General features: G+C 38.3%; 1 protein-coding gene across 2 annotated transcripts; it reads right to left on the bottom strand.

Annotated features, from left to right (window-relative positions):
• Nucleotides 1-16,729: 16,729 nt before the first annotated feature.
• Nucleotides 16,730-95,524, bottom strand: Tmem161b (transmembrane protein 161B). 2 transcript variants are annotated; one of them, XM_052159719.1, is made up of 12 exons: nt 95,378-95,468; nt 63,458-63,561; nt 52,106-52,189; nt 49,718-49,815; nt 38,469-38,625; nt 28,628-28,779; nt 28,123-28,183; nt 27,426-27,566; nt 24,621-24,734; nt 20,013-20,187; nt 19,062-19,158; nt 16,730-17,989 (listed from the first exon to the last, which is right to left on the bottom strand). In XM_052159719.1, exons 1-12 carry the CDS (start codon nt 95,378-95,380, stop codon nt 17,712-17,714), a joined length of 1,464 nt encoding a protein of 487 aa, XP_052015679.1. In that variant the 5' UTR covers nt 95,381-95,468; the 3' UTR covers nt 16,730-17,711. The 2 variants fall into 2 exon arrangements, with proteins under 2 accessions (XP_052015679.1, XP_052015678.1); XM_052159718.1 differs by lacking the exon at nt 63,458-63,561 and having other exon boundaries at nt 95,378-95,524.
• Between the last annotated feature and the right edge of the window lie 48,655 nt (nt 95,525-144,179).

The raw sequence follows: 144,179 nt of genomic DNA on the forward strand, positions 1-144,179 counted from the left end.
AAACCTGCTTTCAATAGTGATAACAGTACTAGATAAAAATATAGTCTTCCCAAACAACTACATGAACATTTACTCAGGGCCAGCAAATATCTTCAACAAAATTATGGAAGAAAACTTCCCTAACCTAAAGAGAGGGATGCCCATGAACATACAAGAAGCCTATAGAACTCCAAACAGACTGGACCAGAACAGAAATAACTCCCATCACATAATAATCAAAACCCCAAATGTACTAAACAATGAAAGAATTTTAAAGGCAGTAAGAGAGAAAGGCCAAGTAACATATAAAGGAAGACGTATCAGAATTACACCAGACTTCTCACCAGAGACCATGAAAGCTAGAAGATCCTGGGCAGAGCTCATGCAGACTCTAAGAGAACACAAATGCCAACCAAGACTACTATACTCAGCATAACTGTCAATCACTATAGATGGAGAAACCAAGATATTCCATGACAAAACCAAATTTATACACTATCTTTCCACAAACCCAGCCCTACAAAGGATAATAGGGGAAAACACCAATACAAGGAGGAAAACAACACCCTGGAAAAAGCAAGATGGTAACTTTCTTTCATCAAACTCAAAAGAAGATAACCAATCTAATAAAAAAAATAACATCAAAAATGACAGGAAGTAATAATCACTATTCCTTAATATCTCTTAACATCAATGGACTCAATTCCCCAATAAAAAGACATAGACTAACAGACTGGATACATAAACAGGACCCTACATTTTGCTGCATACAGGAAACACACCTCAGTGTCAAAGACAAACAAACACTACCTTAGAGTAAAAGACTGGAAGACAATTTTACAAGCAAATGGTCTCAGGAAACGAGCCAGAGTGGAGATTCTAATATCAGATAAATTTGACTTTCAACCTAGTCATCAAAAGAGACACGGAAGGACACTTCTTGCTGGTCAAAGGAAAAATCCACCAAGAAGAACTCTCAATTCTGAACATCTATGCTCCAAATGCAAGGGCACCCTCATTCATAAAAGAAACTTTACTAAAGCTCAAAGCACCTAATAGAATAATTGTGGGTGACTTTAACATTCAATTGGTCTCCTCAATGGACCAATCAGGAAAACAGAAACTAAACAGAGACACAGTGAAACTAACTGAAGCTTTGAACCAGTTGGATTTAACATATATATGTGTGTGTGTGTGTGTGTGTGTGTGTATGTATAACTTTTCATCCCAAAGCAAAAGAATATACCTTTTTCTCAGCACCTCATGGTACCTTCTCCAAAATCGATCATATAATTAGTCACATGACAGACCTCAAAAAATATAAGAAGATCGACCTAAGCCCATGCCTCCTATCAGATCACTATGTAGTAAAAGTGGTCTTCAATAGCAACAAAAATAACAGAAAGCGCATATACACATGGAAACTGAACAATACTCTACTCAATGATTCCTTGGTCAAGGAAGAAATAAAGAAATCAAAGACTTTTTAGAATTTAATGAAAACGGAAGACACAACATACCCAAATCTATGAGACACAATGAAAGCAGTGCTAAGAGCCCTGAGTGCCTACAAAAAGAAACTGGAGAGAGCACACACTAGCAGCTTAATGACACACCTGAAAGTCCTGGAACAAAAAGAAGCTATTTCACCCAGGAGGAGTAGAAGACAGGAAATCATCAAACTCAGGGCTGAAATCAATCAACTGGAAACAAAGAGAACCGTACAAAGAATCAATGAATCCAGGAGCTGGTTCTTTGAGAAAATCAACAAGATAGATAATCCCTTAGCCATACTAACCAAAGGGCACAGAGACAGTATCCAAATTAACAAAATTAGAAAGGAAAAGGGAGATATAACAACAGAAACTGAGGAAATTTAAAAAAATCATCAGATTCTACTACAAAAGCCTATACTCAACACAACTGGAGAATCTGGAGGAAATGGACAATTTCCTAGACAGATACCAAACATCAAAATTAAATCAGGATCAAATAGATCATTTACACAGTCCCATAACCCCTAAAGTAATAAAAGGAGTCATAGAAAGTCTCCCAACTAAAAAAAACACGGGACCAGATGGTTTTAGTGCAGAATTCTATCAGACCTTCAAAGAAGACCTAACACCAATACACTTCAAACTATTCCACAAAATAGAGACAGAAGGAACACTACCCAATTCCTTCTACGAAACCACAATTACGCTGATACCAAAACCACACAAAGATCCAACAAAGAAAGAGAACTTCAGGCCAATTTCCCTTATAAATATCGATGCAAAAATAATAAATAAAATTATTGCCAACAGAATCCAAGAACATATCAAAACAATCATGCACCATGAACAAGTAGGCTTTATCCCAGTGATACAGGGATGATTCAATATACAGAAATCCATCAATGCAATCCCCTATATAAACAAACTCAAGGAAAAAGCCACAGGATCATTTCAGTAGATGCTGAAAAAGCATTTGACAAAATTCAGCATCCTTTCATGCTAAAAGTCTTGGAAAGATCAGGAATTCAAGGCCCATACCTAAACTTAGCTAAAGCAATATACAGCAAACCGGTAGCCAACATCAAACTAAATAGAGAAACTTGAAGCAAAACCACTAAAATCAGGGACTAGACAAGGCTGCCCTCTCCATATCTTTTTAATATAGTACTTGAAGTTCTAGCTAGAGCAATTAGATCAATTAGACAACACAAGCAGGTCAAAGGGATACAAATTGAAAAGAAAGAAGTCAAACTATCACTATTTGCAGATGATATGATAGTCTACTTAAGTGTCTGAAAAAACTTATGGGCTTATGGTACATATGGGGAGGGGGGAACTGGGAAAGGGGAAAGCATTTGGAATGTAAACCAAGAATATAGAAAAAAAATATCCAATCAACCATTCTCATTCCCAGCTCTGTAGTAAAATATCTATGGAGCTAACTGTGCTATCAAGTACCTCATCTCCTATAGATTCTATAGACATTTCCTATCTAACTTTCCTCCCCAGGCTCATTGCTTTGCCCCATCCTCCAATCCAGGCAGGTATTCCTGCTAACCCAAGGACCCCTCCAGTCAAGGAAACAAATAGGCTGAAAGTGGATCCAGATCTCTCCTCTGTTCCTCCAGATCCAGTCTCCCCACTCTTTTTTACAGCTTTGTAAGGAGAAAACTTACCAAGGTCCCTCTTTCCTCTCTGACTCCATCTCTAATGGATCACAAAGATCCTCTCCCACAGCCTTCCTTACTATATAACTCATTGCATCATCCCAGCCTCCAATACCAGGCATTCCTGAGGTCACACCAGGACACTGAGCAGGACAAGGGCACAGGTCCACAGAAAAATTTCTACCAGTCAGCACTCAGCCACCACATTCCTCTGGAGCCTAGAGACAAAGCAGAAACCAAGGAACAAAACACTCAAAGAACAGAGAGAAAACCAGGTATCAGACAGACCTAAAGTCATCCCAATCTTGATGACTAGACTTCAGTATGAAAACACAATCAATAATAAAATGTTTCCACTGGAGCCCAACAACCCTACCACAGCAGGCCCTGAGAACTGCAACACAGTTGAAGCCCCAGATGACCTTGAAAGAGCCTTTATAAAGATGATAGAGGCCTTTAAAAATGACTTACATCCAGTAAAGAAATATAGAAAAACACAGTTGAAGGAAATGAATAAAATGGTTTAAGACCTGAAAATGGAAATAGATTCAGTTAAGAAAATATAAATTGAGGGAAGTATAGCACTGACAAATCATTTAAGAAGGAACTACAAAGGCAGGCTTTACTAAAAGCATGCAAGAGATGGAAGAAAGACTCTCAGGCACTGAAGATATGGCAGAAAAAAATGGACACATCCACCAAATCCAAAAATCTCCCAATACAAAACATACAGTAAACTTAGGATAATATAAAAAGACCAAACATAAAAGTAATAGAAATAGAGGAAGGAGAAGAAACCTAGTTCAAAGTCAAGGACATATTTTTAACAAAATCATAAAAGAAAATTTTCCTAAAATAGAAGAAGTCTAAAAAGATACAAGAATCATATAAAACACCAAATACAGTGAATGAGAAAAAAGTCCCCTGGACACATAATAATCAAAACATTAAAAATATGGAACACAGAAAGAATAGTAAAAGCTGCAAGGGATAAAGACCAAGTAACATATAAAGGCAGACCTATTAGAATTACACTTGATTTTTTTTTCCTGATTCGATAGATTTCTTAAATTAGATACATTATTTACATTTCAAATGTTGTCCCCTTTCCTGGCTCCCCCTCCCCCCATGAATGTCCCATAATCCATCTCCTCTCCCCCTGTTGCCCAATAAACCGTATCCTACTTCCCTGCCCTGGTATTACCCTACAGTGAGGCATCGACCCTTCCCAGGCCCAGGGACCTCTCCTCCCTTTGATGTCCAACAAGGTCATCCTCTGCTGCATGTGCATCTAGAGCCATGGGTAACTCAATGTGTACTCTTTGGTTGATGGTTTTGTTCCTGGGAGCTCTGGGAGTACTGGTTGGCTCATATCATTGTTCTTCCTATGGCTCTGCAAACTCCTTCAGCTCCTTGAGTCCTTTCTCTAGCTTCTCCACTAGGGACCCTGTGTTAAGTTCAATGGCTGGCTGAGAGTGACCCTCTCTGTATTTGTCATGCACTAGCAGTGCCTCCCAAGTGACAGCTATGTCCAGCTCCAGTCAGCAAGCACTTGTGGGCATCCACTATAGTCTGGGTTTTGTAGCTGTATATAGGATGGATCTCTAGCGGGGCAGTCTCTGGATGGTCTTTCCCTCAGACCCAGCTCCACACTTTGGTTCTGTATCTCTTTCTGTGGGTATTTTGTTTCCCCTTCTAAGAAGGACCAGAGTATCCATACTTTGAACCTGAGATTCTACCTCACACCAGTCAGAATGACCAAGATCAAAAACTCAGGGGACAGCAGGTTCTGAGGAGGATGTGGACAAAGAGGAACACTCCTCTACTGCTGATGGGATTGCAAGCTGGTACAAACACTCTGGAAATTAGTTAGGTGGTTCCTCAGAAAACTGGGCATAATACTACCAGAGGACCCTGCAATACTACTCCCAGTCATAAATCCAGAGGATTCTCCAGCATGTAATAAGGACACATGTTCCACTATGTTCATTGCAGCCCTATTTATAATAGCCAGAAGCTGGAAAGAACTCAGATGTCCCTCAAGGGAGGAATGGATACAGAAAATGTGGTACATTTACACAATGGAGTACTACTCAGCTATTTAAAACAATGAATTCATGAAATTCTTAGGCAAATGGGTGGAACTGGAAAATAACATCCTGAGTGAGGTAACCCAATCATAAAAGAATACACATGATATGCACTCACTGATAAGTGGATATTAGCCCAGAAGCTTGGAATACCCAAGCCACAATTTACATCTTATTTCTTAATGGAGATTCTAGATGTGGAGGACTTTAAGAGACCACACATGCTAGCCCAGACTACTATACCCAGCAAAACTATCAATCACCAACAATGGAGAAAATAATATATTGCATGATAAAATCAAATTTAAGCAATACATATAAATTGGTCTCTACATAAGGTACTATAGGAAAAACTTGAACCTAAGGAAGTTAACAACCATGAAATCACAGGGAGTTAATAATCCCAGACCAAAATCAAAGGAAATCCCACACACGAGCGCACACACACTCACTCCCCCATTCCCCCATTCCCCCACTCCCCCACAATATCACTACCACTACCACAAACAAAATAAAACAACCATTGGTCAACTAGTAACTTCTATGCCCCAAACACAAGGGTGCCTATGATTGTAAAAGAGTTCCCTAACAGCTTAAATATTGACCCTCAGACACTGGTAGTCGGAGACTTCAATCCCTACTCCTACTAATGGAAAGGCCATCCAGATAAAAACCAAGCAGACCTAACAGATGTCATAAACCAAATGAACCTAACAGATATACAGAACATTTCATCCAAATACAAAGGAATTCATCTTTTCTGCACCTCATGAACTTTCTCAAAAGTTAACCACATACAGGGACACAAAAAAAAGTCATCACAAATACAAGAAAACAGAAATAACTCCCTCCATCCTATTAGATCACTAAAGATTAAACCTGGATATCAACAACAGAAGTTTACAAACTCATGGAGACTAAACAACTCTCTACTGAATGAAAAAAATGGGTCAAGACAGAAATAAAAACAAAACTTTCTAGATCAAATACAATGAACGTGGTTCTGAAAGGAAGCACACAGCAGCACTAAGCATCTTCATTAAAAAAAAAAAAAAAAACTGGAGAGATTTCCTAATAGCAATTTTAATACCACCCAAGAAAGCACTAGAACAAAAAGAATAAATCACACCAAGAAGTAATAGATGGGAAGAAATAAACTCAGGGCTGAAATTCATAAAATAGAAACAAAGAGAATAATACAAAAAATAAAAATAAATGAAGCAAAGAGTTTGTTGAGAAAAAATTAATAATAACCTTTATCCCAAATAGTGATATTTTGATTTCTTCCTTTCCAATTTGTATACCTTTGACCTCCTTTTGCTGCCTGATTGCTCTGGCTAGGACTTCAAGTACTATATTGAATAGATAGGGAGAGAGTGGGCAGCTTTGTCTGGTCCCCGATTTTAGTGGGATTGCTTCAAGTTTCTCTCCATTTAACTTGATGTTGGCTACCAGTTTGAAATATATTGCTTTCGCTATGTTTAGCTATCGGCCTTGGATTCCTAATCTCTCCAAGACTTTTATCATGAAGGGATGCTGGATCTTGTCAAAAGCCTTTCAGCATCTAATGAAATGACCATGTGGGTTTTTTTTCCTTTAGTTTATGTAGTAGATTATATTGACAGATTTCTGTATATTGAACCATCCCTGCATCCCTTGGAAGAAGCCTACCTGATCATGGTGAATTATAGTTTTGATGCATCCTTGGATTCGGTTGGCTAGGATTTTGTTCAATATTTTTATATCAATGTTCATGAGGGAGATTGGTCTGAAGTTCTTCTTCCTTGCTTGGTCTTTGTTTGGTTTAGGTATAAACATTATTGGGGCTTCACAGAATGAGTTGGATAGTGTTTCTTGAGTTTCTATTTCATGGAAAAGTTTGAAGAGTATTGGTATTACCTCTTCTTTGAAGATCTGATAGAATTTCCCGCTTAACCCATCTGGTCCTGGGCTTTTTTTTTTTTTTTTTTTTTTTGATTTGTTTTGTTTTTGAGACAGGGTTTCTCTGTATAGCCCTGGCTGTCCTGGAACTCACTCTGAAGACCAGGCTGGCCTCAAACTCCGAAATCCGCTTGCCTCTGCCTCCCAGAGTGCTGGGGTTACAGGTGTGCCATGCACCACCACCGCCCAGCTGGGCTTTTTGTTGTTTGTTTTATGTTTTTTTTTTTTTTGATGAGAGACTATTAATGATTGCTTCTATTTCCTCAGGATTTATGGGACTATTTAGATGATTTATCTGATACTGTTTTAATGTTGGCACCTGGTATGTATCTAGAAAGTTGTCCATTTCATACAGGTTTTCAAACCTCTACTCAAAGGATAAACAAGAGAAGAAAGAAATTAGGGAAATGACACCCTTCACAATAGTCCTAAATAATATGTCACACCTAGCAATTAAAGATCTATATGACAAGAAATTTAAGTCTCTGAAGAAAGAAATCAAAAAAAGTCTCAGAAGGTGATCTCCATATTCATGGATTGGTAGAATCAATATAGTAAAAATGACCACCTTGCCAAAAGCAATCTACAAATTCAATGCAATCCCCATCAAAATCCCAAATCAATTCTTCATAGATATAGAAAGAACAATTCTCAAATTCATCTGGAATAACAAAAATCCTAGGATATTCTCCACAACAAAAGATTGTCTGGGGGAATCACCATCCCTGATCTCAAGCTCCACTACAGAGTAGTAGTGATAAAAACTGTTTAGTATTGGTATGCAGACAGGCAGGAAGATCAATGGAATAAAATTGAAGACTCAGAAATGAACCCACACATGTAAGGTCACTTGATATTTGACAAAGGAGCTAAAAACATCCAGTGGAAAAAAGATAGCATTTTTAACAAATGGTGCTGGATAAACTGGAGATATGCTTGCAGAAAAATGCAAATTGACCCATTCTTATCTCCTTGTACAAAGCTCAAGTCCAAGTGGATCAAGGATCTACACATAAAACCAGGCACACTGAAGCTTATAGAGGAGAAAGTGGGGACGAATCTTGAACACGTGGGCACAGGGGAAAAATTCCTAAACAGAACACCAATAGCTTATGCTCTAAGAACAAGAATCAACAAATGGGACCTCATAAAACTGCAAAGCGTCTGTAAAGCAAAGGACACAGTCAATAGGACAAAATGGCAACCAACAAATTGGGAAAAGATCTTTACCAACCCTACATCCAATAGAGGGATAATATCCAATGTATACAAAGAACTCAAGAAGTCAGTCTCCAAAGAGTCAAATAACCCTATTAAAAAATGGGGTACAAAGCTAAACAGGGAATTCTCAACTGAGGAAACTCAAATAGCTCTAAAGCACCTAAAGAAATGTTCAGCATCCTTAGTTATCAGGGACATGCAAATCAAAACAACACTGAGATTCCACCTTATACCAGTCAGAATAGCTAAGATGAAAAACTCAGGGGACAGCAGTTGCTGGAGAGGATGTGGGGGAAAAGGAACACGTCTCTATTGTTGGTGGGATTGCAAGCTGGTAAAACCACTCTGGAAATCAGTTTGGAGATTCCTCAGAAAATTAGACATAGTACTACCAGTGGACCCAGCTATACCACTCCTGGGCATATACCTAGAAGATGCTCCTACATGTAGTCAGGAAACATGCTCCACTATGTTCATATCTGCATTATTTATAATACCCAGAAGATGGAAAGAACCTAGATGTCCCTCAACAGAGGAATGGATACAGAAACTATTCAGCTATTAAAAACAATGAATTCATGAAATTCTTAGGCAAATGGATGGAACTAGAAAGTGTCATCCTGAGCCAGGCAACCCAATCACAAAAGAACACAAAATGGTATGCACTCACTAATAAGTGGATGTTAACCCAAAAGCTCAAAATAAACAAGTTACAATTCACCAAGCTCAAGAAGGAGGAGGACTTAAGTGAGAGTGCTTCGGTTCCTTTAAGAAAGGGAACAAAATTGCCACAGGAGCAATAAGGGAGACAATGTGTGGAGCAGAGATTGAAGTAAAAGCCACCCAGAGACTGTCCTACCTGGGGATTCATCCTCTAAACAGTCAGCAAGCCCTGGCACTACTATGAACGACCAGAATTGTATACCAAAAGGAGCATGCCATGGTTATCTCCAGAGGAGCCCTGCCAGAGCCTTACAGAGGCAGATGCTAACAACCAACTATTGGACTGGGCATGAGGGGTCCTCAGTGGAGGAGCTGTAGGATGGTCCAGAGGATCTGAAGGAATTTACAACCCATGGGAAGAACAATGATTTCAGCTACCCAGATGCCCCAAGACTCCCAGGGACTGAACCATCAACCAAGGGGCACACATGGTTCCAGCCAAAAATGTGACAGAGGAAGGCCTTGTTGGGCATCAGTGGGAGGAATGGTCCTTGGCTCATCAGAGGACCGAACAAAGGGAAACGGAGTGGGGGGAGGGAGTGTGTTGGGTGGAGAGGCATATACGTGGAGGCAGGGGGAAGGAGGAAGGGGAGAGGTTGGGGGTCTTAGGGGAGGGGGGATATCGGGAAAGGTTTTACCATTTGCAATGCAAATGAAGATGATATTTAATAAAAAATAAATTAATTAAAAGAACCTTTATCCAAACTAACTAAAAGGTAGAGAGAATATACAAATTAACAAAATTAGAAATAAAAAGTGGTGCATAGTAATAGACTCTAAGGAAATTCAGAAAATCATAAAGATATACTTCAAAAGTCTTCTAATCAAAAAAGCCCAGGGTCAGATGGCTTTAGCTCAGAATTCTACAAGACTTTTAAAGAAGCCAACAGTCCCCAAATTAATCCACAAAACAGATACAGAAGGAACACTGCCCAATTCTTTCTATGAAACCACATTTACCCTGATACCCAAAGCACAAAAAAACCAAAGAAAATCACAGATCAATTTCCCTCATGACCACAGATGCAAAAATACTCCAACAACAACAACAACAACAACAACAACAACAGATCATCTACCATGATCTAGCAGGCTTCTTCCCAGAGATGGAAGGATGCTTCAAAAAAAAAAAAATCAATGAAAGTAACCTATCGTGCAAAGTATAAGAAAAGACACATGGTTTTCTCATTAGATGCAGAAAAGGCCTTTGACAAAATCAAATACCTTTCATGATAAAAGTCCTGAAGACATTAAGGATACATGGTAAATACCTAAACATAACAAAGGCCATTTACAGCAGGCCCATGGTCAACATCAAAGTAAATGGAGAGAAACTCAAAGCAATTGAAAGAGCAATTTGTCTACTCTCTCTATAGCTATTTAACATAATACTTGAAGCCTTGGTTAGAATAAGGTAACTAAAAGAAAAACAGAAGTGAAAGTGTTATTATTCACAGGTGAAATGATAATATACACAAGTGACTCTAGAAATCCCACTGGGAAACTCCTATAGCTGATAAACACCTTCAGCAAAACAGCTGGATACAAAATTGACTCACAAAAAAAATCAGCCCTCTGTAGTGGTTTGAATATGCTTGGCCCATGTTAAGTGACATTATTAGGAGGAGTGGTCTTGTCAGGGGAGGTGCAGGCTTGTGAGAGGAAATGCATCACTGTAGAGGCAGGACTTTGAGGTGAACACACACACACACACACACACACACACTTTTTTTCCTCTCAATCTGGCCAGTGCTACACAGCCCAAGTTTGCTTCCTTCCCACTATGAAGATAACCCCTGAAACTGTAAGCGAGCTCTCATTAAATATTTTCTTTATAAGAGTTGCCTTGGTCATGGTGCCTCTTCACAGCAATGAAACCCAAACTAAGACAGAAGTTCATACCCGAGATTGGGGCATTGCTGTGACAGGACTTTTGTTTTTTGTGATTGTTTGGAGGAATGTAGACTTTGGAAAGAACTGGAATGCTTTAAGGAGCTTTATGGAGCTTTAATAGGCCATACTAATAAAAATATGAAATATGGCACTGAGGGTGATTTGAAATGGGGGGGGGAGGGGCTAGCTCAAGAGATTTCAGAGAAGAATGTCAACTCTGCCTGGATATTTATTATTCCTGTGATATTTTGGTGAAGAATGTGGCAAATTCTGGTGAAGAATTTGCCCTTGTGTAAAGAGTTTGCCTGAGCCTAAAGAGATTTAGATTAAATGCATTGAGGAAAGGAATCTCAAAACAGCTTAGCATAGACTCTGTCCTGTAGTTCACTTTTATGAAGAGCGTTTTGATCAAGAATAGCAAGTTTAGAAAGAAAAAGTACAAAATAGGTGGTTCATAAAACAAGAACATATGCTTCACTATGTTCACAGCAGCCTTATTTGTAATAGCCAGAAGCTGGAAAGAATCCAGATGTCCCTGAACTGAAGAATGGATACAGAAAATATTTCATTTATTTACACAATGGAATACTATTCAGCTATTAAAAACTAGGACATCATGAATTTTGCAAGCAAATGGATAGAACTAGAAAATATGCTGAGTGAGGTAACCCAGACCTGATACAACCCACAGACTGTAAGAAGTTTAACAAGAAAGAAGGCCCAAGTGAGGATGCTTCAATCCCACTTAGAAGGGGAAACAAAATAATCATGAGAGGCAGATGGGAGGGAGAAGGGAAATGGAGGATCTGGTATGGGGAGGAGAGAGGAGAGAAGACCAGAAGAATGAATGCAAATATGCAGCTGCTCGAGGTAGGGGAGACCTCTAGAAAGTCCCAGAGACCTGGGATATGAGAGACTCCCAGGATTCAATGGAGATGACCTTAGCCTAAATGCCCAACAGTGGGGAGATGCAACCTGAAGAGACCGTCTCTCCACTAGACAGACAGGGCCCTCAGTGGAGGAATGCGGTCACCAACCCACCTTCAAAATTGTCCTTGCCTAAAAGAAATGCAGGGACAAAAAAGGGAGCTGAGACTGAAGCAAAGACGACCTAGTGACTGGCCCAACTTTGCATCCACACCAGGGGTAGGAACCAAACCCTGACACTATTCCTGATGATATGTTGTATTTGCAGACAGGAGCCTAGGATGGCTGTCCTCTGAGAGGCCCTACCAGCAGCTGATTGAGACAGATGCAGAAAATTACAGCCAACCATTGGACTGAGGTTGGGGACCCCTATGGAAGAGTTAGGGGAAGGACTGAAGATCTGAAAGGGGATGTCAACACCATAGGAAGAACAATAGACCCTGAGGAGCTCCCAGAGATTAAGCCACTAATCAAAGAGAATACGTGGGCTGGTGCATGACCCTCAGCACATACTGTAGCAGAGGACTGCCTTGTCTGGCCTCTGTGGGAAAGGATGCGCCTAATCCTATAGAAACTTGATGCCCCAGGAAGGGGGGATGCCCAGGGTGGGGGTGAGGGGAAGTACTCTCTCAGAGGCAAAGGGGAAGGGAGACAGGGTGAAGAACTCTGGGAGGGGGACCAGAAGGGAGAGTCAACATTTAGAATGTAAATAAATAAAATAATTTAAAAAATAAAACATAACCAAAAAACCCCAAATATATGTGGCTCAAGTATTAAAGGAACAACAAGTAGATGCAGCTAATTCTTGTATTCAAGAAGATAAACAGATTAAGGGAGTGGTGACCTTGGGGCAAGATCCCACCCAGCTACACTTATTGTTCATGCATTTGTGGTTGAATAGGAATTGTTATATCAATATTATGTTGTGACCTGGTTATAATTTTCATTTGGATGTAAGGAGGTATTATCCTGTGTCAAACTGACAAAGAATGATTGTTGACGGCTATTCTTGGTTGACTCTATCTGGAATGGAGATACACAGATATACAGAAATGGAGGACACAACTGTGATCATCGGGAGGCACAGTAGCCATGTTTACCAAGCTCTTGTGAAAAAGAATTAAAGAAAAGCTTAGGTCCAGGTGGTAGAACATACTTTTAATCCCCAGGAGAGAGAGGCAATCAAATCTCTGAATTCAAGGCCAGCTTGGTATAGAGCAAGTTCCAGGCAAAGAAAAGCTTAGGTCCAGGTGTAGTGGTTCACACCTTTAATCCCAGCACTCAGGAGACAGAGCCATGAAGATCTCTGAGTAAGATGTACTAGAATAAGGGAATCATATCCCAGCCCCAGCAAAAGGCTCAATGTGGCTGCTTCTGTCACATGGCCCTAGGTTTTGAGTCAAGAATAGAAGGGGTTACTGGGACCACTGATGCTCGTTAGCTAAGAAAAGTGGCAAGAAGAAACCACCATCACCAAGGTGAAATCTGGGAAATGTCCTCTGAGAGCAAAGAAGCTATGTTCTAGAGATAGACCACATACTAGACTTGGTAATTACCTCATGCTAGACTTGGTAATGTGTATAAATCACCCAGGTGGTGCTGGTTTTGAAGACACAAAGGGCTCACTGAGAGCAGCTGAAGCCTGGCATTGTGAGAGGCCAGGAAAGGCCACTGGTGAAGGCTAGCCTCAGTGGCAGCTAGCTGAAGGCTGAAGACTGAAGGAATCATGCAAAGAAGTTGGGGCTTGGCACCATGAAGAGAGCCTATGAGAGTCTACTGGAGAAAATGCAGTCTACTTACAGTAGAAGACCCTGGCATACTGGAGATGTCAGAATCATGGGGATGACCACTAAGAGGAGCAGCAGGGGAGTGGAGTTAGCCAGAGCCTGAACTGCTACCGAGTGCAGAGATGGAGAAGTGACCCAAGCCATTTGGAGAAGCCCAGGAGACTACATGTTGATCTCAGTCACTGGAACAAGCTGTGATGTTGAAGTTGACTTGGAGACCCCACGATGTTAGAGATGTCACAGCTGTGGGATATCAGCCGAAGAAAGCTGCGAACTAGGAGTACAACCAGGCCAAGAGAAACAATTGTGTTGCAGTCAACAGAGCTAAAAGGAGTTGGAGACTTGACATCTCACAGATGCAGAATCTGGAGTTTGGCCACCTGCTTTTTGTTCTTGCTGTGGTACAGAATTAACTCTTTGCGCTCCCTACCCTATGTTTTGGAATGGTAACAGACCCAACTAAATGTTTTCTCTTTTAAGAGTTGTCTTGGTCATGGAATTCCTTCACAGGAATAAAATACCTTCCTCTAAGAAATTGAGAATAATACCTTTCACAGAAGCCTCAAATAATATAAAATATCTTGAAGTAACACTAACCAAGCCAGTGAAAGAACTGTAAGATTAGTCTTTGAAAACAGAAGTTGAAAAAGGTATCAGAAGATGGAAAGATCACACATACTAATGGATCAGTAGGATTAATGTAGTAAAAATGGACATTCTATCAAAAGCATTTACAGATTAAATGTAATCCTCACCAAAATTTCAACACAATTCTTGACAGACCTTGAAAGGACAATTCTCAATTCTATATAGAAGCATAAAAAACAAAACAAAACAAAAAACCTGACCTCAAGTCATATTACAAAGTAATAAAGACATCATGGTAATTGCACACAAGCAGACACATTGATAATGAACTGACGACCCAAACATAAATCTATGAACATCAGATTTTTGGTAAAGACCGCAGAAATACACTGTTAAAAAAAAAAAAAAAGACAGCATCCGTAACAAATAGCAATATTTTAAACTGAATATCCGTATATTGAAGAATGTAGATAGATTAACAACTTCAACTCTACACAACACTCAACTCCAAATGGATCGAAGGCTTCAACATAAAGCTGGATACAATGAACCTGATAGAAGAGAAACACATCTGCACAGGAGACAGTTTCGTAAACAGAACGCACAGTGCAGGTGCTAAGATAGATGTACAATTAACAAATGAGACCTCATGAATCTGAAAAGCTTCTGGACATCATCAATAGGACAGAATTGCAGCCCAGCAAATGGGAAATATTTAAAGATTTTACCAAGTCTAAATCTAATAGAAGAGTAATATCCAAAGTAAAGACTTCAAGAAATTAAGACATCAACAAACTAAATAATCTAATTAAAAAAGACATAAAAAGAGAATTCTCAATAGAGGAATCTCAAATGGCTGAAAAGCACTTAACGAAATGTCCAACATCCTTAGTCACCAGAGAAATGCAAAGCAAAACTACTTTGAGATTCCACCTGTCAGAATGGCTAACACCAAAAACACAAGTGACAGCACATGCTGGTGAGGATGTGGAACAAGGGGAACACTCCTCCATTGTTGGTGGGAGTGCAAACTTGTATAGCCACTATGGAAATCAGTATGGTGACTGCTCAGAAAGTTAGGAATTCTCTGCCTCAGAATGCAGCCTAGGCTACTCGGCCGATGCTTTTACAAGGTTACTTGCTTGACCTTGTTTACTGCTACTCTACTTCTGACAGCCAGAAAGAGAAACAACCTAGGTGTCCCTCAACAGAAGATACAGAATGGATACAGAAAATGTGGTACATTTACACATTTATTCAGCTATTAAAAAATGAAATCATGCAATCTGAAGGCAAATGGAAGTAGAAAACCATCGAGTGAGTAAACTGAGACCCACAAAAATAAATATGGTATGCATTTACTTATATGTGGTTATTCGTTTTTAAATAATAAATAAGCTACAACATGTAGATCCTGAGAGGTTTTGGTATAGAGAAAGGGACCAGTGAGGGGGCACCTGAATTTTCCTGGAGTGGGATAGAGTTAATTTTATGACTGGCACGAAGCTGGTGTGGGGGTCTGGGTCGGTAAGACTAGGAAGATCAGGTTGAAAGGAGACGGATTGAAGAGGGAGTGAGGGGAGACAGCTAGAACTGAAAGGCACTTGAGGGCAAGAATGGAAAGTAACTATAAAATGACTCCAAATGATACTTTTATACTCACAGACCAGTACCTTATTCAGCTAACATCAGAGACACTTTTTATAGCAGATGGGAACAAATAGAGACCCACCACCAGACATTATGAAGTAGGGAAGAAAGGGAGAGACAGACAGACAGACAAATATACATCTTGGAACACAAGATTTATATTTGTGGATTATCTGGATTTATCTCCATTAAATCCCTTTCCTCCAAGCTCAGGAAACCGCAGAAGAGAGAAAAGGGAGACCAAGGGACGATGGACACCAGAACAAGGCCCTCTAAGACATCTGAGCAAGCCCCTATGGCCTCAGAGACTGAAGCACGGTGAACAGGGCCCACGGCTTTGCACCAGGTTCTCTGCATTTACACTCTAGTTTTCAGTTTAGCACTTTATGGGGAGGGAGGGCTGAATAAATGCAGAGTGGCTCTCTGATCCCCATGCCTACTATTGGTACTCTTATCTTTTTGTTGGCTTGCTTCTTCACCTATCCTATCTATGTTGGTGTTTGTTTCATCTTAGTATATTTTATTTTGTCATGTTTGTTGTTACTTCTTAGAAGCCTGTTCTTTTCTAATGAAAGACAAAAAGGGAAGAGATGCGGGTGTGAGAGGAAGTGAGCAGAAAGAAGACATAGACTGTATGAGAAAAGAATTTATGTTTAATAAGAGGCAAAACCAAGAAAAAATGAATTTAACTTGTGAGATATCACCTAATTATTCATGACATTTTAAGTACAATTATCATATATGTACAACAAATAAATTACAGTCTGTTGAGCTTTTAAAAAATGTATTTTAATCTCATTCCAAACAGAAATTTCTAGATACAAATACATCTCATTCAATTTACTGTTTTACATTCTGAAACTTAAAATATTATAAGGATTCAATATTTTCATCTTTTATAACCTCAATATATTATATATTTAATATATAATATATATACAATACATACACGTAGTCAGCAGGATTACAAAGTAATTCTCAAATTTGATCAGTATTGATAAATATTTTTAGATTAAACATAACTATTTAGAATCAAATAAAAATAAAATACAGCAGGCCCAAAACTAACAGTGAGACTGCTGATGTTCATATGGGCAATCATTTAAAAAGAACTTTCACGCTGGGTGGCATTCACTTTAAAACAATATTCCTGCTACTCTCAAGTAGCAGTACTTGTAGACAAGAGGTGATTTATATCTCCATTCAATTTCAAATGACTGTGCAGCTTTTCTCACTGTAATATACAGTAGCTGTCTCTTCCTTTCTGTTGGATTTTTTTTGAGGACTAATACATTACCAACAGAAGTAACTTTAGTTCTTTTCCTTCCCTCGAGCATGGCTCAGTTTGAAGATTGCTCTGTAGGCAGCAACTACGAGGAATAACAGTACCACAACACCAGGAAACACAGTCAGTAACTGGAGTCCTAGGAGAAGCCTTTAAGACTGTTGGAGATTTGCAACTGTAAACCAAGGTAATCAGAAGGATTACCCCTGCAGATAGATAGCCCTCTCACATTAGTTCTCACAATGAGTTACAATTCCAATGCCACAGTGTAACAGTGTAACAACCTGTCTTGTGAGTTTTAAATATTACACTAATTCACCCTGAGAGTACAGAGGAAGCATTCAAAACAAAACACTCCAAGAATTTTTTTCTCCGTTCTATTTGCATTCTTCTTTTGTCAACCCTTCAAGGGCACAGATATTTGAATTTAAAGTGTGACTTGGATATCCGTTTTTGACTGAAATTCATGCCACTGTCAGATACTGATGATAGAAAAGCCCAAAAAGGCTTGTAGAAAAGAGGCAAGCAGCAATCCACCATGTCAAAAATGACAGAAGTCCTCGAAAAAGGAGAGGCGTGAAGATGTTTTTTAAGCTGCTCAGTGCCACTGTGATTTGTGTAACAGTTACCTTCATCTTCCCATCAGGTGATGGTAGTTCAGGGTAAACCAAATTGGAGTGGAGATTATTATCCACTGGCAAGGGAGAGACAGCTTCTGGATAAATACCCCAGGAATGATTACCTAGAATATTCAGGACACAAAACTTGGTAAGTAAATGATTCTAAGGATCAAACAAAACAAAACAAAAAACAGAAGAAAAAAAAAAAACTCCCCACCCATATTACAAAGTTTAAAGTGAACCATTTTATGTTGAAAATAAAGTAATAATTTTGCTATTTGTTAAAGTAATAAAATTAACTGAATCATAATATAGCATGGTTTAAGTAAAAATATATTAAAAAACCAAGTATGACAGGCTCTTAATTCAGTGCAGTGAAGTCTGGCAATCCATAAGCTATGAGTCAACCACCTTCGCTGACGGCACAGACTCACTCACTTCCTAGAAACCCTTTCTGCCTCTACAGCATCACACCAAATGTCTTTCTGAGAAACCACATATGATGTCAATGTGAGAAACTGTAATGGCTTTTTTTTAGGTTTCATCCTAAGCTTTTTTACCTTACACAGGATGTGAGTCACACACTGTGAGCTGCCTGCCCCTTACAGTACACAGGTCTGAAGGCACACTTAGGATCTGTTCCCTGGTATGAGGGAGCCTATTCAGACCATACTTAATAGTTTCTTGGGGCTTCTAACTCCACACTATGGAAGGCTGCCTGGGCTAAGAAGAAGGAAACAGGGTAACCACGGGTACTACCACACAAGGAGAGTTGACAGTCCCAGATCACACTTTCACCCTGAAAATCCTTCATCCTTCCAACATAAGTTACCTGAAGTCGAACTGTCTATAAAATCTGCCACCTAGCTAAGTTTACAAAGACTTTGTAATAACTGAAATGTTAGGCCCTAACAAACCTTTAATTCGCCTGCTTATAACACTCAAGTCTAAAACCAGTGCTTAGCCACATTCTTTGAGAACTCTGGAATTAACCTTAAATGAAAACCCTTTAAACATAAAATAATAAAACTGCATATACCCAGGTTTCTAAATTCAAGACGTCTCTAGAAAAGACTTCCCTGGTTTCCTCCTAAAGCTACAACAAGCAGCGGCCATGTCATTAGGTGAACATCCACACTGGTGATCTACAGCGAAGGGTGTGTCTCGGGTGCCCTGGCACGCAGGCATGCCTACCTAGTGTTTTCAGAAGCAGAGTCATGTGAAGCAGCATCACCAGAGGTGCCACATACTGCAGGGCAATGACACACAGGTAATAAAAGACTCGTGCCACCTGTAACCAACAACAGCCAACAAGTTATGAGCGAATCAACTGGTCCCAAAATTGTCATGCTGCAATGCTTATGACATTAACTAATCCTTTCGTGAGAAAAAAGGTGAACTATTATTAAGTCTACATTTCATTATGTATGTACCCTAACTTCAACTAGGCTCAACCTAAAGATGAAGATTTTAGAATCTGAAAATACTATAAAATTGAAAAAAAAAATCTCAAAAGTAAAAAATTACTAAAGTCTCTATGAGAGCAACTTACACACCACAGTAAACAGCCATAACAGGCAGATGTGAACATGAACTCTAGAAATAATAAAACACTAAATCGTCATTCCATATGAACTATTTGAGGTCAACGTTTGATTAACACAAAAATATATAAAATATAGATGGAAAACAGGGGCCAACATTCTAGTAAACCTAAAAAGAAAACATATCCGACTCCAGGCTCACTGTAATGGTGACACATTACTCACACTCATCTTCTTGGACGTCTCCTCTAAGTACTTAGAATTTGCATGGACATACATGGAGAAGGCTTAGAGGCACTGCATTCCCCCAGTCTGCAAATCATAAGGTCTGAGAACACACTGTAAAACCTTTCAGGTTAGATGGCTTCCTATTCAGCAAAAGGGCCATGCCACAGCCTCATAGCAACTAACAGTGTAGACACATAAGCCCCTTTCAGCAGCACAATTGGATAAAGGTGTCCGACAAATGACGGCTTATGTCCACCTCACTTGTCTACAGGGAAGATATTATGAGATGGCATATTTCAATTAAGGGTCCAAATTATTCTCCATAAAATGGCTTCTGTCATTATTTTTTCATTTTGACTATTACAAAACTTGCCATTTTCTGTAGCTCAACTGTACTTATTCGGCCTGCTTCTTTCTTCATTTGATCCACGCATTTCTGGGCCAAATTTAAATATGCTTGCAGGTGACTTCTCATCATGGCCAACCGCAAAACACATAGCAGGATTATTAACCAGAGTCGGAGAGTATCGAATGTAGCTTCTGTCATTCTAGAGATGAGAAAGGTGACACGGTGCTCTCAGGGATCACAATGTATTAGCATGGGAGTCATGCTACTTACTGCTCACCATGCCCAACTCAGGAAATCCATACTTACCCAGACTGAACCGGACAGCCAGAACCAAAGAATTCCACACTGCCAATAACATACGCAATGGTTTCACTTGTACAAAATAAGCAATCATATAAATGCATGATGAAAGTGTAAGTCACACAAGAGCCCGCTTACTATCTATGTCTAGGACAAAATGAGAGCTATATAACAAAGTCAGTGAGTCTGAATGCTCACAGATGATTGAGTCCAAAAGGATAAGTAATCACAAGTGGAACTAATCAAGTCAATGGCTCACCTACACTTCGCTATAGTTTTACATGTTTATATATTTATTTAGTTGGAGAGATTTCAGTCTGCTCTGTTTCTAATTAGGACCACTGAAAACTGAGAAAAAAAATTTCTCACAGATTAGAAACTTCCTTAATTAATCTGTCATGTTCTAAGTGGTGCCTCAACAATAAGTTTAAGATTTTAGCATAGCTTTGTAGCTCAAGACAGCAGGGACTGGGGGAAACAGGGACAGGTGCTCTCTGGGAAACAGTCCACGAATCAATGACACTGTCCCAGAAAAATATTAGTAGAATGTGATCCATGAAAGACACCTAATATTGAGAGTGTCCAACAACCCCTCATCATGCTCACATACAACCACCATGTACATGCACATACCCCCATTGTGGTGATCTGAACAGGTGTGACACCCCCCCCCCCCCCCCAGGCTCATGTTTGAATGCTTGACCCATTGGGAGTGGTACTATCAGAAAGTGTAGCCTGTGAATGTGTCCTTTCTTTTGAACAAAACATGTCACTGTTGGGACAGTCTTTGAGGTTTCTGATGCTCAAGAAAAACCCAGTGTGATATGTAATCTCCGGGTGCTGCCTGCAGATGATAATGAACTAAACCTCTGAAATTGTAAGTCAGGCCCAATAAAATGTGTTCCTTTCTAAGAGTTGCCTTAGTCATGGTGTCCTTTCACAGCAATGAAAGCCTAGCTGAGACACCCCTACACACAGTTTTCCCCTTTGTGTGCTCTATTCATTCTACCATAGACTTCAGGGTGCGTCTTAACTCCAGCTCTTACTTGGGAAATCAGTGTGTGGAATTGCACCAAGCATCATAGAGTTATGACATCAAATCACCCACAAGGTACTCCTTTTTCAAACAGAAACCAGTTCTTACAAAATAACAATAAAACTTTTAAGGATTAAGGAGACATCAAAAAGTCTATCTTCATTACCAAAATACTTTAAGCTTTTCCAAGCAGTCTAGCTTTTGAAAAGATGTTATAAGAGTGTTGCCGTGCCTGGCTTTTCATAGGTTCTGGGAACCCAGACTCAGGTCTCTGTGCTTGACCAGCTGTCAACTTTACCAAATGAACCATCTCCTAGCCTGAAACAATTAAAAAAAAAGCCTAAAACAATTCACAATAGGCCTTCCCTACACCTGTTCCATTACTCCATCACCCTCTGTCACCAGCAGCTGCCTGGGACATGAACTACAGGCCTACCCATACCGGTGCTAGGGCACATCGTGCTGTTGAATAAGAAAGTCAAAGGAAAGACAGAGAAGACATGAAAACGTGATTTTGTCTGAGCGTTTTCTGAACTGAAGGTCAGAAATGGGAATGAGACAAAAACTTTAAAATTCATAGTGTTTTGTTTCCCTTTTCAAGGTTATAACGGTACAGATTTAAATTCCAATGCAAAGGCACTGTTGGCTAGAAAACATAAACATATAACATTTTTAACAATACATTTCCACTAGAAAAAGTGAGTCAAATGAGTCAGTCAAAGACAGTAGCAATAGAGAGATGTAAGGGTTTGTGTAGCCTTGATGCTGTCATTCCAAGTGACCTGTCTAGAAATCTGTTCCCTGGAGTGTGGAACAAGGGCTGACTGGTAACACAGCAAAGATGGCTATTCATAGCTATGGAGGAGAACAGCAAAAAATTACTAGAATAAACTAGAAAATGACTGGCTCATTTTACAAGTTCAGGATCTGGAATCAGCTACTAATTAAGTATCAAAGTTAGCTGGGGCTACAATAAGACCTACTCTCAATCAATCAATCAATCAATCAATCAATCAATCAATCAGAGAGAATGGCAAGAACGAATTATTCCCAAATTCCAAAGTAATAATGGTCTTTAGGATATCGTCTGGTTTTCCTTTCTGGCTATAAACACACAAAGGCTGCATGTAGTCACATTTTACTTTTTCGATACTGTACCAGAATATAAGCACACATTTAAGCACATTTCCAAACAGACAACAGCATATTCACTCTTACTTCTGACTACAAGCACTATTTCATATACTTAGTACTTTATGTGACAGAAAAAAAAAACAAATCACTCTCTTCTTGTCCAACAGACAGTCATTATTTCATCATCTAGCACATGGATGCTTGACTTCAAATACATTTTGTTTTGAGACAGGGTTTCTCTGTGTATTCTGGCTGTCCTGGAATTTGCGTTATGGACCAGGCTGGCTTCAAAGTCAAGACATTCACCTGCCTCTGCCATCCATGTGCTGGGGTTAAAGGTGTGCTCTGCCACTGGCCAGCCAAAGAGATTTTAAACTAAATTATTAATTTACAACTAAAACAGAGGAAGATGGAGAATATTTACGCTATAATTTTGATTAACTGTTTATGAAATAGAGAAGAAGCAAAGATTAAAAAAAAAAAGGAGAGAAAAGTTACGAGACTACCCTAAGGATGTTGTATATAAACAAACTGGATAATGGATTTTGGTACTGCTACATTTGGAGGAGGTGGGGGCATGGAGAAATGAGAATTTCACTATGCTACCCAGCCTGACCTTAAGCTCCTCATCTTTAGGCCTCATGACTTTAGACCCATGACTGGGATCATTAGATGTGCGTCCCCAGGTCTGTCTCCCACAAAATGGTTGAATAATATACCATTAGTCAACTACTTAACTTTTGAATGTGCCAAGGAGAACAGTAACTATGAACAATTACTACACAGAAGACTAAGAAAAATGCTGACAATCACTGACACAGCATAACTGCTTTCTGACAAATGCTAGTTTCCTTGTTTTTCCTAATTTTACTTGTAATACGTCAAATTAAAGTTATTATTAAGGTTTAGTTGGTTTAGTTACATGGAGGATAGACACTACTTCAGTGAATACTTCCCTAGTTCAAAAGGATTAAGTAAAAAGAAGAAGGTCATGGTCATCACTGGTTCTACTCTCCAAGGCAATCAAGTATATACTATATACGACACAGAGCGTGCTGTGCAACCAGTGACTTGTCAGACTTCTCCATTTTAATTCTGATGACACAACAGTGAAAAGAAAATCATTAAGCACATTTCAAAGGGCTGCCTTATACATGATCTTTCACTGAATTCTATCAAGAACCCCGTGAGGTAGATATCACTTCCTTTTCCAGATGGGGAAACAGAGACGATACAGTCAAATAATCTGCTTCAAGTGACAGTCTCAGTGAGGAGCCAGGCTAGAGTGTGACACAGCGGTCTGAACCTTTCTAGACCTGTAACAGAATCCCACAACATGTAACTAGCACACAGAGAGCAGTTATTAATGCCTGTCAATAATCTGCTTCTGTATTCCCTTGACATATTATTCTGCTAAAACATAGCTGTGTAATTGGTGATATATAAACAAGTAAGAATAATAAGTTTAAGACATCACTTTTAATTTTCCTAAATATGTTGTAGAAAAAATTTCTCACTTGTTAGATGGCAATTGCAGTACTTAGTGTATAAAATCTCTAATTTATTTGAAAAACATTTTATCTAAAAGCCATGCATGAAACAAAAGGAAATGTTAAAAATTTCCATGGATAAGGAAATAAATACCATTTTAGTTTTCATTGGCATTACTTTCCCTCTGTTTCACAGTAGAACAATAATAAAAACACTATAGAAGGATCTAAATAAGCAAAATGGCAGATGATAATTGGACATCTGGAGATAAGTCTCAGGGTGTATATAGGCTAGTATTAGTGTAGAGTAACAACTGTTAGTATTCTTTCCAAAAAAAAGGGTCAAAATAGGTTATATAATGGGCTGCAGCTTCAAGTTCAAACCTTATCTTTAGCACTTACACTAATATTAAAGTACCTCAACTTATCATAAAACAGAAAAAAACCTTTAGAAGAAGTGTGACATGTCTTCAATTCTAATATTCAGGAGGCAGAGCCAGGCAAATCTCTTATGAGTTCAAGACCAGACTGATCCACACAGTTGAGTTCCAGGATAGTCTGGACTACATACTGAGACTCTGTCTCAAAAAGTGAATAAACCTACCTACTATTAAGAAAAACAACTTTGATGTATAATGAAACAAAACATAAGACTCAAGTGCCCATACTTACAAAGGGACACTTTCTTTACCCAATGGTGGGTTCATGATGTAGTCTTTGGTGATTGGTTTCACCCAGAGCAGAACCATAAATAAAGGTGCCAAGAAGTTGATGTGAAGTAATGTTCTGAAAGTATACAAGAAATACACATTAAGATCTAGAAACAAAATGTGCAAGGATAACTCAGGTGTGACATTTCTAATCATTTACTGTTAACCAGAATTCTTCAGACCTGAGTGGTCATCTTGTGGTTCAGGTGTGAAGATGGAGACCTAGAGAGTCCAGTGGCAGTCCCTTAACTCCAGGGCTCAATAGATGGTGTTTTAATGATTATCTAATTCCAGTGATCCCAAGGGATGTGTGTGTGTGTGTGTAAGTCATATGAAAATTTTCAACACATTTAAACCAAACACTTACTTATCATCCACAAATAAATGACAGTGATTAGAAAAGTCATCATATTAGAAGGCAAGTGGCAAATGAAATACAACTTACAACTGAGCAACCTTGCAATATGCAATGATCATTTATAATGATAAAATTATATTACCAAAATTACAAATGACTCAAGATTTATATTTCTTGGACTATTATAAACACAGATGAAATTAAATTATCATATGCAAATAAACATAATTTACTTTTTCCCCCTATTTTTAGTTCTATGGAACAGACCTTGTTACACAGCCTAGCCTGGCCTTCGTGTAACTCTCAGCCTCACAAAAGCTGGAACTGTAGACATGAGCCACATACCCAGCCTGAGTTCACTCTGGACAAGGCTACATTCCTAATGCAGGAAGGGGCTGTCAGGATTGAGCTGCAACCTCTCTGTTAACTAGTATCTAAATCTGTATCCTACAGATACACATGGCTTACCAAAATGTTTCTCTCTGGACAAAAGAAAAGTCACACTATTGTATTACAACACACTGCTTTCATTATCAACCACAAAGGGGGCTTAACTATAGGTTTTAAAATACACAGACTTTTAAATATTACTCCATAGACAAATGGTAGGGACAGGTCTGGAGGACACAGGGACAGTGTGGACAGTGAGGAACAGTAAGTCCTGAGAAGAAGAGTGGTACAAGCTACAGTGCTCTGCCACAGGGGTGCAGCCCTGCCCGCCCGCCTGCTGCCCCTTTGCCACTCAGGATGCCCACAACAGAACTAGCGTGCCCACACTGCTACAGCACAACAGGGTGAGTGCTGGGCCACAGTAGGAGGCTGCAATAAACTGGAAATACACAAAATCCCAAAGTCTCAAGAGGAAAACCCTTAAAATGAAGCCACATTTTACTGAAGATAGATGTGTCACCCTCTCTCCAACCATCACTAAGTGCTTTATGTTTTATAATGTGATTCTTTCATCCCACGGTCTTGGTAAACCATGGAGGGCAGGGAAGAAAGAGCAGTATTAGGTATGCAGTGTTGCTAGGGAACACTCCAGTACCGAGGAGCAGCCCACAGCGGTTTCAGTAGCTTGTGAAGGGCTCCCCTCCACCCACCCTTTTCAGCTTATTTAAATCCTAACACTGGGGTTAGTGGACTGCAGTGTGTGTGTAGAGAGGAGGGGGAACCAGATTTTGTCTAAAAAGAAGCCTTTAGAGAGCTGGGTGGTGGGAACGGCAGGACACAGTGAAGAGCATGCTGAATAAAAGAAAAGAAGTGGGGGAAGAAGCAGGGGTGCAGCGGGCGGGCGCTAGGAACCAGTAAACACCTAAACAAGGACAAAGCAGAGTCAAGAGAAAAGTGAAAATTGAAGAACCTAGGTAAAGATGAGAATGTAAAGAGAGGAACTGGCGTCCTGAAGTGTCCTACGGAACACTGACTTTAGAATCCTCCTGGAGGAGCTTAGGGACTATACATATGTATATAAAAATGGAGTATTCTCAAGCAAGACTTGCACAGAGGCAAGATGAGATCCTGGATATAAACAAAAGTATATACAACCTCACCTTTCTGATAAGATGTCTCTATTGATAAATAAAATCCCAATCAACCAAATAAACTAAGACCCCCAAATAGCCACAGAAAACAGCAACGGCTTCAGAACCATGAGTAGAGGTTTAAAGTTTTCTCCCTTTCAGAACCAAACTAAGATCTGGTGGTTAAACTAACTTGATATAGGATGTTGCACAGTATTTACAATCTTGAAATAAAATAGTGAATTACTTTAAGTCTAAAATGTAGATCAACAACTTCAAAACCTTTTTACAAATGTGACTCAGGCTTAAAATTATTTGTCATAAAATATTAAAATATCTGAATATAAACACATAAATTTTAGGTATTTTAAATTAAGTTTTTAATAAGGAAAATTTCATGAGATTTTCAGTTTGAATATAGAGACCAAAATATAAATCTCTGAATTGAAAAGAATTAACATAGCTGGGCAATGGTAGCGCACGCCTTTAATCCCAGCACTTGGGAGGCAGAGGCAGGTAGATTTCTAGCCTGGTCTACAGAGTGAGTTCCAGGACAGCCAGGGCTACACAGAGAAAACCTGTCTCGGAAAAAAAAAAAAACCAAAACCAAAAAACAAACAAACAAAAAAACAAACCAAACAACCCCCCCCACCCAAAACATAAACCTTAACATTTTACATACAGGTAAAAATGAGTAACAACGAATGTCTTTTTAACACATGCTTGAAATTTCAAACAGAAACTACTTATAGCTGATAGGAAGTGGTGTGACATCAAATATTTATTAATATTAATTTTAAAATAATTTTATGTTATTACAATAATATACCTTAATTAAGATGGAAAACATATATTTATCTGCATGTGCTTATGTACATTTTCCGCTTACTGTGTAATTTTTTCTGTTGCCAAATTCAGGGCATCCAGATGCATTTGAGCCAGCCGTAATCCAGGAAATGTCAAAAATGCCCCAATGAGTGAGCAGAAAACAGCCAGGAAAAATTTGAAAGTAAGTTTTGAGACAGGACCCCTAAAAATAAAGTTTAAAAAATACTTATAAATTTTTTGAAAACTTACTAAGAATCATTTTTTCTATCCAGGTAATTTACAAATCATAATAATGTCAGTACATCAAAGTATGTACCACATATATACATATTGATCTTATTTTTAACAGATCAGGGTGAACTATAAAGTACACCAACAGCCAACAATCCAAGCTACACATTAGTGGCATATGGCTCGGATAGAAGTTAGCGTCATCTTTGGAGACAGCAGGATTGTAAGAGCAAAACCAGCTAAGAATCTGATGGAAAGTCTAACTTCAGTGACGATACAAAGCATGAGCAGGCGTTCCCAGAGGTGATGGCCCAGGGCAGGCAGTGGAGGTTAGGGGTAAGCCCCTGTGTGTCTGCATGCACTGGCCCCGGGGTGGATCCCAATACCAGAATGAGGGATGGAGAGAAGTGAGAGTTCTAGCATAAGGGAATTATTTTTACTGATGAAAATCAACTAGTTAAAGTAAAAACTGCTTTAAGAATGAAAAATGTTAAGTGTAAATAATGGTCAAGTTGTCAAAAACTTACTGAGATTCTAAACCCTGCTTTTCAAGAAACTGCATTGCACTGTCTGAAAAATTTGTAAATCCTGTAAGAATGAAAAAGAGATTATTGTCATCATAGGGTGAAATATACTCTTAGAAAACAGAGCTCTTATATTCTAATGACTAACTTCTTTCTGTGTGTTAATAAGTATGCAATGATGCAGTAAAAATCGGTTATTAGCGAGACCAGTCTCTAAGATATCCCTTTGATACTTGTACATTCCATGAGTGCAGAAAATTTGAATTAATTCCTTAGCATTACAGAAACTTATTAAACCTTAAGAAAAAACTAAGGGTGTAATATTTTGGGGATAAGGTTAATAAAACCTTATAAAATAGCAACAACAAAGATCTCATTGAAGATCAGCAAAGGTTAATTAGAACATAAGCCAACTCTACTTTTAAATGTTTATCTGACTAAAACTTAAGTACTGAAATAAAAATTATATAACTAAAATTGATTTTTTAAAGTTGTATAAAACTTTTACCTGTTTCAAGTCCAAACTCCAGGTAGTTCTCTGTTACTATCAAAACTGCCATTGCTTTAACGAAGAAAAAAAATCCAAAGGTGACACAAACTGACCTTTCACCTCCATCTTCTACTTTAAAATAGTGTGTAGTTAATGAAAATAGAACTTTGCTGCAAAAGGAAAAGTTCAGGAAAAACCACAAATAACTTGTGGGAGCTATGCACAGCCATCTTTACATGAGGCAAATGCCAAAAGAATACAGAGTATTCGCTTTGATTCTATCCAGTTTCTGTCAGAGGTCCTTGGGAAGTGAAAACTAATGAAAATCTTAATGAAAATAGAACACAAAGAGAAAATCTAATATGAGTTTATATTTTTAAATTAAGGAAAAGTCTGTAAAAATTAAACTGTAATTACATAACTTATTTCTTATATATATGACTAAATTTAATGGAGGTAACGACAGAATCTAAGAAGACAGGCTCAGGACAACAGCAGCTTAAAAAGGAGTGGCAGAGATTTTAGGTTGCTACTCTTCTTGGGCACACTTATCAAGCATTTATATCTATTACTTTGATTTATAATGAAATACATAGTATAATACCACTGAAGTCATTTGTAACCACTAAACTAAAAAATTTAAAAATTGCTTATAGCTGCTGGTGTTATATGAAAACTATTTAGAACGACCATTCATGAGGGTTAAACAAAGACAATTCCACCTGAATTCCAAAACAATCAAAGTGTCAACATGCCCACCTTGAAAATAAAACAAAAGCCGACATGTTACCCGAGCCTGGCATAACACACATTTACTCCTTTCATTAGGATCAAGTCTAATCTAACGCCAACCTAGCAGCTGCCTCACGCTCCTTGAAAGGATAAACCAAATACACAACATAATGCAGCCAGTAAGCAAACCTAGACATAAGCAACTTTGGTGTGAAGGCCAGGTTAAGCACTGGAAAAACCAGCTGTCTTTTAGTATTAGTCACCTCAAAACACACCAAGGCTAACAAAGCCCATGTCAGAAGTTAGGCAAAAGCCTGGAAGTCTTGCAGTCAGATTAGAGAGGAGGCTAAGTAACCCTACCCAGGCCTCACAACCCAGAGCCTGGACACGCAGCACGCAGTACTCCCCTGTCCACCTCCACCAGCTACACTAGAGTCAGTGGCACTCAGGGGCAAAGGATGGAGCTTTTCAAACTAGTTAAGCATTCTTGCGTTATTTTTCAAAAGGAGCATGCTCTGTTTTATTTTATTTAATCCATCGATTAATGAATAAATACTGTGAGGGTCTCAGCCTAGGGCCTTAAGCTTCCTAGGAAAGAGCTTGACCACAGACGTATGTACACCCTGTTCAATAATTTCTATAGCAAAGAATAAATTTTCATGTCTTCTGAACCTGGAAAGCCGGCAATCTCTTCGAAGTACAGAGAGAGTTTAAGAAGCAGGACCGTCACGTACTCATCAGAGCAGGACTTTGTGGCACTGTGACGCTTCATTCTCTAAAATCCCTACGACTGCTCTTAAGTCTTACCTGCACCTGCTAGTCAGTCTTTCTCCTGCTTTTTAGTAACACCTACTCAATCATTTATAAGCCTCTCTGAGTATACTGTGGCACTGTTGAACTGGTATGATGCTGTGCTATTAAGTTTAAGCAAATTATCAAATTTATTTGATGTTAATTTAAATTCAAATGATTCAGAGGTTTGTCAAAAGCATCATTCCCATGTTACTTTAAGAAAGATGATTTTTAAATTTTGTCTTCCATGAAATCATTACACATAACAAAATATTATTCTTCTCAACTTTTATACAAAAAGAGATTTTGCTAATTATGCTTTCAACTACAGAGACTCTTCAATACCAGGTTTTTGATAAAGCTGTAAAGGAACCAAATTATCTTATATTTACCTCAAAACTAAAGTAAGTCAGTCAGTCAGTCTCTCTCTGTCTTTGTCTGTCTCTGCCCCCCCGCCCCCCGGGGGTGTGGGGGTGTGGGGTGCGTATTCACATCATTTAAACCTTGCCTGGTATAGAACCCTAGCCAACCACCTGGGACTGGTGAAGTCACGAATCTTAGAAGTATATCTATTACATCCTACTTTACTAGACCAGCATAATTCTTAACTACATTCTAAAACTTATTCTAAAACAAACATGTTTATTTTGTTTCATCTTTTATTGAGACATGGTTTCTCTGTGCAGAGCCCTGTATGTTTTGGAACTTGCTCTGCATATCAGTCTCCTCTCAAACTTAGAGATCCACCTGTCTCTGCTTCCTGAGTGCCTGAATTAAAGGCATGCACCACTACCACCCAGCTAAAACATACTCTTGTAATATCTAGGTAAGTACAGCTTCTTTCTACAACAAATAAAGACTATCACAGAAAACAACAGACACAATGCAGCAATCACCAGACCATGGGGAACTCAGAACCAACTGATCTATCTACCACACAACTCCTGCTACCTAAGGCTCAGAGAACGTTGGGGGGGGGGGATTATAAAAACCAGAGGACCAAGAAGTCTACAGTATCTCCTATAAGTGACTGGCTAAAAACACCTGAATCATGACAATATCAATAGTCATACTAATGTGAAAGGGGAAAAATAAACCTCACAGGGTCCAACCCCTAGACAAAAGCCTAGCAGCCATTAAGAGCGCTGAGAGAGGGAGAAGGGCGGGTTATGCAGCTCTGCATCCCTCTCTCCCCTGCCACGCACACACACCAATAAGAAGCAAAGGAAAAAAGGCTGCCATGTTGAGACTGAGTGAGGAGGGACACAGAAAGCACTGAAGGAAGGAAGGGGACCAGTGATGTAATTATATGCTAATTTACTGTAATTTTTTAAAAAGACTATGTACATTGAGAGACTATGACCCTGACCTGAATCAAGTCTCCAGCCAATTTCAGCAAAGCAGCAATAGTTTGCCATAAATGTAAGTCATCATGCAGTGAAGATCAAAACACAGAAATAACACCACCTTAATAGAAAACTTTGATAAAATCCAGAATTCCTTCATGATAGAAATCATAAAAAGCTTGTGACAGAGGAAGTGTACATCGACATACTAAAAGCTATATATAACAATCCAATCTATCATACTGAATGAAGAAAACCCCAAGCACATTCACACTAAGATCTGGAATAAAATAAAGATGTCCACTCTTTTCATTGTTATACAATACAGTTTGAAGTCTTCCCTAGACCAATAGGACAAGAGAAAGAAATAAATGGGATATGAATAGGAAAGAACAAAGTATCCTTTTTTGCAGAAGATATGATTATGTAAGAGTTCCTAAAGACTCTACCAAAAAAACTTTTAGAGATGATACTTTCTGTAAAGTGCAAAGACACAAACACACAAAAACCAAGAGAGCTGTCTTATATACCAATGACAAACACACCAAAAAGGGAATCTTATTTACAACAGCTATAATAAAATAAAATTAAAAATGCCTAGGAATAAAACTGAACCAAGGAAATAAAGGGACTCTACAATAAAAACTTTCCAACAGAGAACAAAGAAATTAAGGAACATACTAGAAGACTGAAGAGTTCCCACACTCATGGATAGGACAACTAAGCCTATGAAAATGGCCATCCTACCAATAGCAACCTTCAGAGTCAATGCAATTCCAATTAAAAATACACGGTCTCTTTACAGATACAGAAAACCACAAAACCACTGCCAAGCATTTCTGGGCAAAAAGTAGGATAGCTAAGATAGTCCTGAGCCAAAAGATGTTTGGGAGGTACCACCATACTTGATTTCAAATTATACTATAGTAATAAACATAGTATGGCACTGGTACGAAAACTGGTACCCTTGATAGGATAGAACTGAGAACCCAAATATAAGTTCATGTCACTACAATTATACAACTTTTGGCAAAGTTGTCAAATAATAAATTGTATCTCATCAAATGATGCAGGGAAACCTGGATATTAACATGTAAATAAGACTAGTTGCACAAAACTCAACTACAAAAGGATCATGAGACACTTGAACGTAATCCTGATAATATAAAACCAGGAGGGGAAAATGTACTGTGCATGCTTCAACTTATAAGGGCAGGCAAGAAGCTGGCAAGCAAGACTCCAGTACCTCAGGAAATAAAAACAATTGACAAATGGTATCCTACAAAACTCAAAGGCTTCTGTACAGCAAAGCAAACTGAAATAAGTAATAGGCCCATATTTACCAGCTATGTATTCATCAGGGATTCATGTCCAAAATATACCAAAAACTCAAAAACTAAAGATTAAGAAAATCAAGAATCCAACTAAAATATGTGCTATGGAATGGAACTGAAAATTCTCATACAAAGAGCCAGGAGGTACCTTAAAAAGTGTTCATCTGCATCACTGCCCACCAGGGAAATGTGATCAAAACTCTTTAAAGATTCCATGTAACCCCAATCGAAATAGCCATCTCCAGTAATAAAAATGACAGCAAATGCAGGCATGGATATGGCAAAAGGGAAATCGTACATACTGTTGGTGGAGTGTAAACTAGTGGAATCAGTTCTGAATAAAACTGCTTAAGGCCCATCTCTACTACTACGGAGCCACATTCACCTTCCACCTCAGAGATACTCATACAGCCATGCTCACAGCTCTTCTATTCACAAGGGGAAGAAAATCAGACAGCCAAGATATCCCAACAGATGAATACATAAGAATCTGCACGTACAATGCGGTCGCGTTTTGTTCAGGAACAAAGAACAACAAAATAAAGAAATGGACAGGACCGAGAAATTGGTATTTCAGGGCCCAAACTCCCTCTTATGTTTGTATCCTAGGGACAAACTTTTGTTTTGTGTATTTAACTTGGAAGACAAGTTGAAGCCAGGAAATTAAAAGGAAGATATGTGGAGGTACGTTAAAGGGGAGAGCAAACTAGATTATAGGTCAAAAGAAAGTAGAAAGCTGGAACATTGAGGGTGGGGAGGTTTACGCAGGAGGAGGCACCGTATGGGGAAGCAATGGAAGCCGAGGAGGCCCCATGAGACACAGGAGGAGCCTGCGGTGGGCTTAGCGAATCAAATGCAGGTCTGCATAGGAGAATGGGGGAGAGGAAAGGGAAGAGCAAGCAGCTTAATCAAAACCAAGGCTGTAGGAAAAGGACTAAGGAAAATGACGAGTTCAGCAAGCGCATTCAGAACCGGGGCTGGAACAGAAGGACCCCACATAGATCGACAATGCCATCCCCAGAAGACAAGCTATTAAATAAGTCAAAGAGCAAGGCATGGGATGCCCCATAAGTTATTAGTTAGAGAAGCCCAAGAGATTAAAACGATCACAGGCTACTACTGTCACTGCACTTGGTTGTGCATCATAGGCACAGGTAAAATCATATTGATGAAGACACTACATACTTGGGCTACAGGACATAAATCAATCTCATACCAAACAGGAAACTTCCTGATAACTAACCTTCATAGTGCTAGAAAGAGATCATGTTCCTACGTAAACTAAATTTCATATAAAATGAAATTTGTTCAACCATGGAGAGATGATATACTTATTTTTGTGACTATTATTAAAAATGCTAGTATTTTTTCCCCTATTCAAATAATTAAGTTTCCCACTTTTACTTTTCTTGGTGGAAAACCAACTAAGACAATTACATTTTTCATTCTATACTACAAAACAAAGAGACAAACAGAACCTTAAAAATAATATTAAATTTCTATTACACATTTTCATTTAAAGCTAAAGTATAATAAGCACATTTACTCTTGTGATCTATGTAGCAAAATCTTTCCAGATAATTATTCCAACTTAATAGTATAAAAAGTTTGTAACATTAAAGTTTTATCATATTCTCCTAGATGTGCAGGCTTAATTATTACTTAGGAAGAATAAAGGAACATAAAATTCATCTAGACATTAGAAAAAAGTATCATACATGCTTTAAAGTACATTACAAAATAGCCTTATAGCAAGCCGGGGTCAATCTAACCAGATAATAGAGAAAAATACCAATCAAAGGTATATAAAAAAGCATAAAGCTGGGCTTTATTTTAAAAAACAGAAATGGCCAAGGTTCTAGATTCTAATAAAACAAAAGACCACCCTTGAATTTTTAACTGCAGAAAAAAAAATCACTTCCAAGATAAAAGGAGTATATCAAACTAGTTATTAATCAGTAGACAGAAATTGGGGACTATTTTTCAGCTGCCATCCTTTATTCTGGGGTTCTGACCAGAAGTCTTAGTAGTTTGAAAAGACTGATGTCACAAAAGGCCTCAGAACGTTAGAAACAAGCCTGGGGCTGGCAGACTGGCCAGTTCAAAGTCTGTTAAGACATTTGTTGCCAAGCTTGGCAACCTAGAGTGTGATCTCCAAGAAGCAACATGGGTGGTGGAGAGAAATGACTTCTTCATGTTGTCCCGACCTTCACATGTGTATATGTGCATGCATATACGCGCACACACACAAGACAAGCTTAGACATGTTTGTTACACGGAGCTCTCAAGTTCATGTTGGTGCCTTAGCCAAATCAGTAACTGGTCCTTTTTGACTAGACCTGACATCTAAAGCAAACTACTTCAGAGTTCCAGCTTCCATATTAATTTAAAGCAACATATTTGTATGCAGGAAGAATATAGTAATTATACATACACACACACACACACACACACACACACACACACACACACATACACACAGTAGTAATTCTTGTAACCTTTTAAGGGATTTGGAAGCAGCTAGGAACTGACTTGCCCTACTTTGCTATGGCTATTTCCCACAGCAAATAAGATAGCATATACCTTTGCATGTCTACAAATAAAACTGCCTCAACTGGAAAGCCTTAGCACTTATTTTCATTTAAACTATGTACAACTTGGTCTTATAAATATTTGCATGTCTATAATCATAGCAAATTAAAAACTCCAGCTAGGTATAAAGATATGCAAAATGCCTTTTGAATCTTACACATTTAACACTGTAATACAGTATGGAAATGTGCCTGATGTTTTACTTCTATCTCAGGATCAGGCTTTTGCTATGATGATTTTACCTTTCTGTTTTTCATTTATTCGTATTGAGACTAAAATGCTTCATAATCATAAGATCACAGACGTTTTCCTAGGACTCTAAGACATCGAATGGAGCAAAGGCAGAGCAGCTGCCCTGTGCTGCGAGGTCTCCACTGTGGTTGCCTTACACGGCGTACTGCACGGCATAAATAGGACAGAAACAAAGACTGGTCACTGATGATGCGCAGAGCTACACACCAATGGGGAGGGAGTCGGTGTTGGTTTACAGTGACTTTAGAGTACACTGGTGACAAGAGGTGGCACACTTCCCAGCTCCAACATTTAATTTTAGTATCATGCATTCAAAGTGCCAGTCTCCTCCTTTTAGGACTCTCAGGACTACAGAAAACATTTCTGCTGTCCAATGTAAGTACATCAACATAAATACACCAAGGAAAGAAACAAATGATTATGGAAATAAAACAACTGGCTTATATAACGTTATCACTGAACTGATTAAGTTAAATGTTTCTAATTTGAGAACTACTTTAACCAAGAATATTTCATTAGTAACAACTGCTGAGAATATCTAAGTCAATCAATGTATATGTGCTTGGAATTCTGCCGAGACCATCTAATTCATAAGTAGAGACATACAATAAGGAGATGAAGAGATGCCAGACAGAAGTCACCGTTAGTAGATTTGGTTCATAGAGTTAAAGATGAGAGAGCAGTTAAAGCTAGGAACAGCACGGGCTGTCTGCAGTCTTCGTTGGTGTTAATAGAGGTATTCGGCATTTAATTGTGTCTCGTGAATGGGGAGGGAGCCGGTGACACTCACACACCCAGTTCTATATACTATTCTCCTAAAGAAAATGGCCTGGATTGTATGTAAACTCTACTGTCTTCTGTAGTCTCTACTGTGAACACACAGCAAACCCCGATACTCCTGTGGGGGAGCTGGTATTGTGTGGAACCCTTTATGAGAACACCACTTACATGGAGTAGAGCGAGTTTACTGCTAAGGACTGTGTAAGATTGCTGCCATCAATGAAGCAATGTGAAATAAAAGGAAATATGACAGAAAATATGTGAGTAGCTAGTTACACGTGTATGTTTATTTCTTTAGTAACATATGAATAGCTATACTACATAAAATAATCTACATAGGAAGTATATCCATTTGCACATATGTATAAACTATAACTAAAGCAGAAAGAGAAGCATTCTATAAGGAATATTTATCACTAATAAAAATACACAAAATGTAATAAGACAGAATTTCATAGGAGCTAAAAAATAAAGAACTCATGAACATTTTAAACTGTAGTAAAAGTCTAAGCAAGAAACATAAAAAAAGTTGAGAAAGTTAAGAAAATTTCCTAAAAAACCTAAAATTATAATAACTACACATATGAAACACAGACAATTCCAGATGCTGATGTAGGGGACTACTTCCTCAGCAATAAGCTTCGTCAAAATGTTCAAATGAAGACTAACTCACCAGATAAATAATTACAAGAAACCTTCTTAGAACTCACGAACATGAATTTTCAAAACAGGTGATTTTACAAGAGTAAGATCCTCCTTAAGGTATAGAATCTAACTTTTGTTAATATAAAGGGTAAAATAACAGGAAAATTTCAGAATACCAATAATAATTTAAAAAAATCAGAAAATAGTAAAAATGAAAAGTTCCAGAGAGGTCGTACTTGGGGGTTGGGGAGGGACGGGGAGGGTGCACAACATGAGAGATAATAGGGCATTCAGTTCTTCAACACTTCAAAATTATAAAGAAATACTGGTTCTGAATTTTCTCCTTAGTCAAAATATCAACTGATTAAGAAAATAGCTTGATGCACACCAAACTTCAAAAACTACTTTCTAAAGATATCACGCACGAGTTCATGCTTTCAAACAGAATGAGCCAAGGCACCTAAAAGGGACACAGGGATTTTTAGGAGGACAGCAGAGAATAGTGCTCCAGGACAAGTCTCTGCAAAGGCTGGTGAAGACTTGCTAATGGCCGAGCAGGAGAAAGTGCTGGGTGACAAGGCTGAGTGAGCTCTGTCTCACATCAGCACGGAGGAGAAAGCGCACTCCTGCCAGCCCTCCTCTGGTTTCCCAACATGCGCACATATAACGTAACACATTAAAAGATACAAAGGTGATAAAGCAATGAGGGTTTCAGAAGGACAGTTCTATGGCAAACAAGATGGAAATGATGTACTGATCTACTGACGAGTCACCACTCTGGGAAAGCTTACTTTCCATGAAAAAAAAAAACATTATTGAAGGAAGGCAGTAAAATATGTTTTGCTACAAACAAGATTTTCATAGGTAGCACAGTAAACCTGAGTGAAGCTTAATACAATGTTATCTGTATTGGAGGGTCTGGAAGAGGAGAAGGGAAAATTAGAATATCTATGTCTCAGAATCACGGAGTAAGCATGCACCTGGAAGGAAATCCTACATTATTCCCAGTACAAGCACAGAGCCTGTGACAGAGGTGAAGATGTCTGGTAGCCTTTCTGATATCTACATGGATAAAACAAGAAATGGAATGAAGTTCTATCTTTTTCTACATTTACCTTTCAGAACTATCTTATTTTGAAATTTTAGGAAGTTACAAGAAGAATGTTTATTGCATGTGATCAAGTTACACTGTATATATGTGTGTATATATATATAAAAGAAATTGTCAAAGAAGAAAATTAACATATCCTAAAAATTCTTTAAGGATTCAACAAAGGAACATTCTCTAACAATCAACAAATCTTTTCAAAGTTAAACACAAGGTCTAATGGTATTAAGATAAAAAAAAAAGCAAGTTCACAATGTTAATGATGGTTTGAAGGATACATTGCAAAAGACAAAACCAGGAGGCACCAGACCAAGCTGATATTCATCTCCTGTGTAGGCTTCATGAAGCTGTAATAGACTTCAGTTACTAAATACACAATGGTAGCAGCCACCGTGAAGTCCACCAGCCACTGGTATTCTGGAAAGTAATGCAGTGCTGAAAAAGAAAAGGCCAAGACAAGTTGCAGTTAAATTTTAAGCTAACGAGGATAAATCCATGTAACATGAAGTATGTTAGACTCCATTCTATTTGCAGACTTGAACTGTAAATTTTATGATTTAAAATGCATCAAATTTAGCATTTAAAACCAAATTTTGACAACTTGTAAATTAAATAATGAAAATAAGTCCGAACATCTCTTTAGGTACTTCTCCACCATTCGATATTCCTCAGTTGAAAATTCTTTGTTTAGCGCTGGACCCCATTTTTTAAATAGGGCCATTTTATCTCTGGAGTCTAACTTCTTGAGTTTTTTGTATATATTGTATATTAGCCCTCTATCTGATGTAGGGCTGGTAAAGATCTTTTCCCAATTTGTTGGTTGCCGTTTTGTCCTTTTGACAGTGTCCTTTGCCTTACAGAAACTTTGTAATTTTATGAGCTCCCATTTGTCAAGTCTTGATCTCAGAGCATAAGCTATTGGTGTTCTACTTAGGAAATTTTCCCCTGTGCCCATGTCCTCAACGGTTTTCCCCACTTTCTTTTCTATTAGTTTCAGTGTGTCTGGTTTTATGTGGAGGTCCTTGATCCACTTAGACTTGAGCTTTGTACAAGGAGATAAGAATGCATAGATTTTCATTCTTCTTCATGCTAACAGCCAGTTGAACCAGCACCATTTGATGAAAAGGTTATCTTTTTTTCCATTGAATGGTTTTAGCTCCTTTGTCAAAGATCAAGTGTCCATAGGTGTGTCATCAGGGAAATGCAAATCAAAACAACTCTGAGATTTCACCTCATACCAGTCAGAATGGCTAAGATCAAAAACTCAGGAGACATCAGGTGCTGGTGAGGATGTGGTGAAAAAGGAACACTCCTCCACTGCTGGTGTGATTGTAAACTGGTACAACCATTCTGGAAGTCAGTTTGGCAGTTCCTTAGAAAATTGGGTATAACACTACCGGAGGACCCTGCTATACCACTCCTGGCATAGACCCTGAGGATTCTCTAGCATGTAATAAGGACACATGCTCCACTATGTTCATAGCAGCCTTCTTTATAACAGCCAGACGCTGGAAAGAACCCAGATGTCCCTCAACAGAGAAATGGATACAGAAAATGTGGTACATTTACACAATGGAATACTACTCAGCAAATTCATCTGGAAAATATCATCTTGAGTGAAGTAACCCAATCACAAAAGAACACACATGATATGCACTCATATTATTAGCCCAGAAGCTTGGATACAATTAGCCCAGATACAATTCACAGATCAATTGAAGCTCAAGAAGAAGGAAGAACAAAGTATGGATGCTCTGGTTCTTCTTAGAAGGGAGAGCAAAATACCCACAGGAGGAGAGATACAAAGTGTGGAGCAAAGTCTGAGGCCAAGACCATCCAGAGACTGCCCCACCTAGGTATCCTTCCCATATACAGTTACAAAACCCAGACACCATTGTGGATTCCCACAAGTGCTTGCTGACCAGAGCCTGATGATGTCACCTGGGAGGCTCTGCCAGTGTATGACAAAGACAGAGGGGGAAAATTTCAGCTAGCCATTGCACTGATCATAGGGTCCCCAATGGAAGAGGTAGAGAAAGGACCCAAGAATCTGAAGGGGTTTGTATTGCAGTAGGAGTAACAACGATATGAACCACCCAGTACTCCCAGAGCTCCCAGGGAATAAACCACCAACCATAGAGTGCACATGGAGGGACCCATGGCTCCAGATGCATAGGCAGCAGAGGATGGCCTTGTTGGACATCAAAGGGAGGAGAAGCTCTTGGTCCTGAGAAGGCGATGTAGCAGTGTAGGGAAATACCAGGACAGGGAAGTGGGAATAGGTTGATTGGTGAACAGGGAGAGGAGGGGATGGGTTAGGGGATTTTGGGGGGAAACCAGAAAAGGGGACAACATTTGAGATGTAAATAAATAATATATCTACTAACAAAGAAAAAGAAAAGAATCCTCAACTGATCACTACAAATTATTTATATTGCTGTCAAAACATGAATGGACATTTATTTGTGTTTTCTTAATTCATTAGCTTACCTCTACAAAAATTACATGAATAATTTTCTTTTGTTGTATTTAGCTACATTAACATTAACTTCAATGAAGAAGTTTACATGTGTTCTTAACCACTGATAGGAGTGATACTGTGAGTTACTGCACATATAGTAAGTGATCAAGCCCACTTTTATTCTCTCTTAGAAGAAAAATTGATATAATGCTAATTTTACATATAGCCAAAACCCTTCAAAGAATCACTCCATAATTCAGGGCTTATTCAAAATGTAATTCTCTGACAGTACAACTAATTACACATTTGATTTAAATGCTTTTTTTTTTAAGGGTTCACAGACTTTATTGGTTCAACAATGAACAGAAAAAACAAAAACAAAACGTTAACTATTACTTCGGAGGTGTCAATGTAGACACGAAAGCCACCCTTGGAAAAGCTTAAACTCTTTTCAAAGTATAGTATGGTTTATTTCCTCCAGAGCTGTGACAGTTATCAATTATGTACACAGGCAACCAAAGTAAAACTGATATCCTTGGCTATATTATTAACCTATATGATTAAGCTTTTTCTTACTTCTATTGAATAAAAAACATTGAGTTCATATTCATATATGTCTCTTCAATAGAACAGCAGGAGTTAAAAGAAGTTCACGTGACAGAAAGCTCAGCTGTAACGTGAGGCACTTCAATAAGTAGTCCCAAGGATAGGAAAGAGGCTCCAACAAGCCCTCTTGCATAACCACATAACCACCACAACCACAGGCATGCATTGTGGAAGCCCACAAACACCACGAACATATCACTCCTACTCTGGTGAACAAGAATGTTCCTGATATTAAACAACCAGAAGGTAAGCTAGCACCATCTGCAAGTGGTTCTCAAAACTGTCTACATGAAACCATGTGTTCAAGAAACTACATGCTAAAGTCACATTACTGAAGTATATTAAGTTAAAATAGCCAAGTTCTTACTGGTTTATTTTTAACATCCAGAATATAACTGTGCCCAGTTATTTACTTTTTTTATAAATTAGAAAAAAAAAGTCAATACCTAACAGTATTCTGCTACACTTTTAGATTGGTGTGCATTCTAACTGTCATCAGAGAATCTTCCCCTGGTAGCTGATGAAAACAGATACAGAGACCCACAGCAGAGCTCAGTGAACACCACAGAAGAGGGGAAGGATGGACTGAGGGAGCAGGGGGTAAAAGACACCAGGACAGTCAGCCAAGCAGAACTCACAGGCACTCAGAGACTAAAGCAGCAACTCTGAAGTCTGCATAGGGTTTACATTAGGACTTCTGTATGCATTCTGTGGTTGTTTAGGTTGGGTTTTGTGGGACTCCTAACAGTGGGAGTGGTGATATGTCTGACTCTTTTGCCTGCTCAAGGGGCCCTTTTCCTCTAATATGAGAGTTTATACCCAATCTACATGCATCTTGTTATGCTATGTTCAGTTATTATCTCTGAGGGGCCTACTCTTTTCTGAAATGAAACAGTGGAGCAGTAGACCTGGGTGGGGTGGAGAGACTAAGAGGAGAGGCTATGCTTGAGATGTAAAAAGAAAGTAATAAAGAAAAACAGAGGAAAAAAAGGAGAATGGTACTATGTAGCCCAAGACCTCTGAATATAACATGTACTGAGACAATATAAAAGCTGGTAACTTTTTCAATAAATATTACCTGTTAATACAAAACAGCAACAATATACAGAAATCAGTGAGCACTTTTATACAAGCAAACACACATACAGAACTCAGAAAAACAAATATGACAACTACTAATAGAAGTAACGAGTTATTTTGAAGATTACAGAAAAAAGGAAAAGAAAAAGGGAGAGTCCTCAGTCTTAAATGTTTAAATGAGCTGATGAAATTGATTTACAAAGCTCTTCACCAGCATTGACAGTTTTAGGTTTCCTCTATAAATACAAGTTTTATATAACTAATAATTCATCAATTGATAAAGATGCTGATGCTAGTTTATATCATAAAATAATTTTGTATAAGATGCTAAATAAAGCTGTTTTTGTTGAAGTAGGTAAGACAGAGTCCTAGTAAAGATCAAATTACAAAACAATATTTTATGCTTTACCCAAACTATTATTTAGGCTGGTTGTAGTCATTTTAATATAGGGCAAAACAGACCTAAAAGGAAAAGTAATCCAGATAGGAAATGTCATTACAAACTCATTCAAGGAAACTCCAAGAAAAGAACACTGAAATTCTTAAGATCTGTGCATATACAAGGCCACCCAAGTTCATAAAAGAAACACTATTACAAATAAAATTACATTCTGAGCCTTGAACAGTGATAGTGGGTGACTTTAATACCCTACTCTTGCTAACTGATGGCCAACAGACAGAGAAATGAAGGACCTGACAGACCTTAGAAATCAAGTAGACCTAAGAGATAACAGAGTATTTCACCCAAACAAGACTATTTACCTCCTTCTCTGTACCTCATGAATCTTTCTCAAAGATTTACCACTCATTTTGACACAAAGCAGGTCTCAACAGATACAAGGAAATTTACATAACTCCCTGCACTCCATCAGACCACCATGGATTAAAGCTGGGTATCAGCAACAGAAGCAACAGGAAGGTTGCAAACTGATGGAAACTGAACTCTCTCCTGAATGAAAAAGGGGTCAAGACCAAAATAAAGAAAATAAAAACCTTCTAGAATTAGGTGAAAATGAATAGACAGCATACCCAAACTTATGGGACACAATGAAAGTGGTTCTAAAATGCAAGTTCATAGAATTAAATGCCTACATAAAACAAACAAACAAAGCTAGAGAGATCTCATACAAGCAAGTTAATAGTACACCTGAGGATTCTAGAACAAAAAGAAGAAATACCCAACAGAGCAGACAGAAAGAAAGAACCAAACTCAGGCCGGAAATCAATAAAGTAAGAAAAAAGTGTACAAAGAATGAATAAAATAAAGAGATGGTTCTTTGTAAAGATTCAAATAAATAAGAAATAGAGATAAAAAGGGAACATCACAGCAGACACCTAGGAAATCCAGAGAATCCTAAGGCAAACTTTAAAAATATGTACATTATGAAACTGAAAAACCTAAAAGAAATGATATATACAAGCTAACAAAGTTAAATCAAGATCAGTATTTAAGTACTAATAACTCCTAGTCAAACAGAAGCAGCCATTAGAAGTCTACCAACCAATAAAAGCCCAGGACAAGATTAATTCCACACAGAATACTAACAGGATCTTCAAAAAAGAACTCATGCTAATATTCCTCAAATTATTTTGCAAAATAGAAACTGAAGGAAGACTGCTTAATTCTTTTATGAGGTCACAATTACCCTAACAGCTAAACCACACACAGACCCAACAAAGAAGAATATTACAACCTAATATCCCTTATGAGAACACAGATGTAACAATTTTTAATAAAATACTTGCAAATCACGGTCAAGTATACTTCATCCCAAAGTATAGGGATGGTTTAAAATTTAATACAACAAATAAATATATTTAATACAAAAATGACATGATCATCTCATTAGATGCAGAAAAGGTCTCTGACAAAATCCAACACCCTTTTTAAAGATAAAAGTCCTAGAAACACTAGGGATACAAAGGACACACTTAAACACAATAAATGCAGTTTTCAGCAAACCTATAGCCAACATATATACCTAAACTGAGAGAAACTCAAAGAATTTCCAGTAAACCCAAGAAAAAGACAAACGTGTCACCCTCTTTTCACCTATTTAATACATAGTACTTAAAATCTTATCTAGAGCAATCAGACAACTGAAGATCAATGATACACAAATAGAAAAGGAAGACATCAAAGTATCTTTATTAGTAAATGATATAACAGCATATATAAGTGGCCTTAAAAATCCCACCAGGAAACTTCCACAGCTCATAAACACTTTAAGCAAAGTAGCAGAATATGAAACTAACAAAAATCAATATACAAATGACAAACTGAGTGAGAAATAGATCAGGAAAGCAAAACCTTTCATAATAGCCTCAAAAACAACAAAAGCACATGGGACACCTCTAAGCAAGTAGTGAAATGAGTATATAATAAAAATTTTAAGACACTGAAAAAAGAAATTGAAGACAACAGAGGATGGAAACATGTCCCATGATCATCAATAGGTATTGCTAATATACTGAAAATGGCCATCCCACCAAAATTAATCTACAAATTCAATACAATCCCTATCACAACACAATTCTTCACAGAAACTGAAAAGGACAATTTTCAGCTTCATCTGAAAACACAAGAAACCCAGGATCTCTAACACATTCTGAATAATGAAGGAACCACAAGAAGAATCACTCTACCCCATGTCAAGGTATACTACAGATCTATAATAACTTTTTTTAATATTTTTATTTTCTATATTTTTTGTTTACATTCCAAATGATTTCCCCTTTCCCGGATCTCCCCCCCCCCCATATGTCCCATAAACCTTCTTTTCTCCATCCCTTCTCCAATCACCTCCCTCCTTTTTCTCTGTCCTTATATTCCCTTCCAATGCTAGATTGATCCTTTCCAGGATCAGGCCCCTCTCCATACATTTGTTATGCAATTTGTGCCTTGGGTATTCAGGGCTTCTGGGCTAATTAATATCCACTTATCAGAGATTGCATTCCATGTGTATTCTTTTGTGATTGGGTTACCTCACTTAGGATGATATTTTCCAGATCAAACCATTTGCCTAAAAATTTTGTGAATTCATTGTTTCTAATTGCTGAGTAGTATTCCATTGTGTAAATATACCACATTTTCTGAATCCATTCCTCCTGGATCAAGGACCTCCATGTAAAACCAGGCACACTGAAACTAATAGAAAAGAAACTGGGGAAGACCCTTGAGGACATAGGCACAGGGGAAAAGTTCCTGAACAGATCACCAATAGCTTATGCTTTAAGATCAAGAATTGACAAATGGGACCTCATAAAATTACAAAGTTTCTGTAAGGCAAAGGACACTGTTAAAAGGACAAAACGGCAACCATAAAATTGGGAAAGGATATTCACCAACCCCACATCTGACAGAGGGCTAATATCCAATATATACAAAGCACTCAAGAAGTTAGACCCCAGGGAACCAAATAACCCTATTAAAAATGGGGTACAGATCTTAACAAAGAATTTTCACCTGAAGAAATTTGGATGGCTGTGTGGCACCTTAAGAAGTGCTCAACATCATTAGTCATTAGGGAAATGCAGATCAAAACAACCCTGAGATTTCACCTTACACCAGTCAGAATGGCTAAGGTCAAAAACTCAGGAGACAGCAGGTGTTGGCGAGGAGGTGGAGAAAGAGGAACACTCCTCCACTGCTGGTGGGGCTGTAAGATGGTACAACCACTGTGGAATCAGTCTGGAGGTTACTCAGAAAACTGGACATGAGACTTCCAGAGGACCCTGCTATACCTCTTCTGGGCATATACCGAAAGGATTCACTGGCATGCAATAAAGACACATGCTCCATTATGTTCATAGCAGCCTTATTTATAATAGCCAGAAGCTGGACAGATCTATAATAATTAAAAACAGCATGGTGCTGTTATAAACGCAGGTACACCAATCAGTAGAATCAAACTGAAGACCTACACTTAAGTCTGGATCCCAATGGACAGCTGATTTTTGACAAAACCAGAAATATACAATGGGAAAAAGACTAACAAATAATGCTGGTCCTACTAGATGGTTGCCTATAGATGAATGAAAAATCTTCATCTGTATTTATCACTTCACACAATACATAAGTTTAAATGGATAAAGGCCCTTCACATAAGGCCAGACACACTGACTCTGACTGAAGAGAAAGTGGAAACTGTCCTGAACTCTTTGGTGAAGGAAAGGTTTCTCAACAGAACACTGAAGCACAGACCCAAAGAACAATCAATAAATGGATTTTCATGAAATAAACCGAAAAGCTTCTGTAAAGCAAACAATACCATCATTTGGACAAAGTGGCAGACTACATATAGAATGGGAAAAGATTTTTACTAATTATATATCTGATAAGGGCTAATATCGAGAATATGTAAAGAAAAACACTAGACATTAAAAAAACAGTGCAATTTAAAAATTTGGTATAGATTTAAATGGAGAATTCTCAGGAAGAACCATGAATGGCTAAAAAAACACTTAAAGAAATGTTTAACATTCTTAGTCATCAGGAAAACGCAAATCATAATTACTTGGAGATTTCATTTTATACCCACGAGAATGCCCAAGATCAGAACAACAAATGTCAGCTCATGGTGACAAGGATGTAAAGGAACATCTATCCATAGTTGCTAGGAGCATAAACTTACACAGTGACTACTGAAATCAGTGTGGCAGTTCCCCAGGAAGCTGAGAATCCGTCTACCTCAAGATCTAGCTACAATACTCTTGGACATATACCCAAAGGACGCTGCGTCCTCCTGCAGACACTTGCTCAACTATGCTCATGGTTATTCTATCAGTCAGAAATGGGAAACAGTGTAGAGGTCCACCAACTGATGAATGAAAAATGAAAATGTGGTACATTTCACAATGAGATATTACTCAACTGTTAAAGAAAAAGACTCTGAAATAATGAAATTTGTAGTTAATTGGATGGCACTAGGAAAAAATCATCTGGAGTGAAGCAACCGTGACCCAGAAAGACAAATATGCTTATATGTGGATATTAGCTTTTAAACCTTCAATCAGAATACTGCAAATATAACTATATAGCCACAGGTATTTGGTACTTAAAAAGGAACTAACAGGATGGGAAGGATCTCCCGAGAAAGCTGAAATGAAATATATAGATATGGAGAGACAGGAGGGAGACTGGAGTAGGAGGATTAAATGGGGAAGAAGATGGAATAGAGGGTAAAGAAGGAGATATATCAAGAAGGACAGCTAATACTAAGGGCCAGTTGAGGGTTCATATGAAAGCCCACAGAAGCTTTCTAACATGTTACATGTATGAACAAAATACAGTTGGAGGCTCCAATAATAATGCCCCAATTAGACAGCTTTCGCCACTAAGTGAAAACTTCAGAGCCAGAAATGGCTTACTCTAGTTGCATTGTTAGACAAAGAGGCCCCAGGGAAACCCCCAAACATCTCAGGCCACTAGATGCTCTCTATAAGTTTATGGTAAGGTCCTACTGCTGAAGATGGCACATACAATTTTATTGAACACAAAGAGGGCAGGTTGGTACCTAAGTAGAGCCTTTTCTGCTACTGACTAGGTTCGTGGTACTGGAAGAAATGCTGCATGTACCAGGAGGAAAAGGTGCATTAGTCCAATCACAAACCCTGTGATTTATAACGATAACATGCCTGCATGATATGGTAGCGCAATGCTAACACAAAGGTTGTGTGAGTAACCACTCACTCTTTAACTGGATCAAAATCACATTCCAGCAAACGGAACCTATGTCTGACACTGCTCAGGTGGCCAAGAATCTATGACTGAATAGGCCATGGCTTAGGACATGTTATTGTTCTACTAAAGGATCATAATAAATGATTCTTCACAACACTGCTATAGATCACTGTCTTGCTTGGCCTTCATCAGAGAAGCTTCCTATTGTAGGAGACAGGAACTAACAGACATCACAACTGACCAATGCGCAGAGAGTAAGAGGCTTTGGGAGAGTCAATTCTAAGTGTGCTTTATCAAGTCAAATCCCTCCTCACTGGATTCAGGAAGCCATGTTGTAGGGGAGGAGGAAAGAGCCAGAAGTGGTAGACGGCCCCAAGGAAATCATGTCTTTAGACAGAGCAGGCCTGACACATACATGAACTCAGGGTCCGGTAGCATGCATAGACCCTGACACATACATGAACTCACGGAGCCTGGCAGCATGCATAGAACCCGCTGAAGTTTAAGTCAGGAGTGTTCCCAGTGCGAAGAAAGAATAGTGGATACAGAATTCACCCCTAACAAACTGACACTGGCTTGCAAAGGCAAAAAGTGCTTTCTCCAGTTGAGTCTTATTGGGTATTTTATTAGCTACACTTAGGGTAGGCCCATGTCCAGCAGTAGATGGCCATTACAAAACAAATTCCCTGGTAGTTTTGTAAACTTTCTATCTCATAATGTTTTGGGTATTTTTGTCTTACTGATCTTTTGCTTCTTTATTATTGTTTCCAATTCTGTGTTTTTAATGGCTTTTAGTGGGATTTTATTGGAGGGGGCAGGCAGTGGTAGTGGAATGTGTGGCTTTTGTAACTTTAAAATTCTGGTTTGTTTGGGGGGAGTTGTTTTATTTTCTAAACTAGGGGGGAAGGCACAGAGGTGAGGGGCAGAGAAGTAGGAGGAGCTAAGGGAGAGGAAATCTTGATCAGGATAAAATGTATAAATTTTTTCAACAAAAAGTATTGACTGATTAATGTGGTAGTTCCCCATTTTTCATGCAACCCAATAGTTCTCACATCTGATTAAGCATCAAAAATCATTGGTATTTTTGAAGTCAAATTCCCAAAACCTATTCTAGAATCAATGGAGTTTTAAAGGTGAGAATAAGGAATCTTTATTTTTAAATATCTCTTCAATAATACAATGTATAAGGCTTGAAAACTACTGATATCATACATCTTCCCCCCTCCAGCATTTAATTAGCTTTATATAAAATTCATTTTAAACTTAAAATTATTGTAGTCATATTATTACAGAAACTGAGAAAGGAAAGTTATTATTTATTTTGATATACTCAATTGATAAAGGTGAATAGTGAGTAAAATCCTTTAATCCCTAACACCATTAGAATAGTTGAATTACTAAAGTTTAGATAGCTCAATTTGCAAATGTAGTTTAAAGTTCATTATGACAGTAATAGATTATTAAAGGAGATAAATTTGAAATTTATGATCACAAGACTGGTTTCAAAGTGTGTCACTTTCCAGACTGGGGAGAATACCATATAAACAGAAAAGAGAAACTTCATTTGAATGAAGTCTTTGGAGCTTGAGAAAGTCAGTTGTTAGATTCCATGCAAATAAAACCATACCCACAACAAAAACAGTATTTTCACTGCCATAGACTGGTGTATGCAGAACACTTTACAAGATTCCCCTTACCTAGAGTATCCACTTCTGTAACGGACTTGGTTTCTAGATGAAGGTCAATGTCTTTTGGAATGGTCAGAGGCTTATTTTCAATATGGCCATTGTATTTTCTGTAAAAATTAAATAAATAACACAAAAATAAAACACTTAGTTATCCAAGTGCATACATTATCCTAAATACAAGAGATTTTAACTTCATTACTGTCACCCTAGAGGAGGTCAGACACTCAAAAACAGTTTTCCAAAGCAGACTACAAGATGCTGAGGTAAATTATGAGACTGTGTAGATGACCAGAGGAAGAATTACCTAAACTGCTAGAGCAACAAAATCTTGCTTGCTAGTATCATGCTTCACACCCATTTTTCCTACTCTCTTTTGCAAATTTAAAAGCAACCTAGTATCTCTTTGGTAGGTACAAGATTAAAGTAAAAGAAGAAAAAATAAAATTCTGTTTGAACATACATGTACATACATATACACACAAACACAGCTGTAATGTAGGTCAGAGATGAATAAATATATTAAAATTAATGTTTGTAGGAAATTCAGAAACATGAAAGGCAGCTGTGGAGGCGCCTACAAAGACTTACAGAGGGGGAAACCCAGAAAAGTTCTTTAAGTGTATTCTGTCACTCCTAAACTTAAGTTTTAAGGATAATCACATGGACATACAAAGTAATAAGCCCAGTTTTAGTGACATTATTTTCCACCTTGTATTTCCTCTTAAGTAAGTAAACACGGAGGCTCTCGGTGACAATACTGCCCATAAGGGGCCCAAGCCTCACGGCTGCTATCAGTGACAAGAGCATCAGCAGCGCGCCCTCCTGTAGCTCCCACACTGAGACCCTGGAAGAGCTGGGCACTCTGCTCTGCGCAGCGGAGACTGCCGCCTGGCCTGCACCACGCCCTTGGTTTGCTCTAGGCTGGCATAAGCCAGGGACAGTTGTACTTTGCTGCTGCTGGGAACTGGACGCAGGAGGATCAGAATTTCAAGGTCATCCTGTATAGCAGCCTGAGGTACATGAGAACTCAGTCTAAGAAAAGCAAATTAGCAGATTATGAGGCATCCAAGAAGAATCTGAATATTTTCAAAATGAATAATAAACTACATAATTAAATCCCACAACTGTTTAGACATGGGAACAATGGCCATCAGCAGAGTTTAGTGGGTGAGAACTGAAAACAAACAACAAAAGAAGCAAAAATCAAATCTATATTAAAATACTGGTCCTTAAGTACATAAACTTGAGAAATCCATTTGACATTTTTTAAAAGTCATTTCTTGTTATTTTTGGATGTATGGGTTTTTCTGTCAGAATCTGTGTAGCACATGCATGCAGTGCCCATGGAGACCAGAAGAGGACATTATAGCCAACAGAACTGGATCTAGACAGCTTGTGAGCTGTCATCTGGGTGCCCAGGACTGAATCATGAACAGCACCACCATTCCTCGTTCAACACTTCTAATCAACAGCATTTTAGTAAAATGTAAATTAAATTATTTAGGGTGGCTGTCTATACTAAGTAGCAGCTGTACATAATAATATCTTATGAACAAAAACATTGGTTAAGAATACTTTATTAAAGTACTGAGATTTAAAAAAGGGAAGGGCTTATGATTAATAATCCACTGAAATTCAAGATTAATAAAAAAGATATCCTCAGTTGATCCCCAGCTGAGGACACTGAAGCTAATGTGGACTTTCTAGTCAACACAGACTTTCTCTGAGATTTAAATAGGGGTACGAAACTTTAAAGCCATCAGAGTTCTACATATGACTACATCTAGTCTTTCCAGTTCACAGAGGTGACTGTTACAGAGGGCCTGTTAGCAGATAGTCAAAACATCAAACGAAATATAAAGAGCCGGGCAAGGGCTACAGCTCAATGGTAGAGAGCTCGTGCTCAGTAGGGCCATAGAAAAAAAAGCAATGCAGTGACTGAAGGGAACCTACAAAGCCATATCTAGTAAAAGGTACCCCTGCGCTTCCAACCCAACAAAGACTCCAAAAAACTGCATCTCTGAAAGACTTACAGATATCGTTGCAGCTCTTAAGCCACGTAAATATCTATAAAATAGTTGTCATAACTTAAATCAGAATAAAGTTAACAATTTTTGAGTAAAACAACTGTCTTGAACTTACTGTTTATACCGAGATTCACGTGGGTCCTGATGTCAACTATACTGACTACTTGAATAAAGTTAATCTTCGAATATGGCAATCATTATCTTGTATTTATATTCTAAGTTCTACGTTATAGAATTTGCAAGGGTTCTGATCTGAAATTTATCAACTACTTAAAACATCATTAATAAATATTCCTTTAATTAAAACAAATATATCTGTATAAATTATGTCAAATGCTTAATAAGTTAGAAGCTCATTAATATAATTTACCTGTCTTTTTTACTTTTTCCTTTCTGCTGTTTCCCTGCAAGGATTCTTAATTCTTCTTCGGAAGGATGTTGATACCATCTCAAGCTAAGGGAGGAAAAAAAGAGCCCTTTGAAGTAAGTCACTTAAATGGCCAGGTTATCCATTCACACGCATTTCCCGAGCGTCCAATTGGAGGACACTGTAGTGTATAGTCAAGTGACAAGTATGGTGCAAATGGACACTGCTGTCACGCCGTGGGCTGAGAAGCTCGCCCAGGCAGCATCAGGAACCACTTACTAGATGCCAGGCCCGCTTACCCTGTATTTCCTAGGGTAAATAGCCTGCCCATTTCCTAGGAAAAAAGTGACACTAACTCTGCAAGCAGTTCTCCAACCATCCTCTATTTGAACCAAGTGATAGTTATCTTTAAGAGAGCTGACTGCATGTACTCTCACATTTCCAAATCATCTTTCCTTTTTTCCTTTCTATTACACAAAATACCCACATCATTTAATCTTCCCAAGCACCAACCACTTCACTCTGACTTTCCTGTTTTACAAGGCCTCACTATTTTATTTACCAGTCATGTAACTGTAGTAGTTGTATCGTACCCTTAATGTATCCATCCATATGCTGCTCTCAGTTCTGTGCAATGCTGGAAACTCTCCCCAGTCTCCTGCAGACACTACTCCAGACCTGTGCTCTACTCAGCCGTCTGTAACCATGACCCTCACAACACTCTCGCCTGGCTTGTTTGGACATCCTTCTTATCCTCCCACAGAGCCCATTCTTAGTTCTTTTTCCATAATAGATATTCTGTCAAAGTACATCAGCCCACTGAAGCCCTCCTCAAGGCTTCTCAAGACAGTATAATGCACAGAGTACGCAGGGACTTCATCAAGGTCCTTGCCACTGCATTGTTACCAAGAATGAATACAAACCTTGTATTGCTATGCTACTTTTTAAGTCATGAAACTCTAAATTATGAGATGTCTAGGTTTAAATATCAACGACTAGCTTGTTGTTCTAAAAAAAATTCTACAGAATTGACAATTTGAGTCATGAATCAATATCTCATATAAAAACCTGTTAAAACTCTGAGATGGCATTGGGATTGTGTTAATTTTAAAGCTTATATAATTTAGAAAGGTACTGAAACATCTATGGCTAAAATAATACAATATTTGGAATTTGTACCAAATATGTTGGGGTGAGGAAAAGATGAAGCCAAGAACAGGTAAAACAAGTCTAAGCACGAGCTACTGTGATGAGTACACAGGATTTATGCACTAATATTATTATGTCTATTCTGAAAATCTGCACTAAGACATGTTATAAGACCTGAAATGTATATAGGATTTGTGACTTCCTGCTTTCATAACTTGCAGGATGCCTTCTCCAAATTCCTTTTCAGTCATTCCCTACTTCTTGACTAAATGATATTTATTTCTAACAAATTCTTTCATCTTTTGATGCCTTTGCATATATTCTTCTCTCTGGCTATAAACATCTATACTCCATTTTATTTCCTGTTTCACAAGGCAGTAAACCAGTGATACAATATAGAATGTGTCACCTGTCCATTGCTCATTCTGAACAATTCTTCAAAAACTGATCCTGTCAGGTGCTTGCTATGCTAATAAGATAACACTTAGTAGAATCTGGCCATGGAAACCCCAAACATATGATTAAAGAGTTGAAACTTTAACTTCCAGTCATGGGAAAGAGACTAGAGTGTGAGTTCAATCATTTAAATCAAGGATATAAAATCTACCACATAAATTCTACCTTTGCAGGAAATTCCTTTAAAAACTTTGGATGTCAGACCTCGTTGTAATCTTTTACTTGGTTAACACAGGGACGGGCCCAGGAGAAACCTTCAAGGTGTTCTTGCATTGGCAGCAGAGGGCTGGCCGCAAAGGACAATGTATAGACAGATAAAACAGGCTTGCTATGGCTACTCTGGGCACTCAGCGTGCCTAACGCTAGACGTAAGAGGGCTAGGAAGGAAGCGCACCGCAGGTCGGGAGACTCTAAGAAGATGTTGTCCACTTGTCTGTCTACAGGCCTGGGTAGCAGCCTACAGATGACTGTGCCCTTCTGTGTATGGCTGCTGAGGCCTCTGCCTGTGGTCAATGAACTTCTTACCTGCCTGTGACTCGTTACCTCTCCTGAACTTCCAAGCTTCCCATGACTCACATCCTTTCCTGCCATGAAACTCAGATCTCACAGCTCAGCTCTGCCCAGGAAACCCAGACAGGAGTTCTGCTTTCCTGACTCCTACAAACACCAGCCTTGCTCTATGTGCAGGCAGAAAACCAAAACTACAGTAACCCCTTCCGGCGGGCAGCTTTAGAACTAGACATCTAAACTTTTAATGTAGACGTGTTATATATTTCCGCCAATTTCAACCTATCTGCCGAATGATTAGAGGGTTACCTCTTTAAAGGAGAATGCTAAGGTGGCAGGAAAGGTCCTTTACCTCTAGCAACAGAAATGAAATCTATGTCTGAGTGAAGACAAACTGTTAAGCAGAGGGAATGAATATTTTACTCCTTTAATGAGATAACAGACCTTTCCTTCCCAGAATTCCGATCCTCTGTGAAGTTGCTCACAGAGCAGTAGATCTCTTTTCTAAAACGCTCAGAGAATTGTAATTTTTCCTTGTCTTCTTTACAACATACTGCACCTGATGCTTTGGGTCCCTTGCTCTTTGTCTAGTGATCCCCAACCGCAGTCCTTAGTGGCTTCCTGCTTCTGAACCGCCATGCCTAACTTTAAGAGCACTTTCTTGTCTCCATCCCGATTCTCCAGACAACTGCCTTGTAGTGTTTAAAACTCAATAAAGTTGACCCAAATTTTTCTTCTGTGTCTCCACTTAAACTCTTTTATTAATAAGACTAAAAATCCAAGAGGAGAAATCCGTGTGAGGATTCTAGTGGTCCTTTTCAAAATTTGTGATAACACTCAGATTCCACATGCAAACAACACAGAAACCACGCACTTGCCTTTGCCCAGATCTCATCATACGTACGCCTTTTACAATATGAAAGGAGAGAAGTTACCTGAGTTCTAAATCACTCTACATGCCACCTATCTGCCAGTCAGCTAGATGGATACAGAGAAATCTCTAATTTTCCTGAAGCTGACTTACTATTTTTTGTATAATACAAAGCTAGTATAGTTGCCAGCATTATACAGTGCTCAAAAAGGATCACAGAAAAAATAATTCAGCTTCCTTCCAGTTTAATGAATATAGATACATATATATCTACACACACACACACACACACACACACACACACGTCTTTAATTACAATAATAGGCGAGGAGAAACTTCCTGCAATTTCTATTCAAGTCCAGAATTTTAACTTACAGTTGACTTGTTATTCGAGACAGTTATGGTCTATAAAGTCACTGCAAAACACTGAATCATTGCTTCTAAGGGAAATACAGGTTTAGGTTCCTCCAAGCCTCTGGTAACAACTACTTTCATTAACTGATCAAGACATAACCGAGCTGTATCTGTTTCTGTTTGTAAATGCTGATTCCTTAACACTGCTTTCCCAGCAAGCAGCACTATCTCCTGCCTGAATATAGCTTTTCTAATGCCTGTAACCATCTTCCCAGGTTCTGTCTGCTCATCCATTCCGACATGCTAAGATATGCATCAACTTTTGTCTCCATACAAGTATCAGGCAATGACTCCATCCTATGCTTGGAGGCCATTTTATTTTATACTTTATTTGGTCTTTTGTGACAGGATCTCTCTATGTGGTCCTGGCTCTCCTGGAGCTTACTATAGGCCCTGCCTCTGCTTCCTGAAAGCAGAGATTAAAGGCATGCACCGCTGTACCTAAAACTATCAACAACAAGTCAAAGGGAAATAAGAGTGGCCTTAAGTGGACAAAGGGGTGCCTATTTAGGAGACTAAAATGGGCAAAGGTCCACACGAACGTTTTACTATCTGTGAAAGTCCATGCTGACTAGTAAGGCCCTACCCACAGAGTGACTCTGCTATTACAAATTTTAGTATGTGGGAAAATCTCAAGTGTATAATCCACAAATCATGGGGAATGTATGGTAGTCAGAACACCATCTAAGTAATAATTCATTTAAAAGACTAAATTTAGTTATTTGGCTTTGAGAAATGAGTGGAAAATCAAGAACTGATGAAGTATCTTAAGAACCTGTTTTCTTCAAAGAACTTTTCCTTTTAAAATTGTTTCAAGAAGGCTATCCCTTATTAGTGTGGGGTATGAGGTGCACATGTGTACACACACACACACACACACACACACACACACACACACACACACACACACGGAGTAGAGGAAGACAGGACACCGGAGTCCCCTCTCACTCCTCACTCTTCTGCCCTACTCCTTTGAGGCAGGAGTCTCTCCTAGAACTTGGATGGGGCTCACAAGGTGTGTGAGTTTTGTTTGTTTTCTGTTAGGCAGGGAAGCAATTCTCCGAGATCCTCCTCTCTCTGCAGTGACTACAGTGACAGGCACATTAGTAGAGCACATCTGGTTTGCTCTGTGGGGGCTTAGGATGCAAATCCAGGTCCTCACGGTCACACAGCAAATGGTGCAGTTACTGGGCCATCTCTGTAACTCCTAACTTAGTTTTCTAAGTCCATTTTTCTAAATGAAATACACAGTATAGTTCTTATTAAGTAATTTAAAGTTAACTTCTTTAATAATATTTTTCAGCTGAATTCCAATGAAGAAAATGCACTTCTAGCCTACCTCTCATTCGCTCACTCACCAGCTATTTATGGAGAGCCCAGCATGGTCCAGATATTCTGGCATGGTTATACACTTGATTCAAAATAAATCCAATAAAGTCAAAATTCCTGCTTCCTTTGATGCTTTTATTCCATACATACATACACACACACACACACACACACACAGACACACACAGACACACAACCAAACAAGAAAACTTCCCTGGAACAGGATTTTAACCAGCATCCTAATGAGCAAGATATGGAAAGAATATTGAAACAGCATGCCTGAAAGCACAAAAAGCCTAAAAAATGTATATCATCGCTGCAACTAAAAGGTCAATGAGCAAATAAGTTCAGCAAAACCCACAAAGGGTAAATAAACTCCAAAGGTAAGACAGAACCAGAGCATGCAAAGCCTTATGGGTAATACAATACCAAAAAACAATACTTTTTTTTGAAATGAGTACAGATTTTATGCTGTTCTATCAGTCCAACCTGACAAAGGCAGGAACTAATTGCATGTTTAATTTTTACTCTAATTGTCCACAGGTGAGGAGAAACAATCCTCTGCTATTTATTGAAGATTTTCAAGGAATATTACAAACCTTCTGGATCTGGAAACTAGTTAAGGCAAGAGAGCAAGGACTCTCAGATCCCATAAAGGCAGCAGCTGAAGATTTAACCTTCCCTTAGGTCTTAGGTCCTACCTGCTGTGCATCTGAATAGTAGGTTTCTGTCACAAAAGGAGCTTGTTAACTCAGACAACATGCAACCAACAAGAGGCCAAGAGAATTGAATACTGAGATGTTATATCACCCTGCCTCTGCAATACAGAATGAAACAATATGGCAGTACATCTAACCAAACTACACATTATTTAATTTTAAACTATTATTAAATGTGTGTGTGTGTTTGTGTGTGTGTATTTGTGTGTGTGTGTGATGTATGTGAGAGAGAGAGCATGACAGTACAAGAGCATGCATGCCAGGGCACAAATGTGGAAAGTTAGTTTTTCTCCTCTACCACGAATTCTCGTGACTGAACAACAGGCTTTCACGTCTGTGCAGCAAGCACTCTTACCCACTGAGCCATGTCTGCTAAGAGACATATGATTGAAGGTGGCAGAGCAAAGTGAGAGATTAGAGAACTCCACATTAGAGAACGAGCGCATGCGTGAGACGGATGCGGAGCATAAGGGGACTGGAAAGCAGGGCAAGGTGAAGAAGCCTGAGAGGAGAGTGGGCAGCACTGCTCATGAAAATCCAGTTCACAGGTAGGAAGAGCGTCACCTGTCACTCCTCTCTGTGAAAAGAGGGCCAAGCAAACTTCAAAACAAAAGTCCCTTCAATTCCAATATAAAGTAGGGGTTTTTTGATTGTCTGTTTTTCAATTAAGTGGCTAGAGAAAGCTGTTCACTTGGTTTTACATTTTATTTGGTCTCTAAATGGACAGGTAACTTGTACAGAGGAGTTGCTTAAAAGTTAAGTTTCCCATCCTGAGTTAAGAGAAATATGCCTGGAGTTGTTCCTAAGCTGTGAATTGTGGTCAAGGGTTAAGAGGTCAAATCCTGACCTAGAAATTGAAATGCTTTCATATAGCTCTCTGCTAACTACAAATATGATCCTAAAATCATTTCTTGAACATAAAAGCAGTATGCCAAATTTTATATAAAATTTTTAGGGTCTAAGTTTCTGGGTTTTATAGTTAAAAAATAATGAAATTAGTTAGTGGGGTTTATATTTATGTACTTCTCAAAGTTTGGCCTATGTTACTCTGTGTATTCATCTGGAATTGTTTTCCATGTGAAATCATGGTCTGGTTATGAGCTGTGTCACCTCCTAACCCACTGCTTATGCGTGTTTCCACTGTGGTCAATGCGCTGGCAAGGCAATGGTTATAGGGAGCTGGGGCGTTTGGGGCGTGGCTTAGCGCTTTGCATGAATACTTTACTTTATAATGATGGAACTGCCTTTTCTTTTGCCCTGTGACTTTTTTTTGAAATGTGTGTGTGTGTGTGTGTGTGTGTGTAGTATTCCGCCCATCTGAGTGTCTATGTGTATCACATTCCATGCCCTCACTGAACAGCTTGTTTAAAAAAACAAAAACAAAACAAAACAAAAGAATCAACTTCTTGGAATTGGGAGCGTCAGAGCCTCAGACTCTAGAGTTGTTCTCAAGATCAAGCTCATGATTACGGACCTAGAAGTGCTACTTACTACACAGATTCTTATTAAAGGAGAAACTCCATTACCATAGTCTAGCAATCTTAAAAACAAAACAAAAAACAAAACTAACATTTCATATAATTTATAGAGGCCAAGTAAACCTGTAACCAAATGCTTAGGACTAGGTGGATTTTAGGGTTTAAGATTCTGGAACACTACTTACACATGGCATCCTGTAGTTGGATTCAAATGTAATTAGGAAATTTGCTTTAATATACACACAGCCTGAAGGCACTTTAAACAGGGTTTTCAACATACACACACTCACTATTACCTGAAACACAAGTGTTGGACCGTGTACTTGTGGTATTAAGCAAATGCTAAAAAAGTTTCAGACTTCAGAATGTATGTGTTTTCTTATGAGTGGTTGGAAGGATAGAGTCAATATAGAACACAGAGAGTGCAACAGTAAGCGGTGCAGACTGAGCAATAACACAGTATCTACCTCACGGTCAGTATGCATCTGTGATCAGCATCAGTGCTGCTGTCCCTGTGATTTAGAGTATAAGATGGCTAGGTGCCACTAAGAATACTAAGAACACAGTAAGTATAATCATACACTAGCTGCAGCTGTCTGTGTGTGAATATATGTGACGTATATATAAAAGGACATTCTACCTGTCCATACATTTCCATGACATTCTCTGAAAGGCAAAGCAATGCAAGGAAAAAGAAAAAAAAGGCAATCCTATTTACTCAGGCGCCAACAGAAATCTCAGTTCTTGTGGTTAGCGATCAATCACATGTACAACCCTGTTCACGCAGGCAGCTCCAGGACAAGATGTGGAGTACAGGAGAAGCCATCAATGTAGCAGATAGTTCAACCTATTCCATGGTATGTACCACTTACCCTTAGTACATATTTTACACTACAGACACTATCAAACCTTATATATGCTATATTTTCTATGCATATATACTTATTGATAAAGTTTAATTTATAAATTAGGTATAGTAAGAATGTAACAATGAGGAACAAATAGAAAAAATATAACAAGATACTATAATAAAAGTTGTTAATATAGCCTCTCACAATCAATCTCACTGTACTACTGAGCTGTCTTGCGATCGAGTGCGGTAATACAATGCCTGGATGATCAGATGACGTGAAGGGTAAATGCTGGCAACCTGATCCATGACGTAAAGATAACTCAATACAGCACCTGATACCACAAAAGTAAACCTCATCCCGACCTGGGAGTAAGTGACCAACAGGCAGGTCACATGTAGTATGACCAGTCAGGAACAGAGTGCAGGTTCACTGTGTTATTCAGAATGGTGTGCCATTTAGACAACTTTTGTTTCTGAAGCGTTTCCATTTAGTGTTTTCAGACTGTGATGGAATGTAGTGGAAAGGACCATCACAGCTTTAGGGGAACTCCACACTAGACCAAGAGTGGGCTTCTAAAGGAAGGGCTGAAGCTCTTCATGTCTCATCATATGAACCTGAGTGTGGTACTTACACCTTGTTGCCCAAGTGTAAAGTGGAACTATCACTACCTATTCAAAAAGAAGCAGCTGCTTGGCAATCTTGATTTATCTGAGGTACAATAAACTCATCTCAGCTTTCCCTTGACCTTCCGCCAAGACTAGTCAAAAGGCCCCAGCTTATGGATGCTTGAGTCTTGAGTTCTAGGCTTGGCATCTCAGAATCTTTTGATCCATAATCCACTCTCTTTTGACTTGCCAACCAGCACAGCATTTAACAGTCGACTCTGGGGTCATGGAGAGAAAAGCCCACAAAGTGCAGGTCATTTGAAAGGTCTTTCGCCACTTGAAAGATTACTCAATTCCTTTATTACTATTTAGTGAGGAATCCACTGACGCCCCAGTTGACCCCATTCCTGACTGACAGAATTGAAGCCATATTAACCAAGAACTGGGACTCTGAAGGTTACATGTCCCAATGTATCTCTTTCCTACCCCACTTAGCATATCCAAATGATGTATTCAATTTTTTTTAAAGTATGCTTTATATGAATACAAAGACTTTACAGATTTTTTCTTTTTAAACAAACAAAAAACCTGTTAAAATTATGGCAAGTTATTTAGTGAGAACTAGAAAAATAACAATATTTTATGTTAAAAAGCTTGTTAATTTTAAAATCCTGCTTATTGTGTTAGGTACAGGTGTTTATTCTTTGAAAGTACTGACTGCTCTGGAAAACCAATGTAACTATCAAGTCAGCACACTTACTCAGATGCCACTTTAATCTCTGCACTACAAAGATCGGGACCTCAAAGACATACAAGGAGTTAAGTTAACATAAACCCAAGTACTAACATTTAAGAAAATTATAATTTATTTATATTGTCATAAAATAAATGAATAATAAAATTATACCTAAAAAACTAAAAATAAATAAGTAAATAAAAAAATGTCACCCAATTTCTTTAGCATACAGTTGATTAATATTGTGGTATGTACACATGTATTCTTCACACAAATGGTCTTATTAAACAGTTCTATCAAACATAGTAATCCCCAAGCCATCATATCATAGTTTTCAACTGTTCAAATGGCTTCAAAAAAAGAAACTATCATTTATGATCAATAGTACATAAGCCACTAGAGGATGGTATCAATTTTAAACACAATATGGTTTCATATCACTGAAGGTTGACAAAATAAATCCTATAAATCAAAGACCTTATTCTATTGTGTTATTAGTTAACAGTGCTAGTGTTCAGAGCTGGCTTTTGTTGATTTCAAATAAAACTTTAAAAAGGTAAATAACATTAATACACAAGACAAGACTGTGGGAACACAAAATAATAACATAAAATATATGGCTTTTAACAGAACTTCATTTAGCATTAAAGGCAGCCTTAATCAATACAAAATACATTGTTTACAGAACAAGTTACAATCACAAGAAATCAACATCATGTTTCATTTTGAAGACTGAGTTTCACACATCTTATAAAAGATAAAACTTTGATAGGACGCAGCTTGGTGAGAACCCTCGGCTCTTAGGTATGTATATACCATACATACCCTCATTCAACTGAAAAGCTTAGAGCATATTACTTTAGTATTAACAAGTTTATTATATATATTTAAAGGTTTTATATGTTTATTTTTAAGTTATTTACTTAGGACTAATGATAATTTTCCCATCTGATATTTTATTCTTTCATAATCTATAGGATACAAATTAAGTTACAAGATCATTGAAGGTATATTAAACCTACATAGAATTCCAGTCATAAATGATAGATTTATAAACAGGACAATTTTGTCAAAAATGTCCACCACTCTTTATTCATTTAAAATACATTTAAGCAGTTTATTTCAGTACATAGCCAGTACATATGCAAATATGTTGTATTAAAAAATTTTAAAGTTTGAATATTTTCCTATATTTGACTATCACAAAGAAAAGCTACAAAGCATAGCAAACACGAATAAAATAGAAAATAAAGGTGAAGGAAACTTAAATTCTGCAAAGAGAATAGCCTTCTAAATTAAAGGCTTATTTGTCTTGCTGTACAAAAAAATTATTAGTAGGAGAGCCACTCATTGTGCTCAAACGTCAAAGGTCTAAACACAGCGGTCAGATCTGATCAGCCACTGAAGCAGCTACTTATCACTGGCATTTTGTAACTGCCTAGGATTGCTCAAAGCTTGCATTTCTGTGTACAGATTTCTCTAAAACTTTATCATCTAACCTCTTTTTTTTCTGATTTTATCATATTATGAGAATCCTAGCATGTCAACCTAGCTCTTTTTTAGAAGCAGTGGAGATAAATAGTATTACATTTACAGTACAATAGATTAAATAATAAAAAATAGTTCCACTCCTTCCTCATTGAATCAAGGAGATTAAAGTTATCTGCAATAAAACAAACAACATCTGGTTCTTATACTAAATTTTAAATTAAGTCAACAAAAACATGGATTTATTCTAATTTCTTTCCAACATTTAAGCACTTCCTTCTAACTTTTACCCCCTTGCTGACCAGCTTTTAAAGGTAACTAGAAACGATCTTCCTATTTTCAGTGGTCAGAGAGTAGATGGAAGGAAAAGGAAGAACGGGACTGGGTGAACTGAATCTCATCTCTGGTCCTGGTGCCTTTGTGCTATACAGTTAGACCACCTTGTCAAGAGAAAGCATGATTTTCTCCTAACATTCACTCTTGTTATTTGGAATCAGATTCACATTAGTACTTGGAGGAAGTCACTCCCAGCCTTACTCTCAGCTGGAGACTCCAGGTGCCAGGGGCGTTATCCAGGGGAGGTGCTGTATGCTCATAATCTTAGTACTTATTTACAAGGAACAAAGATTAAACACAAGGCACTGAAGGCACCTTATCTACATAGGGAGCTCTAGGCCAGCCTGGTCTACAGGAAAGCTTGTCTCAAAACAAACAAAATGTGCGTTGCAAACAGCCTATCCCTTCCTTACCTGCCATCACAGAGTAGCCATCGAGCAAGAGAATAGTGAGGTATAATCTTCTGCATGACACTGGCCATCACCATGGTAACAACCAGCTGTATACCTATCACACCCTGCGTGAAAAAAGAAACAAATAAATTCAACAATAAATTATTAGTGTTTGGACCCTATTGGAAAACTCTCTATACATTTTGAAAATTATATTTTTAAGAAAACAGGCTTTAACATTAAAATGTCTTGTTCTTGTGATATTTAGGGATTCAAGAACACATACTTTGTTTAAACTACAGTATGAGATGTCACTTCCAAAATTCTCTTCAAATTACCAAAGTATCACATGCATGTGAACACATGTAAAATAGACCAACCATTCAAAATTTATTCCCAAGAATACTCTATATAAATTAAGGGTATCTGATCAATTTTGGTGAAAGTTCTATGAGTTGCTAAGACTTGTTTTGTTTGGGTGACATGTTCTGTAAATATCTGTTAGGTTCATCTAGTTTTTAACATCAGTTAGCTCTAGCATCTTTCTTGTGCTTGTCTGGATGGCCGTCTACTGGCAAGAGTGTGGTAGTAAAACCTCCACTATCAGTGTGCGAGGGTCAACGTGTGATTCAAGCTTAGTCTGTTTTCTCTTACTAACCTGAGCGTCCTTGTGTTTGGTGCATACAATTTACATGTGTTCTTGGCAGGGTTTTTTTTTTTTTTTTGGTATGTATATAGTGTCCTTCTTTATAACAACTGTTTTTGGTTTGAAGTTTATTTATCTTTTTTGTCAGATATTAAATCAGCTACACCAGCTTGCTTCTTAGATCTATTTGCTTGGAAGGTCTTTTCTATATCTTTAACCTGAGACAGAGTTTGTTCGTGATGTTAAGGTCTGTTTCTTGGATGCGGTAGAAAGATGGTTCTGTTTTGTGTTCATTCTCTTAGTCTTTGTCTTTCTACTAGAGAATTAAACCCACTAATGTTGACAGATATCAATGAGCAATGTTTACTGATTCTTGTGTGTGTGTGTGTGTGTGTGTATGTCTGTGTGTATTATTTTTTTGGTATATTCTCTCATTTTCTCATTCTCATTCTCTCTCTCTCTCTCTCCTCTCTCTCTCTCTCTCTCTCTCTCTCTCTCTCTCTCTCTCTCTCTCTCTCACACACACACACACACACACACACACACACACACACACACAGATTTTTAAAATGTGATTCCTAAGTAACAAGTGGGTCTCCACATCTACTCCTGTTTCTCAGGACTTTTTCCCCTGGGTTCTTTCCTTCGGTTCATCTTGTCCTATTCCAAAGTGTTAGTTTTTCTTTTATCTTACATTTTATTTCATTATTTACTTAGAAGTCTGTTTACTTTCCAATTAAAGATAGAAAGGGAGTGGATTTGTACTGGAGGGGAGGTAGGGAGGAACTGTGAGGAGTAGACGGAAGGGAAACTGTAATCAGGATGTATCATGTGGGGCGATCTATTTTCAAGAAAAATAAAAACAGTAAATTAAGGATATGAATATGGTAAAAGTAATGATTCTATCGCCACGCTCTAATTCATTTAAAAATGAAATACAAAACTTTAAAACCAGCAGGCCGGCAGAGTGAAATATACCTTCAATCTCAGCACTCAAGAGCCAGAGGCAAGAGGCTACATAGTGAGACCCTGTCTCAAAACACGTAAAAGAGCAGTATATGCAAAGCCAGACTTGCTGGTAAATGACAAAGGAAGCTGAGGCAGAAGACTCAGAAGCCAAGCTGTGCTATCTTATCTCTAAAGAAACAGAGACAAAGCCAAACACTAAAAACACCCAGCTAAAACCAGCTCTATAGTCTGAGACGGACTGCAGAGTGAGGGAGTAAAGGCCAAAGGAAGTGTCAAGTGTGAGGGCAGAACTATATTCCTCATCAACTCCTGGATCTACTTAGCAGTGTGGCTCTGGTGCGCCATCTACTTAAACACTGGACCTTTGTTTCCATAGAGACAATAATCCAAACTACTTCACTGAACTGGGTAAAAGTAAGAACTAAGTGAGTACTATCATTAGAAGACAGAATTTCTCAAATAAGGAAGTTGAGAGGTGCTTCTTAAACAGGACTGCTTTTAAAAGGTCTATCAAACCTGTTTCAACTCTACTTTATTTGCAAATGTTTTAATGCCTTAAACTCAGGCAACTGGATTACAGATAAGGCATCTTTCATGTCATTGTGAATCCTTGGGTTCATTACTATACTCTGCATTCTCCATTGTTTTACCTTTAGTTTGCAACAGAAGTTCTGCAGATTCTGTACTCTGTCAACAGGGTACTTGTTTGGCTTCCTTAAAATTAGATGTAAATGGCAAAGGAGTTTTGACTTAGTGTTGTAGATAAAGTATCACTCAACCTAGCCTTGACAAAGGTGATAGTGGCTCACAGTCTCAAGGTCAGCAATATGGCCGCTCACAGACTCACTGACAATAACAGTAGTCATTTCTGTCCTCAAGAGTAAAACCATATTTCAGTCACATTTAATAAGTTACTGCTATAAAATGCTATTGCAGGAAGACTGATCTAAAAGGTGTATATGATAGAAAGTGATAAAGTAGAGAAGGATATCACTTCTCTTCTTTCAAATCACAAACTGTAGTGAGATACTGCTGTTAACAGCTTTGTTAAAGATGCAACCCGTGTAATGTACAAATAATCCAACAACAACAAAAAAAAACATCAGAGAAACAGACTCCAAAATCCAGGCTCCAAAATAATGATGTTATACCTTTGGTACCCAGAGGGAAAAAAAGGATTCTAGAGATAATGTTTTTAAACTGAAAGACTGATCAAATATGAAGCCAAAGAGAGACCTAAGGAGACTCACCTTGAGAAAGGCAAGGCTGGTATATATATTCTCAGTATTTTAGCTCATGTACAAATTATTCAATGCAAAACTGAAACTCTCATCTGTTCAATTTACTATGTCACTTTCCTCTTCTGAAGTGAAGCTGAAAATAGCTTTCCAAAACCTCATCTACATGCTGTGCTAAACACATGATTACCTAACAGGAATCTTTCAGCTTTCTAAAGGAAATCAATAAATCTTTCCCAGAAGATGTCCCTGTTAGATGACTACATACATGATACAAAAGGAAACATCACTTTTACCACAAAGCAGGGATCTATAGAAAGAGGTCCTTTTAAAAGTATATGAAAAAGATTTCACCATAATTTCTTTTCTTCATACACATATAGGAGAGGTACACTATGAAAATTGTAATTTTTGGAGAACTGTCTCATTAATTTACTATTTCACTAGTACTAACATAGACTAAGTTCTACAGCATGAGAAACTGTTGTATTATCAGATTTGTACATTTTCAAGTCTTTTAAATGTTTTGATTTTTTTTTTATTTCTTTAAGAGGTGATATTTGTAAAGAAATTAAACTATGGAGTTAAGCAAATTTCACAACATAAAACTTTTAAACAGATGCACTGAAGCAGCTGGGCGGTGGTGGCGCACGCCTGTAATCCCAGCACTCTGGGAGGCAGAGGCAGGCGGATTTACAGAGTGAGTTCCAGGACAGCCAGGGCTATACAGAGAAACCCTGTCTCGAAAAAACCAAAACCAAAAAAAAACCCCAGATGCACTGAAGCTTCAAAGACCATCACAGCTGAATCTCTCAAACATTCCACCATGCAATCTTAATGGTTTTATGTGGCCTTAAAATAATAACTTGGCCATACAGTTTCTATATGTATTCTCTGCCTCTGTTCACACTTCCTTGAAAACGGGAACTAGGAAAATGAACTTATGCTTAGGAACCCAAGAGGGCTGTGAAGCCTATAATAAACTGCAGTGAACCTTTCTACAAACCTAAGGCTATGAAGATCAAGGAAAAGTTACATCTCGTGACTAGAATGACCATTTCAATGGTTGTCAGTAATAGTTTCTGAGGAGGTTAAAACAAATCTTACCAATAAAAATTAGTAAATCTCCAAGAAATCAAAAATACCAAATACCAATAGTTTCTTTTGCTTGTCAACACTAGAAACCAAACTTCAATAGAGAAATATAAACAAGCTGCAATTTTAAAGTTCAAACTTTGAAAATTATGTCACCTTCAGTGGAGTTGACATTGTTATGTTTCATTAAAGTAGCTCTCCTGCTGGCAAACAAATTGAAAGGAAACACACATTGTTTACTATTAGAAGGCATATTTGCATGTAAACTTGGGACTCACATCACCAGAAATGGTTTCAATTATCATCTCCTGAGTAAGTTTGGCAACAAAAAGGAGAAAGGCTATTACCCATTGACCTTCACATTTTTTTGTTTCTTTCTCAACAGTTTAAAATGTTTAGTGGCTGAAAGCAAGATATGCAGGGTCAGATTTCTTAAACATGTGAAAATCATTTTACTCCTAAAGAACAGAAAACACATCATTTCAACCTAGAGTAATACAAAACTTAAGAATTCCCACTTTAGGTACTTAACAAACCTTCTCTGGACAACTAACAAAGGAAAACAATTTAAATGACCTAAATCATACAACTACTTGGTTATAGACTTAAACTGAGCCCAGGTACCTAATCTCAAATTTAATGATTCTTCTACTAAAGTCTACTAAGTTCACTGAATTAACATGCCACTCATAATGTATGCCACTCATGACAGTGGCTCAGGAAGCATGGCTTTTTAACACACCAGCAGCACGGAAATGTGTGTGGTCTTGGCCTTTAACGAGCAGTCATCCTTCCTTAGACGGGAGGTAGATATTCTATTTACACGTGAGGAGAAGATGGGCATTCTATGACAGTACAACAAAAAGGGAGAGAAGCTGAGAACAAAACTATGACAGGCCACTTTGGAAGGTCAATTCAAGAGGCAGTAGTGTGGTCAATCAAAGGTGCTAACTGCTGTATGGGAAAGACAGAAGGCCAAAACCAGATATCAAGAGGTGAGACTATCAGATTTAAAATTTAAACTTAAAGCTATCATACCATAAAATGTGGTAGGATATGGGGAGTAGTTAAGAAAACTTCTTCTGGAGACCAATAATGAATATGGACAAGCCCAGCAGCACCAAGCCAAGGACTCAAATGTGAGAAGTGGACCTGACGTTCAAGTAGGAACCAGGGCAGCAGTGTCTCTTATTTTAGTGACAGGAACTATTTATGTCTGTCACACAATGATAATTTAATTTCAAACAATAACAAAGAACTATAAAACAAATTATACCATCACAGAAATAAATCTAAAAGGCAAAAATATGTTGTCCTACTGGTTATGGTGACACATGCCTATAATCTCAGGAAACTAAAGCAGTTAGATTGCAAGTTTGAGGTTAGGCATAGCTACAAAAAGTTGGTATCCTGCCTGGGCTACACAGGTAACATACTTCAAAACAAACAAAACTCCAACAAACCTCTCTAATATACATAAGCTGATATCTTGCTAGCTGTGATCAGGGACTTAGCACAAAAACCTGTTTGTGTTGACAGTTCACCTCCAGCACTCAGAACACCACCATTCAGAATCGTTTGGAGTGGACAGCAAGGACAGCATGCGACAGCCGAATGAGTGAAATTATAAAAAAAATCAGGGTTGTCAACATTTATAATCCAAGATTAAAAGATCACCCAATAAAATAGCATTTGGACACAAACTTGAACAGTATAAGGAAGTGCTATAGAAATTGAAAAACTGGATATGAAAGTTTCATAGAAATGGGGAAACTGTGTGTGTGTGTGTGTGTGTATGAGAGAGAGAGGGGGGGGGGGAGACAGAGAGGGGGGAGGGAGAAAGGGGGGGAGGGAGAGAGAGAGAGAGGGAGAAAGCCCAAAGTTCTGATCACCAAGAACCTTTAAAACACAGGAATACTAGGTTGAATATGAAACATTCTTTCAAAAGGATTCATCTCCAGGTGGCTGATCTAATTGAGAGATGATATAATTTAGCCTCAATAATGAAGGCTCAAACTTATTTAATGATGGGGTTATATAATTTGATGGCATTACTGGGACATGGCAGGAATTAAAAGTTGGGTAGGCATAGATGAGAGGAAGGAAGTCCCTTAAGGGTATGTCTTTAAGAGGTACAATTTGTTCCTATCCCTTTCCCATCTGCCTTTCTGTCTTTTTCAAAATGACAAGTGCTCTCCTGCCTCAGCATACTGTTAGAAACAAGGGAGCAGTTGGCACGGACGGATACTGTAAATCTTTAAAATGCTATTGTATTTACTCATGTCAGGTATTTTGTCATGGCAACAAAGCTTCTAATATGGGAAGTATTTAACTCTCATATTTTGTTTAAAAATATCATTTTGGAAGTCACAACCACAACAACATATCTCCACCAGAACCCAGTTATCCTACCACAACCTGACCCAATATCCCAGCATAGCTGAAGCACAAGAAAAAGAACTAAAACCAACTATATTAATATGAAAGAGGTCCTTTAAAGAGAAAATGAATAAATCCCTTACATAAATTTAAGAAAACATAAAGAGATAGTGTGATGATATGAAGAAAACTGTTTAAGACCAGAATATGGAAACTGAATAAAAAAAGAAAACACAAACTGAAGGAATGCTAAAAACGGAAAATGTAGGAATCCCAACAGGAACTATAGAGGCAAGCTTCAGGACCAGAATATAAGAGATAGAAGAGAATCTCAGGTATTGAAGCTATGACAGATGAAACAGATACATTGGTCAAAGAAAACGTTACATCCCCCAAACTCCTAAAACAAAACACCCAGGAAGCCAGCAACACTATGAAAAGATCAAACCCAAGGATACTAGGAACAGAGGAAGGAGAAGAACCCCAGCTCAAAGGTCCAGGAAATATTTATCACAAACTTATAGCAGAAAGTTTTCCTAACCTAAAGTTGATATCTAATAGAGACAGAAGAAGCATAGAATTCCAAAAAGATTGGACCAGAAAGGAAAGTCACCTTGAGACAGGGAAGGGTAGCACACACCTTTAATCCCAGACATAAAGGCAAGCAGATATTGGAGAGTTCAAGGTCAGCTCGATCTACAAAACAAATACCAGGAAAGCTAGGAAAGCTACACAGAGAAGCCTTGTCTTGGGAGCAAGGGATAGTCTCTTTGCCACACAATAATTATCTACAAGAATATTAATAATTGCAAGGGGAAAAGAACAGGTAACATATAAAGAAAGACCTATTAGAAAGGAAATTCTAAAAGCTAGAAGGTCCTAGACATATATGCTACAGACTAGAAGAGACCACAGATGCCAGCACAGACTACTATACCCAGCAAAATTTTCAATTACCATAGAAGGAAAAATAGGATATTCCATGTTAAAGCCAAATTTAAACATTATCTATCTACAAATCCACCCCCTACAGTGAGCGCTAGAAGGAAAACTCCAAACTCAAGTTAACTACACCCATGAAAATACAGGGAATAAACACCAGCAAAATCACAAGAGAAGCACACAGAAGCATACGCACAAATACACATACATACAAACACCACCACCACCACCACCGTCACCAGGAAAATAAAAGGAATCAAGAACCAAAGATCATTGCTATCTCTCAATATCAATAGTCTCAATTCCCCAGTAAAAAGTCACAGACTAACAGAATGGAAATGAAAACAGGATCCATCTTCTGCTGCATCCAAGAAACACACTAACATCAATGACAGATGCTACCTCAGGGTAAAGGGCTGGGAAAAATATTCTAAGCAAATGTACCTAAGAAGCAAGGTGAAGTAGCCATTTGAATATCTATCAAAACACTTCAAAACAAATCCAATCAGAAGATACAGGAAAGGGCATTACTTATTAAGGAAAAAAACCTACCAAAGAAACATTTAAATCCTTAGCATTTAAGCCTCAAACACAAGGGCACTCGAATTTGTAAAAGAAACACTACTAGAGTTTAAATCACACACTGACCCTTACACACAGATAATGAGAAACTTCTACACCCAAGTCTCACCAATGGATAGGTCATCCAGACCCCCCCCCCCAAAAAAACAGAAATGATGGAACTAACAAACATTATCAATCAAATGGACCTAATAGATATCTATAGAACATTTTACCCAAACACAAAAGGATAAAAAGGATAAACCTTCTCAGTACCTCCTGGAACTTTCTCCAAAATCAACTACATTTTTCAGATATAATCAGCTCTCAACAGACAAAAGAAAACTAAAATAACTCTGTATGTGACCAGACCACTACAGATTAAAGCTGAATATAAACAATAACAGAAGCAACATTAAGCTTACAAACTCATAAACACTGAACAACTCTCTACTGAATGAAAAAAAATGGGTCAAGACAAAAATGAAAAAATTAAATACTTTCTAGAATTCAATAAAAATAAGTATACAGTATATATGAATTTATGGAGCACGATGAATGCAGTTCTAAGAGGCAAGAATAAAGCACTAAACACTACATTAAAAAAAAAAAAAAAAAAGAAATCTCATACCAGTAACACAAAACAAAGAAATCACACCCAAAAGGAGTAAACTCAGGGCTGAAATCAATAAAACTAAAATAAAGAGAATTCAAAAAATAAAAAAGTCAATGAAACAAAGAGTTTATTCTTTGAGAAAAATTAGCAAGATCAAAAAAACCTTCATCCAAATTAACCAAAAGGCAGAGAGAGAATATCCAAATTAACCAATCAGAAATGACAAGGGGGACATAGCAATAGACACCAAGGAAAGCCAGAGAATCATAGGACATACTTAAAAAAACCTGTACTCCACCAAATTACAAAACCAATAAAGAAATGGATAATTTTCCTTATAACCACTTACCAAAGTTAAATCAAGATCAGATAATCAATTTAAAAGACCTATATCCCCTATTAAAATAGAAGCAGTCACTCAAAGTCTAAAAAAAAAACCACACACACACACACACACACACCAGCACAGAGCCAGATGGTTTTAGCACAGAATTCCACCAGACTTTAAAAAGAAAAGTGTTAACACCAACATTCCTCAAGTTATTCCATAAAACAGGAACAAAAAGAACATTGCCCATTGACTTTGAGACCACAGTCACCAAAACCACAAACAAAAAAAAGAGAATTACAGACCAATTTTCTTTATGAACATAGTTGTAGAAATAATAAAAAATACTTGTAAACTGAATCTAAGACACATCAAAATGAACATCCACGTTAACAAGTAGGCTTTATCCCAAAGACGCAGGAATGGTTTATTGTATTAAAATCAATAAATGCAATCTACCACATGAACAAATTGAAAAAAAAAAAACAACCCACCATCTAATTAATTAGATGCACAAAAATCCTTTAACAAAATACATCCTTCATGATAAATGTGCTGAGATTAGGGATATAAAGGACATACCTAAATATAAAACGCAATTTAAAGCAAGCCCATAGCCAATATCAAATTGGAAATTCAAAACAATTCCACTAAAATAAGGAAGAAGACAGGTTGCCTACTCTCTCCATACCCATCCAATACAGTCAGTACCTTAGCTAGAGCAATAAGACTACTAAGATCAAGTGGATACAAGTTCCAAAGAAGTGAAAGTATTTTTATTTGGAGATATGACAATACACATAAATGACACTAAAAATTCCACCAGGGAACTCATGCTGATATCTACCTTCAGCAAAGTAGCAGGATGGATACAAGAGTAACCAAGAATCAGTGGTCCTCCTATATACAAATGGAAAACAGGGACTGTGAAAGCCATCAGGGAAACACCACGTTCACCATTCCTGACTTCAAGCTGTACTACACAGCTATAGTAATAAACATCTGCATGAAACTGGCATAACACTGGATTGATGGATGGAATCAAACAGAAGACCCAGACATAAAACCACACACCAATGGGTACCTGGTTTTTGATAAAGAAACCAGAAATACACACTGGGAAAACAAGACAACATCTTTAACAAAACGTAAAACTAGATACACTGAATCTGTTGATATAAGGCACAGTGGGGAATGTGCACAGAAGACACTGATAGCCCAGGCACTAGGATACACAATTAATAAATGGGACCTCATGAAACTGAGAAGCTTTTGTAAGGCAAAGGACACAGTCAGCCAAATAAAGCAGCAGCCTACACAATCAAAATATTTTTACTAATTCCACATCTGATAGAGGGATAATATCTAAATTATATGAACTCAAGAAACTAGATATCAAGAAATGAAATAACACAATTTAAAAATGGGGGTACTAATCTAAACAGAGAATTCTCAAAAGAGGAAAATCAAATGGCTAAGAAACATTTAAAGGATTGTTCAAAACCCTTTAGTCATCAGGAAAATGCAAATCAATACTATGTTGAGAGTCTATCTCACACCTGTCAGAGTGGCTAAGTGACAGACAGTTCATGCTGGCAAGGATGTGGAACAAGGCTAACACACATCCACTGCTGATGAGAATGCACACATGTACAGCCACTATGGAGAGCAATATGGTGCTTCCTCAAAAAGTTGGAATCAAGTAGGGATTCAATCTACCTCAACACCCAGCTACATATACCCAAAGGATGCTTCATCCTTCCACAAGGACACTTGCTAAAGCATGTCCATTACTGCTCTGCTAATAATAGACAGAAATTGGAAATAACCTGTGTCCCCTAAAAGAAGCTGCTAAAAAGTTAAAATACATAAAAATTGACATCATGATTATAGACAATGGGTGGAAGTACAAAAAACATCATCCTGAATAAGGCAATCCAGACCCAGAAATGTAAATGTAAATATGCTATATATAAATACATACATATATATATGTGTATAGTGTGTGTGTGTGTGTGTGTGTGTGTGTGTGTGTGTAGCTATCCAGAGAGGTTAAGCACAGAGAAAGGGACAAGAAAGGGCATATGCATCTCCCTGGGAGGAAGAAATAGCTCTTATGGGTGGACTGAGGGTGAGGCAGGATGCAAATGGCATCATCAGGGAGGAGGGGGAGGGCGGCAGTGTTGAGGATGGAATGTAGAGAGAGACAGCTAGAACTGAGGAGCACTTGAAGTATGCTATGGAAACCTACTGCAGGGGAAACTCCCTAATATGTGATTCTAATGAGGTCACCTAAAATGGAGGTGAACAAGTGCTAATTGGCCATCTTATCACTAAAGGAGTCTTCCAGGACTGAGACTAGGTGGCATTCAAATGAACTGTTGGCCAGTGGGGTACCAGAGACATCCCCAAACAATCCAGGTTGTTGCTAAGACAATGGCTTCCTCTCTGCAAACCGACTGCAGGGCCCCATTGCCAAGGACAACTTCCACTCAACTCAATGAACATGGTGAAGTCGAGGCGGAGCCTACATGGCACCCTCACCCACATGTTCTAGTGTCTTTTGTGTGGGAAAGTACTCTGCAGGCTCCCCAATGAGAAATGTAAACACTAACCAAGCCACAAAACCTGTGACCTATAATCCCTGCAGGATCTACTAGGGCAACTTAGAGGAATAGCCAACCAATGTCTGATTTGACTTAAGGCCATACGCACAAGGTAGAACCCACAGGCAACACTGACTGGAATATCAAGAACCAGAGACTAGACAGGAGACATCTTGAACACCAAACATTAATGATCTAAAGAAAAAAGGTAGCAATAAAATATCTCCTAATGATATTGTGCTATACACATAGAATGATACATTATGTATCAGAGACCTTCCCTGACAGAATAAATACAGAGCCAGGTGTTACACAGACAGAGACTTTAGAAACTGACTCAGGGAACCCTGAAGAAAAGGGGTGGAAAGAATTTAAGGGAGAGGGAAGATGGTGGCTGGGAGATATGGAGGATACCAGGAGAATAAGGCCCTCTGAATCAAATAAGCAAGGCTCATATGACATCCCAGAGAACGAAGCAGCAAGCACAAGGCTGACAGAAAAGGAAGTGGGTCTGCAGGGGAAGAAAGGTGGGGGAATTCAAGGCGCCGAGGATGAGGAAACTGTAATCAAGATATACTGTATAACAAAAGAGTCTATTTTCAATAAGCAATCAAAATGAGTTCAAATAGACAAAAAAAGGAAAAACCCAAAAAACAGAAACAGGCACACACACACACACACACACACACACACACACACCAAAAGAGGCAGATTCAATGTTACAATTTATCAGTGAGATTAGACCCCAGGCATAAAAACAAAGTGTATCTTTAGGTCTTTGTCCAAGTATGGTCTATATTAAATGTGAAAACTGTGCTCATCAGAGGTAATATGAAGCAGGTAAGGATAAACCAGATAAATGGTGCCAACATTCTAGATAACTTTGCTAGCACCAAGTAGTTATGTTGGAAAACCCCTTGGATTTCTTTTTTTCAGTTTTCAAAATAGCTTTTAAGCATCAGAATGAACAGAGGATATAAGGCACAGAAGGATGGAGAACCTCCAAGCTGTGAGAACCTTGGTTAAGAGCAGAGCATAGGTATTGCATGGATGAGTACCCAAGGGACTAGGTCTGCTCAAGTGACTACAAGCTTAGGTACAAGATCAGAAAAATCAATTATAAGGATTGAGAACCTTTAAATGTTGTAAGAATTAATAAACACAAGATGAAATAGCTTATCAATAGCCAAATAAAGCACCAGGGAACATTTGAGATGTCCTTGAAGAACAGCCATACAACCAACAGGATCTCTGAAGGTGGAAAAAAAAAGGCATAAAATAAATACTGGAGTTATCATCAATCAATGTCATTAAAAGAAGAGTTAGAAACCTCTGATAAAAGTTCAGCATCCTTTCATGCTTAAAGTCTTGGAGAGAACAGGAATTCAAGGCCCATACCTAAACATAGTAAAAGCAATATACAGCAAACCGGTAGCCAGCATCAAACTAAACGGAGAGAAACTTGAAGCAATCCCACTGAAATCAGGGACCAGACAAGGCTGCCCCCTTTCTCCTTATCTTATCAATATTGTACTTGAGGTACTAGCTCGGGCAATTCGACAACATAAGGAGGTCAAAGGGATACAAATTGGAAAGGAGGAAGTCAAACTATCATTATTTGCAGACAACATGATCGTCTACCTAAGTGACCCAAAGAACTCCACTAGAGAGCTCCTACAGCTGATAAACAACTTCAGCAAAGTGGCAGGTTACAAAATCAACTCAAGCAAATCAGTGGCCTTCCTATACTCAAAGGATAAGCAGGCTGAGAAAGAAATTAGGGAAATGACCCCCTTCACAATAGCCACAAACAGTATAAAGTATCTTGGGGTGACTCTTACCAAACATGCGAAAGATCTGTATGACAAGAACTTCAAGACTCTGAAGAAGGAAATGGAAGAAGACCTCAAAAAATGGGAAAACCTCCCATGCTCATGGATCGGTAGAATCAATATAGTTAAAATGGCCATTTTGCCTAAAGCACTATACAGATTCAATGCAATACCCATCAAAATCCCAACTCAATTCTTCACAGAGTTAGAAAGAGCAATTATCAAATTCATCTGGAACAACAAAAAACCCAGGATAGCTAAAACTATTCTCAGCAACAAAAGAAAATCTGGGGGAATCAGTATCCCTGACCTCAAGCAATACTACAGAGCAATAGTGTTAAAAACTGCATGGTATTGGTACAGTGACAGGCAGGAGGATCAATGGAACAGGATTGAAGATCCAGAAATGAACCCACACACCTATGGCCACTTGATCCTCGACAAAGAGGCTGAAAACATCCAATGGAAAAAAGATAGCCTTTTCAACAAATGGTGCTGGTTCAACTGGAGGTCAGCATGCAGAAGAATGTGAATTGATCCATCCTTGTCTCCTTGTACTAAGCTCAAATCCAAATGGATCAAGGACCTCCACATAAAGCCAGACACTCTGAAGCTAATAGAAAAGAAACTGGGGAAGACCCTTGAGGACATCGGTACAGAGAGAAAGTTTCTGAACAGAACACCAATAGCGTATGCTCTAAGAGCAAGAATTGACAAATGGGACCTCATAAGGTTACAGAGTTTCTGTAAGGCAAAGGACACCATCAAGAGGACAGATCGGCAACCAACAAATTGGGAAAAGATCTTCACCAATCCTACATCAGATAGAGGGCTAATATCCAATATATATAAAGAACTCAAGAAGTTAGACTCCAGAAAACCGAACAACCCTATTAAAAAATGGGGTACAGAGTTAAACAAAGAATTCTCACCTGAAGAACTTCGGATGGCGGAGAAGCATCTTAAAAAATGCTCAACTTCATTAGTCATTAGGGAAATGCAAATCAAAACAACCCTAAGATTTTATCTTACACCAGTCAGAATGGCTAAGATTAAAAATTCAGGAGACAGCAGGTGTTGGAGAGGGTGCGGAGAAAGAGGAACACTCCTCCACTGCTGGTGGGGTTGCAAATTGGTACAACCACTCTAGAAAGCAGTCTGGCGGTTCCTCCGAAAACTGGGCACCTCACTTCCAGAAGATCCTGCTATACCACTCCTGGGCATATACCCAGAGGATTCCCCACCATGTAATAAGGATACATGCTCTACTATGTTCATAGCAGCCCTATTTATAATTGCCAGATGCTAGAAAGAACCCAGGTATCCCTCAACAGAAGAGTGGATACAAAAAATGTGGTATATCTACACAATGGAGTACTATTCAGCCATTAGAAACAATGAATTCATGAAATTCTTAGGCAAATGGATGGAGCTGGAGAACATCATACTAAGTGAGGTAACCCAGACTCAAAAGGTGAATCATGGTATGCACTCACTAATAAGTGGTTATTAACCTAGAAAACTGGAATACCCAAAACATAATCCACACATCAAATGAGATACAAGAAGAAAGCAGGAGTGGTCCCTGGTTCTGGAAAGACTCAGTGAAACAGTATTTGGCAAAACCAGAACGGGGAACTGGGAAGGGGTGGGAGGGAGGACAGGGGAAGAGAAGGGGGCTTACAGGACTTTCGGGGAGGGGGGGGCTAGAAAAGGGGAAATCATTTGAAATGTAAATAAATTATATCGAATAAAAAAAAAAAAAAAGAAACCTCTGATAAAAAAATCACACAGGTGAATGACTAACAGCCCTAAACCCAAGCTTTGAAGAAGGATGCTTTAAGAAGTCAAAACATTAGAATAGTTGCTTTAATAGGTCAAGGGATTAAGAACAGTTTAGACTTAATCCAAAAGCGAAATCCTCTATATACTTCAAAACTGGGAAAAGCAACATAAAAGAACCATAAACAGATAAGTCATTGTCATGAGCCATCTCTAGCACCACAGTATTGATTATATGAGCTATCCCTGCCTAGAGTCAGATATTAGTAGCACAGTAAACAGGATTGTTTAAAACATGTCTTTTCTAGTAAATAAGAATAATAGAATAAATTTTGTAGTAAAGTAACTGAAGAGAGCCAGCAAAATGACTCAGTGAGTACAGGAGCTTGTAGCCAGGCTCTATGACCTAAGTTTAATGCCTGAAGGAGAGACTACTCTATAAACTATCCTCTGATCTCAGTAACACATCTGTCTCCCACAAATAAATGCTTTTTCTATAATGATAAAAAGGATTGCACGCTGGCAAAACCACTTTGGAAATCAGTCCAGTGGTTCCTCAGAAAACTGGACATAGGACCCAGCTATACCACTCCTGGCCATATAACCAGAAAAATGCTCCAACATGTAATAAGGACACATGATGCCCTATGTTCATAGCAGCCTTATTTATCATAGCCAGAAGCTGGAAACAACCCAGATGTCCCTCAACAGAGGAATGGATACAGACAATGTGGTATATTTATACAATAGAATACTACTCAGCTATTAAAAACAATGAATTCATGAAATTCTTAGACAAATGGGTGGAACTAGAAAATATCATCCTGAGTGAGGTAACCCAATCACAAAAGAACACACATAGTATGCACTCACTGATAAGTGGATACTAAGCCAGAAGCTTGGAATACTCAAGATACAATTCACAGACCACATGAACCTCAAGAAGATGGAAGAACAAAGTGTGGATACTTTGGTCCTTCTTAGCCAACCAATGGACTGAGAACAGGGTCCCCAGTGGAGGAGCTAAAGAAAGGACCCAAGGAGCTGAAGGAGTTTGCAGCCCTATAGTAAACAGCAATATGAGCCAACCAGTACCCCCAGAGCTCCCAGGGACAAAACCACCAACCAAAGAATACACATGGAAGGACCTCCAGCTACATATGTAGCAGAGGACAGCCTTATCTGACATCAATGAGAGAAGAGGCAGCCAAGCAGTGGTGGTGCGTGCCTTTAATCCCAGCATTTGGGAGGCAGAAGCAAGCAGATTTCTGAGTTCAAGGCCAGCCTGGTCTACAGAGTGAGTTCCAGGACAGCCAGGGCTACACAGAGAAACCCTGTCTCAAAATATCAAAAAAGAAAAGAGAGAAGAGGCCATTGGTCCTGTGAAGGTTCGATGCCCCAGTGTAGGGGAACGCCAGGTCAGGAAAGTGGAAGGAGGGGTTGGTAAGCAGGAGGAGGGGGATGGGATGGGGGTTTTCGGAAGGGTAACAAAGAAAGGGAATAACATTTGAAATGTACATAAAGCAAATACCTAATAAAAAAGGCAAGCAGCTAAAACGTAAGTTTAGCAATCGATATTTAATACTGATTCATTGAATGACTTATGAATTCATATCAAATAGCAGATAGTTAACTATCGTCTGCTATAACTACATCATAATGTTCAATGCATTCCTACAAATAGAACCATTATATCAACTATGAGTTGAACTCAAAGATAAGTTTTTAAAATTTTTATTTTTATGTGCATTGGTAATTGCCTGCATGTTTGTCTGGGTGAAGGTGTCAGATCTTAGCATTAAAGACAGTTGTTAGCTGCCATGTGGGTGCTGGGAATTAGCCCAGGTCCTCTGGAAAGAACATTCAGTGCTCTTAACCAATGAAATTTGGTTGAAATGTTTACAGATCTCTTTAGTTTGGTAGTATCAATGTTTCATTGACAAAACACTTTTTAATTTATTTAAAAAGCACATACATAAATTCTACTGCTCTTTTCTAATGCAAGGAAAAAGTTACAGTATTTTAAAACTGAAGTGCTGGCTTGGAGAGAGAGCTTAACAATTGGAGAGAGAGCACATACTAACAGTCTACACCTTTACCCTCCCTCCCAGGAGCCGGGGCCACGAGTTCAAGGCCAGCCTAGTTTACATAGGAGTTCCAGAACAGCCAGGGCTACACAGAGACCCCAGATTAAGAAACAAATCAAACAAACAAACAACCCACCCAGAGTTCACACCTCTCTTGTGAAGGATCTCAGCTCTGCTCGGAGACCGAGACCGATTCCAGGAAGCTCACAACTTGGCCAGTAGTGCTGCTCCAAAGGCAGCCAGCACTTTTGGCTTCTTCAGGACCCTGAACTCATGGGAACATAGCCATCCACACACAAACACATACATAAGTTTTAAATTGTAACCCAATGCTATTTTTTAAAAGATTATTGTGCGCTGGTGTTTTGCCTGTGTTTATGTTTATGCGAGGGTGGCAGATTCCCTGAACTGGAGTTACAAACAGAAATGAGCTGCCAAGTGGGTGCTGGGAACTGAACCCACATCCCTTGGAAGAGCAGTTGGTGTTCTGAACCACTGAATCATCTCTCTAGTGCCCAGTGGCAAAACATTCTAAAAACATTATTAAAAGTGATGCTTAAAAGTATAAATTCTCAAGAAAATGCCTACACATAAGTTCATTTTCTTTAAGAATGAAACCTATGAAGCAACAGAGTACATACAATTGATAGCTTGTATTCAATCCCAGCAGCTCTTTAGTTTTTGGTTAAGATAATAAAAACATCCAGGAAAACTGATTAAATTAAGAAATAACAGAAGACTTTTTCTTCAAAATAAGTTGACAAAGCAAACGAGTTTAAAAAATAGAGCAAAAAGCCAGGAAGTGGTGGCATAGGCCTTTAATCCCAGCACTTGGGAGGCAGAGGCAGGTCGATTTCTGAGTTCGATGCCAGCTTGGTCTACAGAGTGAGTTCCAGGACAGCCAGGGCTACACAGAGAAACTCTGTCTCGAAAAACCCAAAAAAAAAAAAAAAAAAAAAAAAAAAAGCAAAGATAAAGATACATACTAACTAAATACCATTTATAAGCTATTCTAGCTGACTGGTATTGAAATTAATAGTTGTTTACTTTAAAAGATAATTTCCCAGTTATAGCAGTTGAATAAATTATGCAATACCACATATAAAGCATACAGTAGTCATATAAACATTGCCAATGAACCAAGTATCTTGGAAGATGTTAATCACTTCATCTCTAGCTAAGACATGAATAAATGTTTCATCGAAGTTCTGAAAAGTTACAGAAAAGGCTCCGTGCAAAAGCCATCCTATATTCTTCCATTCTTCTTAATTGTAGGAATGTTTTCTGACATTGCACAAAATTCTATAGGTCTATACTCAATGAAGCTATCTGCTGAAAGCAATACACATTTGATTTTTACAAATGATCTTATCCAAAATAATTCTAACTCAGTTAACACTTTTTCTCTGAAGCCTTTGGTAAGTTTCTACCTAAACCCAGTAAGTCCACCTCGAGTACCCACTGCGACGCTCAACTCTGACTGATGACTGGTGGAGGATCTCAGCCACTAAAACTGTCCTCATTTCGTTCACCTCACCCCAACCTCCACTTCCAGGAAGCTACCACAGTAGTTTTAATACCACAAAGTTAATATTTACTTCTTGATAAAATAAAGGACAAAGGATAAACTTAACACACTGTTTAATTATAGGCACTGTACAAAGAAGCACTGAACTTTAACATAAAGAAAAAAATATTCTTTTCTTTATGAAAAAGTAGTGCCCCTTACTAAGAAAACCAATATATCATGCTCTCTATGCCCCCAAAGGCAAGGCATGAGATAACCATCCCAATTTGATGTAATGGCTATCTGTTTTGAGGGTTTTTTTGTAATTTTTTTAAATTTTTTTTTATTGAGTATCTTCTTCATTTACATTGCCAATGGTAAAACCTTTCCCAATTTCCCCCCTCCCAAAAGCCCCCCCTTCCCAACAATTCCCTACCCATCCTCACATCCCCTGCCTCCATATATATGCCTCTACCCGACACATTCCCACCTCCCCTCTACCCCCACCCCCAGTCCGGTTCCCTTTGTTGGGGCCTCTATTGAGCCTTTACCTGACCAAAGACCACTCCTCCCACTGATGCCCAACAAGGCATTCCTCTGCCACATTTTTAGCTGGAACCATGTGTGCCCCTTGGTTGATGGTTCAGTCCCTGGGAGTCTTGGGTGTTTGGTGTCCTAAGTCATTGTTCTTCCCATGGGGCTATAAACCCCTTCAGCTCCTCTGGATCACCCTCCAGATCCTCTGTTGGGGATCCCAAAATCAGTCCAATAGTTGGTTGCTAGTTTCTGTCTCTGTATTTGTAAGGCTCTGGCAGGGCCCCTCTGAAGACAGCCATGGCATGCTCCTTTTGGTTCAGGCTTCTCATCGTAGTGTTGGGGTTTGGTGACTATTTATAGGATGAATCCCCAGGTAGGGCATTCCCTGGGTAGCCTTTACTTCAGACTCTGCTCCACACATTGCCTCCTTTATTGCTCCTGTGAGTATTTTGTTTCCTTTTTCAGAAGAACCATAGCACCCTCACTTAAGTCCTCCTCCTTCTTGAGCTTCCTGTGCTGGGTGAATTGTAAATTGTTTATTTTGAGTTGTAATGGCTACTTGTGTTACAAATACTTTCATTTATACAAGCTACATATTACAACCATGTTAATTAAGCATACTAGTAATGGCTCATAAAGCAAATTTAAAATAAAAATTCAGTTATAAATACAAAAGCTGAGAAACTTTAAACATATATCCATAGTTAACTATTAATTAAAGGCATTCATGGTGAATATTTTAATTCACTGAATAATTAAATACACTAGAGTATATATAGTTTTGTTACTAGCAACACAACAATTAGAAAAGCTTTCTCTCCTGGACTCATTTCCTATCTCTAAAATAAATGGCAAATGATATCTCAAATCCCAATTAACCAAATTACCAAATACACAAATGGAAATTTGAAAATGTAACACTTCTACACCACCAGCAAAGTCTCTGATGTGGAGTTTTCAGCCAGTGGTAATAATGGTCCTGCGCAAACAAGGGATAAAATGAGCTACAATTTATAACATGTCTGAAAGGAAAATAAGATTTGCAAATTAATGTAAAGCATTAGACTTAACCCACTACTCAACAGTCTCATTGTAATTAGTGCTTTAAAACAGACAGAGAGACAGCCAGACAGATAATGCAGGATCTCCAGGGTCACTGACATGTTTGGTGGGTTAAGGGCTTTACTTCCAAGCCTCAGGATGTGACTTGGATCCCTGGGACACACATGGTAGAAAGACTGAAGTCACACATAGTAGAAAGACTGAAGTCACAGCAATCTTCAGAGCTCCACACACACTCCATCCCACATAGGTACACCTGCTACAGCACACAAGAACACAGGCACTCAACTTTCTCAAAGTTCTAGTCATCTCTAGGGACTTAGGACTTAATGAGTCTTACACACTTGTTTTTATTTATTTATTTGGTTGGTTTTTTAACTTTATTGCAGAAACTTAGTAAATTCTCTCCTTAAATGACTTCTGGATTTATATTTTTAAATGATACAGTATTTTTTTTTCTAATCAGTGGGTATCATGAGAAAGGAGTTAGGGATATCACTAAGCACTGGGGAAAAAAGAAACAAAACTGTTTGAGGGTATTAGTTACACTTGAGAGATTGTATCAGGATAACAGGATCAAGACCAGCCTTATCTACAGCGATACATTCTAGGGCACCCTGAGGTCCACATGGAGGAAGAGGGAAAGAGGGCATAAAAATTGAGGACCGCAAACACTTCTACTAAAAATGACTAATAAACAATTTATAAAAGTAAAATGCAAGCACTCAATAAGCAATGTTAAAATTTATAGTAGAAAAGAATTTCATAATAAAGTGTTTCAAGATCATAACCTATAGTACATGGAATGTTTCAGGCTTTTTCCTGTGTTTGTAATGGTCAGAAAAATACACTGACAATTACTTCCAAAATCCAGCTGCCAAGTCTTCTACTTTGTCTTAAAGAGCATAAGACAATTTTTAAGAACAATAAATGCAAAACTAGGCGTGGTAGCATACATCAGTTGGGAGCCTGTGGCAGAGGAACCAAGAGTTTGAGACAGCAGGAAGGACAGTGTGAATTCCATGCTGACCTGAACTAATTAACAAAACAATGTGGCAAAAATCAAACAGCAACACTTAGATAAGAAATCATGGTTTCCCTTTTGAATAAGGCTAAAGAGAAAGGAATGGTGTTACTGACAGAATAAATCCATTTACACAGACAACCCCACAAGCCTCAAGAATACGAACCATTTAAAATTAATTACTTAAAATCATCATAAATATTGGTGAAGTCTTCTGGAATGATAAAAATGTTTAAAGATAACGAGCTAATCGAGTTGTGGCTTTGGTGGAAAACCATCTTCCAGCATGGCTTCCTTCAGTGAAAGGGAGCAGAAGGTGGCCCAGAAGGTGATCACGGCAGGAGAGCCAACAGCCGCAGTCAGCAAAGAAAGAGCACAGCACCAGCAGAGCAAGGCATGGTGCCACGGACAAACAGGTAACGCAGATGACTGAGATTATTATTTTTCAAAGTTCCTATTTATCAAAGAGATAAAAATGTGAAGTTTACTTTAAAAAATAAATACAGGGTTGTAACTCAGAATCAAACACTTCCCTCAGCACTGGCCAAATGAAGTAAAACGAAAACCTGATTGTGCGAAGTGTTCTGGTAGGCATCAACTGTTGGCAATCTATAATAAAATGCATAAAACACAACAGAACAACACACTAAAGGTTCCTGTAGATAAGCCAGTTGCACTGAACAAGGGTTTCTTTTGCCCTTTTCAGTGCCCATTCAGAATAACCACATTTCCTTATAAGCTAAACCTCTCTATTCTCAAGATTTGCTGCAAAGATACTATCACTATCAACCGATAACACATACTGCAGGAATGTGACCAGACATAAAATTATAAATTTACTTAAAATGTTGTTTAACGTCTCTTGCAATTCAGCTGTTTGATGTTAAGTATGACCTTGAGATGACAAATACTTCATTAAAATATCCCATGCTTCCTCTAAAAATAAAAAGTCTGTGCTAATTAAACAGTTAGTGGTCATAAAGAAGTGACATGGAGAGATGCTCTTTGCATCCACTGATCATATGGAAGAAAAGGCAAGTTTTTCAAAGAGATTATAGTTTTTTCTTTTCTTTTTTTTTTTTAAACTCATTTGGAAGCAAAGTTTCAGATATAAGCAAGTCATCACAAGTGCAAAGAAGAGGAGAGCCCTGGGAAGAAGAAATGGGTAAGTGTGACACATGTTTAGAACAAGTGTGATATGGAAAGCTTACAGCAGTGCCTACTCATTCCAGCATAGCTTCAAGCCCATGCCCACACCTAAATGATTAATGCTCTGGCATGAAGGAATGTTTTAACTGCATATAGTTGAAGCAAAAGAAGTACTAAGGAATTTACACTGTGACTGCACAAGTTACTCTATGTGCCTCCATCTGTACAATTGAAGTTAAAACAAAACAAAACCCCAGAACTCAACTACTTCATAAATATTTAAACTGCTAAAAATACACTTAGGTATTATAGTTGCTGATGACAAGCAAAATTCAATTTTTACCCATCTATAGTGCTTTAAGTCTTTAACTTTTAAAAACTTTATTTTCACTCTTGCTGCTGTGATAACCCTGGGCAAAGCAACACAGGACAGTTTGTCTTACAGCTCTAGGTTGCAATCAGGGGTCAGTGACACTCCATCCACCGTCTAGACCAGTGAGTAGTGAGCTAACACTCAGTGAGCTAACACTCAGTGAACAGTGAGCTAACACTCAGCCCCCATCAGCTTGCTTTCCTCTCTCACAGAGCAGCATCTCCTTCCTATCGAGCAATTCCTCTACAGAGAGGGTGAGCCTTCCTACCTCAATTAATATTCTTAGCAAACATCAAATTTTTTTTTTACCTTAAATCTTATACTTTATGTCAAAAATACAAAAGATATTCCTATAATCCAATATCAGAATTACTATTTCTGTCTTATTTAAGTGTTATGAAAGTCCAACTGGGACTTTTGGTGGCTGGGGTGTATTTTCTCAGAACTCTATGAGGCAGAGCACTAATATGACATACTGTGGATTCAAAAGTGAGTATAAAGCAAGGCTGCAGAATATAATCTAATATAAAAAACAATGTCCTCATTCCATTATTAGAACAAGACCCTGCTTTTAAAAATGGTCATTGTAGCTGAAGATTTATCACAGCTGTAGAACATTGCCTAGCATGAAAAGCCAAGGCACATTCTCACAGAGACACACAGTTACATACTCACAGAGACACACAGTTACATACTCACAGAGGCACACAGTTACATACTCACAGAGACACAGTTACATACTCACAGAGACACACAGTTACATACTCACAGAGACACACAGTTACATACTCACAGAGACACACAGTTACATACTCACAGAGGCACAGTTACATACTCACAGAGACACACAGTTACATACTCACAGAGACACACAGTTACATACTCAGAGACACACAGTTACATACTCACAGAGACACACAGTTATATACTCACAGAGACACACAGTTACATACTCACAGAGACACACAGTTACATACTCACAGAGACACACAGTTACATATTCACAGAGACACAGTTATAACAGAAAAGTCTCTGCCTTGTTCTTCAGGTTCAAATAAAAGAACAGCATTTTTACATCAGCATCCAAAATAAAGTGAAATATTTAAATAAACGTCTAAGAAGATTCAGCTAGGTATGGTGACATACACCAATCCCAGCACATGAGAAAAAGTAGGAAGAGAATAAACTATAAGATTAAGAGAGGAAAGGAACAATTTTAATGTTTCCTAAGAAACTTTATTTTAATTGAGGTAAGAACACCCTCTCTGTAGGTGATCTGTTTCACAGGAAGGAGATTGCCTACTCCCTGAGATAACAAAGTTGATCACAACCTGTCATCCAACTGTACATCAACCCGGTCTCCATAAAAAGCACCAAGCCAGCCAGGACTACAGTGTGAGATGCTCCCAGGTTTAAAAATAGAAAGAGAAAATATATAAGCAAGATCTGATGAGGAAAATGGAAAGACTCTAATAATCAAAAGCAAAGGGTAAATAAACAGGAGATACATCATGCTCAGGTTCACAGAAAGCAAGACTTAATATTTCCATGACATGGATCCTTTTCAGCAGGCTGTATACCAATTTAACACCAATTAAAATCATGGAAGAAAGGCTGGATGGTGGCTTCGCGCACATGAGCATATACTGTTCTTACCAAAATGTGGGTTCCCAACATAGACTTCAGACAGACCACACTGCCTCTAAGGTTAGCTACAAGGGACTCTAATGCCAACTTCCTTAGACACCTGCACTCAAGTGTACATACTCACAGAGATACACAGTTATAAATAATAAATCTTTAAAACCACAGAAAATTATTCTAAATTTAAAGAATGATCCCAAAATTTATAACGACAGGTTAAAAGAGCTAGGATAGAAAACAAAATATTGAAAGAAAACAAAGTTGGAAGACTGACATGAAAAGATGAAGATTATAAAGCTATAGTATCAAAACTGTAGTATGACAAAAGGGCAAATCAATCACTACAATAAAATAGAGAAGCCAGATATATGCTCACAAAATAGAGTTAATTCAACCTTGACAGACAATAATATCAAAAAAAAAAAAATAGGGAGAAAAGTCAGTCTTATCCAAGAAAATATGACGTTGGAACAACTGAATATTCACAATGAAAAATGAACAATCTTTCAAAATTATATTTAAAACTGATCATAGCTTTACACATAAAACAAAGAACTTAAAAGAGCCCCTATAAAGAAAACACAGGAGACAACTTGGTTGACCTTAGGTATGGCACTGGCTTTCTAGACCTATCAATAAGGCAAAGTCCATTCATTAGAAAATTAGTTGAGGGGACTGGAAAGATGGCTCAGTACTTAAGAGCTCTGGCTACTCCTCCAGAGGACCAAAGTTTGACTCCCAGCACCCACACACAGCGGTTTACAACTGTCTGTAATTCCAATCCTAGGAATCAGAGGTCCTCTTCTGACCAGGCATGCATATGGTACACAGACATACAGGCAGGCAAACCACTTATAAACTTATATTTTTTAAAAAAAAACACCAACAGTTTTTTTTTGTTTTTTTGTTTTTTTTTGTTTGTTTGTTTGTTTTTTAATTAAGTCAATCTGAGCATGGTGGTCTGCAGGCCCAGGTCTGCTTCTCCCTGGGGATATCTAGACGTTGAGCACCAGGCTGGACTAGAAGGAATGAAGCTTAGCCAGGCAAGGGGAGTCAGAGAGGATCTCAGCTTGTGTATGTACAGGAGAAACAGCCTTCTCTGGAGATGGTTTTGAGTGAAACAGCTTTCTTTACTGGGGATGAGGAGGATTGGGGATGAGTGCATATCATTATTGGCTGGGACTCAAGGTGCTGGGAAGGCCTCATCTGGATGAAGAGGAATTCCAAGTGCTTGCTGGATGAGGAGAGAGGAAGGTTAACCAGAAACCTGGCAACCACGCTATGTGACTACTTCAAGGGCAGCAGAGGTAGGGGTCTTAGGGCTCACATGTGATAACATGCAGGCCCAGGTGAAGGAGGAAAACAGCCCGACTCCTCCCAGTCTCAGGATTTGGACACGTCTAGACTTTACTCTTCCTCCAGAGCAGTTTACATCTTGCTCCCTGATGCATAGCTTTCCAGCCCCACAGAGGTCTACCTGGTTGGGTAATAGTTCCCTTAGAGATGAAAACATTCCATCCAAAAAGGAAAGCTTTTTTAAATAGGAAGGTAAAGAACTTAAAATAGGTTCTGTAAGACCCTGAAACTAATCACATTCCCTAGTGCCTTCCCTGCCAGAGTAAGCAAGTAAAGCTGAGAGTCACCCTGGACAGAAAGAAGCCAGGCTGTGACAAAGACTCAGACCAGCCCAGGGACACTGCAAAGAACACTTGAGACCACAAAAGCTGAAGAGGAAGCACAAAGCAGCCAAGCTGCCTGGAAGGGGTCTCCAGTGGACGCAGCTGGAAAGAAGCCTCTCCAGCCTGCTGAGCTCCCTTTAGGCTGGCCAGTGTGCTCATGGTTCCCAGCGTTGTCAGCTGTTACCTGTGCTAGGTGTGTGTTGGGTGGAGTGGGGTAAGCAATACGGTGGTACAGATGTCTGAGTCATTTCTGCTGCTATAAGTAACTCCTTACCCATTTCCTTTTAAGTTACCCTACAGAACACATCAACTTGACTTTGGTGGTATCTTACTTAGGTCTGTCATGGGCTCCCTATCTGGAAGAGAAGACATGTGCATTGCATCTCCCCAGGACAAATTTTGTCACATAGCACATCCCCTGCAATCCAAGAACCACTGACTGCCAAGTATAGGTCCTGGCTCTGTCTTACAATAAATGAAGGAGGAGGGTAGGAAACACAATAGGAAAGGAAGAAGAAAACTATCAAGACACAAAGACACGGGGGAGGGGGGTTACCTTAAATATTACAAAGTAGAAGCCAATCCGCAACAGTTATATTATTGCATGGGTCCAATTATATTACGTTCTGGAAAGTCTTGATTATAGTGAAAGGGATCAGTGGATGCCAAAGGATGGGAAAGAGGAAGAGTGATTTCAGGGTAGTAATGATGGGTGTACATAAAAAAAATCTATTTATCCAAACCCACAAAAAGTATGACCAAAATACACTATAAAATTCTCAATGAAAGAAAATATATTATTTTAAAAAATAATATCACTCTGGTAAAAGTTACAGATAATGGAGAGGCATGTAGAACAACAGAAACTTATGCACATAATTTAAAGCTTCTCTTTAAAAAATATATACCTTTAGGGTCTGGAGAGATGGCTCAGCAGTTATGAGCAGTGGCTATTTTTCCATAGGAACCAGGTTCATTTCCTAGCACCTATGCGACTACTAATAACCATCCGTAACTCCAGTTCCAGGAAGTCTGACCCCTTTCATGTTCTCTTCAGGCACTGCATACACATACATGCAGGCAAGACAACAATACACATAAAGCTTAATTAACAATTAATTGGCTAAGAAAAACTTCAAGGGACTAGAGAGATGTCCAGTAGTTAAAAGCACTTGCTGCTCTCGCAGTTCTGACTGGTTCAGCACATCCACATATGGGCAACAACTGTCTGTTACTGCAGTTCCCAGGGACCAACACCCTGCCTGGCCCTGTACCAGACCTACAAATGGCACAGCCTTCACTTCTTCTCAGTATGTGATGGAAAACTACAATCTATGTAATAAACATCACCTACATGCTTAAAAATAAGTGTTTATTATCATCATGTTCACTGAAAACGTAATAATTTTGTTGGAAGTCTGATACAGCTAACCACAATGTCAGTTTTGTGACTGTTTTTCAGTGTATTACAACTGTTTAAAATGTAGTTGGTGAATTCGTACACATATGGGCCAGTCAGATTATTTTTGAGTCCCCTGGCTACAGCTTATGACCACCATCATCATTTTCTCCCCCTCTGCCTTGTTTCACTTACCATGCCTAGCAGCCTGTCTCTTTCACTACAGGAATAGCAGTCAGCCTCTCCTAATGGAAAAAAGCTCCAAAAAGCACAGATGTTTGTTTTATAAGCAGTTATATCCTTGGCCTATCAATGTTAAAAAACAGTGAATGAGTGAACAAGTATATCTGAAATAATAGGGCTTTTTAAACAGTTGTCTGGTAAAACAAAGGGCACAGTCATTTCAGCCAAGCCAACAGAATATCCACTTCACAGGGACCAGAAAGTTGCTTTTTTGGTTTGTTTCACATACTTCCAGAGCAGAAAGGTAAACTACGGCTTGTCCTCTCTGAAACTCACACTAGGGTTTAAACCCATTGGATTAGAAGGGTAGAAACTTCACCTAACTTATGTTTCAGGGTATTGCCATTGGAATGTGACAAAATTCCACAAGATCATCATAGTAGAGTTCCTATAGTTAAATAGAAAAAAGAAAGAATGGACACACGCTCTCACATGCACCCCTCCTCTTGCCATTTGCTGAAACATTTCACTGATGGCAAAGCCATCAACTAGATAAAGTCTCTTTGGACCAGAACTGTGAACAAAATCCATACTATGTCATTAGCAATGAAAATAGAATCAAACAAGCAAAAACGTGGAAGGTAGTTTACAAATGTTTGTTTCAGCAAATGTGCTCAGGCACAAGCTTAACTAACTGGAGAAACACAAAATCTCTAACATAGATTTATTAGGCCTCTTGAAGGAAAAAGAGCAAAGAATCTCAGGAAAGGGAAATCAGAAAACTCCACAAGAAACTCAGATCTCTGCTACTACACATTCAATGTTAAAAACCTTCTTAGAATCTTCAAAATGATTGATTTTCATTCAAATGCAAAAGAACTTCTAATAAATATCCCCTCCCCCCATTCTTAGCCTTCCATTTTCCTCTAAGAATGGTTCGAAGACCACTTGTTTCAGACTTAACTACAGAATTTTTTTAAAAACAAAATTCAGAGTTGGGAATGATAGCTCATACAATAATCCCAGCATTTGGAAGGCTGAAGCAGGAAAGCAGGGAGTTAAAGGCTAGCCTGAGCTACTGAGTTAAAGGCTAGTCTGAGCTACTGAGTTAAAGGCTAGCCTGAGCTACTGAGTTAAAGGCTAGCCTGAGCTACTGAGTTAAGCACCTGTTTCCAAAAACAAACAAATAAGCAAGCAAAGATTCTGAAATTTTAATACTCAATAATGGGATCCAAATACACATTTTTATTTAACCAAGAATCATAGGTATTTTATTCTCTGAATAGCACAAGATTCATTGTATATGAGGCTAGCCTCGGACTCACAGATCCCAAGCTAGGATTTAAGGCATGCACCACATGCCCAGATTCTTAAGGAAACTCTTGGGAAACACTCTTCCCAAGTTCACTAATGTCAGCTTTTCCATGATGCCCCAGCTTACAATCCACTCACTGGCCTGGACTCTTTAAGTATACTATGTGTGCTTCTCTCACAACACACTCCACAGTGTCTCTTCCCAGCACTGCTCCTCACCAACTCTGACAACAGCAAAGCTTTCTGTCTCCCACAACTAACAGCAGCAAATTATTAAACTGCTACATTGACTAAACAAGCCACCAGGGACCTGTAACTCAAAATGCTGCTCTAATTGTGCCACTGTTCTCTCATAAATCAACATCAATGCAGGATTCCCATCACAACACAAAGTGGAACAGAATTAGTATGCCTACAGTACATTTTCTACCAAATATTTTCATAAACTGAAAGCAAATAATTCAGAAAGCTCAGTATTTTTGGTCTATATCACAAACCTACTTCCGTTTGCTCACAGTACACGAACCTGACATACACAGCATATCTCTAAAATTTGAGGCTACATGCCAGATCAGAGAATGAGAGGGCAGAAGAAATTTATAAGCAATTAAACATCAGTAAATCCAAAATATCCACTGTGAGTATTTGGGATATAAGACAGTAGTGAAATACCTGGCCTAATCCTAATATACAAGGATTCTCAGACTACCCATATGATGTGTGTGTGTATAAATATATATGAATGATTAAAAAAAGGAACAAAAGGGGCAAGAAAACCATATTAAATCTTTTCTACTTATTCACTTTACATCCCACTCACTGCCCCCCTCCCACAATCCTTCTCGCCCCCCACCCATGAGCAGGTGGGGCCCCCTGAGTATCCCCCAACCCAGGCACATCAAGTCTCTGTACCAGACTAAATCTTAATCATGTATTTATCATGAAACAAGGTTCTAAGTCTCTGGATGTAAAGAATCAGAAGATGACTAAAGCTAATTCTACTTTTGTCCAGAATTTTGAACTTTCTGGTGAGAGTTCAGACTCTTACCAAATTCATGTGAGTAAACTAATGAGCAGAATCTGGGTCTTGAGAGTCCACGTCTATTGAGTGCTCTTCTCACTGTATGGTTCACAACTCAAAAGAAACGGTTAATTCAACCAAGCTCGGCCTAAAGTCAGACCATCCTTGCTTTAGTTTTTAATGATTCCAAGCACTGACTGCAATTACATACACAAACATCCATTTCATAGAGGTGAACAACTTTAGTCAAGTAAATAACTCAAAAACAAGACAGATCAATGTCACAATGGAGACAGCTAACTACCAGGCCCCACACTGAAATGCCACCATGAGATAAGCTGAAAATACACCTACTTCCTTAGCACTGCCAGGGTGGTTCTATGGATCTCAGAATACAGAGAACACATTCGAATGCTGCTTCTCTGTGACTATCATGTTAATCATTTTATATACACACTAACGCCAACTTTCTAGACAAGACCAAGTTTAGTAGACATCACCTCAGGTGTATCACTGCCTACTCCTAGACTACACATTCTTCCTTCTGTAAAATTTGAAGAGATGGGGAGGTTGCTAGACTTTAATTCCTTCCAGTTCTAATGTTCCCTCTCTAATTTCATTAACCCAAATGAGAACAGAACTCCCTTATGGAGTGTAAGCCATCCTGTTCAGAGGTGCAAAACATGAAAGGAAACCTAAGTCACCTGGTAGCAGGCAACTGGAACCACGTGAGTTTATTCTCCAGTAAGTCCTGCTAAAATCACCATACACTATAGGTAAAACTAGCAATATTTGATCCTGGAAAAAAAAGGGGCATGGCCAAACTGGTAGCGGCACACGCCTTTGATCCCAGCACTTGGGAGGCTGACGCAGACAGATCTCTGATTCATTGGGCAGTGTGGCCTACACAAAAAGGCCGCAGCACAGTCAACTGAAGCTCGAACCCAAGTTAGAAGTCTCTGCAGATGGTTTGAAATCTTTCATTAAGGTTATTGCCTGTTCAACTTTACCAGACCCTGGGATCTCGGAAACTGCCTATCTTTTTAAAATCCTTTTATGTTCCAGAAAACAGTTGAGTGCCGTTACCACCCCCTACACAACCGCTTGCCGTCCTCCCATATTCCTACAACAAAGCCAAACTAAATGTTTCAAGATCCCATCCATTTCATAAATTAACTTCTGAACCGTGTGATCAGTCAGCACCCACGGCTTCTTATCTAAAGTTGATTTAAGATGTTCTTTGTACAAGTCCCTGAACTTTGTCCTTCTTTAAGCCTAAAACAGCACGGAACTCTCAGAATGACAGTAAAACACCCTTGTTACTCCTTTCCCTCCACCCTTCTCACACTAATTTCTACGAATTCCTTCTCACCTAGCCTTTAAGACACTTACTTGCAAGTAACATGCCTGATAGAAACTTACAACAGGAAATTACAAATTTTCCTTTCAGGTTAAATCTGTTGGGACTCAACCTGGACATTTTCTTTAAAAGTGACACTGATCTAAGTTCGGCAATAGTTGAGGGTTAAGAGCAGCCAGTCTTGTCTTAAGTGCCTTGGCGTTGCTGGTCTCCAAGGAGACAGGCAAGTGTTCAAAAGGTACTTCTGTGTCCTTAAATTCTCAGCCAAAAGCCTGCAGCTGGGAAAGGTGGCGGGGACAAGGCGGCGAGCTGAACAAGGTCATCTGCGGGCCACCTGGCGCCACGGGCCACAGCGATGGCAGGCTACTCAGGCTGGGCACGCGGACGGACACGCCCCTCGCGACCCCGCCGCCCCCCGGCGGACGGGAGCCCCTGCGGCGGCCGCGCACGCGCGCGCGCGCTCTGGGCAGGTGGGGGTCCCGCCGGTGGTTCAACCAACACTCCAGCAGGTTCCATTCCGAGCAGGGACATCAACTGGCTCCTTTCACAGCCTGACCTCTCCGCCCTTTCCTCCTGAAGGCTGTCACTCTGGTCCTCACAAGACTCACCATAACGCCAAGAACAGGTCGTGGGACAGACACTCTTGAGTCCCCGGTACCGTAAAGAATCTCCCCTCCAGGTTCTGCAAAACGGATCTCTCTAAACCGCGAGGGAAAAGGTCTTCCGGCTCGGCCGGAAGTCCTGCCCGCATGGGAGAGGAAGTCCCTCCCTCTCCTGACCGCCCGCGACCCCACGCCACGCAGAGAGGAGGAGACGCAAGGCGTCCTCTAAAGCTACTTCCGTGGGTGTGAGGCTAGGGCGCGGGGCGGGGCTGACCTTGAGAACGCAGGGGCGCAGGCGCACAGGTAGGTGGGCGTGGCAGGGCGGGGCGGGGCCGGGTGCCGTGCCCCGCAGGATTCCTAGGTAGGTAACTGTACTTTACGCAGGAGCTCGTCATAGGTCTGTGGGAGCGAGGGTCAGCTGAGTGGGTGTAGACTCGGTCGGTTTAGTGAGAGTAAAGAACATTCTAGGCTGAGATCACTCAGAAATTGTTTAGCTCAGCCAGCCTCCCTTCAGTCCGCTTTCCTTACGCAGTACCCTGGAATCTCAGTAAAAATTCATGCTGTCCAAGCACCCTCCTTTCTTAGGTCAATGGAATGTGACCTTTAGAATTTCTTCTGCTCTTCAGAGGATATCTACCAAGAGCAGAGGAACTAAGAAGAAAATTCAGTACGGACACTTCCTACCTACTCAATACCAATATGAACAAAAAGGGCATTATAACATTCTCCTATACATACATATACATCTGTTTTATGACACCTGCCCCCTTCCAAATCTGTACCAGTGAACTTGCCTTTTGTGATGAGAGTTAACCATAGAGTTTGAAATAAGTACCCAGAGCATCTTTGACCCAGAAATTTATCACACAGTTTAACAATCCTTATGGAAACATGCTTATCTAACCCTTTTCGTGAGATATCTTTTACCATAATGTGGTTTTGACATGACGTCAGAATGCGGAGGGAATTAATCTGCAGCAGTCAAGGTTGTGCAAACTGAAGCAGCTCTGATGTTCAATCTCTAACTGGCTCAAGGACCCTGGGAATCAATTCTGAGCCACCTAAAGAAGTTAGATTGGTGCTATTTGAAAAGGATACAGAGTCAAAGTTTATAAGTTATGTTGGTTTTTAATGGGGGAGGGGTTTGGGTGACAGGTGATAGAGAAATTACAGGAAATGAGAGCGGCTACTCCAAGTGCAATAGCCTTGAGGAATGGTTTGTGAAGCTGAGTCTGCTGCTGATCAACCCAGGGCTTCCCCGAGGTTTCCGTTTCTGCTTTATAGAGACAAGCCTGCTAATAGACAGGCCCCAGGGCAACTACAGTACCGGAAAGAGGGACTCGGTTGACTGCTCCTGTATCTGGGGGAAGCCTTTGCTTTCCTTGAGAAACAGAAGATGGAGAAGGAGAGTGGCTATCAGCCTGTCAGTGACATCACATTCTGGGAAGTCTTGTCTTTCATTTGTGACACAGTGGGTCTTCCATCTGTCCTAAACCTGGCAGCCGTGTTGAGGATCAGAAAACATCTTCTCCTATATGACAGTAGGATAGGAATTATTACCGGGATAGAATCCATTCCTGCCAGAGGAAAAACAAGAAATCAGTTTTTTGCTATCTTATCACGTTCAATAGACTGTCAGAGTCTATATTCTTTATTTTGTACAATGCACATTGATTAACGAGCCTTGGTTAAAATCCTTTAATTTCACAAGGTTTTCTCTGATACAACCATTTAAAAATTCATTACACAAGTAGTATTTTTAATTATTAGTTTGTGTATATGTTCATGTATACAGCTGACCCAAATAGTTTTTTCCTATTAAATATATTCTATTGATTACCTGTTTTTTTTTTAATTTACCCTTTTCTATTTCTTAAATGGATAGAGGTCTCTGACAAAGATTCAGAGAAAGAATTGTGAAAGGGAGAGAGAAGAGATGCGATGATAAAAGATTAAAAGATCTTTTTGGCAAATTAGTTATGAGCAGTCTTGGACAAAAGTCTTGGCTGCTTACCATTTGAGGTTTGTGATAACTTAAAATATCCTCTCTGAGAACTGATCTCAGATATGTATAAATATCAACAAAGTTATTTATATGAGCACTCTGACCTGAAACTCTTCCAATTTTTAAAATCACATTTTAAAACTCTAAACCCTGTCTAACAAAATGTGTTGATTCCTTTACCTCAAAAAATTCAAACTCTTTTCTCTTTCCTTTACTGAATATGGTATGTTTTATTCTGTGCTTTATATTGTTTTACAGTTAGTCTGTAGCTATGTGGAAAGTTGGGTTTTGTTTCCTTAGGTAAATTGTCCTTAAAGTTCTTTATAGGCCATAGTAGAAACAATCGTGTACCAGTAACAATAATTTATCCGTCATGTTCTGCCATATATGGCTAATGGAACATTTTGTAATTGTTCTAAAAAGCTACTATACTCTATAGTGGAAGATGGTGGCCTTTTAAGTTAGAAGAGGATCAGAGTATGGAACCTTCATGAAGTGCTTAATATCCTTGTCAGAAACAAAAGAACTTGCTTCCCCATTGTTTATTCTGCACCATGTGAGAACTCTAGTTAGAACTCATTTGCCAACAACAAAGAGGGCCATTTCCACCTCCACCAGTGATAAATATGAGAACTGATTTTGTGGTTTAAATCACCCAGTTTATGGTACTTTTGTTATAGTATCCAAAGTAAAGAATTCAAAATTGTGTTCAGTGTAATTGCTTTAACCTAAATAAAAGCCATACACTCACAAAAAAAGGATAATTGAGAATGTATTCATTACCACTCACATTCATTTCCTGAACTGTTCTATAGTAAGGAAAATTTTTGAAACAATTATTAAGAAAAAAATTTGTTCATCAATAAAGCTTCTTAAAGCCTACCTATATTGCTCTTTGCTAATTTGGGAGGAAAGATCTTCTGAAATTAAACTAGACATATGACTATAATCCCAGGAGTTGGAGGCTAGAGACAGGAGAATTAGCCAGGGGCCCAAGGCTAGTCTGGGCTACATAGAAGTCTCAAAAATAAAAATGTACTGTACTCCGTCAATAATTCAGTAGCATTCCTGAGAATCTTTATTAACATGTTGATTTTAGAAGTTGAATGCAATGACAAATCTTATACAAGTTGTATAGTATACATTTTCACAGGCTCTGGGGTAGAGGGAGCCAAAGACAAGTGTCCTTCTTCAGGACCTGCCCACCATGCTTTTAAAAAAGATGCAATCTCTCCCTCTCTCCCTCCCTCTCTCCTTCCCTCCCTCCCTCCCTCTTCTCCCCTCCTCTCTCTCCAGGAAATAATAACAACTTTGTCTTTGTGTGGGGGTTTTGTTTTATGCATAGGTTCTAGGATTCAAACTCTGAACAGCCAGCCGATATTTTTATTTCCCCTCCCTCAAGTGCCCCCCTGATCCTCCCCATCTCTCTTCCCACTCATCTTCATGTTCTTTCTCTCTTCCTTTCAACCTAAACCAAAATGTTAAGAAAACAAAACAAAACCACCAAAAAAAACCCCCAAAACAAAATGCAAATAAGCAAATAAAACTAACAAACTATAACAGGAACACACCCCCTCGAAGAAAAACACAACAGGACCTCATAAAACTAAACCATTTCTGTGTAGCAAAGTACACCATCAATGTGGCATCCTATAGAATTAGAGAAAAGATTTGCCAATTATACATTTGACAGAGCGCCTTCGTATGTAGAATAAGAAACAAAAACAAGTCAGTGAATATCCAAACAGTCCAATTAAACACTAAAATGTAGAACTAAAAGAGTTCTCAAAAGATAGAACACAAAGGCATGAAAAAAATTCATCCTTTTTTCCTTATATATCCCAGGTCTCAGGTCTATGTCCAGAGATTCCACAGTCTACAATGGGTTGACCCCAGCCCCACATCAACTGTTATTTAAGAAAATTTTCTACAGACCAGTCTGGTGAAGGCAATTACTTAACTGAGGTTCAGTTGACAACTGAAGCTAACTGTAACACCAACTGAGTCATTTTTCTAGCCATAGAAATGTCTTCTTTGAATACTCTACCTAGATTAAATCCTCAGTCAAACACAGCATAACACACATTCTCTCTCTCTCTCTCTCTCTCTCTCTCTCTCTCTCTCTCTCTCTCTCTCTCTCTCTCTCAGACACACACACACACATACACACAGTCACAAACAACTTTAAACAAAATCATAAAAGTACCTCTTTAAAATCTAAACTAGCTTTATTCTATCATTAAATATTTTTGTTCATCTATCTATAAGTTATTGTTATACACTAAAGAAAATGGGAAAGGTGTATTTCCTATGATCAGAAGTTTTTGGTTTTTTACTACTGAAAGTTATTTTACTAGTAAAAGAAGTACTTTTACTAGAAATTGTTCATAAGTGAATAAACAGAATATAAGGGTTAAGTCCTAAAAGGATGCTATTCAAGCCATTTCAATGACAAGAAAACCCAGTTTTGTAAAAGATTTGGGAAGCCTATATTAGCAGAATGGGGAGCAGTACAGAACCTGAAACCATAATCCAGCTTGTAATATTTCAAATAACTCTCTCTAGAGCACTATAACTAAACAGAACCAAAAGAGCTACATAAGCCATACAGATAAGATTTCATAGGTAAGTAACAATTTTATACTGGCAGTATCCATGGAACATTTATACATTTCTAATAGTTGGCACTGATACCAATTCAGGAAACAATTTGGCATTACTATTAAAATTAAAACTAAGCAGTATCTCTGATTCAAGAAAAATGTACAAGATATACAAGAACATTTACAACAATGTCATATAGACCAGCAAAATTTAGGGATAATCCATTGTAGTTTGTTAGGAAAGTAGGAAAATATGTTGAGGATATACATACAGCAGATTATAGCATTAGAAGAAAGTTCATTACAAGTATATAAACATGGATAAGCCTCATTAATAAAAATAGTCAAACAAAACAAAACTTCACAAAAAGTACTACAGGATCCTACTTAAAAATTTAACAGCAACAAAGAAATCTAAGTATAAAATGGATAATAAATTGTGGATTTACTTTTTTGTTTTTCATGTTTCCTGTATTACATATTGATGTAGCTACACCCACACATAGGAAGGCTTTGCACCTTGAGATAAGTTCTCTCATTGGACCCAAAGCTCTCTACTAGATAGACGTAGGCTAGCTGGACATTGCGTTGCCAGGGTTTGCTTGTCTTCTCTTCCATCATCAACCCCCCAGTGATGAGGTTACAGGTGCAAGCTGCCAAGTTTGGCTGTTCGTGTACTGGTTCTATTGTTTAAACCCCATACACTCACCCACTGAGCTATCTCCTCTGCCCCTAGTTATTTTTTCTTTTTTTTTATTTGATATATTCTTTATTTACATTTCAAGTGATTTCCCCTTTCCTGGATACCCCCTCCCTGGAAGTCCCATAAGCTCTCTTCCCTTCCCCTGTTCCCCAATCCACCCTTTCCCACTTCCCTGCCCTGGAATTCCCCTATACTGCTGCACTGAGCCTTTCCAAGAGCAGGGGCCACACCTTCCTTCCTTCTTGGGCATCATTTGATATGTGAATTGTGTCTTGGGTATTCCAAGCTTCTAGGCTAATATTCGCTTATCAGTGAGTGCATACCTTGAGTGTTCTTTTGAGACTGAGTTACCTCAATTAGGATGATGTTCTCCAGTTACATCCATTTGTCTAAGAATTTCATGAATTCATTGTTTCTAATGGCTGAATAGTACTCCATTGTGTATATATACCGCATTTTCTGCCTAGTTATTTTTAAAGTAACATTTTCTCTACTAAAATTAGATAGACTGTATATAGCTGTTCATTGACTAGTCCTGTATATCTTACATATATTTTATAAATATTCATTTGAAACTAGTCAATTAAATAATTCTAGATGATAGCCAGTGGCAATACAGGTTTAAAATATTTGTCTATATAATAAATACAAATAGGATCTAATTAAAACCATTATCTATATAGATGTTAAAAATAACATGTACCTGTATTATACTTTTCTAAAAAGATTTATTTTATGTATATGAGTATACCATTGCTCTCTTCAGATATACCAGAAGAGACCCCATTGCCAATGATTGTGAGCCACCATATGGTTGCTGGGAACTGAACTCAGGACATCTGGAAGAGCACTCAGTACTCTTAACCACTGAACCATCTCTCCAGCCTGTGTTGTACTTTTTAAAGAAATTATATCACCTTTATGGAAGTACCTATAAATAGTTGATACCTGTAAAGAATGAGTCCCCCAAAATATGCATAACATTGCCAAAATTATAACATTTAGCAAATCAGAGTTTAAACTCACTGTGATATGAGAGTGTATGTTCTCAACCATAGTAGCAGAAACTACAGTGTCTACTGTTAGCCTTCCATGCATGCCATAGACATCAGTTATAGTCTGATAAAGTCTATAGAGTTCCATTTAGAAGAATGCTTTTAAGTACATAAAACATAATACATCAGATCAATTGTGATACAGCAATAACGACATTAAGTGTATGTGTATACTTTTAAATTACAGATTTAATGGAGAGTCTAATTGTATAGTTTTGGAATAGTAACTACCATATAACTGAGATATGTGTCTCGGTTATATCTTGAGACACATAACTATGATTATGTGATAGAAAAATTACTTTTGTAGGCAAAAAAGTCATCATTACACTAGAAACATTGATTTATTGTCTGTGTCCACTATTTGAAGAAATTAGATTTTATGTAGAAGTCAGCAGACATAGGACTGCAGATGTGGGCCATTGGAAGAGCTTGGTTCGAATGGCTGAGATCCTGTGTGTGATCCCCAACATAAATAAAAAACATCAGCAGACATGAGACTACAGGTGCGTGTGAGCAAGAGAAGTCGTGATCCCCAACATAAATAAAAAACATCAGCAGACATGAGACTACAGGTGCGTGTGAGCAAGAGAAGTCGTGATCCCCAACATAAATAAAAAACATCAGCAGACATGAGACTACAGGTGCGTGTGAGCAAGAGAAGTCGTGATCCCCAACATAAATAAAAAACATCAGCAGACATGAGACTACAGGTGCGTGTGAGCAAGAGAAGTCTTGGCAAGCATGTTTGAGACCCTGTTTTGATCCCCAACATAAATACATGGCAGACATTGGACTGTAGATCAGTGGGAGAGCACTTGCTTAATGTGTGCCAGATACTGAGTTTAATCCCCGATGTAAATAAAATGGCAGAAAGTAGGATGGTAATATTTTTCTCAACTTGATTAAAGCCTGCTTTATTATCTCAACTTGTAAACTTTCTGACATATGTTTTACTTTAAAAGATCATCCTCACAAAACCTACTCTCTGGCTTGAGATTATAATCAAAAAGTGATGTGCAAATACACTTAGTTTATTAGAAAAATTTACTTCCTCTTGTGAATTTGTGGGTTCAGAAATGAGTGTTAAGAGTAGCCAAAACCCTGTATAGACAAAATAAAGCTCAGGGCTTATACAGAAGGTTTTAGGTATAAGCTTTGAAATTGGTTTCTGATATTTACTGCCATATACTATTCATAAAATAATTTATTGTTGATTTAGTACCATATACCATATGCAAAATTTCATGCCATACTCAGAGAAGAAAATTCAAATAACTGGACACCTTTAAAAGTTTACTTGGGCTAATTTTTTAAGTGAAGTTTTGTACTTGCTTTTCTTATGATTTTCACATACTGGCACAGCACCTGGGGAACCTGACTCTGACCAACAAGGAGGAATTGCTTGGCTAATTGAAAGTGACAGAAACCTTGGGAGAAAGCAATAGCACACCAAGGATAATTATAAAAAGTAACATAAGCACTAAAGAATACTGTTAAGAACCTAAAGCTCCCAAATGAGGTTAGACTTGCAAAAACAATCTAAGAGAGGACAAATAATGGACCTTTTAAAATTCTGCTCAGAACCAGGCAATAACCAGGGAAAAGACATGTACAGCTCTCATACTGGCACAGTGCTAACAGAGAAAGCACAACTAGATGCCTTGCTCCATTTATAACAAAAGAAGCATATGCTGCGATGGTGAGTGAGCCAGTGTTTGTGGTGTCATTCCCCTGGGTTTAATTTCTGTTCACAACATTAAAAAGTATAGAGGCCATAGTTTTGAACTGAGCTTCCCCTCCAAGGCAGACAAAAATACTCTTCTTGCCAAAACTGGATATTGCCAAACTGAAAGCATCCAATCCAGCAAATGAGCTAGTTTTAGCCCACAGGATAGGGAATATGCTCTGTTGTAAGCCCACTAGGAAAGTTACTTTGAAGTGACCAGTTGGCTTTGCATTCCTTGTTTGTATTCTTTAGCCTTGTTCTGCTTATTACGCTCACCTCCCCGTCCCAGCTCATTGGATCTATATTAGAGAATGAGACACAACTCAACTTGAGACTCATCAATAAAATAATATCTATTTTTTTAAGATAAATGTTTTGTGATTTGTGAAATTTGGCAACACTTAAATTTATTATGCTGGGCAGGTGTTTCTCCCATCTATAAGATGGAGATAATATTTCTCATAGGAATTATCTGAATATTGCAAATAATATTTTAAAACATGGAATCAGGCTCACAAACAGTACCTAAGAATACTAACTCTAACTTGTTAATTCTTATTAAAAGGTAAGTTTAAATAGTAGTGACAAGAATACTATTACCAAATAGGTGGAGAAATCCTCATAGTTCCTAACAATTTAAATTTAGATTATATCACCTGCTATGAATGGTTTGCATTCCAGGCTTTTAACAGAAAATTAATAAGATTTGAAAACAGTCATATACTTATCTGAGGAATTTCAGGAAATAAAGAGCTAAACTTGAGCACATTTGTATCTTTTAGGGTAAGAAATGGAACTCTTGGAGAACTCAGGAATTCAAGGCCCATATGAAAACATAATAAAAGAAATCTACAGCAAACCAACAGCCCCTATCAAATTAAATGGAGAAAAACTTGAAGCAATCCCACTAAAATCAGAGGCAAGGAAAATCTGCGCACTCTCTATTCAATATAATACTTGAAGTTCTAGCTAGAGCAATAAGACAGAAAAAAAAAAGATCAAGGGGATACAAAGGAAGGAGTCAAGGTATCCATATTTGTGGATGACATGATAGTATGCATATGTGACCCCAAAAATTCTACCAGAGAACTTCTATACATGATAAACAACTTCAGCAAAGTGCCTAGATAGAAAATTAACTCAATCAGTAGCCTTTCTCTATACAAATGATAAATGGGCTGAAAAAGAAAATGGGGAAACAACACCCTTCACAATAGTCATAAATAATATAAAATATCTTGGTGTAACTCTAACCAAGAAAGTGAAAGATCTTTTTGACAATAACTTCAAGTTTGAAGAAAGGAATCAAGGAAGACCTCCGAAGATGTAATGATCTCCCATGCTCATGGATTGGTAGAATTAGCATAGTACAAATGGCCATCCTACCAAAAGCAATCTACAGACTCAATGCAATCCCATCAGAATTCCAGCATGATTCTTCAAAGACATGGAAAAAGCAGTTCTCAACTTCATATGAAAAAAACAAAAAGCCCAGGATAGCAAAGACAATTCCCAACAATAAAAGAACTTCTGGGGAAATGACCATCCCAGACCTCAAGCCGTACTAACAGAGCAATAGTGATAAAAACAAAACAAAACAAAAGAAAACATGATATTGGTATAGTGACAGTCAGGTCAACCAATGCAATAGAACTGAAGACTCAGAAATAAACCCACACACTTATGAACACTTGATCTTTAACAAATAAGCCAAAACCATACGTGGGGGGGGGGGGAAGCATCTTCAACACGTGGTGCTGGTCTAACTGATAGCCTGTATGTAGAAGAATGCAAATTGATCCATATTTATCTCCCTGTACAAAGCTCAAGTCCAGATGGATCAAGGACCACAACATAAAACCAGATACACTCAATCTAACAGAAGATAAAGTGGGAAATAGCCTCAAACACATTGGCACAGGAGAAAATTTCCTGAACAGAACACCAATGGCTCAGGCTCTAAGATCATCAGTTGACAAATGGGACCTCACAAAACTGAAACACTTCTGTAAGGCAAAGAACACTACAGATTGGGAAAAGATCTTCACTAACCCAATATTCAATAGAGAACTAATATCCAAAATATACAATGATCTCAAGAAGTTAGACTCCAGAAAACTAAATAACCCTATTAAAAATGGAGTACAGAACAAAACAGAATTCTCAACAGAGGAGTCTCAAATACCTGAGAGGCACTTAAAGAGATGTTCAACATCCTTAATCATTAGGAAAATGAAGTCAAAATGAGCCTGAGATTCTACCTTACACCAACAAGAATGGCTAAGATCAAAAACTTAAGTGATAGTACATGCTGGTGAAGATGTGGAGAAAGAGGAACACTTCTCCATTGCAGGAGGGAGTGCAAACTGGTACAGTTACTCTGTAAATCAGTCTTGAGGATCCTCAGAAAATTGGAAATAGATATTCCTGAAGCCTCAGTGATACCACTCCTGGGAATATACCCAAAAGATATTCTAACATATCACAAGGACATATGCTCCATTATGTTACTGGCAGCCTTATTTGTAATAGGCAGAAGCTGAAAGCAGATGTCCCACAACTGAAGAATGGATACAGAAAATGTGGTTTATTTATTTACACAATGGAATACTATTTAGCCATTAAAAACAAGGACATCATAATTTTTTTTCAGGCAAATGGACAGAACTAGAAAATATCATCCTAAGTGAAGTAACTCAGAACCAAAGGGCATACATGGTATGTACTCACTGATAAGTAGATATTACCCAAAAAGTTCAGAATACCCATGATACAATTCATAGGCGGTAAGAAGCTTAACATGAAGAAGGCCCAAGTGCAGATACCTGGCACCCACTTAGAATGGGAACAAAATAATCATGGGAGGCAGAGGGAGGGAGGAAACTGTGGGAGTAGGGAAGGAGGAGGAGAAAAGGAGGGACAGGTTCAGGTATGGGGAGAGACAGAAGGGATGCCCAGAGGGCCAGAAGAATGAACTGAAATATGCAGTAGTGGTTGTTAGGAGGCAGGGGAAACCTCTAGAAAGTCCCAGAGACCTAGGATATGAAAGGTTATCAGGACTCAATGGGAATGACATTATCCAAAATGCCCAACAGTGGGAAGATGGAACCTGAAGAGATTACCTCAACTGGCCCCCAGTTGAGGCATGGGGCTACCCATCCATCTGAAAATTTTTAACCTGGAATTGTTCCTGTCTAAAGGAGATGCAGGGACAAAAATGGAGCAAAGACTGAAAGGCCACCCAGTGACTGGCCTAACTTGGGATCCATCACATGTGCACACACACCAAATTCTGACACTACTTCTGAGACAAAATTGTCTGTGCAAACAGGAACCTGGAATGGCTGTCCTGTGAGAGGCTCTACCAGCAACTGACAGAGACAGATGCAGATGTTTTCGGCCAACCATCAGATTGAGGTCTTGGACAAATATGGAAGAGTTAGAGGAAGGAGTGAAGGAGCTGAAGGGTATTGCAACCCTATAGGAAGAACAACAATGTCAACTAACCCAGACCTCTCAGAACTCCCAGAAACTAAGCCAGAAACCAAAGAGCATACAGGATTGATCTGTGCCCCCAGACACATAAGACGACTGCCTTGTCTGGCCTCAATGGGAGATTCCTGTGGAAAGGATGCTCCAGGGAAGAGGGATGCTGGTGGGGGTGAGGTGGGAGTCAGGGTAAGTGGTGGGAAAGTTCCCTCTCAGAGGTGGGAAGGAGAGGGGGGATGGGTGAAGAACTCAGGGATGGGGGACCTTGAGGGGGGACAAGTTTTGCAATGTAAATAAATAAAAATAATTTACTCTTTAAAAAAAAAGAAATGGAACTTTTAAAAAAAATTGTGTGTGTGTGTGTGTTTGTGTTTGTGTGTGTGTGTGAATGTTAAATGCTCTGGAGCTGGAGTGATAGGCAGTTATGAGCTGCCTGATGTGGTTGCTGGGAATCAAGTTTAGGTTCTCTGCAAGAGTAATTCATGCACTTATTTTTTAAATTATTTTTTTTACACTCCATATTTTATTCCCCACCACCACCATCCACCCTCTGACTGTTCCACATCCCATACCTCTTCCCTACCTACTGTCTCCACGTGGATGTTCCCTACCCCACCCCACCTGACCTCTAAACTCCCTGGGGCCTCCAGGCTCTTGAATGTTAGGTGCATTATCTCTGAATGGACACCAACCTGGAAGTCCTCTACTGTATGTGTGTTTGGGGCCTCATATCAGCTGGTGTATGCTGCCTGTTTGGTGATCCAGTGTTTGAGAGATCTCAGGGATCCAGATTAAGGCCTTGGAACCTCCCCTTGAGCTGGATCCCACTTTGGGCCTGTCGTTGGACCTTCTTCAGTCTCCTCTCCATTTCCATCCCTGTAATTCTTTCAGAACAATTATGGGTCACAGTTGTGACTGTGGGATCGCCCCCTTCTCCCTCATTTGTTGCCCCTGTCTTCCTGCTGGAGTTAGGCTCTATAAGTTCCCTCTCTCTACTGTCGGACATTTCATCTAAGGTCCCTCCCTTTGTGTCCTGACAGTCTCTCACCTCCCAGGTCTCTGGTGCATTTTGGAGGGTTCCCCTAACCTCCTATCTCCTGAGGTTGGCTGTTTCCATTCTTTCTGCTGCCCCTCAGGGCTTCAGTCCTTTTCCCTTACCCAATACCAGATCAGGTTCCCCTCTCTCCCTACGCTCCCTCCCCACCCCTGCCCCTGTCTACTTTCCTCCCTCCCTCCCTCCCTCCGTCCCCTTGTGATTTCTTTCTGCTCCCAAGTGGGACTGAGATGTCCTCACTTGGGCATGTCAACTTGTATCCTGGGTACTTGGAATTATTATTATTATTATTATTATCATTATTATTATTATTATTTTGGCTAACATCCCCTTATTAGTGAGTACATATCATGCATGTACTTTGAGGTCTGAGTTACTTCACTCAAGATGATATTTTCTACTTCCATCCATTTGCCTGCAAAACTCAGGATGTCCTCACTTTTAATAGCTGAATATCATTCCACTGTGTAAATGAACCACATTTTCTGTATATATTCTTCTGTTGTAGGACATCTGGGTTGTTTCCAGCTTCTGGCTATCACAAATAAGGTTGCTATGAACATAGTGGAGCATGTGCCCCTGTGGAATGGTATATACCCAAGAGTAGTATAGCTGGGTCTTCAGATAGATCTATTTCCAATTTTTTGAGGAACTTCCAGACTGATTTCCAGAGTGGTTGTACCAGTTTGCAATCCCACCAGCAATGGAGGAGTGTTATTTCTCCACATCCTCCCCAACATGTGTTGTCACCTGAGGTTTTGATCTTAGCCATTCTGACTGGTGTAAGGTGGAATCTCAGGGTCGTTTTGATTTACATTTCTCTGATCACTAAGGACTTTGACCATTTTTGTAGGTGCTTCTCAGCTATTCGTGATTCCTCAGTTGTGAAATGTCAGTTTAGTTCTATACCCCATACTTTGATTGGGTTATTTGGTTTTTTTTTGTGTGTGATTAGTTTCTTGAATTCTTTGTATATTTTGAATATTGGCCCTCTATTAAAAGTGGGGTTAGTGAAGTTTTTCCCAATTTGTAGGTCGCAGATTTGTCTTATTGGCTATGCCCTTTGTCTTACAGAAGCCTTCCAGTTATGAAGTCTAATTCATCAATTCTTGATCTTAGAGTATGAACCATTGGATTTCTGTTTAGGAAATTTCCCTCTGTACATTTCTTAAAGGTTTTTTTCCCCACTTTCTCTTCTGTCAGATTCAGTGTATCTGGTTTTATGTTGAGTCCTTGATCGACTTGGACTTAAGCTTTGTGCAAAGTGACAAATGTGCATCTATTTTCATTTTTCTACATATAGACAGCCTGTAATACCAGCACCATTTGTTGAAGATGCTTTCTTTTTTCATTGTATATTTTTGGCTTCTTTGTCAAAGATCAAGTGTCCATAAGTGTGTGCTTTTGTTTCTGGGTCTTCAATTCTATTCCATTGATCAACACGTCTGTCTCTGACCAATACCATCCAGTTTTCATCACTATTGCTCTGTAGTAAAGGTTGAGGTCGGGGATGGTGATTCCCTCTGTAGTACTTTTACTGTTAAGAATTGATTTCACTATTCTGGGTTTATTGCCATTCCAGATGAATTTGCGAATTGCTCTTTCCATGCCTTAGAAGAATTGTTTTAGGATTTTGATGGGGATTGCTTTGAATCTATAGATTGCCTTTGGTAGGATGGCCATTTTTACTATGTTAATTCTGCCAGGAGATGAGCATTCACCATTTTCTGAGATCTTCTTCGATTCCTTCCTTGAGATACTTGAAGTTATTGTCATACTGGTCTTTCACCTGTTGGGTTAGAGTTTCCCCCAAGATATTTTATATTATTTTTTGGCTATTGTGAAGGGAATTGTTTCCCTGATTTCTTTTTCAGCCTTTTTATCCTCTATATAAAGGAAGGCTACTGATTTATTTGAGTTAATTTTATATCCTGCTACTTTGCTGCAGTTTTTTATCAGCTAGAGAAGTTCTCTGGTAGAATTTTGGGGGTCACTTATGTATACTATAATATCATCTGCAAATAGCAATACCTTTATTTCTTTCTTGCCAATTTGTATCCCCTTGATCTCTTTTTGTTGTCTTATTGTTCTATCTAGCACTTCAAGCACCATATTGAATATATATGAGGAGAGTGGGCATTCTTGTCTTGTCCCCCAATTTCGGTGGGATTGCTTCAAGTATGTCTCTATTTAATTTGATATCGGCTGTTGGTTTGCTGTATATTGCTTTTTTTATGTTTAGATATGGGCCTTGAATTCTTTATCTCTCCAATTCTTTTAACATGAAGGGGTGTTGTATTTTGTCAAATGTTTTTTCTGCATCTCAGGAAATGATCATGTGATTATTTTCTTTGAGTTTTTTAATATAGTAGATTACATTAATGGATTTTTATATAGTAAACAAACCTTGCATCCCTGGGATAAAGCCTACTTGATCATGATGAATAATGGTTTTGATGTATTCTTGGATTCGATTTGCAAGAATTTTATTGAGTATTTTTGCATTGATGTTCGTAAGTAAGATTTGTCTGGAGGGTTTTTTTCTTTTGTTTTTGTTTTTTTTGTTTTCTTTTGGGGGGGGTTGTGTGAGCTTTAGGTATCAGAGTAATTGTAGCTTCATAGAACAAGCTTGGTAGTGTTCCTTCTCTTTCTATTTTATGGAATAGTTTGAGAAAAATTGGTATCAGGTCTTCTTTGAAAGTCTGGTAGAATTCTGACCTAAATCCAACTGGCCCTGGGGTTGGGATGTTTTTAGTGACTTCTATTTCCTTGTGCTATATGGGCCAGTTTAGATAGTTTACCTGATCTTGATTTAACTTTGGTATGTGGTATCTGTCTAGAAAATGTTCCATTTTACCTAGATTTTCCAGTTTTGTTGTGTATAGACTTTTATACTAGGCTCTGATGATTTTTTAAATTTCCTCCTTATTTCTGTTGTAATGTCTCCCTTTTCATTTCAGATTTTGTTAATTTGGATACTGTTTCTTAGCCCTTTAGTTAGTTTGGCTAGGGGTTTGTGTATCTTATTGATTCTCTCAAAGAACCACCTTCTGGTTTTGTTGATTCTTTGTATTGTTTTCTTTTTTTTTTATTCGATATATTTTTATTTATATTTTAAATGATTTCCCCTTTTCTAGACCCCAACTCCCCGAAAGTTCCATCAGCCCCCTTCCCTCCCCCTGTTTTCCCACCCAACCCTTCTTCCCACTTCCCTGTTCTGGTTTTGCCCTATACTGCTTCACTGAGTCTTTCTAGAACAAGGGGCCACTCCTCCGTTCTTCTTGTACCTCATTTGATGTGTGGATTATGTTTTGGGTGTTCCAGTTTCCTAGGTTAATATCCACTTATTAGTGAGTGTATACCATGATTCATCTTTTGAGTCTGGGTTACCTCACTTAGTATGATGTTCTCCAGCTTCATCCATTTGCCTAAGAATTTCATGAATTCATTGTTTCTAATGGCTGAATAGTACTCCATTGTGTATATATACCACATTTTTTGCATCCACTCTTCTGTTGAGGGATACCTGGGTTCTTTCCAGCTTCTGGCAATTATAAATAGGACTGCTATGAACATAGTGGAACATGTATCCTTATTACATGCTGGGGAATCTTCTGGGTATATGCCCAGGAGTGGTATAGCAGGATTGATTCTTTGTATTGTTTTCTTTGTTTCTATTTGGTTGATTTTGGCCCTGAGTTTGACCATATCCTACTTTTTACTTGCATGAGTTTGCTCCTTTTTGTTCCAGAGCTCTCAGGTGTGTTGTTATTAGTGTAAGATGTCTCCACTTTCTTTACCTGGGCACTAAGTGCTATGAACATTCCTCTTAGCAGTGCTTTCTTTGTGTCCCATAAGTTTGGGTATGATGTGTCAATGTTTTCATTGAATTCCAGGAAGTCTTTAATTTCTTTATTTCTTCCCTGAACAAGCTATCATTGAGTAAAGAGTCATTTAGTTTCCATGTGAATTCGGGATTTCTGTAGTTTTTGCTGTTCTTGAAGATCAGCCTTAGGGCATGGTGATCTGATTCGATGCATAGTATTATTTGAATCTTCTTCTATCATTTGAGGGTTGTTTTGTGACCAATTATATGGTTGATTTTGGAGAAGGTACCAAGAGGTGCTGAGAAAAAGGTGCATTCTTTTGTTTTAGGGTGAAATGTTCTATAGATATCTATTAAATACATTTGGTTCATAACCTCTCTTTGTTTTACTGTGTCTCTCTGTAGTTTCTGTTTCAGTGACCTGTCCATTGGTGAGAGTGGGGTGTTGAAGTCTCCCACAATTATTGTGTGAGGTTCGATGTTTGTTTTGAACTTTAGTAAATTTTCTTTTATGAATGTAGGTGCTCTTGCATTTGGGTCAAAGATGTTCAGAATTGAGACTATCTCTTTGTGGATTTCCCCCTTGATGAATATGAAGTGTCCTTCTTCTTCATGCTTGAAAACTTTTGGTTGAAAGTCTCTTTTGTTGAATATTAGGATGGAAACTCCTGCTTGTTTCCTGGGACCATTTATTTGGAAGATTTTTTTTCCATCCTTTTACTCTGAGATATTGTCTCTTTTTGTTATTGGGGTGTGTTTCTTGTATGTAGCAACATGCTGGATCTTGTTTGTGTATCCAGTCTGTTAGCTTATTGCTTTTTATAGATGAGTTGAGTCCATTAATATTCAGAGATATTAAAGAGAGATGACTGTTGGTTTCTGATATGTTTGTTTTTGTAGGTGACTTTATGTGCTGTGGTTCTCTCCTTTTGGCTTTGTTGTGAGATGCTTAATAGCTTGTCCTTTCTTTGGTCCTTTCTTGTGTTGGATTTTTCTTTCTAGGATCCTCTGTAGGGATGGATTTGGTTTTGTCCTGGAATATTTTAATTTCTCCCTTTTTGTCGATTGAGAGTTTTGCTGGGTACAGTAGCCTGGGCTAGCATTTGTGTTCTCTTAGAATCTTCATGACTTCTGACCAGGCTCTTCTGGCTTTCATAGTCTCTGTTGAGAAGTCTAGTGTAATTCTGATAGGTCTACCTTTGTGTGTTACTTGGCCCCTTTCCCTTGCAGCTTTTAATATTCTTTCTTTTTCTATGCATCTATGGATTTGATTATTATGTGACATGAGGATTATGTTTTCTGGTCCCATTTATTTGGCATTCTATAGGCTTCTTGTACTTTTATTTCCATATCATTTTTATGTGGGGGAACTTTTCTTCTATGATTTTTTGGAAGACATTTTCAGGCCCTTTGATCTGGGAATCTTTGTTCTCCTCTATTCTGATTATTCTTAGATTTGGTCTTTTCATTGTGTCTTGAATTTCTTGGATGCTTTACATTAGTCGATTTTTATATTTTGAATTTTCCTTGACAGTTGTTCCAGTCTCTTCTACAGTATCTTCTATACCTGAGCTTCTCTCTTCTATGTCTTGTATTCTGTTAATGATACTTACATCTATAATTCTTGACCTCTTCCTAGGTCTTCCAGTTCCAGGTTTTCCTCCATTTGTGTTTTCTTTATTGTTTCTACTTCTACTTTTAGATCTTGTATTGCTTTATTCAATTCCTTCACCTGTTTACCTGTGTTTTCCTGTATTTCTTTCAGTGAGTTATTGATATCCTCCTTAAAGGACTCTATTATTTTCATGAGATAGGATTTTGGATCAGCTTCCTGATTTTCAGGTATGTTGTTATATTCAGGGCTTGCTGTGGTAAGAGAACTGGGTTCTGATGATACCCACTTATATGTCTTTTGTTGCTTATGGTCTTGTGCTTGCCTTTTACCATCTGGATATCCCTGGTGTTTGTTGGTCTAAAGTCTGCCTCTTTTGTCTCTGGGTTTCTTCAGGTCTCCTGGTTGGCCTGCAGTCCTAGTTGTAGCAGACCACCTGAGGGGTATTCTAACTGGGAGCTCTTCAGAGGGTCAGAGAAGCTGCTCATCTGTTGCCCTGGCTGCAGTAGATCTCCTGGGAGGCCTTCAGATTGTTGGGTCTTCAGTGAAGTAGTCCAGATGTTGTCCAACTTTCTCTGAGTACAGCTGATCCTCAACTACTCTGAGTGCAGTGGATCCTCAACTGCTCTGAGTGCAGCAGGTTCTCAATTGCTCTGAGTGCTAAGGGTCAAACTGCTCTGAGTGCAGCAAGTTCTCAACTGCTCTGAGTACAGGGGGTTCTCAACTGCTCTGAGTACAAGGGGTGGGGGTTCTCAACTGTTCTGAGTGCAGGGGGTTCTCTAGGATGGATCAGGAGATGGTGTCTTCACTGGAACAGATCAGCCAAGAGTCTGCTCCAGCAGAAAGGACAGGGCAGTGGAAGGGCGAAAGGGATGGAAGGGGAGTGGTATTTGGGAGGGTGGGGTTTTTGGTGGTGATGGATCCCGAGTCCCTAGTCCTCTCAGCAGCAGATCTAGGACTCTGGAGAGGGGAGGGGTTCTTACCAACTGTTCTGAATGAAGAACACCCTGAACACCTTCCTGTTCTCTGGGACGGAACAGGAGATAGTGTCTTCCCTGGAGCAGACCAGCCAAGATTCTGCCCCAGCAGAAAAGACAGCTCGGCAGAAGGGGCAGAATGGACAGAAGGGACAATTCATGATCTTCACCATGGAGCCATCTTCATAGAAATCTTAAACTCTGAATTAAAACCATGCTTTAAATAATAATATTTTCATTGTCAATATGTCATACATGTGATAATGATCCTAACAGATTATTATATAAAGAAAAAAATCCTATGGCCTTGTGATGTCAGCCATTGTAAAATTGTAGCTCAACACATTATGGTTTATGGTAGTTTTAATGTTATAACATGTACTGTAGTGTTGGTTATATGAAAATACAGCTCACACTTGATTTTATTGATGTATTTATTGCCTTTTAGTTACTTTTGACAAAATAATCAACAGATGCTATTTAAGAAAGAATTGATTTCAGCTTAAAATTCTGGGAGTTAGAGTTTACCATGGAAGGGAGGGTTTGATGACAGGAAGAAGAGGCAGCTACTCACCTTGCCTCCAGAGTCAAGGATCAAATGGTGATGAATGCTTATGTTCAATTTACTTTCTCATTTTCTATTCAGTCCATGATCCTAGACATGGGAATAGATGTCTAAGACCCTTAAGATGTAATTTCAGTTAATCTAAACTAGAAAATTCCTCAAAGACAGCCAGAGGCTTGACTCATAGGTGATTCCAGGGCTTCTCAAATTCATAATACCAACCACTGCAATGTGCTTTTATCACTTCTGAGTTCTACATATTTAAAAAATAATTACTGTGCCATCAAGATTACTCAGTGCATAAAGGTGCTTGCTGCTAAGTTTGATGACCTGAATCAGTCTTCAGGACCCACAGTTGGATGGACGTACCAAGTCCTACAAGTTGTCCTCTGACCAAACACATATAGCATTCACCACACCCCCACATACAAATAAATTAATATATTTTCCAAAAATTTACTCTAAAACACTGTACCTGATTAAGCCAGAAGTATCTTTGTGATGTGTTTACTATATCTCTTATTCCTTCAAAACAACAAATTGAATGACTGGCTTACATTATTGAGCTTTGTGTCAGAACAACCTATGATGGATGTTTGCACAAAGGCCACACAATTCATTTCTTTAAGTGATGGGTGCTTATAAATCACACGCCTTATACTAGTGACTTCCCACCCTATGGTTTCACATACATTTACCCATGGCAAAGTGATTTCCAAATAAATAAAAGAAAGAAAAACTAAATTTACTGAAGAAATGCTTAAGTAGAGATTTAAGACTTAGAAACTAAAGTGATATATAGAAAGAACATGTTTTTTTTAAATGTCATCAAAGCAATGAGAAGAACTTATAAAAGAGAAAAGTTGTGTCTTTAAACAGGAAGTAATGGTTGATTGTGACCACTCAAAAGAGACCCACTCCCTAATCTTATGACCTGTAATCATTACTTTATTGGGAAGAGATGTTATTAGAAATATTTGAAATAAGATTATCCTGGATTATTTGGTGAGCTATAAATCCAATAGCATATTTTTATATGACTAATAGAAGAAAAGAGACAGTGTAACCATAGAAACAGAGAGTGGGGTACTATGGCCACAGATCAAAGAACGATGACGCTTGCCAGAAACTGGACATGTTCTCCCCTAGCCTCTGGAAAGGAAATCAAAGCCTACTAGGTCTCAATTTTGGAGTCTTGACTTAGAACTCTGGAAGGCAATCTTCCTGGTTTTAAGTGGAGAGGGGAAGAAGGAAGAAAAAAATGGAAAGATAGAAGAAAGGAAAGAAGGAAGGAGAGTAGAAAAAGGAATGAAAATGGTAATTATACTTGAGAATATGAGCAAACAAAACCAGTTAGGCTTCATGAAGTAATCTTGCTTAATTTGCAAACAAGCAAAATAGAAAGCAAAATAAATCAAGCAACATAATCTTTTTTTGTTTTTTCATTTTTTTCTTTTTAATATTTTTATTTTCTATATTCTTTGTTTACATTCCAAATGATTTCCCCTTTCCCAGATCCCACATCCCCAGATGTCCCATAAACCTTCTTCTCTCCATCCATTCTCCAATCACCTCCCTCCTTTTTCTCTGTCCTTATATTCCCTTCCAATGCTAGATCAATCCTTTCCAGGATCAAGACCCTCTCCATACTTCTTCATGGGAGTCATTTGTTATGCAATTTGAGCCTTGGGTATTCAGGGCTTCTGGGCTAATTAATATCCACTTATCAGAGATTGCATTCCATGTGTATTCTTTTGTGATTGGGTTACCTCACTTAGGATGATATTTTCCAGATCAAACCATTTGCCTAAAAATTTTGTGAATTCATTGTTTCTAATTGCTGAGTAGTATTCCATTGTGTAAATATACCACATTTTCTGTATCCATTCCTCCTTTGAGGGGCATCTGGGTTATTTCCAGCTTCTGGCTATTATAAATAAGGCTGCTATGAACATAATGGAGCATGTGTCTTTATTGCATGCCGGGGAATCCTTTGGGTATACGCCTAGGAGAGGTATAGCAGGGTCCTCCGGAAGTGTCATGTCCAGTTTTCTGAGGAACCGCCAGACTGATTTCCAAAGTGGTTGTACCATTTTACAATCCCACCAGCAGTGAAGGAGTGTTCCTCTTTCTCCACATCCTCTCCAACACCTGCTGTCTCCTGAGTTTTTGACTGTAGCCATTCTGACTGGTGTGAGGTGAAATCTCAGGGTTGTTTTGATCTGCCTTTCCCTAATGACTAATGATGTTGAGCACTTCTTAAGGTGCCTGTCAGCCATCCGAGTTTCTTCAGGTGAAAATTCTTTGTTTAGAACTGTACCCCATTTTTAATAGGGATATTTAGTTCCCTGGGGTCTAACTTCTTGAGTTCTTTGTATATATTGGATATTAGCCCTCTATCAGATGTAGGGTTGGTGAATATCCTTTTCCAATTTGATGGTTGCCATTTTATCCTTTTTTTTAAAAAATATTTTTATTTTCTATATTCTTTGTTGACATTCCAAATGATTTCCCATTTCCCGGATTCCCCCTCCCCATATGTCCCATAAACCTTCTTCTCGCCATCCATTCTCCAATCACCTCCCTCCTTTTTTCTCTCTGTCCTTATATTCCCCTCCAATGCTAGATCAATCCTTTCCAGGATCAGGACCTTCTCCATACTTCTTCGTGGGAGTCATTTGTTATGCGATTTGTGCCTTGGGTATTCAGGGCTTCTGGGCTAATTAATATCCACTTATCAGAGATTGCACTCCATGTGTATCCTTTTGTGACTGGGTTACCTCATCCAGTGGAAAAAAGATAGCCTTTTCAACAAATGGTGCTGGTTCAATTGGAGGTCAGCATGCAGAAGAATGCGAATTGATGCATTCTTATCTCCATGTACTAAACTTCACTCCAAGTGGATCAAGGACCTCCATGTAAAACCAGACACACTGAAACTAATAGAAAAGAAACTGGGGAAGACCCTAGAGGACATGGGCACGGGGGAACAGTTCCTGAACAGATCACCAATAGCTTATGCTGTAAGATCAAGAATTGACAATTGGGAGCTCATAAAATTACAAAGTTTCTGTAATGCAAAGGACACTGTTAAAAGGACAAAACGGCAACCATCAAATTGGGAAAGGATATTCACCAACCCTACATCTGAGAGAGGGCTAATATCCAATATATACAAAGAACTCAAGAAGTTAGACCCCAGGGAACGAAATAACCCTATTAAAAATGGGGTACAGATCTAAACAAAGAATTTTCCTCCGAAAACTGGGCATCTCACTTCCAGAAGATCCTGCTATACCACTCCTGGGCATATACCCAGAGGATTCGCCACCATGTAATAAGGATACATGCTCTACTATGTTCATAGCAGCCCTATTTATAATTGCCAGATGCTGGAAAGAACCCAGGTATCCCTCAACAGAAGAGTGGATGCAAAAAATGTGGTATATCTACACAATGGAGTACTATTCAGCCATTAGAAACAATGAATTCATGAAATTCTTAAGCAAATGGATGGAGCTAGAGAACATCATACTAAGTGAGGTAACCCAGACTCAAAAGGTGAATCATGGTATGCACTCACTAATAAGTGGTTATTAACCTAGAAAACTGGAATACCCAAAACATAATCCACACATCAAATGAGGTACAAGAAGAAAGGAGGAGTGGCCCCTGGTTCTGGAAAGACTCAGTGAAACAGTATTCGGCAAAACCAGAATGGGGAAGTGGGAAGGGGTGGGTGGGAGGACAGGGGAAGAGAAGGGGACTTACGGGACTTTCAGGGAGTCGGGGGCTAGAAAAGGGGAAATCATTTGAAATGTAAATAAATTATATCGAATAAAAATAAAATAAAATAAAAAGATATTGCAAAAAAAACAAACCAAAACAAAACAAAACAAAAACAAAAAAAAAAAAAAAAAAAAAAGAATTTTCACCTGAAGAAATTCGGATGGCCCAGAGGCACCTTAAGAAGTGCTCAACATCATTAGTCATTAGGGAAATGCAAATCAAAACAACCCTGAAATTTCACCTTATACCACTCAGAATGGCTAAGATCAAAAACTCAGGAGACAGCAGGTGTTGGAGAGGATGTGGAGAAAGAGGAAAACTCCTCCACTGCTGGTGGGGCTGTAAGATGGTACAACCACTTTGGAAATCAGTCTGGCGGTTCCTCAGAAAACTGGACATGACACTTCTGGAGGACCCTGCCATACCTCTCCTGGGCATATATCCAAAGGATTCCCTGGCATGCAATAAAGACACATGCTCCATTATGTTCATAGCAGCCTTATTTATAATAGCCAGAAGCTGGAAATAACCCAGATGCCCCCTCAAAGGAGGAATGGATACAGAAAATGTGGTATATTTACACAATGGAATACTACTCAGCAATTAGAAACAATGAATTCACAAAATTTTTAGGCAAATGGTTTGATCTGGAAAATAAATGAAATTCTTATAAATGCATATAATTACAGACAAAATGAGCTTAAGCTTAACCAGAACTAGCCAGCAAGCATAACAGGGTTTTTCAGTGTTGTGAACCAAATGAAGCAACTGTAACGTCTATATAATTTGCTTTGCTCAACAACTGTGTTTCTCCTATACAAGCTTCCCCTCTGGTCCCACAGTGGAAGGTTTGATAAAAAAAAAATCCTATTTCTCTTTATTTTTGCTTTTTTTGTTTCTGAGACAGGATCTTACTGTGTAGCCCTGGCTGGACCTGAACTTACATCACCTGTGTCTACTTCTAGAGTTCTGGGATTCAACTTGTCTACAGCCATGTCTGGCTCATATATACCACACACACACACACACAAACACACACACACACACACATTTGTACCATAGCTTACGTTTTTTAAGATAGCTAACAGGAGGGTATAATGATACCTCATATGGTTTTGGATCAAGAGTTCTTCTGTGCAAGCTGAAGAACCAATAAATCAAGAGACATGATTCAGCTGAAGAATGAAGGCCTGAAAACTAGCAGAGGGAGTGAAGTCACTCCCATGCCAAGGCACAAGAATGAGGCTATGAGTGCTGGCTTAAGCCCAGATGTCAGAACCAGGTCTGGCGGTCTAATGGTCCAATGAACATTGACGCTGAACCCCAAAAGAAAGCCTTGTTTATAAATCTGTTTGGGCAGGGCCTGCTTAACAGTGGTGAGGGAAAAATCTTAGTTCAGTGATGTAAAGGCTAATTGCTTACAGAAATAAAAACACTCAAATATTTTACCAGCTATCTGTGTATCCGTTAATGCAATCTGGATAACATAAAATTAGACATCACCATCAGGTTTAGAGGAAATCAGAGATAGTAATATGCATGCAAGGGGTGAAAAGTCTGTCTCAGGGTGATTATTGGAACCAAAATGTAGTTATTAAATTAGAGATCACTCAGTCTCTGCGGTGAAATAGATTACTAAGTTTCAAAGGATACCTACAGGATTAGTATTGCCAGCAGCATAAAGATGTTTAACAAAGCAAAACGCAGTGTTCCCCAGAGTCAGGTAATCAGAGAAAGTCTGTTTGACTAATAAATGTTTCTGCCTATTCCTTTGATCTGTAGAGGAAGTAAATCTGTGGTTAAGCATATATTTAAATCAATCATATTCAAAATAATTATAGGTAAAATGCTTTTTAAAAATACTTTTGAGCCTCAAATATACAGTTCTAGACAAAGTTTTTAAAGTGATAAAAAAAGGAAAGAACATCACTTAGTAACCGTCCGTCTAATTTTTGACTGAGAATGAATTCATTCAGCTAAGACTTCCTGACACATGTTGATCCTTGGCAAGAATCTTTATATGTATAATTGTCCTAGTTAGTGTTGCTATTGCTCTGATGAAACAAGATGATCAAAAGCAAGTTAGGGAGGAAAGAACTTATTTGGCTGATACTTCTATGTTGTGATCCATTACTGAAGGAGGTTGGAACTGGAACTCAAGCATGGCTGGAACCTGGATGCCAGAGCTGATGCAGAGGCCATGCAGTGGTTGTTGCTTACTAGCTTGCTCATCATGGTTTGCTCAAATTACTTTTTAAAAATTGCTTTAAATTTTTTACAGTCTAGTCATTATGTTCTCCTGGTACCTCCCACAGCTCCTCATACCATTGCTCCTCCTCTATGATGACATAGAACCTATACTTTCCCAAATGATACCCAGTTCAAAGTCAGGGAAGATATATTTTTAAATGGTCCTAATTAGAGTTGCCAAAACTTTCAGAGCTAACACTTATTTTTATAAACAATTCAATAAAATGGCAGGGATTTTCACATTTAGTCACTCATTTAAATGCTATAAATTTCTTGAAGATTCCACAGGTATATCTATGTTGGGTTTTAGAACAATGATTAAAGAATGTTTAAATCTTATAATGGAAACAGACGTGTAAAGAAGGAGACTATAACATTCTAAGGTATTTTGTAAAAATTTTAAAAGCTATATTCAGTTATATGGGGCAGATGAGCATCACATATGTGAAACCCTATTACGCATTTCATAAGCTGGAAGCATTCACCACAGAAGTACTTACAGGCTTGTGATGAAAGTGGCAGCTTTGTTGAGAGCTCTTATATACAAAATGATGCTATCCGATACAACAACATTCTTCTGTGAATCTAAAATTAATCTAAAATAGAGAGATAAAGTAATATGTTAGAAGTGTATGAAAACCACCAAAAAAAATTTAACATGAATTTTCAAAAAGGTGATGATAGAACCATGTGAGATAAACACCAAATTCATGAAAAACAATGTGTTTTTAAAAAGAAACATACCATGATATATTCAACTAGAAGACAGGGGGTCATAGTGTTTTATTATCTATCATGTTAAATGTTACAATTATTTTAGCACATTCATGTCATAAAAAATATAAATATCATCCTAACTGAGGTTAACTCAATCACAAAAGAACACACATGGAATGCAGTCACTGATAAGTGGATATTAGCCCAGAAGCTCTGAATACCCAAGACACAACTCACATATCAAATCATTCCCAAGATGAAGGAAGGAGAGGGCCTTAGTCCTGGAAAGGCTTGATGCAGCAATGTAGGGGATTATCACAACAGAGAAGTGGTGGGGGGTGATTGGGGAATGGGCAGAGGGAAGAGGGCTTATGGGACTTATGGGAAGGGGGCAGCCAGGAAAGGGGAAATCATTTGGAATGTAAACAAAGAATATAGAAAATTAAAAAAAAATTAAACAAAAGGAGTAACTTGATATTATGCCATCTACATAAATGACATAAATGGTTAAAATGACAATGTAAAGTTTGCTTTCATCTTAACAAACAGACCTCCAAAAAGAAAAAAAAAATGTGATTAATAAATTATCCCCCATAAATCTTATGATAACTATTATAGTCTTTGGAGAATTATGAATCCACATCTGGAAATAAGTATTTTATATCTACTGCCTGTATATCAGCATGCCATGCATTTTACAAGTGCACATTAGTTAGTAAAAATACGGTACTTTTTTGTGTTTTCCCCTACAAAAGAAGTGTAAGCCTAGTTTATTTCATAGTAAAGAGTACTAATAAAGTTTATATGATGCTTGTTTCCCTCCCTTTAAAAAAAAAGATTTTCAGCATAAGATTTCAGACTATTTTTAAAATATTTTAGTGACATAAAATATATTCTCAATGAAAAATAAACATATTTCACTGAATTCTGCAGCAGATGTGTATATATTATATAACTAGAAAGGTTTTGTTTAGTATTTTGCCTAATAATAAACCTAGGGCTGATTTGCTTTTGAGTCAACAGTATGGTGAAGAAGATTCTTTAGGATTGGTTGAAGGGAAAAGAGGAATATTTAGCTTAAAATATATTTGAGAGGTCAGAGTGACAGTTTTCAAATATTTTCTGAGTTCCTGCCATGATGAAAGAGATCTCTTTCCACCAGATGGTCACAACTAGATCATTGATAAAATCTCTATAGCAAACCATTTCAGCTCAATGTCAAAACATTGAACACTGTTCACTTGTGTACAGTTGATTTCATTAAATATCAAGAAATATTTCCTAAAAGCAAAGAGTAAAAAATGAGTAGAATACAAGCCAATTTAAAGATTCAAACTCAATCCTATTCCATTGATCCACTTGCCTGTCATTGTACCAATACCGTGGAGTTTTTAACATTATTGCTCTGTAGTAATGTTTGAGGTCTGGGATACTTATTTTACTGTTGAGAATAGTTTTAGCTATCCTGGCTAAAACTAGCTAATAGTTTTTTTTTTTTTTTTTGAGCTGTTACCTTGTTTTTTTTTTTTTATTCTATATAATTTATTTACATTTCAAATGATTTCCCCTTTTCTAGCCCCCCCCCACTCCCCGATAGTCCCGTATGCCCCCTTCTCTTCCCCTGTCCTCCCTCCCACCCCTTCCCACTTCCCCATTCTGGTTTTGCCGAATACTGTTTCACTGAGTCTTTCCAGAACCAGGGGCCACTCCTCCTTTCTTCTTGTACCTCATTTGATGTGTGGATTATGTTTGGGGTATTCCAGTTTTCTAGGTTAATAACCACTTATTAGTGAGTGCATACCATGATTCACCTTTTGAGTCTGGGTTACCTCACTTAGTATGATGTTCTCTAGCTCCATCCATTTGCCTAAGAATTTCATGAATTCATTGTTTCTAATGGCTGAATAGTACTCCATTGTGTAGATATACCACATTTTTTGTATCCACTCTTCTGTTGAGGGATACCTGGGTTCTTTCCAGCATCTGGCAATTATAAATAGGGCTGCTATGAACATAGTAGAGCATGTATCCTTATTACATGGTGGGGAATCCTCTGGGTATATGCCCAGGAGTGGTATAGCAGGATCTTCTGGAAGTGAGGTACCCAGTTTTTGGAGGAACCGCCAGACTGATTTCCAGAGTGGTTGTACCAATTTGCAACCCCACCCGCAATGGAGGAGTGTTCCTCTTTCTCCACACCCTCTCCAACACCTGCTGTCTCCTGAATTTTTAATCTTAGCCATTCTGACTGGTGTAAGATGAAATCTTAGGGTTGTTTTGATTTGCATTTCCCTAATGACTAATGAAGTTGAGCATTTTTTAAGATGCTTCTCTGCCATCCGAAGTTCTTCAGGTGAGAATTCTTTGTTTAACTCTGTACCCCATTTTTTAATAGGGTTGTTTGGTTTTCTGGAGTCTAACTTCTTGAGTTCTTTATATATATTGGATATTAGCCCTCTATCTGATGTAGGATTGGTGAAGATCTTTTCCCAATTTGTTGGTTGCCGATCTGTCCTCTTGATGGTGTCCTTTGCCTTACAGAAACTCTGTAACCTTATGAGGTCCCATTTGTCAATTCTTGCTCTTAGAGCATATGCTATTGGTGTTCTGTTCAGAAACTTTCTCCCTGTACCGATGTCCTCAAGGGTCTTCCCCAGTTTCTTTTCTATTAGCTTCAGAGTATCTGGCTTTATGTGGAGGTCCTTGATCCATTTGGATTTGATCTTAGTACAAGGAGACAAGGATGGATCAATTCGCATTCTTCTGCATGCTGACCTCCAGTTGAACCAGCACCATTTGTTGAAAAGGCTATCTTTTTTCCATTGGATGTTTTCAGCCTCTTTGTCGAGGATCAAGTGGCCATAGGTGTGTGGGTTCATTTCTGGATCTTCAATCCTGTTCCATTTATCCTCCTGCCTGTCACTGTACCAATACCATGCAGTTTTTAACACTATTGCTCTGTAGTATTGCTTGAGGTCAGGGATACTGATTCCCCCAGATTTTCTTTTGTTGCTGAGAATAGTTTTAGCTATCCTGGGTTTTTTGTTGTTCCAGATGAATTTGATAATTGCTCTTTCTAACTCTGTGAAGAATTCAGTTGGGATTTTGATGGGTATTGCATTGAATCTGTATATTGCTTTTGGCAAAATGGCCATTTTAACTATATTGATTCTACCGATCCATGAGCATGGGAGTTTTTCCCATTTTTTGAGGTCTTCTTCCATTTCCTTCTTCAGAGTCTTGAAGTTCTTGTCATACAGATCTTTCACATGTTTGGTAAGAGTCACCCCAAGATACTTTATACTGTTTGTGGCTATTGTGAAGGGGGTCATTTCCCTAATTTCTTTGTCAATAGTTTTTTGTTATTCCAGATGAATTTGAGAATTTCTCTTTCTAACTCTATGAAGAACTGAGTTGGGATTTTGATGGGGGTTGCGTTGAATCTGTAGATTGCTTTTGGCAAGATGGCCTTTTAACAATATTAATCCTGCCAATCCACAAGCATGAAAGATTTTTCCATTTTCTGAGGTCTTCTTCAATTTCCTTCTTCAGAGACTTGAAGTTCTTGTCCTATATATCTTTGACGTGTTTGGTTAGAGTTACCCCAAGATACTTTATGTTGTTTGTGGCTATTGTGAAGGGTGTCATTTTCCTAATTTCTCTCTCAGTCTGCTTATCTTTTGAGTATAGGAAGGCTACTGATTTGCTTTAGTTCATTTTGTAACTGGCCACTTTGCTGAAGTTGTTTATCAACTGTAGGAGTTCTTTGGTAGAGTTTGTGGGTCACTTAAATATACTATCATATCATCTGCAAATAATGATAGTTTGACTTCTTCCTTTCCAATTTGTATCCCTTTGACCTCCTTATGTTGTCTAATTGCTCTAGCTAGGACTTCAATAACTATATTGAAAAGATATGGAGAGAGGGGGCAGCCTTGTCTAGTCCCTTATTTTAGTGGGGTTGCTTCAAGTTTCTCTCCATTTAGTTTGATGTTGGCTACCAGTTTGCTGTATATTACTTTTACTATGTTTAGGTATGAACCCACATACCTATGGTCACTTGATCTTGGACAAAGGAGCTGAAAACATCCAGTGGAAAAAAGATAGCATTTTCAACAAATGGTGCTGGTTCAATTGGAGGTCAGTATGCAGGAGAATGTGAATTGATCCATTCTCATCTCCTTGTACTAAGCTCAACTCCAAGTGGATCAAGGACCTCCACATAAAACTTGACACACTGAAACTAATAGAAAAGAAATTGGGGAAGACCCTTGAGGACATGGGCACAGGGGAAAAGTTTCTGAACAGAACACCAATAGCTTACGCTCTAAGATCAGGAATTGACAAATGGAATCTCATAAAATTACAAAGTTTCTGTAAGGCAAAGGACACTGTCAAAAGGACAAAACAGCAACCAACAAATTGGGAAAAGATCTTTACCAACCCTACATCTGATAGAGGGCTAATATCCAATATATACAAAGAACTCAAGAAGTTAGACCCCAGGGAATCAAATAACCCTATTAAAAAAATGGGGTACAGATCTAAACAAAGAATTTTCACATGAAGAAATTTGGATGGCCGAGAGGCACCTTAAGAAGTGCTCAACATCATTAGTCATTAGGGAAATGCAAATCAAAACAACCCTGAGATTTCACTTCACACCAGTCAGAATTCCTAAGGTTAAAAACTCAGGAGACAACAGGTGTCAGCTAGGATGTGAAGAAAGAGGAACACTCCTTCACTGCTGGTGGGATATTAAGATGGTACAACCACTATGGAAATCAGTCTGGCGGTTCCTAAGAAAACTGGACATGACACTTCCGGAGGACTCTGCTATACCTCTCCTGGGCATATACCCAGAGGATTCCCCAGCATGCAATAAGGATACGTGCTCCACTATGTTCATAGCAGCGTTATATATAATAGCCAGAAGCTGGAAAAAACCCAGATATCCCTCAATGGAGGAATGGATACAGAAAATGTGGTATATATACACAATGGAGTACTATTCAGCAATTAAAAACAATGAACTCATGAATTTTTTAGGCAAATGGTTGGAACTGGAAAATATCATCCTAAGCAAGGTAACAATCACAAAAGAATACACATGGAATGCAATCATTGATAAGTGGATATTAATTAGCCCTGAAGCTCTGAATACTGAAGATACAATTAGCATATCAAATGATTCCCATGAAGAAGGAAGAAGAGGGCCCTAATTCTGGAAAGGCTTGATCCAGCATTGTAGGAGAGTACCAGGACAGAGAAAAGGGAGAGGGAAAGATCAGAGAATGGATAGAGAGAAAAGGACTTATGGGACATATGGGGGGGGGGACTGGGAAAGGGGAAAGCTTTTGGAATGTAAACAAATAATATAGAAAAAAATATATATAAGAAAATTAACATTAAATTTATTATGTATGTATGTAAAAAAAAAAGAAATGTTCAACATCATTAATCATTAGGGAAATGCAAATCAAAACAACCCTGAGATTTAACTTCACACCAGTCAGAATGGCTAAGGTTAAAATCTGAGGAGTCCGCAGGTGTTGACGAGGATGTGGAGAAAGAGGAATACTCCTCCACTGCTAGTGGGATTGCAAGATGGTACAACCACTTTGGAAATCAGTCTGGCGGTTGGTTCCTCAGAACTCTGGACATGACATGTTTCAACATGAACAATGTTGAAACATGTGCACCTGTGGCATGGTATATGGGTCTTTATGTAGATCTATTTCCAATTTTCTGAGGAACTTCCAGACTAATTTCTAGACTAGTTGTACCAGTTTGCAAACCCACCAGCAATGAAGGAGTGTTCTTCTTCCTCCATATCCTCCCCAACATGTGTTGTCACCTGAGGTTTTGATCTTAGCCATTCTGACTGATGTAAGGTGGAATCTCAGGGTTGTTTTGATTTGCATTTCTCTGATCACTAAGTACTTTGACCATTTCTGTAGGTGCTTCTTAGCCATTCAAGATTCCTCAATTGTGAAATGTCAGTTTAGTTCTATACCCAATACTTTTATTGGTTTTTTTGTTTTGTTTTGTTTTGTTTTGTTTTTGGTGATTAGTTTCTTGAATTCTTTGTACATTTTAAATATTAGCCCTCTATTAAAAGTTTTTTCCCAATATATAAAAAAGAATATATTGTGACAAATATGGTCACAGATTTGTCTTATTGGCTATGCCCTTTGTCTTACAGAAGCTTTCCAATTATGAGGTCTCATTTATCAATTCTTGATCTTAGAGTGTGATCCATTGGATTTCTGTTTAGGAAATTTCCCTCTACATTTGTTAAATGTTCTTCCCACTTTCTCTTCTATCAGATTCAGTGTATCTGGCTTTAGGACCCTGCTATATCTCTCCTGGGCATATACCCAAAGGATTCCCCAGCATGCAATAAGGACACATGCTCCACTATGTTCATAGCAGCCTCATTTATAATAGCCAGAAGCTGCAAAGAACCCAGATGTCCCTCAATGAAGGAATGGATACAGAAAATGTGGTATCTTTACACAATGGAATACTATTCAGCAATTAAAAACAATGAATTCATGAAATTCTTAGGCAAATGGTTGGAACTGGAAAATATCATCCTAAGTGAGGTAACCCAATCACAAAAGAATACACATGGAATGCAATCACTGATAAGTGGATATTAATTAGCACAGATGCTCTGAATTCTCAAGACACAATTAGCATATCAAAGAATACCCAAGAAGAGGGAAGGAGAGGTCCCTGGTTCTGAAAAGAGTTGACCCAGCTTTGTAGGGGAGTACCAAGACAGGGAAATGAGAGTGGGGTGATTAGGAAATGGGCAGAGGGAAGAGGGCTTATGAGACCGATGGGGAGGGGGGAACCTGGAAAGGGGAAAGCATTTGGAATGTAAACAAAGAATTTAGAAAATCAAAAAAAAAAATTTAAAAAATGAGAAAAAAAGATTCAAACTCAAATGGTCGCCTAGAAAATGGGAAATACTACAGGAGATTCAAACATCTTGAGTGTTTATAATGATTTCTGGAATGCGAAAAATAATCATTTCTGGAACAAATGACAAATGCATAGTTGGAAAACATGGAACATTGAAAATTTACTTCATGCTTCCCATGCAGTTTACATTGTTTTATACCTCTTTGGGTGAAATTGAACATGTATATGGCTGCCTTTTACAAGTGCAATCTATGATATTAGCTCTTCATCACTTGAAGTACATTCCATTATACTTGTGTGGATGAATATAAATGTTTAAAATGTATTTTAAAAGTGTGAAACATAATCTAAATGTAAAGTGTCATTCTACTTTAATCTCATTGGCCATTAAAACAATGCAAAGTAAAACTTTTGTAAGTTATTATTATTACCCATTAAAAAGCATTAAATGAAAATTTCTGATGCCAAGTGCTCACAAGTTGCCAATGGAAATATAAGAGAATACTATGGTCCTGAAAAGCCCTTTGGTAGTATTAAATATAGATAAATATATATTTATCACATAACCTAGAAATCCAACTAGTAGGTATGTAAAGAAATTAGGCTCACACAAAAGTTTTGACATACCAGCTTTATTTTCAATATCCTAAAAATGAAAGCAACACAAATGTCTTCAGTTGACAGAATGAATGAACTGTGGTATATATCTCACATCATAGGATGATAGTAATAAAAAGAAACAGCTAATTCATACCCCAATTTAAGGGCATTGTACTGATTGAAAAAAGGAAATCTCATGCTTACATCTTGTATGACATGCATACACAACGTTCTTGAAATAGCACAATCATAGTGATGAGGGACAAATCTATCAGTGGTGCTCTAAGTTAGATTCTGAAAGAAGATGTAACAAAAAAGGAAGTTTCTTGAGAGTGATGGGACAATAGTTCTATATTTTAATTGTTTTAATCCATATACTATTGCATATAATAAACATATAAAATATGTAAAAATAGTGTGTTTATATTTAAGGCTGTAAGAATTGTCCCCAGACTTCTAGGTGGATACTATTGCACTTGTCCGTAACCCCCTGCCCAACACACAGAGAAAAATTAGAAGCAGAGAAATATCACATTCATTTTTTTGTTTTCATTAATTTTGCTAGGATTTTTACTCCAGCAAAATATGACAAAATTTATAGAGAGCAAAATTTATTTGGACTTAAAATATATAGGTTTCCATCCACAGTCAATTGATTGGTTTTAGGATGTGGTAGGGCAGAATGGCGTACTGAGAATTCATCGTGGAATCTGTGTCCTGTGACATGGAAGTCAAGAGAAAAGGAAAGGGCTGAAGAGATTGTTCAGTGGTTAAAACTTGCTGCTCTTGCAGAAGACATGGATTCAGTTCCCAGTAAACATCAGGTGGCTCACAAACACCTGCAACCACAGTCCCAGGTCATCAGGCACTCTTTCTGCTTCCTGTGGTCATGGTGCACATATAGATAAGCAATCATGGACAGACATGAATAAAAATATGACTGCCTAAACATGAGCCAAACAAGGACAACAATAGATACTTCAAAATGGGCATGGGAAGGAGCATAAAGCCTCAACCCAACACAAATAACTGCAGACAACTAAGAAATGCTCAGAGTGGGAGAAATAGTCTTCCCCAGGGAAGAATACAACAATTAGCTATCTGATAACAAATACATGTACAAATAAAATTATGCAGACTGAACAGGTTATAGTTAGAAATGCATATGTATATGTATAGATGTATGTAATGAGAACAAGAGAGAAAGCAATGAACTTGAAAGAAAGCAAGAGTGGATATATGGGAGGGTTTAGAGAGAGAAAAGGGAAAGAGAAATGATATAGCAATCGCAAAAATAAAAGAAATAGTTTTTAAACGTAGCATGGCAGTGCATACCTTGATCCCAGCACTCTGGGCAGAGATAGGAAGAACACTGTGATCTCAAGGTCACTCTGGACTGTGTAGAGATGACTTCCAGGCCAGTCAAGGCTATGCAATGAGGCCTTCTCTTGAAAAAAAAATATAGAAAAGAAAGCAGGACCTGGCTCCTAAAACCTCTTCAAGGACATGTCGTCAATGACCCGATCGATGTCACACTTTCTTAAAGTTCCATCAGTTCCTAATATCATGGAGTCTTTAATACATAAACATTTGGAGGACATTCCAGAACCACACCTTGGCAGATGTTTACCGTATGAACTTTTCATGCTATGGACTCTCTATAATACAGAATACTTTGTATAGACACTATTTTTTATATTCAAGAATATTGTAGACCAAGCATGGAGTTTATATCTATAGTCCCAGCATTCAGAAATGTGGCAGGAACATTGTGAGCTTGAGTCCTGCCTGGGATATGTAGAAAATTCAAGAATAGCCTGGGCTATACAGAAATATCTGCCTCGAAGAAAGACTTAGTGTGTTAGAAGTTGTCAAATGTGTAAAAAGTAGGTGCTGCCCAACCTAATGACCTGAGAAATGACAAGAGTAGTTGTCCTCTGACCTCCACATGAATACAACACACCTCAACACATATAATACATAACTATAAAAGAGTTTTTGAAGAATGTGATAAGCATAAGTATAAGTTTATAAGAAATGATCATGATCTGTTGCTTCCAGGCTAAAGAATTTAAGAGTCAGTGCACACTTTGCACAGACTTTCTTTCTACAAAATGCACAAGACAGTGTGTTGATATGAAGTTACCAGTGAAAAGAAGCAGCCTAAGTCACAAGGAGACCTGCAAACTCCTGGAATCTCAGCAATTTTCCCCAAGAACCCATCAGGTGACAGTGCTCTCAGACCATCCTGTGGCTTTTCTCTTTTTCTCTTTCTTTTTCTCTTTCTTTTTCTTTTTCTTCTTTTTCTTTTTCTTTTTACTTTTTGAATTTCATTTAATCTTTTTTTTTTTTACACTCCAGATTTTATCCCCTTCCTGGTCCACCCTCTGACTGTTCCCCATCCTATACCTGCTCCCCAGCCCCTATTTCCACAAGGATGTCCACCCCCTGTGGTTTCTTAGTATATGCATCTTACTGTATGTATGTATGTTTCTTACATAATGTGTCTTGATAAACAGAATTCGCATACTGGGTTTAAACTTTCATGGCTTTTTTGTGCTCCTATAGGTCAAATGAGCATGCTTCAGTATATGCAAATATCACCTTTTCAAAAAGTACTTAATATGCATAACATTTCAATCAATAATTTGTGTCATTAGTATCCACCATTAAATTTTCTCATCAAAATGAAGAATGCTTTAATTATTTTTTATTATATATACTTTTTTCAAACTTATATCTTGGTGTAATAATTACCAAAAAAAAGCATTGGTTTAAGCAGCTTTCTAATTTCATAATAACAAAGACATCTTATCCTGCTTTGTGGGAAATAAAATCTGAGCTTAAAGTGTGCACACAGAAAAACTTTTGAGATCATGTTCTTGGATTCAACTCTATGGTGAAATATAGGTTTGGATAGAGGGAGGAGTTGAGGCAGTTACAATAAAACTTCCTCAAACTCTATGGCAGCTCTGAACCAACATAGCCTTTCAAAGGTTCCCAACCTGAGACAAGGGTTTGGATGTTGGCAAAACATTGTGGCCAGATACTGGATAAAGCCTGCTGTGAGGAAGTGGATATGACCTAGATTGAAACAGACAGCAATGCCTCTTTGGGGTTTACATGTTCAGAACTGGAAGCCAAAGCACTCCCAGCAGTTGAGCAAGTTCACCCTACATAAGGATCTCAGTGTTTGATACACTAGTAGTCTTGGAAAGGCATGTGTCTCAGAACTATGACCACTACTACCAGCATTCCAGAAATTCACCAGCTACATTGCTTTGTGTCATGTACTTTGTATTTTAAAATTATCTCACACAATTTTCAAAATAACACTATGTAATCTAAACATGCCTTGATCTGAAAATTTTAAATTATTATGATTTTTCCTGAAACATGCTCCAATACTAGAAATGCTTTATTAACAGGCATTCAACAATGTTCATAAATTTCTCTCTCCAGAATGATTATTCCCATTTGGTAGCATTCTTCAGCTAGAATATCTTTTTCATAATTGCACTATCTAAGTCATGGATTCTTTATTATGTCTGTAATTTATTCCCAATAATTAAGGATATGTAATGTGAAGTTATGTGCATATGTTATATGCTATATATATATATATGTTAATATAGGCTACCTACAAAGTGCCATTGATCTCCAAAATTTAGAAATACTATTCTTACACATGGGTAACTGATATTTAGTGAAAAAGACACTATGCTGGACTGTTTTATGTCAACTTGACATAATCAAGAGTATCTGAGAGGAAGGAACCCCAGATGAGAAACTGCCTCTATAAGATCAGGCTATAGACAAAACCTGTAGGAACTTACTTATTAGTGATTGAAGTGGGGGGGTCAAGTCCTTTGAGGGCAGTTCTCTCCCTGGGCTGATTGTCCTAGGTCTTATAAGAAAGCAGGTTGAGCCAGCCATGAGGAGAAAGCTATGAAGCAGCAATCCTTCGTGACCCTTGGATCAGTTCTTGTCTCAGGATTGATTCCTAATGACTTTGAGTTCCTGCCTGACTGCCTTTGATGATGAGCAGTGATGGGTAAGTGTAAATGAAAGAAACACTTTTATCCCCAAGTTGTTTTTGGTCGCGGTGTTTCATCACAGCAAGAGTAACCCTAACTAATACTCCAGAGAAAGCTATGGTATTTAATTATCTTAACTTAGAAAATTTCCATTTAACATAGTGAACAGCAAAAAGGTTTGTTGATAAAGTTAATGTTGTTCAAAGTATAGTGGATAAGCAAGGTATTTCTACTTTCTACCTTTGCAACATATATAAATCTAGCAAGCACCATAATCAGTATCCTTTCTTCCCAGCAAGTCTCCTTGTCTTCCATTTCTTCCTTTTTGGGTGTGACCCACTGAATTTCATCAGTTTCTTGCCCTAGCATGGGTGGGAAGCTATTTATTGGACTTACCTATTAGTGGTTGTGCCACTGAAGAAAATGATGTTTTCTTTCCTCAATAGTCCCTCAGGAAACGCAGATCTTCAGAGTCCTCTTCCTCATCCTTCATGAAATGCTGATGGGCAGAATCATGTGCAGGTCTTATTACAGATAGCTACAGCTACACTGAATCTACAAGTGTAACAGCTATTTCATGTCCAAAAGATACCTTTTTCTGGAACCAACACCTATTTGATTGGACTTAAGGTTCACTCAATAGAAGAAAATGTTTAGACACTACCAGGAACCTAGCCAAAAACCTTTGTACTGAATTGTTACAGAACCTATAGTTTCCAACTGCCAACCTATAGTTTATATATATATATATATATATATATATATATATATATATATATATATATATATATATATATAATAGAAGGATACCCTATATATATTTATATATATATATATATATAATAGAAGGATACCCTTGTAGCCATATATAAGTGTAATGTTTGTCCCTTGTCAGGCAGTTTCTTTTTTCACCTGAGAGGGGACAAAAGGGAACATCTACAGCATAACCACTACAACTTAGGCTCAGGGGACATTGTAAAAGAGGGGTAGAAAGATTGCATGGGCCAGAGGACTAGGACTGCATTCTATAGGACTATTTCATCCATGAGCTCCCATATGTATTATTGTCTGCACATGACTACAGCACTTGATATGCAACATAGATAGTGGCAAGTTAACAAAGTCCACCCCTAGTCAAAGAAATGTAGGTAGTCAGTGGTTGCAAAGGGAAGGGAATCATTTTTCAACGCCCCTTGATATTTTACCACAGTATAACTGGTTAGCCCAAAATCATATACATATGAGCAATACTAACTGGAAAAATAGAATGCATAAATATATATTATAGAAGTCTCGAATTTGGAAGTGGACATGGAAGGATTTGGAGAAGGAAGAGGGAAGGATAGAAATGATAATGATGAAAATACAGTGTACTCATGTAGGAAATTCTCAAAATATAAAAATGAAACACCACCAATGTTAGTCCATACAATTTGTTTCCCTGTAATGTAATGGCTATCCCTATCACTTACCTGGAAACTACTTTTATTTATCTAAAAAAGCAACATACTTGTATCAGATGAAATTGTCTTCCCATCATTCTGAGATTCGTATTGGTTTTTACTTGAAATACTCTGGTTCTACCCACTTGTCTATTACTCTCATCACTCTAATATAATCATCTCTCATCTGGACCATTACAATAAATGCTAATTAACTTATGCCTATTAGCTCTTCTCCATCTCATCATAGCCATTAAAGTTATAGTGATCCTTTAAAAACACATACCTATTATTCCACCACTGTCCTTCTCACATTTAAATCTTTAACTGCTTGGAAGAGCTCATTAAGCAAAAGTTATAAAGACAAAACATGTCCTACATAACCTGTGCTGGCCCCAAGCCTACAGCCCTTCTGGTCTTGTCTTCCACTTGTCTTTATGTTGCTCTTGTGATTCTACCCCATACTAGCCTTCCTTCAGTGATTAGTATTCTTGTTTTCTCTGACTGTCAAATCAAGGATGGTTTGTTTCATTTTGAGATATGGTCTTCCTGTGTTTCCTAGGCTGCTCTAAAAATCGTGTACCCAGCCACTATTCCCACAGCAGCCTCTGAAGTGGCTGGAACTAAAGGCACATGCCACCATAGCAAGCCAAGCAACCATGATTGTTTGTGCTGCTTCCTCTGCTGTGAAGTCCCTTCCTTTTCATCTCTGTCTACTCTAGGCTCCCCGATCTTCATACTTAGTGGGTAGTTTACATTCTTACCAACATTTTAACTAACACTTTTTGATTTGCATAATATCAACAATATGTCCTTTGTACAGCCATTACATTGAAATTGTATATTTGGTTGTAATATTATTTGACTAATACCATGGTTTCTCTATCTACCATGAGAACAGGCACCATATTTACTATCATTCACTTAAATGTTCTCTGGGGTCTACCACATTGAGAACATTTAAGTGAGTGAAAAAAATGAATAACTGATTGTCCAATTTAATGAGCTCATGTGACAATGAATGTGTCTTCAGAGCCAGACTACCAAAGTTTGAATACTGTTACTTCTGAACTCTTCAATATTAAACATGATTTTAATGCATTGTTCCATAAAGTTGTTCTCTGTGAACTGAAAATAATTATCTCGTTGAGTTTTAAAATCCCTAAATGAGTTAATATACACTAAAGTCTTAAAATAATTTCTAGCAAAGTAGATACTGGATATGGTTGCTGCATTAGTATAACTATTACACTCATTAGTGTAATGATTAATATTATACTCGCTAGTATTAATAATACACTCAGTCATTTTTGACACATACATTTCTTAGGTCATAATCACCAATTCCTTGAATAACTTTATTGTTTTTTATAAATACAGAATTTTATGTGTCTATATAAACAAGAAAGTGTATCACAAAGCAAACAGACATGGAAACGGCTGGTAAATCTTTTCTGATCTGGTCAGTGTTGACTCAGGTATTGGCTACTGCTGTTAATGTCATGTTATTGGTGTTTAGTTGGTATTTTGCTATTTATGCAAAGCATTCAATGGAGCAGGGGTTCTGTAATATGAGGACATCTTGGCTTCATAGATTTGTTTTAGGGGGTTTCTTGTTAAGCAGATTGCAAAAAAAAAATCATACATTCTTTTTTAAAACTAATGGTCATCATCAATAGTTGAGTCCACTTTCTATGCAGTTTTTGTGGATTGATTACTTAATTTGAGCCTCCCTCACTAATCTTGATTTAAGTCTCAATAATAGCAACCTATTAAAATCATATAAAATGCTATTGGTCTCTTTGGACTATCGAATTTCTACACTCATTAAAATGGAACATTTTAACTAGCATTACAATGGAAGGAAGCTGGAGTTTCCTTCTTATTAGACAGTGGATTTCATTCATTGATAAGGAAACTAATCCTTGTTACTTTCTGGAGTTTTAAGTGCTGTCATTTTGTCATTTTCTGTTCCCCTCTACAGACCTGTCCACCAGGTACTACTGCTGATTTAAGAAACAGATAGTAGGCTGCAAGGTAGCAGTTCTGCTGCTGCTACAATCTCCTCCTTCTTCCCCCCCACCCCCACACCTCAATAAAGAAAAATAACTTTGTACTTTCAAGGGACACTGAGATTATCCAGCCCTTAAAACTTAGGGCTTTTCAGTTTGGGTAAAAGAGAAAAAAAGCTTTTAAAACTTTTTGCCAGTTCTTTGCTTTTTAAGGAGGAGAAGTCTCTGAAAAAAAAAAAGATACATCAAAGTTACTTGGGACTAAGGGCAGACCAGATAGCTGGACTTAGTAGTCACCGAAAACAGAATTATCTTTCCCAGAAAAGATTCATGTGTCATAACTATAGGTGGAAAAGTACAGGTTACAGTACAAAACTAACCTAAAAATCTAAGGAAGGACCATTCTACCAATTTGTTCCACTTAAAAATTCAATTAGAAATTCATTTAAAAATGCAATTCAAAAGATTATAGCAGATAATTTTTATTTAAACTGTATGTTCTCTATCAAATCACCTTCTTGAAAGTGAATTTTGGAAACTCTGAGATCAAGAAATAACTTTAGCTTCTAAACGTTGTGATCTGAGACTAGCTGTGCTGTGTCCAGGAAATGTCAGAGGAACAGACCACATCTCATGAGAGACAGGATCAGGTACAGACATGTTTTCTACGTGCCGTGGCTCTGAGGAGGAAAGGGGAAAGGAAATGGATTTTAAATTTTCTTACTTGAGATTTGTAATATAAAAAGAATGCAATAGCAGAATAAGAGAGACACTCACTTTACTTGCTTTAGTAGCACAGATACCAAAAGGGACACTCGGATAAAACTGTACCATCATTTTTTGGTCAAGACTAGACTTTTAGAGAAACTTCACTTTCCTATCTTCACTTTCCTAATATCTGAGTGTTTTTTTTTTTTTTGTTTTTGTTTTTTTGTTTGTTTGTTTTTTGCTTTTGTTTTTCATCAAGTGGAGGGCTGGATCTGTTCACATTTCTCAGAAATCCAATTCGGCAAGGATTCTTCTCAAATGTTGTAGTTTGAGTGCCAAGGGCTTGTGAACTGGGCTGCTGCACTCAGAGGGGCGTATCTCTAAGTCTGGCACTAGAGGTTTACCACAGTAGACACTCGGGTTAGATGCTTCTTGTTCTATCTGTGGCCTGGCACTCAGCAGCTCATCTTGTCCGCGGTCAACAGCAGCTACCGTACCCGAGGTCATTTCTAGCTGCAGTACAGCCTTGGGTGTTGGATGTCAGGATCCTTATAACAGCGGCTAGTGTGACAGATCAACTAATCCAGCTCTGTACACCACTAATCAGTAGGACGTAAGCTCTTTCAATGGCTCCTCCCACTTCTCGTTAGCCTGCTACCAGCACCCTCAACCCTTAGGACTTCAGAGATCTTTGGATCTACAAACCAGGGCCCAACGTTTGCCATCCTCAGATCTTTACAACCTTTTACCTTCTGTTTCTCAGTTCTCGGTCTTCCTCCCTCCCGTCCTTCCTTCCCTTTGTCCTATGTCATTTACCCTTCCCACTGTCTGTAGGCCCAGGTGTTCCCTGGGACTCGACAACTGCGCTCTGCCATAGCTGCTCTTTTTCTACTGTTATAGCTGCGGCCATACAGCTGCTGCTCCTGCCATTGCTCCCACCATCCCCGTGTCACCTTACCAGCTTGGCCCACTCTACGCATGACTTCTTGTTACAATTTGACAAGAGAAAATGATTTTTGAGAAGCTCTGGTGTTATCCCAGTACTGGACTGTTCTGAGAATATCTTGCAATTGGTTTGACAAGCGAGACCAAGAGTCTGCTGTGCTGGTTGTGTCAGCTTGGCACAACCTAGAATCATCTGAAAGGAGGAACCCCCACAATTGAGAAGATGCCTCCATAAAATCTGGCTAAAGGGAATTTTATTAGTGATTCATGGGGGAGAGATTCTGCCAATTTATATCCTACCAGCAAACGTTGGGGCGGGGGTTCATTTTAACGTTTTGAGGCAAGGCCTAGCTAGGTAGACATGCTGGCCTGGAACTCTCTATGTAACCTAAGGAAGGCTTAGACTCTTTCGTTAGCCTCCTCAGTGCTGGGATTACAGGTGTACATCACTTCTTCTAATAGCAAATTTGAATATAGTAATGTCCAATTTCGATAATCTTAATGTATAGTAATGCAATCATAGTTTCTATCCAACTCATTGTCAACATCACACAATCTAGAAACATTTAACACACAAGCCTGTGGCACACCTGAAAGGGATTATCTAAATTAAGGTTAGTCTCTGAAATCGTCCATGAGGAATTACCTTAATTATGTTAATGAATGTAAGAGGGCCCATTTTAATTGTGAGCACGTCCAGTCCCTGGGCAGGGGTCCTGGATTGTATAACCTGAGAAAGGGAGTGGAGCAGAATTCCTCCACTGCTCCCTACTCCTTGATGAAGATGCCATGTGACTAGTTGCTTCTGGCACCTGCTGCCTTGACTACGCCTTCCCTTGATGAACTATACCCTGAACACTGAGCTAAAGTACAACCTCTCTTCAGTTACTGTGTCAGGAGATTGTGTCATGGCAACACAAAAAGAAGCTAAGGCATGGTCTTCATTTGCATTCCCTGATAATTTTTTTCATCTTTGTTGGTCATTTAGTGTGCAACATTTATGAAGGGTTTACTCAAGTTTTAATTATTTTTAAGAACTTGTCTTGCTCCTATCCTTTAGTAAAATTGCTTTATATAGTTTTAATGTTAGTCTTTCATCTATCATTTTATATTTTTCATCTCTTTGTTCTTGTCTTCTCCCTCTGGTGTCATTTGGTGATCATGCTGATGAAGTTTATTTTATCCAATTTTTGTCTCTTCTCAAAGCCCACAGAATGCTAAAAATAGATGTGTGAGCCTCATGTCAAGCTCAGCTATGTGTGTGCATTTTTTATTTGTATTCAAGATAAACTATCACACTCTAATGAAGGCAGGTTGAGAACTCATCATATAAGCCATACATTACATTTAAGAAATCATTGTTTCTTTTAGGTCATGAAAGTATTCTTCTTTTTTCTTCTTGAAGTCTCCTTGTTTGGCCTTTGCACTTGGAACTTTGACACACTTTCAATTAATAGTGTATGCAATGAAAGGAAAGAGGCATAGTTGTTTTTTTTTCATCTTAATGCTTAATACAGTACCATTTGTTCCAAAGGTTAGCCTATCTCCACTTAATTGTATATTGGTTACTGTATTCCTTAGGGTTTTACCGCTGTGAACAGACACTATGACCAAGTCAATCCTTATAAGGACAATATTTAATTGGGGCTGGCTTACAGGTTCAGAGGTTGGGTCCATTATCATCAAGTCAGGAACATGGCAGCATCCAGGTGGCATGGTACAGCTGGAGCTGAGAGTTCTACATCTTCATCTGAAGGCTGCTAGCAGAATACTGATTTCCAGGCAGCTAGGATGATGGTCTTAAACCCACATTCACAGTGACACACCTACTCCAACAAGGCCACACCCCCAATAGTGCCACTCCCTGGGTACTACATATACAAGCATATACAAACCATCACAGTTGCAAATCTAAATCATTTAAGTGTGATCACCTCCCTGAGATGCTCTCCTAAGCACACTAATTACTCAAGTGAAAGACATAATATTCATTTAGAAATAAACAAGTTCTAATTAGTATCCACTTATCAATGATTGCATTCCATGTGTATTCTTTTGTGATTGCATTACCTTGCTTAGGATGATATTTTCTAGTTCCAACCATTTGCCTAAAAAATTCATGAAATCATTGTTTTTAATTGCTGAATAGTGCTCCATTGTGTATATATACCATATTTTCTGTATCCATTCCTCCATTGAGGGATATCTGGGTTCTTTCCAGCTTCCGGCTACTATAAATAAGGCTGCTATGAACATAGTGGAGCATGTGTCCTTATTGCATGCTGGGGAATCCTCTGGGTATATGCCCAGGAGAGGTATAGCAGGGTCCTCCGGAAGTGTCATGTCCAGTTTTCTGAGGAACTGCCAGACTGATTTCCATAGTGGTTGTACCATCTTACATTCCCACCAGCAGTGAAGGAGTGTTCCTCTTTCTCCACATCCTCACCAACACCTGTTGTCTCCTGAGTTTTTAACCTTAGCCATTCTGACTGGTGTGAGGTGAAATCTCAGGGTTGTTTTGATTTGCATTTCCCTAATAACTAATGATGTTGAGCATTTCTCAAGGTGCTTTTCCGCCATCCAGATTTCTTCAGGTGAAAATTCTTTGTTTAGATCTACTCTGAATACTGAAGATACAATTAGCATATTAAATGATTCCCATGAAGAAGGAAGAAGAGGACCCTGATCCTGGAAAGGCTTGATCCAGCATTGTAGGGGAGTACCAGGACAGAGAAAAGGGAGGGGGAAAGACAGGAGAATGGATGGAGAGAAGAGGACTTATGGGACATATGGGGAGGGGGGAACTGGGAAAGGGGAAAGCTTTTAGAATGTAAACAAAGAATACAGAAAATTATATATATATATATATATATATATATATATATATATATGATTTTATATATATGATATATATATGAGAAATAAATAAGTTCATAAACTCAGGACAAAGGGTATAACCCATGTTGGAAAGAGTACTACAAGTCAATTACACTCAGAAGCAACCACAAATATGGAGTCCCAATATGACAAGCAGCTCAGCATAATTTTAATCACCACAAAAAGAAAACCCTGTATCCCACAGCATATATTTTAACAAAATGCCCTTAAAGATACTTTGCTTTTTATTGGGGCATTGAGTCCATTGATGTTAAGAGATATTAAGGAATAGTGATTGTTACTTCCTGTCATTTTTGATGTTATTTTTTAAATTTGATTGGTTAACTTCTTTTGGGTTTGATGAAAGGTTACTATCTTGCTTTTTCCAGGGTGAATAAAAAGACATAGACTAACTGACTGGATACGTAAACAGGACCCTACATTTTGCTGCTTACAGGAAACACACCTCAGGGTCAAAGACAAATACTACCTTAGAGTAAAAGGCTGGAAGACAATTTTACAAGCAAATGGTCTCAGGAAACAAGCTGGAGTAGCCATTTTAATATCAGATAAAATTGACTTTCAACCCAAAGTCATCAAAAGAGACTCTGAGGGACACTTCTTGCTGGTCAAAGGAAAAATACAACAAGAAGAACTCTCAATCCTGAACTTCTATGCTCCAAATGCAAGGGTACCCTCTTTCGTAAAAGAAACTTTATTGAAACTCAAAGCACACATTGCACCTAACACAATAATTGTGGGTGATTCAACACTGCACTTTCCTCAATGGAATGATCAGGAAAACAGAAACTAAACAGGGACACAATGAAACTAATTGAAGCTTTGGACCAATTAGATTTAACATATATAGAACATTCTATCCTAAAGCAAAAGAATATACCTTTTTCTCAGCACCTCATGGTACCTTCTCCAAAATTGACCATATAATTGGTCACAAGACAGACCTCAACAAATATAAGCAGATCGAACTAATTCCATGCCTCCTATCAGATCACTATGGAGTAAAAGTGGTCTTCAATAGCAACAAAAACAACAGAAAACCCACATACACGTGGAAACTGAACAATATTCTACTCAATGATACCTTGGTCAAGGAAGAAATAAGGAAAGAAATTAAAGACTTTTTAGAACACAATGAAAATGAAGACACAACATACCCAAATCTATGGGACACAATGAAAGCAGTGCTAAGAGGAAAACCCTGAGTGCCTCCAAAAAGAAAATGGAGAGAGCATATACCAGCAGCTTAATGACACACCTGAAAGCCCTGGAACAAAAAGAAGCTATTTCACCCAGGAGAAGTAGAAGGCAGGAAATCATCAAACTCAGGGCTGAAATCAATCAAGTAGAAACAAAGAGAACCATACAAAGAATCAACAAACCCAGGAGCTGGGTCTTTGAGAAAATCAACAAGATAGATAAACCCTTAGCCAGACTGACCAAAGGGCACAGAGAAAGTATCCAAATTAACAAACTTAGAAATGAAAAGGGAGATATAACAACGGAAACTGAGGATATCCAAAAAATTATCAGATCCTACTACAAGAGCCTGTACTCAACACAACTGGAGAACCTGGAGGAAATGGACAATTTCCTTGACAGATACCAAATACCAAAATTAAATCAGGACCAAATAGATCATCTAAACAGTCCCATAATGCCTAAAGAAATAGAAGGAGTCATAGAAAGTCTTCCAACCAAAAAAAGCACAGGACCAGATGGATTCAGTACAGAATTCTATCAGACCTTCAAAGAAGAGTTAACACCAATACTCTTCAAACTATTCCACAAAATAGAAACAGAAGGAACACTACCCAATTCCTTCTATGAAGCCACAATTACGCTGATACCAAAACCACACAAAGATCCAACAAAGAAAGAGAACTTCAGACCAATTTCACTTATGAACATCGATGCAAAAATACTCAATAAAATTCTTGCCAACCGAATCCAAGAACACATCAAAACGGTCATCCACCATGATCAAGTAGGCTTTATCCCAGGGATGCAGGGTTGGTTCAATATACAGAAATCCATAAATGCAATCCACTACATAAACAAACTCAAAGAAAAAAAACCACATGGTCATTTCATTGGATGCTGAAAAACCATTTGACAAAATTCAGCATCCTTTCATGCTTAAAGTCTTGGAAAGAACAGGAATTCAAGGCCCACACCTAAAGATAGTAAAACCAATATACAGCAAACCAGTAGCCAGCATCAAACTAAATGGAGAGAAACTTGAAGGAATCCCACTAAATTCAGGGACTAAATAGGGCTGCCCCCTTTCTCCTTATCTTTTCAATATTATACTTGAGGTACTAGCTCGGGCAATTGGACAACATAAGGAGGTCAAAGGGATACAAATTGGAAAGGAAGAAGTCAAACTATCATTATTTGCAGATGACATGATAGTCTACCTAAGTGACCCAAAAAACTCCACTAGAGAACTCCTACAGCTGATAAACAACTTCAGCAAAGTGGCAGGTTATAAAATCAACTCAAGCAAATCAGTGGCCTTCCTGTACTCAAAGGATAAGCAGGCTGAGAAAGAAATTAGGGAAATGACCCCCTTCACAATAGCCACAAACAGTATAAAGTATCTTGGGGTGACTCTTACCAAACATGTGAAAGATCTATATGAAAAGAACTTCAAGACTCTGAAGAAGGAAATGGAAGAAGACCTCAAAAAATGGGAAAACCTCTCATGCTCATGGATCGGTAGAATCAATATAGTTAAAATGGCCATTTTGCCAAAAGCAATATACAGATTCAATGCAATACCCATCAAAATCCCAATTCAATTCTTCACAGAGTTAGAAAGAGCAATTCTCAAATTCATCTGGAATAACAAAAAAC

Source organism: Apodemus sylvaticus, chromosome 16 (assembly GCF_947179515.1).
Source record: "Apodemus sylvaticus chromosome 16, mApoSyl1.1, whole genome shotgun sequence".
Taxonomy (NCBI): domain Eukaryota; kingdom Metazoa; phylum Chordata; class Mammalia; order Rodentia; family Muridae; genus Apodemus; species Apodemus sylvaticus.

Bases quoted from the DNA above. Each gene is read 5' to 3' on its own strand.
- Tmem161b (XM_052159718.1), bottom strand. From the start codon at position 95,520: ATGCGGGCAGGACTTCCGGCCGAGCCGGAAGACCTTTTCCCTCGCGGT. The intron at 49,816-52,105 runs GTAAATTATATT...TAATTTTTACAG, and splicing joins GGAAAAAGTAAAAAAGACAG to AAAATACAATGGCCATATTG. The intron at 19,159-20,012 runs GCAAGTTTTGTA...TGTTGGTTACAG, and splicing joins CAGTTGAGCTACAGAAAATG to GTGGCACGAGTCTTTTATTA.